Source organism: Carassius gibelio, chromosome B23 (genome assembly GCF_023724105.1).
Source record: "Carassius gibelio isolate Cgi1373 ecotype wild population from Czech Republic chromosome B23, carGib1.2-hapl.c, whole genome shotgun sequence".
Lineage (NCBI taxonomy): Eukaryota > Metazoa > Chordata > Actinopteri > Cypriniformes > Cyprinidae > Carassius > Carassius gibelio.
This window is the reverse complement of record NC_068418.1, coordinates 1,508,880-1,653,058: the sequence shown is the minus strand read 5'-3', so window position 1 is coordinate 1,653,058 and position 144,179 is coordinate 1,508,880.

Sequence of the window (144,179 nt, the reverse complement as noted above, 5' to 3'; positions counted from 1 at the left end):
ATTGTATTTCATAAGGCATAAGCATCATGCAGTTTGGCAAGGTTTGCACTGAATATTGAATGAAACAGCTTTCTCTAATAGAGAGAAAAGCTTTTGAGCAGATTTGGGCTAGATTTCACTTCATTTGAACAGATGCAGTATTTCAACATTACTGCTCTCAGAAACCTGTTTTTGTGCATATAACTTCTAACACATTAAAAACAGTCTTACAGCATTGCAAAAACATTGAATTTCATATGGCATAAGCATCCTTCAGTTTGGCAAGGTTTGCACTGAATATTGAATGAAACAGCTTTCTCTAATAGAGAGAAAAGCTTTTGAGCAGATTTGGGCTAGATTTCACTTCATTTGAACAGAAGCAAGTATTTCAACATTACTGCTCTCAGAAACCTGTTTTTGTGCATATAACTTCTAACACATTAAAAACAGTCTTACAGCATTTGCAAAAACATTGTGTTTCATAAGGCATAAGCATCCTGCAGTTTGGCAAGATTTGCATTGAATATTGAATGAAACAGCTTTCTCTAATAGAGAGAAAAGCTTTTGAACAGATTTCAGCTAGATTTCACTTCATTTGAACAGAAGCAGTATTTCAACATTACTGCTCTCAGAAACCTGTTTTTGTGCATATAACTTCTAACACATTAAAAACAGTCTTACAGCATTGCAAAAACATTGTGTTTCATAAGGCATAAGCATCCTGCAGTTTGGCAAGGTTTGCACTGAATATTGAATCAAACAGCTTTCTCTAATAGAGAGAAAAGCTTTTGAGCAGATTTCGGCTAGATTTCACTTCATTTGAACAGATGCAGTATTTCAACATTACTGCTCTCAGAAACCTGTTTTTGTGCATATAACTTCTAACACATTAAAAACAGTCTTACAGCATTGCAAAAACATTGTATTTCATAAGGCATAAGCATCCTTCAGTTTGGCAAGATTTGCACTGAATATTGAATGAAACAGCTTTCTCTGATAGAGAGAAAAGGTTTTGAGCAGATTTGGGCTAGATTTCACTTCATTTGAACAGAAGCAGTATTTCAACATTACTGCTCTCAGAAACCTGTTTTTGTGCATATAACTTCTAACACATTAAAAACAGTCTTACAGCATTTGCAAAAACATTGTGTTTCATAAGGCATAAGCATCCTGCAGTTTGGCAAGATTTGCATTGAATATTGAATGAAACAGCTTTCTCTAATAGAGAGAAAAGCTTTTGAGCAGATTTGGGCTAGATTTCACTTCATTTGAACAGAAGTAGTATTTCAACATTACTGCTCTCAGAAACCTGTTTTTGTGCATATAACTTCTAACACATTAAAAACAGTCTTACAGCATTGCAAAAACATTGTGTTTCATAAGGCATAAGCATCATGCAGTTTGGCAAGGTTTGCACTGAATATTGAATGAAACAGCTTTCTCTAATAGAGAGAAAAGCTTTTGAGCAGATTTGGGCTAGATTTGACTTCATTTGAACAGATGCAGTATTTCAACATTACTGCTCTCAGAAACCTGTTTTGGTGCATATAACTTCTAACACATTAAAAACAGTCTTACAGCATTGCAAAAACATTGTATTTCATAAGGCATAAGCATCATGCAGTTTGGCAAGGTTTGCACTGAATATTGAATGAAACAGCTTTCTCTAATAGAGAGAAAAGCTTTTGAGCAGATTTGGGCTAGATTTGACTTCATTTGAACAGATGCAGTATTTCAACATTACTGCTCTCAGAAACCTGTTTTTGTGCATACAACTTCTAACACATTAAAAACAGTCTTACAGCATTGCAAAAACATTGTATTTCATAAGGCATAAGCATCCTTCAGTTTGGCAAGATTTGCACTGAATATTGAATCAAACAGCTTTCTCTAATAGAGAGAAAAGCTTTTGAGCAGATTTCGGCTAGATTTCACTTCATTTGAACAGATGCAGTATTTCAACATTTACTGCTCTCAGAAACCTGTTTTTGTGCATATAACTTCTAACACATTAAAAACAGTCTTACAGCATTGCAAAAACATTGTGTTTCATAAGGCATAAGCATCCTGCAGTTTGGCAAGGTTTGCACTGAATATTGAATCAAACAGCTTTCTCTAATAGAGAGAAAAGCTTTTGAGCAGATTTCGGCTAGATTTCACTTCATTTGAACAGATGCAGTATTTCAACATTACTGCTCTCAGAAACCTGTTTTTGTGCATATAACTTCTAACACATTAAAAACAGTCTTACAGCATTGCAAAAACATTGTATTTCATAAGGCATAAGCATCCTTCAGTTTGGCAAGATTTGCACTGAATATTGAATGAAACAGCTTTCTCTGATAGAGAGAAAAGGTTTTGAGCAGATTTGGGCTAGATTTCACTTCATTTGAACAGAAGCAGTATTTCAACATTACTGCTCTCAGAAACCTGTTTTTGTGCATATAACTTCTAACACATTAAAAACAGTCTTACAGCATTGCAAAAACATTGTGTTTCATAAGGCATAAGCATCATGCAGTTTGGCAAGGTTTGCACTGAATATTGAATGAAACAGCTTTCTCTAATAGAGAGAAAAGCTTTTGAGCAGATTTGGGCTAGATTTGACTTCATTTGAACAGATGCAGTATTTCAACATTACTGCTCTCAGAAACCTGTTTTGGTGCATATAACTTCTAACACATTAAAAACAGTCTTACAGCATTGCAAAAACATTGTATTTCATAAGGCATAAGCATCATGCAGTTTGGCAAGGTTTGCACTGAATATTGAATGAAACAGCTTTCTCTAATAGAGAGAAAAGCTTTTGAGCAGATTTGGGCTAGATTTCACTTCATTTGAACAGATGCAGTATTTCAACATTACTGCTCTCAGAAACCTGTTTTTGTGCATATAACTTCTAACACATTAAAAACAGTCTTACAGCATTGCAAAAACATTGTATTTCATAAGGCATAAGCATCCTTCAGTTTGGCAAGATTTGCACTGAATATTGAATCAAACAGCTTTCTCTAATAGAGAGAAAAGCTTTTGAGCAGATTTCGGCTAGATTTCACTTCATTTGAACAGATGCAGTATTTCAACATTTACTGCTCTCAGAAACCTGTTTTTGTGCATATAACTTCTAACACATTAAAAACAGTCTTACAGCATTGCAAAAACATTGTATTTCATATGGCATAAGCATCCTTCAGTTTGGCAAGATTTGCACTGAATATTGAATGAAACAGCTTTCTCTAATAGAGAGAAAAGCTTTTGAGCAGATTTGGGCTAGATTTCACTTCATTTGAACAGAAGCAGTATTTCAACATTACTGCTCTCAGAAACCTGTTTCTGTGCATATAACTTCTAACACATTAAAAACAGTCTTACAGCATTGCAAAAACATTGTGTTTCATAAGGCATAAGCATCCTGCAGTTTGGCAAGGTTTGCACTGAATATTGAATGAAACAGCTTTCTCTAATAGAGAGAAAAGCTTTTGAACAGATTTCAGCTAGATTTCACTTCATTTGAACAGAAGCAGTATTTCAACATTACTGCTCTCAGAAACCTGTTTTTGTGCATATAACTTCTAACACATTAAAAACAGTCTTACAGCATTGCAAAAACATTGTGTTTCATAAGGCATAAGCATCCTGCAGTTTGGCAAGGTTTGCACTGAATATTGAATCAAACAGCTTTCTCTAATAGAGAGAAAAGCTTTTGAGCAGATTTCGGCTAGATTTCACTTCATTTGAACAGATGCAGTATTTCAACATTACTGCTCTCAGAAACCTGTTTTTGTGCATATAACTTCTAACACATTAAAAACAGTCTTACAGCATTGCAAAAACATTGTGTTTCATAAGGCATAAGCATCATGTAGTTTGGCAAGGTTTGCACTGAATATTGAATGAAACAGCTTTCTCTAATAGAGAGAAAAGCTTTTGAGCAGATTTCGGCTAGATTTCACATCATTTGAACAGATGCAGTATTTCAACATTACTGCTCTCAGAAACCTGTTTTTGTGCATATAACTTCTAACACATTAAAAACAGTCTTACAGCATTGCAAAAACATTGTATTTCATAAGGCATAAGCATCCTTCAGTTTGTCAAGATTTGCACTGAATATTGATTGAAACAGCTTTCTTCTAATAGAGAGAAAAGCTTTTCAGCAGATTTCAGCTAGATTTCACTTCATTTGAACAGAAGCAGTATTTCAACATTACTGCTCTCAGAAACCTGTTTTTGTGCATATAACTTCTAACACATTTAAAACAGTCTTACAGCATTGCAAAAACATTGTGTTTCATAAGGCATAAGCATCCTGCAGTTTGGCAAGGTTTGCACTGAATATTGAATCAAACAGCTTTATCTAATAGAGAGAAAAGCTTTTGAGCAGATTTCGGCTAGATTTCACTTCATATGAACAGATGCAGTATTTCAACATTAATGCTCTCAGAAACCTGTTTTTGTGCATATAACTTCTAACACATTAAAAACAGTCTTACAGCATTGCAAAAACATTGTGTTTCATAAGGCATAAGCATCCTGCAGTTTGGCAAGGTTTGCACTGAATATTGAATCAAACAGCTTTCTCTAATAGAGAGAAAAGCTTTTGAGCAGATTTCGGCTAGATTTCACTTCATTTGAACAGATGCAGTATTTCAACATTACTGCTCTCAGAAACCTGTTTTTGTGCATATAACTTCTAACACATTAAAAACAGTCTTACAGCATTGCAAAAACATTGTGTTTCATAAGGCATAAGCATCCTGCAGTTTGGCAAGGTTTGCACTGAATATTGAATCAAACAGCTTTCTCTAATAGAGAGAAAAGCTTTTGAGCAGATTTCGGCTAGATTTCACTTCATTTGAACAGATGCAGTATTTCAACATTACTGCTCTCAGAAACCTGTTTTTGTGCATATAACTTCTAACACATTAAAAACAGTCTTACAGCATTGCAAAAACATTGTATTTCATATGGCATAAGCATCCTTCAGTTTGGCAAGATTTGCACTGAATATTGAATGAAACAGCTTTCTCTAATAGAGAGAAAAGCTTTTGAGCAGATTTGGGCTAGATTTCACTTCATTTGAACAAAAGCAGTATTTCAACATTACTGCTCTCAGAAACCTGTTTCTGTGCATATAACTTCTAACACATTAAAAACAGTCTTACAGCATTGCAAAAACATTGTGTTTCATAAGGCATAAGCATCCTGCAGTTTGGCAAGGTTTGCACTGAATATTGAATGAAACAGCTTTCTCTAATAGAGAGAAAAGCTTTTGAACAGATTTCAGCTAGATTTCACTTCATTTGAACAGAAGCAGTATTTCAACATTACTGCTCTCAGAAACCTGTTTTTGTGCATATAACTTCTAACACATTAAAAACAGTCTTACAGCATTGCAAAAACATTGTGTTTCATAAGGCATAAGCATCCTGCAGTTTGGCAAGGTTTGCACTGAATATTGAATCAAACAGCTTTCTCTAATAGAGAGAAAAGCTTTTGAGCAGATTTGGGCTAGATTTCACTTCATTTGAACAGATGCAGTATTTCAACATTACTGCTCTCAGAAACCTGTTTTTGTGCATATAACTTCTAACACATTAAAAACAGTCTTACAGCATTGCAAAAACATTGTATTTCATAAGGCATAAGCATCCTTCAGTTTGGCAAGATTTGCACTGAATATTGAATGAAACAGCTTTCTCTGATAGAGAGAAAAGGTTTTGAGCAGATTTGGGCTAGATTTCACTTCATTTGAACAGAAGCAGTATTTCAACATTACTGCTCTCAGAAACCTTTTTTTGTGCATATAACTTCGAACACATTAAAAACAGTCTTACAGCATTGCAAAAACATTGTATTTCATAAGGCATAAGCATCCTTCAGTTTGGCAAGATTTGCACTGAATATTGAATGAAACAGCTTTCTCTGATAGAGAGAAAAGGTTTTGAGCAGATTTGGGCTAGATTTCACTTCATTTGAACAGAAGCAGTATTTCAACATTACTGCTCTCAGAAACCTTTTTTTGTGCATATAACTTCGAACACATTAAAAACAGTCTTACAGCATTGCAAAAACATTGTATTTCATATGGCATAAGCATCCTTCAGTTTGGCAAGGTTTGCACTGAATATTGAATGAAACAGCTTTCTCTAATAGAGAGAAAAGCTTTTGAGCAGATTTGGGCTAGATTTCACTTCATTTGAACAGAAGCAAGTATTTCAACATTACTGCTCTCAGAAACCTGTTTTTGTGCATATAACTTCTAACACATTAAAAACAGTCTTACAGCATTTGCAAAAACATTGTGTTTCATAAGGCATAAGCATCCTGCAGTTTGGCAAGATTTGCATTGAATATTGAATGAAACAGCCTTCTCTAATAGAGAGAAAAGCTTTTGAGCAGATTTGGGCTAGATTTCACTTCATTTGAACAGAAGTAGTATTTCAACATTACTGCTCTCAGAAACCTGTTTTTGTGCATATAACTTCTAACACATTAAAAACAGTCTTACAGCATTGCAAAAACATTGTGTTTCATAAGGCATAAGCATCATGCAGTTTGGCAAGGTTTGCACTGAATATTGAATGAAACAGCTTTCTCTAATAGAGAGAAAAGCTTTTGAGCAGATTTGGGCTAGATTTGACTTCATTTGAACAGATGCAGTATTTCAACATTACTGCTCTCAGAAACCTGTTTTGTGCATATAACTTCTAACACATTAAAAACAGTCTTACAGCATTGCAAAAACATTGTATTTCATAAGGCATAAGCATCCTTCAGTTTGGCAAGATTTGCACTGAATATTGAATCAAACAGCTTTCTCTAATAGAGAGAAAAGCTTTTGAGCAGATTTGGGCTAGATTTCACTTCATTTGAACAGAAGCAGTATTTCAACATTACTGCTCTCAGAAACCTGTTTCTGTGCATATAACTTCTAACACATTAAAAACAGTCTTACAGCATTGCAAAAACATTGTGTTTCATAAGGCATAAGCATCCTGCAGTTTGGCAAGGTTTGCACTGAATATTGAATGAAACAGCTTTCTCTAATAGAGAGAAAAGCTTTTGAACAGATTTCAGCTAGATTTCACTTCATTTGAACAGAAGCAGTATTTCAACATTACTGCTCTCAGAAACCTGTTTTTGTGCATATAACTTCTAACACATTAAAAACAGTCTTACAGCATTGCAAAAACATTGTGTTTCATAAGGCATAAGCATCCTGCAGTTTGGCAAGGTTTGCACTGAATATTGAATCAAACAGCTTTCTCTAATAGAGAGAAAAGCTTTTGAGCAGATTTCGGCTAGATTTCACTTCATTTGAACAGATGCAGTATTTCAACATTACTGCTCTCAGCAACCTGTTTTTGTGCATATAACTTCTAACACATTAAAAACAGTCTTACAGCATTGCAAAAACATTGTATTTCATAAGGCATAAGCATCCTTCAGTTTGGCAAGATTTGCACTGAATATTGAATGAAACAGCTTTCTCTGATAGAGAGAAAAGGTTTTGAGCAGATTTGGGCTAGATTTCACTTCATTTGAACAGAAGCAGTATTTCAACATTACTGCTCTCAGAAACCTTTTTTTGTGCATATAACTTCGAACACATTAAAAACAGTCTTACAGCATTGCAAAAACATTGTATTTCATATGGCATAAGCATCCTTCAGTTTGGCAAGGTTTGCACTGAATATTGAATGAAACAGCTTTCTCTAATAGAGAGAAAAGCTTTTGAGCAGATTTGGGCTAGATTTCACTTCATTTGAACAGAAGCAAGTATTTCAACATTACTGCTCTCAGAAACCTGTTTTTGTGCATATAACTTCGAACACATTAAAAACAGTCTTACAGCATTGCAAAAACATTGTATTTCATATGGCATAAGCATCCTTCAGTTTGGCAAGGTTTGCACTGAATATTGAATGAAACAGCTTTCTCTAATAGAGAGAAAAGCTTTTGAGCAGATTTGGGCTAGATTTCACTTCATTTGAACAGAAGCAAGTATTTCAACATTACTGCTCTCAGAAACCTGTTTTTGTGCATATAACTTCTAACACATTAAAAACAGTCTTACAGCATTGCAAAAACATTGTATTTCATAAGGCATAAGCATCCTTCAGTTTGGCAAGATTTGCACTGAATATTGAATGAAACAGCTTTCTCTGATAGAGAGAAAAGGTTTTGAGCAGATTTGGGCTAGATTTCACTTCATTTGAACAGAAGCAGTATTTCAACATTACTGCTCTCAGAAACCTTTTTTTGTGCATATAACTTCGAACACATTAAAAACAGTCTTACAGCATTGCAAAAACATTGTATTTCATAAGGCATAAGCATCCTTCAGTTTGGCAAGATTTGCACTGAATATTGAATGAAACAGCTTTCTCTGATAGAGAGAAAAGGTTTTGAGCAGATTTGGGCTAGATTTCACTTCATTTGAACAGAAGCAGTATTTCAACATTACTGCTCTCAGAAACCTTTTTTTGTGCATATAACTTCGAACACATTAAAAACAGTCTTACAGCATTGCAAAAACATTGTATTTCATATGGCATAAGCATCCTTCAGTTTGGCAAGGTTTGCACTGAATATTGAATGAAACAGCTTTCTCTAATAGAGAGAAAAGCTTTTGAGCAGATTTGGGCTAGATTTCACTTCATTTGAACAGAAGCAAGTATTTCAACATTACTGCTCTCAGAAACCTGTTTTTGTGCATATAACTTCTAACACATTAAAAACAGTCTTACAGCATTTGCAAAAACATTGTGTTTCATAAGGCATAAGCATCCTGCAGTTTGGCAAGATTTGCATTGAATATTGAATGAAACAGCCTTCTCTAATAGAGAGAAAAGCTTTTGAGCAGATTTGGGCTAGATTTCACTTCATTTGAACAGAAGTAGTATTTCAACATTACTGCTCTCAGAAACCTGTTTTTGTGCATATAACTTCTAACACATTAAAAACAGTCTTACAGCATTGCAAAAACATTGTGTTTCATAAGGCATAAGCATCATGCAGTTTGGCAAGGTTTGCACTGAATATTGAATGAAACAGCTTTCTCTAATAGAGAGAAAAGCTTTTGAGCAGATTTGGGCTAGATTTGACTTCATTTGAACAGATGCAGTATTTCAACATTACTGCTCTCAGAAACCTGTTTTGTGCATATAACTTCTAACACATTAAAAACAGTCTTACAGCATTGCAAAAACATTGTATTTCATAAGGCATAAGCATCCTTCAGTTTGGCAAGATTTGCACTGAATATTGAATCAAACAGCTTTCTCTAATAGAGAGAAAAGCTTTTGAGCAGATTTGGGCTAGATTTCACTTCATTTGAACAGAAGCAGTATTTCAACATTACTGCTCTCAGAAACCTGTTTCTGTGCATATAACTTCTAACACATTAAAAACAGTCTTACAGCATTGCAAAAACATTGTGTTTCATAAGGCATAAGCATCCTGCAGTTTGGCAAGGTTTGCACTGAATATTGAATGAAACAGCTTTCTCTAATAGAGAGAAAAGCTTTTGAACAGATTTCAGCTAGATTTCACTTCATTTGAACAGAAGCAGTATTTCAACATTACTGCTCTCAGAAACCTGTTTTTGTGCATATAACTTCTAACACATTAAAAACAGTCTTACAGCATTGCAAAAACATTGTGTTTCATAAGGCATAAGCATCCTGCAGTTTGGCAAGGTTTGCACTGAATATTGAATCAAACAGCTTTCTCTAATAGAGAGAAAAGCTTTTGAGCAGATTTCGGCTAGATTTCACTTCATTTGAACAGATGCAGTATTTCAACATTACTGCTCTCAGCAACCTGTTTTTGTGCATATAACTTCTAACACATTAAAAACAGTCTTACAGCATTGCAAAAACATTGTATTTCATAAGGCATAAGCATCCTTCAGTTTGGCAAGATTTGCACTGAATATTGAATGAAACAGCTTTCTCTGATAGAGAGAAAAGGTTTTGAGCAGATTTGGGCTAGATTTCACTTCATTTGAACAGAAGCAGTATTTCAACATTACTGCTCTCAGAAACCTTTTTTTGTGCATATAACTTCGAACACATTAAAAACAGTCTTACAGCATTGCAAAAACATTGTATTTCATATGGCATAAGCATCCTTCAGTTTGGCAAGGTTTGCACTGAATATTGAATGAAACAGCTTTCTCTAATAGAGAGAAAAGCTTTTGAGCAGATTTGGGCTAGATTTCACTTCATTTGAACAGAAGCAAGTATTTCAACATTACTGCTCTCAGAAACCTGTTTTTGTGCATATAACTTCTAACACATTAAAAACAGTCTTACAGCATTGCAAAAACATTGTGTTTCATAAGGCATAAGCATCCTGCAGTTTGGCAAGGTTTGCACTGAATATGAATCAAACAGCTTTCTCTAATAGAGAGAAAAGCTTTTGAGCAGATTTGGGCTAGATTTCACTTCATTTGAACAGATGCAGTATTTCAACATTACTGCTCTCAGAAACCTGTTTTTGTGCATATAACTTCTAACACATTAAAAACAGTCTTACAGCATTGCAAAAACATTGTATTTCATAAGGCATAAGCATCCTTCAGTTTGGCAAGATTTGCACTGAATATTGAATGAAAACAGCTTTCCTCTGATAGAGAGAAAGGTTTTTGAGCAGATTTGGGGCTAGATTTCACTTCATTTGAACAGAAGCAGTATTTCAACATTACTGCTCTCAGAAACCTTTTTTTGTGCATATAACTTCGAACACATTAAAAACAGTCTTACAGCATTGCAAAAACATTGTATTTCATAAGGCATAAGCATCCTTCAGTTTGGCAAGATTTGCACTGAATATTGAATGAAACAGCTTTCTCTGATAGAGAGAAAAGGTTTTTGAGCAGATTTGGGCTAGATTTCACTTCATTTGAACAGAAGCAGTATTTCAACATTACTGCTCTCAGAAACCTTTTTTTGTGCATATAACTTCGAACACATTAAAAACAGTCTTACAGCATTGCAAAAACATTGTATTTCATATGGCATAAGCATCCTTCAGTTTGGCAAGGTTTGCACTGAATATTGAATGAAACAGCTTTCTCTAATAGAGAGAAAAGCTTTTGAGCAGATTTGGGCTAGATTTCACTTCATTTGAACAGAAGCAAGTATTTCAACAATACTGCTCTCAGAAACCTGTTTTTGTGCATATAACTTCTAACACATTAAAAACAGTCTTACAGCATTTGCAAAAACATTGTGTTTCATAAGGGCATAAGCATCCTGCAGTTTTGGCAAGATTTGCATTGAATATTGAATGAAAACAGCCTTCTCTAATAGAGAGAAAAGCTTTTGAGCAGATTTGGGCTAGATTTCACTTCATTTGAACAGAAGTAGTATTTCAACATTACTGCTCTCAGAAACCTGTTTTTTGTGCATATAACTTCTAACACATTAAAAACAGTTCTTACAGCATTGCAAAAACATTGTGTTTCATAAGGCATAAGCATCATGCAGGTTTGGCAAGGTTTGCACTGAATATTGAATGAAACAGCTTTCTCTAATAGAGAGAAAAGCTTTTGAGCAGATTTGGGCTAGATTTTGACTTTCATTTGAACAGATGCAGTATTTCAACATTACAGCTCTCAGAAACCTGTTTTGTGCATATAACTTCTAACACATTAAAAACAGTCTTACAGCATTGCAAAAACATTGTGTTTCATAAGGCATAAGCATCCTGCAGTTTGGCAAGGTTTGCACTGAATATTGAATGAAACAGCTTTCTCTAATAGAGAGAAAAGCTTTTGAACAGATTTCAGCTAGATTTCACTTCATTTGAACAGAAGCAGTATTTCAACATTACTGCTCTCAGAAACCTGTTTTTGTGCATATAACTTCTAACACATTAAAAACAGTCTTACAGCATTGCAAAAACATTGTGGTTTCATAAGGCATAAGCATCCTGCAGTTTGGCAAGGTTTGCACTGAATATTGAATCAAACAGCTTTCTCTAATAGAGAGAAAAAGCTTTTGAGCAGATTTCGGCTAGATTTCACTTCATTTGAACAGATGCAGTATTTCAACATTACTGCTCTCAGCAACCTGTTTTTGTGCATATAACTTCTAACACATTAAAAACAGTCTTACAGCATTGCAAAAACATTGTATTTCATAAGGCATAAGCATCCTTCAGTTTGGCAAGATTTGCACTGAAATATTGAATGAAACAGCTTTCTCTGATAGAGAGAAAAGGTTTTGAGCAGATTTGGGCTAGATTTCACTTCATTTGAACAGAAGCAGTATTTCAACATTACTGCTCTCAGAAACCTTTTTTTGTGCATATAACTTCGAACACATTAAAAACAGTCTTACAGCATTGCAAAAACATTGTATTTCATATGGCATAAGCATCCTTCAGTTTGGCAAGGTTTGCACTGAATATTGAATGAAACAGCTTTCTCTAATAGAGAGAAAAGCTTTTGAGCAGATTTGGGCTAGATTTCACTTCATTTGAACAGAAGCAAGTATTTCAACATTACTGCTCTCAGAAACCTGTTTTTGTGCATATAACTTCTAACACAATAAAAACAGTCTTACAGCATTTGCAAAAACATTGTGTTTTCATAAGGCATAAGCATCCTGCAGTTTGGCAAGATTTGCATTGAATATTGAATGAAACAGCTTTCTCTAATAGAGAGAAAAGCTTTTGAGCAGATTTGGGCTAGATTTCACTTCATTTGAACAGAAGTAGTATATTTCAACATTACTGCTCTCAGAAACCTGTTTTTGTGCATATAACTTCTAACACATTAAAAACAGTCTTACAGCATTGCAAAAACATTGTGTTTCATAAGGCATAAGCATCATGCAGTTTGGGCAAGGTTTGCACTGAATATTGAATGAAACAGCTTTCTCTAATAGAGAGAAAAGCTTTTGAGCAGATTTGGGCTAGATTTGACTTCATTTGAACAGATGCAGTATTTCAACATTACTGCTCTCAGAAACCTGTTTTGGTGCATATAACTTCTAACACATTAAAAACAGTCTTACAGCATTGCAAAAACATTGTATTTCATAAGGCATAAGCATCAAGCAGTTTTGGCAAGGTTTGCACTGAATATTGAATGAAACAGCTTTCTCTAATAGAGAGAAAAGCTTTTGAGCAGATTTGGGCTAGATTTGACTTCATTTGAACAGATTCAGTATTTCAACATTACTGCTCTCAGAAACCTGTTTTTGTGCATACAACTTCTAACACATTAAAAACAGTCTTACAGCATTGCAAAAACATTGTATTTCATAAGGCATAAGCATCCTTCAGTTTGGCAAGATTTGCACTGAATATTGAATCAAACAGCTTTCTCTAATAGAGAGAAAAGCTTTTGAGCAGATTTCGGCTAGATTTCACTTCATTTGAACAGATGCAGTATTTCAACATTTACTGCTCTCAGAAACCTGTTTTTGTGCATATAACTTCTAACACATTAAAAACAGTCTTACAGCATTGCAAAAACATTGTGTTTCATAAGGCATAAGCATCCTGCAGTTTGGCAAGGTTTGCACTGAATATTGAATCAAACAGCTTTCTCTAATAGAGAGAAAAGCTTTTTGAGCAGATTTCGGCTTAGATTTCACTTCATTTGAACAGATGCAGTATTTCAACATTACTGCTCTCAGAAACCTGTTTTTGTGCATATAACTTCTAACACATTAAAAACAGTCTTACAGCATTGCAAAAACATTGTATTTCATAAGGCATAAGCATCCTTCAGTTTGGCAAGATTTGCACTGAATATTGAATGAAAACAGCTTTCTCTGATAGAGAGAAAAGGTTTTGAGCAGATTTGGGCTAGATTTCACTTCATTTGAACAGAAGCATGTATTTCAACATTACTGCTCTCAGAAACCTGTTTTTGTGCATATAACTTCTAACACATTAAAAAACAGTCTTACAGCATTGCAAAAAACATTGTGTTTCATAAGGCATAAGCATCATGCAGGTTTGGCAAGGTTTGCACTGAATATTGAATGAAACAGCTTTCTCTAATAGAGAGAAAAGCTTTTGAGCAGATTTGGGCTAGATTTGACTTCATTTGAACAGATGCAGTATTTCAACATTACTGCTCTCAGAAACCTGTTTGGTGCATATAACTTCTAACACATTAAAAACAGTCTTACAGCATTGCAAAAACATTGTATTTTCATAAGGCATAAGCATCATGCAGTTTGGCAAGGTTTGCACTGAATATTGAATGAAACAGCTTTCTCTAATAGAGAGAAAGCTTTTGAGCAGATTTGGGCTAGATTTCACTTCATTTGAACAGATGCAGTATTTCAACATTACTGCTCTCAGAAACCTGTTTTTGTGCATATAACTTCTAACACATTAAAAACAGTCTTACAGCATTGCAAAAACATTGTATTTTCATAAGGCATAAGCATCCTTCAGTTTGGCAAGATTTGCACTGAATATTGAATCAAACAGCTTTCTCTAATAGAGAGAAAAGCTTTTGAGCAGATTTCGGCTAGATTTCACTTCATTTGAACAGATGCAGTATTTCAACATTTACTGCTCTCAGAAACCTGTTTTTGTGCATATAACTTCTAACACATTAAAAACAGTCTTACAGCATTGCAAAAACATTGTGTTTCATAAGGCATAAGCATCATGCAGTTTGGCAAAATTTGCACTGAATATTGAATGAAACAGCTTTCTCTAATAGAGAGAAAAGCTTTTGAGCAGATTTTGGGCTAGATTTGACTTCATTTGAACAGAAGCAAGTATTTCAACATTACTGCTCTCAGAAACCTGTTTTTTGTGCATATAACTTCTAACACATTAAAAACAGTCTTACAGCATTGCAAAAACATTGTGTTTCATAAGGCATAAGCATCCTGCAGTTTGGCAAGGTTTGCACTGAATATTGAATCAAACAGCTTTCTCTAATAGAGAGAAAAGCTTTTGAGGCAGATTTTGGCTAGATTTCACTTCATTTGAACAGATGCAGTATTTTCAACATTACTGCTCTCAGAAACCTGTTTTTGTGCATATAAACTTCTAACACATTAAAAACAGTCTTACAGCATTGCAAAAACATTGTATTTCATATGGCATAAGCATCCTTCAGTTTGGCAAGATTTGCACTGAATATTGAATGAAACAGCTTTCTCTAATAGAGAGAAAAGCTTTTGAGCAGATTTGGGCTAGATTTCACTTCATTTGAACAGAAGCAGTATTTCAACATTACTGCTCTCAGAAACCTGTATTCTGTGCATATAACTTCTAACACATTAAAAACAGTCTTACAGCATTGCAAAAACATTGTGTTTCATAAGGCATAAGCATCCTGCAGTTTGGCAAGGTTTGCACTGAATATTGAATGAAACAGCTTTCTCTAATAGAGAGAAAAGCTTTTGAACAGATTTCAGCTAGATTTCACTTCATTTGAACAGAAGCAGTATTTCAACATTACTGCTCTCAGAAACCTGTTTTTGTGCATATAACTTCTAACACATTAAAAACAGTCTTACAGCATTGCAAAAACATTGTGTTTCATAAGGCATAAGCATCCTGCAGTTTGGCAAGGTTTGCACTGAATATTGAATCAAACAGCTTTCTCTAATAGAGAGAAAAGCTTTTTGAGCAGATTTCGGCTAGATTTCACTTCATTTGAACAGATGCAGTATTTCAACATTACTGCTCTCAGAAACCTGTTTTTTGTGCATATAACTTCTAACACATTAAAAACAGTCTTACAGCATTGCAAAAACATTGTGTTTCATAAGGCATAAGCATCATGTAGTTTGGCAAGGTTGCACTGAATATTGAATGAAACAGCTTTCTCTAATAGAGAGAAAAGCTTTTGAGCAGATTTCGGCTAGATTTCACATCATTTGAACAGATGCAGTATTTCAACATTACTGCTCTCAGAAACCTGTTTTTGTGCATATAACTTCTAACACATTAAAAACAGTCTTACAGCATTGCAAAACATTGTATTTCATAAGGCATAAGCATCCTTCAGTTTGTCAAGATTTGCACTGAATATTGATTGAAACAGCTTTCTTCTAATAGAGAGAAAAGCTTTTCAGCAGATTTCAGCTAGATTTCACTTCATTTGAACAGAAGCAGTATTTCAACATTACTGCTCTCAGAAACCTTGTTTTTGTGCATATAACTTCTAACACATTTAAAACAGTCTTACGCATTGCAAAAACATTGTGTTTCATAAGGCATAAGCATCCTGCAGTTTGGCAAGTTTGCACTGAATATTGAATCAAACAGCTTTATCTAATAGAGAGAAAAGCTTTGAGCAGATTTCGGCTAGATTTCACTTCATATGAACAGATGCAGTATTTCAAACATTAATGCTCTCAGAAACCTGTTTTTGTGCATATAACTTCTAACACATTAAAAACAGTCTTACAGCATTGCAAAAACATTGTGTTTCATAAGGCATAAGCATCCTGCCAGTTTGGCAAGGTTTGCACTGAATATTGAATCAAACAGCTTTCTCTAATAGAGAGAAAAGCTTTTGAGCAGATTTCGGCTAGATTTCACTTCATTTGAACAGATGCCAGTATTTCAACATTACTGCTCTCAGAAACCTGTTTTTGTGCATATAACTTCTAACACATTAAAAACAGTCTTACAGCATTGCAAAAACATTGTGTTTCATAAGGCATAAGCATCCTGCAGTTTGGCAAGGTTTGCACTGAATATTGAATCAAACAGCTTTCTCTAATAGAGAGAAAGCTTTTGAGCAGATTTCGGCTAGATTTTCACTTCATTTGACAGATGCAGTATTTCAACATTACTGCTCTCAGAAACCTGTTTTTGTGCATATAACTTCTAACACATTAAAAAACAGTCTTACAGCATTGCAAAACATTGTATTTCATATGGCATAAGCATCCTTCAGTTTGGCAAAATTTGCACTGAATATTGAATGAAACAGCTTTCTCTATAGAGAGAAAAGCTTTTGAGCAGATTTGGGCTAGATTTCACTTCATTTGAACAAAAGCAGTATTTCAACATTACTGCTCTCAGAAACCTGTTTCTGTGCATATAACTTTCTAACACATTAAAAACAGTCTTACAGCATTGCAAAAACATTGTGTTTCATAAGGCATAAGCATCCTGCAGTTTTGGCAAGGTTTGCACTGAATATTGAATGAAACAGCTTTCTCTAATAGAGAGAAAAGCTTTTGAACAGATTTTCAGCTAGATTTTCACTTCATTTGAACAGAAGCAGTATTTCCAACATTACTGCTCTCAGAAACCTGTTTTTGTGCATATAACTTCTAACACATTAAAAACAGTCTTACAGCATTGCAAAAACATTGTGTTTCATAAGGCATAAGCATCCTGCAGTTTGGCAAGGTTTGCACTGAATATTGAATCAAACAGCTTTCTCTAATAGAGAGAAAAGCTTTTGAGCAGATTTGGGCTAGATTTCACTTCATTTGAACAGATGCAGTATTTCAACATTACTGCTCTCAGAAACCTGTTTTTGTGCATATAACTTCTAACACATTAAAAAACAGTCTTACAGCATTGCAAAAACATTGTATTTCATAAGGCATAAGCTTCCTTCAGTTTGGCAAGATTTGCACTGAATATTGAATGAAAACAGCTTTCTCTGATAGAGAGAAAAGGTTTTGAGCAGATTTGGGCTAGATTTCACTTCATTTGAACAGAAGCAGTATTTCAACATTACTGCTCTCAGAAACCTTTTTTTTGTGCATATAACTTCGAACACATTAAAAACAGTCTTACAGCATTTGCAAAAACAATTGTATTTCATAAGGCATAAGCATCCTTCAGTTTGGCAAGATTTGCACTGAATATTGAATGAAACAGCTTTCTCTGATCAGAGAGAAAAGGTTTTGAGCAGATTTGGGCTAGATTTCACTTCATTTGAACAGAAGGCAGTATTTCAACATTACTGCTCTCAGAAACCTTTTTTTGTGCATATAACTTCGAAACACATTAAAAACAGTCTTACAGCATTGCAAAAACATTGTATTTCATATGGCATAAGCATCCTTCAGTTTGGCAAGGTTTGCACTGAATATTGAATGAAACAGCTTTCTCTAATAGAGAGAAAAGCTTTTGAGCAGATTTGGGCTAGATTTCACTTCATTTGAACAGAAGCAAGTATTTCAACATTACTGCTCTCAGAAACCTGTTTTTGTGCATATAACTTCTAACACATTAAAAACAGTCTTACAGCATTTGCAAAAACATTGTGTTTCATAAGGCATAAGCATCCTGCAGTTTGGCAAGATTTGCATTGAATATTGAATGAAACAGCCTTCTCTAATAGAGAGAAAAGCTTTTGAGCAGATTTGGGCTAGATTTCACTTCATTTGAACAGAAGTAGTATTTCAACATTACTGCTCTCAGAAACCTGTTTTTGTGCATATAACTTCTAACACTTAAAAACAGTCTTACAGCATTGCAAAAACATTGTGTTTCATAAGGCATAAGCATCATGCAGTTTGGCAAGGTTTGCACTGAATATTGAATTGAAACAGCTTTCTCTAATAGAGAGAAAAGCTTTTGAGCAGATTTGGGCTAGATTTGACTTCATTTGAACAGATGCAGGTATTTCAACATTACTGCTCTCAGAAACCTGTTTTGTGCATATAACTTCTAACACATTAAAAACAGTCTTACAGCATTGCAAAAACATTGTATTTCATAAGGCATAAGCATCCTTCAGTGTTGGCAAGATTTGCACTGAATATTGAATCAAACAGCTTTCTCTAATAGAGAGAAAAGCTTTTGAGCAGATTTGGGCTAGATTTCACTTCATTTGAACAGAAGCAGTATTTCAACATTACTGCTCTCAGAAACCTGTTTCTGTGCATATAACTTCTAACACATTAAAAACAGTCTTACAGCATTGCAAAAACATTGTGGTTTCATAAGGCATAAGCATCCTGCAGTTTGGCAAGGTTTGCACTGAATATTGAATGAAACAGCTTTCTCTAATAGAGAGAAAAGCTTTTGAACAGATTTCAGCTAGATTTCACTTCATTTGAACAGAAGCAGTATTTCAACATTACTGCTCTCAGAAACCTGTTTTTGTGCATATAACTTCTAACACATTAAAAACAGTCTTACAGCATTGCAAAACATTGTGTTTCATAAGGCATAAGCATCCTGCAGTTTGGCAAGGTTTGCACTGAATATTGAATCAAACAGCTTTCTCTAATAGAGAGAAAAGCTTTTGAGCAGATTTCGGCTAGATTTCACTTCATTTGAACAGATGGCAGTATTTCAACATTACTGCTCTCAGCAACCTGTTTTTGTGCATATAACTTCTAACACATTAAAAACAGTCTTACAGCATTGCAAAAACATTGTATTTCATAAGGCATAAGCATCCTTCAGTTTGGCAAGATTTGCACTGAATATTGAATGAAACAGCTTTCTCTGATAGAGAGAAAAGGTTTTGAGCAGATTTGGGCTAGATTTCCACTTCATTTGAACAGAAGCAGTATTTCAACATTACTGCTCTCAGAACCTTTTTTTGTGCATATAACTTCGAACACATTAAAAAACAGTCTTACAGCATTGCAAAAACATTGTATTTCATATGGCATAAGCATCCTTCAGTTTGGCAAGGTTTGCACTGAATATTGAATGAAACAGCTTTCTCTAATAGAGAGAAAAGCTTTTGAGCAGATTTGGGCTAGATTTCACTTCATTTGAACAGAAGCAAGTATTTTCAACATTACTGCCCTCTCAGAAACCTGTTTTTGTGCATATAACTTCTAACACAATAAAAACAGTCTTACAGCATTTGCAAAAACATTGTGTTTCATAAGGCATAAGCATCCTGCAGTTTGGCAAGATTTGCATTGAATATTGAATGAAACAGCTTTCTCTAATAGAGAGAAAAGCTTTGAGCAGATTTGGGCTAGATTTCACTTCATTTGAACAGAAGTAGTATTTCAACATTACTGCTCTCAGAAACCTGTTTTTGTGCATATAACTTCTAACACATTAAAACAGTCTTACAGCATTGCAAAAACATTGTGTTTCATAAGGCATAAGCATCATGCAGTTTGGCAAGGTTTGCACTGAATATTGAATGAAACAGCTTTCTCTAATAGAGAGAAAAGCTTTTGAGCAGATTTGGGCTAGATTTGACTTCATTTGAACAGATGCAGTATTTCAACATTACTGCTCTCAGAAACCTGTTTTGGTGCATATAACTTCTAACACATTAAAAACAGTCTTACAGCATTGCAAAAACATTGTATTTCATAAGGCATAAGCATCATGCAGTTTGGCAAGGTTTGCACTGAATATTGAATGAAACAGCTTTCTCTAATAGAGAGAAAAGCTTTTGAGCAGATTTGGGCTAGATTTGACTTCATTTGAACAGATGCAGTATTTCAACATTACTGCTCTCAGAAACCTGTTTTTGTGCATATAACTTCTAACACATTAAAAACAGTCTTACAGCATTGCAAAAATATTGTGTTTCATAAGGCATAAGCATCCTGCAGTTTGGCAAGATTTGCACTGAATATTGAATGAAACAGGTTTCTCTAATAGAGAGAAAAGCTTTTGAGCAGATTTTGGGCTAAATTTCACTTCATTTGAACAGAAGCAGTATTTCAACATTACTGCTTCTCAGAAACCTGTTTTTGTGCATATAACTTCTAACACATTAAAAACAGTCTTACAGCATTGCAAAAACATTGTGTTTCATAAGGCATAAGCACCCTGCAGTTTGGCAAGGGTTTGCACTGAATATTGAATGAAACAGCTTTCCTCTAATAGAGAGAAAAGCTTTTGAGCAGATTTCGGCTAGATTTCACATCATTTGAACAGATGCAGTATTTCAACATTACTGCTCTCAGAAACCTGTTTTTGTGCATATAACTTCTACACATTAAAAACAGTCTTACAGCATTGCAAAAACATTGTATTTCATAAGGCATAAGCATCCTTCAGTTTGTCAAGATTTGCACTGAATATTGATTGAAACAGCTTTCTCTAATAGAGAGAAAAGCTTTTCAGCAGATTTCAGCTAGATTTCACTTCATTTGAACAGGAAGCAGTATTTCAACATTACTGCTCTCAGAAACCTGTTTTTGTGCATATAACTTCTAACACATTAAAAAACAGTCTTACAGCATTGCAAAAACATTGTGTTTCATAAGGCATAAGCATCCTGCAGTTTGGCAAGGTTTGCACTGAATAATGAATCAAACAGCTTTATCTAATAGAGAGAAAAGCTTTTGAGCAGATTTGGGCTAGATTTGACTTCATTTGAACAGATGCAGTATTTCAACATTACTGCTCTCAGAAACCTGTTTTGGTGCATATAACTTCTAACACATTAAAAAACAGTCTTACAGCATTGCAAAAACATTGTATTTCATAAGGCATAAGCATCATGCAGTTTGGCAAGGTTTGCACTGAATATTGAATGAAACAGCTTCTCTAATAGAGAGAAAAGCTTTTGAGCAGATTTGGGCTAGATTTCCACTTCATTTGAACAGATGCAGTATTTCAACATTACTGCTCTCAGAAACCTGTTTTTGTGCATATAACTTCTAACACATTAAAAACAGTCTTACAGCATTGCAAAAACATTGTATTTCATAAGGCATAAGCATCCTTCAGTTTGGCAAGATTTGCACTGAATATTGAATCAAACAGCTTTCTCTAATAGAGAGAAAAGCTTTTGAGCAGATTTCGGCTAGATTTCACTTCATTTGAACAGATGCAGTATTTCAACATTTACTGCTCTCAGAAACCTGTTTTTGTGCATATAACTTCTAACACATTAAAAACAGTCTTACAGCATTGCAAAAAACATTGTGTTTCATAAGGCATAAGCATCATGCAGTTTGGCAAAATTTGCACTGAATATTGAATGAAACAGCTTTCTCTAATAGAGAGAAAAGCTTTTGAGCAGATTTGGGCTAGATTTGACTTCATTTGAACAGAAGCAAGTATTTCAACATTACTGCTCTCAGAAACCTGTTTTTGTGCATATAACTTCTAACACATTAAAAAACAGTCTTACAGCATTGCAAAAACATTGTGTTTCATAAGGCAATAAGCATCCTGCAGTTTGGCAAGGTTTGCATCTGAATATTGAATCAAACAGCTTTCTCTAATAGAGAGAAAAGCTTTTGAGCAGATTTTGGCTAGATTTCACTTCATTTGAACAGATGCAGTAATTTCAACATTACTGCTCTCAGAAACCTGTTTTTGTGCATATAACTTCTAACACATTAAAAACAGTCTTACAGCATTGCAAAAACATTGTATTTCATATGGCATAAGCATCCTTCAGTTTGGCAAGATTTGCACTGAATATTGAATGAAACAGCTTTCTCTAATAGAGAGAAAAGCTTTTGAGCAGATTTGGGCTAGATTTCACTTCATTTGAACAGAAGCAGTATTTCAACATTACTGCTCTCAGAAACCTGTTTCTGTGCATATAACTTCTAACACATTAAAAACAGTCTTACAGCATTGCAAAAACATTGTGTTTCATAAGGCATAAGCATCCTGCAGTTTGGCAAGGTTTGCACTGAATATTGAATGAAACAGCTTTCTCTAATAGAGAGAAAAGCTTTTGAACAGATTTCAGCTAGATTTCACTTCATTTGAACAGAAGCAGTATTTCAACATTACTGCTCTCAGAAACCTGTTTTTGTGCATATAACTTCTAACACATTAAAAACAGTCTTACAGCATTGCAAAAACATTGTGTTTCATAAGGCATAAGCATCCTGCAGTTTGGCAAGGTTTGCACTGAATATTGAATCAAACAGCTTTCTCTAATAGAGAGAAAAGCTTTTGAGCAGATTTCGGCTAGATTTCACTTCATTTGAACAGATGCAGTATTTCAACATTACTGCTCTCAGAAACCTGTTTTTGTGCATATAACTTCTAACACATTAAAAACAGTCTTACAGCATTGCAAAAACATTGTGTTTCATAAGGCATAAGCATCATGTAGTTTGGCAAGGTTTGCACTGAATATTGAATGAAACAGCTTTCTCTAATAGAGAGAAAAGCTTTTGAGCAGATTTCGGCTAGATTTCACATCATTTGAACAGATGCAGTATTTCAACATTACTGCTCTCAGAAACCTGTTTTGGTGCATATAACTTCTAACACATTAAAAACAGTCTTACAGCATTGCAAAAACATTGTATTTCATAAGGCATAAGCATCATGCAGTTTGGCAAGGTTTGCACTGAATATTGAATGAAACAGCTTTCTCTAATAGAGAGAAAAGCTTTTGAGCAGATTTGGGCTAGATTTGACTTCATTTGAACAGATGCAGTATTTCAACATTACTGCTCTCAGAAACCTGTTTTTGTGCATATAACTTCTAACACATTAAAAACAGTCTTACAGCATTGCAAAAATATTGTGTTTCATAAGGCATAAGCATCCTGCAGTTTGGCAAGATTTGCACTGAATATTGAATGAAACAGGTTTCTCTAATAGAGAGAAAAGCTTTTGAGCAGATTTGGGCTAAATTTCACTTCATTTGAACAGAAGCAGTATTTCAACATTACTGCTCTCAGAAACCTGTTTTTGTGCATATAACTTCTAACACATTAAAAACAGTCTTACAGCATTGCAAAAACATTGTGTTTCATAAGGCATAAGCACCCTGCAGTTTGGCAAGGTTTGCACTGAATATTGAATGAAACAGCTTTCTCTAATAGAGAGAAAAGCTTTTGAGCAGATTTCGGCTAGATTTCACATCATTTGAACAGATGCAGTATTTCAACATTACTGCTCTCAGAAACCTGTTTTTGTGCATATAACTTCTAACACATTAAAAACAGTCTTACAGCATTGCAAAAACATTGTATTTCATAAGGCATAAGCATCCTGCAGTTTGGCAAGGTTTGCACTGAATATTGAATCAAACAGCTTTCTCTAATAGAGAGAAAAGCTTTTGAGCAGATTTCGGCTAGATTTCACTTCATTTGAACAGATGCAGTATTTCAACATTACTGCTCTCAGAAACCTGTTTTTGTGCATATAACTTCTAACACATTAAAAACAGTCTTACAGCATTGCAAAAACATTGTATTTCATATGGCATAAGCATCCTTCAGTTTGGCAAGATTTGCACTGAATATTGAATGAAACAGCTTTCTCTAATAGAGAGAAAAGCTTTTGAGCAGATTTGGGCTAGATTTCACTTCATTTGAACAAAAGCAGTATTTCAACATTACTGCTCTCAGAAACCTGTTTCTGTGCATATAACTTCTAACACATTAAAAACAGTCTTACAGCATTGCAAAAACATTGTATTTCATAAGGCATAAGCATCCTTCAGTTTGGCAAGATTTGCACTGAATATTGAATGAAACAGCTTTCTCTGATAGAGAGAAAAGGTTTTGAGCAGATTTGGGCTAGATTTCACTTCATTTGAACAGAAGCAGTATTTCAACATTACTGCTCTCAGAAACCTTTTTTTGTGCATATAACTTCGAACACATTAAAAACAGTCTTACAGCATTGCAAAAACATTGTATTTCATAAGGCATAAGCATCCTTCAGTTTGGCAAGATTTGCACTGAATATTGAATGAAACAGCTTTCTCTGATAGAGAGAAAAGGTTTTGAGCAGATTTGGGCTAGATTTCACTTCATTTGAACAGAAGCAGTATTTCAACATTACTGCTCTCAGAAACCTTTTTTTGTGCATATAACTTCGAACACATTAAAAACAGTCTTACAGCATTGCAAAAACATTGTATTTCATATGGCATAAGCATCCTTCAGTTTGGCAAGGTTTGCACTGAATATTGAATGAAACAGCTTTCTCTAATAGAGAGAAAAGCTTTTGAGCAGATTTGGGCTAGATTTCACTTCATTTGAACAGAAGCAAGTATTTCAACATTACTGCTCTCAGAAACCTGTTTTTGTGCATATAACTTCTAACACATTAAAAACAGTCTTACAGCATTTGCAAAAACATTGTGTTTCATAAGGCATAAGCATCCTGCAGTTTGGCAAGATTTGCATTGAATATTGAATGAAACAGCCTTCTCTAATAGAGAGAAAAGCTTTTGAGCAGATTTGGGCTAGATTTCACTTCATTTGAACAGAAGTAGTATTTCAACATTACTGCTCTCAGAAACCTGTTTTTGTGCATATAACTTCTAACACATTAAAAACAGTCTTACAGCATTGCAAAAACATTGTGTTTCATAAGGCATAAGCATCATGCAGTTTGGCAAGGTTTGCACTGAATATTGAATGAAACAGCTTTCTCTAATAGAGAGAAAAGCTTTTGAGCAGATTTGGGCTAGATTTGACTTCATTTGAACAGATGCAGTATTTCAACATTACTGCTCTCAGAAACCTGTTTTGTGCATATAACTTCTAACACATTAAAAACAGTCTTACAGCATTGCAAAAACATTGTATTTCATAAGGCATAAGCATCCTTCAGTTTGGCAAGATTTGCACTGAATATTGAATCAAACAGCTTTCTCTAATAGAGAGAAAAGCTTTTGAGCAGATTTGGGCTAGATTTCACTTCATTTGAACAGAAGCAGTATTTCAACATTACTGCTCTCAGAAACCTGTTTCTGTGCATATAACTTCTAACACATTAAAAACAGTCTTACAGCATTGCAAAAACATTGTGTTTCATAAGGCATAAGCATCCTGCAGTTTGGCAAGGTTTGCACTGAATATTGAATGAAACAGCTTTCTCTAATAGAGAGAAAAGCTTTTGAACAGATTTCAGCTAGATTTCACTTCATTTGAACAGAAGCAGTATTTCAACATTACTGCTCTCAGAAACCTGTTTTTGTGCATATAACTTCTAACACATTAAAAACAGTCTTACAGCATTGCAAAAACATTGTGTTTCATAAGGCATAAGCATCCTGCAGTTTGGCAAGGTTTGCACTGAATATTGAATCAAACAGCTTTCTCTAATAGAGAGAAAAGCTTTTGAGCAGATTTCGGCTAGATTTCACTTCATTTGAACAGATGCAGTATTTCAACATTACTGCTCTCAGCAACCTGTTTTTGTGCATATAACTTCTAACACATTAAAAACAGTCTTACAGCATTGCAAAAACATTGTATTTCATAAGGCATAAGCATCCTTCAGTTTGGCAAGATTTGCACTGAATATTGAATGAAACAGCTTTCTCTAATAGAGAGAAAAGCTTTTGAGCAGATTTGGGCTAGATTTCACTTCATTTGAACAGAAGCAGTATTTCAACATTACTGCTCTCAGAAACCTTTTTTTGTGCATATAACTTCGAACACATTAAAAACAGTCTTACAGCATTGCAAAAACATTGTATTTCATATGGCATAAGCATCCTTCAGTTTGGCAAGGTTTGCACTGAATATTGAATGAAACAGCTTTCTCTAATAGAGAGAAAAGCTTTTGAGCAGATTTGGGCTAGATTTCACTTCATTTGAACAGAAGCAAGTATTTCAACATTACTGCTCTCAGAAACCTGTTTTTGTGCATATAACTTCTAACACATTAAAAACAGTCTTACAGCATTTGCAAAAACATTGTGTTTCATAAGGCATAAGCATCCTGCAGTTTGGCAAGATTTGCATTGAATATTGAATGAAACAGCTTTCTCTAATAGAGAGAAAAGCTTTTGAGCAGATTTGGGCTAGATTTCACTTCATTTGAACAGAAGTAGTATTTCAACATTACTGCTCTCAGAAACCTGTTTTTGTGCATATAACTTCTAACACATTAAAAACAGTCTTACAGCATTGCAAAAACATTGTGTTTCATAAGGCATAAGCATCATGCAGTTTGGCAAGGTTTGCACTGAATATTGAATGAAACAGCTTTCTCTAATAGAGAGAAAAGCTTTTGAGCAGATTTGGGCTAGATTTGACTTCATTTGAACAGATGCAGTATTTCAACATTACTGCTCTCAGAAACCTGTTTTGGTGCATATAACTTCTAACACATTAAAAACAGTCTTACAGCATTGCAAAAACATTGTATTTCATAAGGCATAAGCATCATGCAGTTTGGCAAGGTTTGCAATGAATATTGAATGAAACAGCTTTCTCTAATAGAGAGAAAAGCTTTTGAGCAGATTTGGGCTAGATTTGACTTCATTTGAACAGATGCAGTATTTCAACATTACTGCTCTCAGAAACCTGTTTTTGTGCATATAACTTCTAACACATTAAAAACAGTCTTACAGCATTGCAAAAATATTGTGTTTCATAAGGCATAAGCATCCTGCAGTTTGGCAAGATTTGCACTGAATATTGAATGAAACAGGTTTCTCTAATAGAGAGAAAAGCTTTTGAGCAGATTTGGGCTAAATTTCACTTCATTTGAACAGAAGCAGTATTTCAACATTACTGCTCTCAGAAACCTGTTTTTGTGCATATAACTTCTAACACATTAAAAACAGTCTTACAGCATTGCAAAAACATTGTATTTCATAAGGCATAAGCATCCTTCAGTTTGTCAAGATTTGCACTGAATATTGATTGAAACAGCTTTCTCTAATAGAGAGAAAAGCTTTTCAGCAGATTTCAGCTAGATTTCACTTCATTTGAACAGAAGCAGTATTTCAACATTACTGCTCTCAGAAACCTGTTTTTGTGCATATAACTTCTAACACATTAAAAACAGTCTTACAGCATTGCAAAAACATTGTGTTTCATAAGGCATAAGCATCCTGCAGTTTGGCAAGGTTTGCACTGAATAATGAATCAAACAGCTTTATCTAATAGAGAGAAAAGCTTTTGAGCAGATTTCGGCTAGATTTCACTTCATTTGAACAGATGCAGTATTTCAACATTAATGCTCTCAGAAACCTGTTTTTGTGCATATAACTTCTAACACATTAAAAACAGTCTTACAGCATTGCAAAAACATTGTGTTTCATAAGGCATAAGCATCCTGCAGTTTGGCAAGGTTTGCACTGAATATTGAATGAAACAGCTTTCTCTAATAGAGAGAAAAGCTTTTGAGCAGATTTCGGCTAGATTTCACTTCATTTGAACAGATGCAGTATTTCAACATTACTGCTCTCAGAAACCTGTTTTTGTGCATATAACTTCTAACACATTAAAAACAGTCTTACAGCATTGCAAAAACATTGTATTTCATATGGCATAAGCATCCTTCAGTTTGGCAAGATTTGCACTGAATATTGAATGAAACAGCTTTCTCTAATAGAGAGAAAAGCTTTAGAGCAGATTTGGGCTAGATTTCACTTCATTTGAACAGAAGCAGTATTTCAACATTACTGCTCTCAGAAACCTGTTTCTGTGCATATAACTTCTAACACATTAAAAACAGTCTTACAGCATTGCAAAAACATTGTGTTTCATAAGGCATAAGCATCCTGCAGTTTGGCAAGGTTTGCACTGAATATTGAATCAAACAGCTTTCTCTAATAGAGAGAAAAGCTTTTGAGCAGATTTCGGCTAGATTTCACTTCATTTGAACAGATGCAGTATTTCAACATTACTGCTCTCAGAAACCTGTTTTTGTGCATATAACTTCTAACACATTAAAAACAGTCTTACAGCATTGCAAAAACATTGTATTTCATAAGGCATAAGCATCCTTCAGTTTGGCAAGATTTGCACTGAATATTGAATGAAACAGCTTTCTCTGATAGAGAGAAAAGGTTTTGAGCAGATTTGGGCTAGATTTCACTTCATTTGAACAGAAGCAGTATTTCAACATTACTGCTCTCAGAAACCTTTTTTTGTGCATATAACTTCGAACACATTAAAAACAGTCTTACAGCATTGCAAAAACATTGTATTTCATATGGCATAAGCATCCTTCAGTTTGGCAAGGTTTGCACTGAATATTGAATGAAACAGCTTTCTCTAATAGAGAGAAAAGCTTTTGAGCAGATTTGGGCTAGATTTCACTTCATTTGAACAGAAGCAAGTATTTCAACATTACTGCTCTCAGAAACCTGTTTTGTGCATATAACTTCGAACACATTAAAAACAGTCTTACAGCATTGCAAAAACATTGTATTTCATATGGCATAAGCATCCTTCAGTTTGGCAAGGTTTGCACTGAATATTGAATGAAACAGCTTTCTCTAATAGAGAGAAAAGCTTTTGAGCAGATTTGGGCTAGATTTCACTTCATTTGAACAGAAGCAAGTATTTCAACATTACTGCTCTCAGAAACCTGTTTTTGTGCATATAACTTCTAACACATTAAAAACAGTCTTACAGCATTTGCAAAAACATTGTGTTTCATAAGGCATAAGCATCCTGCAGTTTGGCAAGATTTGCATTGAATATTGAATGAAACAGCTTTCTCTAATAGAGAGAAAAGCTTTTGAGCAGATTTGGGCTAGATTTCACTTCATTTGAACAGAAGTAGTATTTCAACATTACTGCTCTCAGAAACCTGTTTTTGTGCATATAACTTCTAACACATTAAAAACAGTCTTACAGCATTGCAAAAACATTGTGTTTCATAAGGCATAAGCATCATGCAGTTTGGCAAGGTTTGCACTGAATATTGAATGAAACAGCTTTCTCTAATAGAGAGAAAAGCTTTTGAGCAGATTTGGGCTAGATTTGACTTCATTTGAACAGATGCAGTATATCAACATTACTGCTCTCAGAAACCTGTTTTGTGCATATAACTTCTAACACATTAAAAACAGTCTTACAGCATTGCAAAAACATTGTATTTCATAAGGCATAAGCATCCTTCAGTTTGGCAAGATTTGCACTGAATATTGAATCAAACAGCTTTCTCTAATAGAGAGAAAAGCTTTTGAGCAGATTTGGGCTAGATTTCACTTCATTTGAACAGAAGCAGTATTTCAACATTACTGCTCTCAGAAACCTGTTTCTGTGCATATAACTTCTAACACATTAAAAACAGTCTTACAGCATTGCAAAAACATTGTGTTTCATAAGGCATAAGCATCCTGCAGTTTGGCAAGGTTTGCACTGAATATTGAATGAAACAGCTTTCTCTAATAGAGAGAAAAGCTTTTGAACAGATTTCAGCTAGATTTCACTTCATTTGAACAGAAGCAGTATTTCAACATTACTGCTCTCAGAAACCTGTTTTTGTGCATATAACTTCTAACACATTAAAAACAGTCTTACAGCATTGCAAAAACATTGTGTTTCATAAGGCATAAGCATCCTGCAGTTTGGCAAGGTTTGCACTGAATATTGAATCAAACAGCTTTCTCTAATAGAGAGAAAAGCTTTTGAGCAGATTTCGGCTAGATTTCACTTCATTTGAACAGATGCAGTATTTCAACATTACTGCTCTCAGAAACCTGTTTTTGTGCATATAACTTCTAACACATTAAAAACAGTCTTACAGCATTGCAAAAACATTGTGTTTCATAAGGCATAAGCATCCTGCAGTTTGGCAAGGTTTGCACTGAATATTGAATCAAACAGCTTTCTCTAATAGAGAGAAAAGGTTTTGAGCAGATTTGGGCTAGATTTCACTTCATTTGAACAGAAGCAGTATTTCAACATTACTGCTCTCAGAAATCTGTTTTTGTGCATATAACTTCTAACACATTAAAAACAGTCTTACAGCATTTGCAAAAACATTGTGTTTCATAAGGCATAAGCATCCTGCAGTTTGGCAAGATTTGCATTGAATATTGAATGAAACAGCTTTCTCTAATAGAGAGAAATCTTTTGAGCAGATTTGGGCTAGATTTCACTTCATTTGAACAGAAGTAGTATTTCAACATTACTGCTCTCAGAAACCTGTTTTTGTGCATATAACTTCTAACACATTAAAAACAGTCTTACAGCATTGCAAAAACATTGTGTTTCATAAGGCATAAGCATCATGCAGTTTGGCAAGGTTTGCACTGAATATTGAATGAAACAGCTTTCTCTAATAGAGAGAAAAGCTTTTGAGCAGATTTGGGCTAGATTTGACTTCATTTGAACAGATGCAGTATTTCAACATTACTGCTCTCAGAAACCTGTTTTGGTGCATATAACTTCTAACACATTAAAAACAGTCTTACAGCATTGCAAAAACATTGTATTTCATAAGGCATAAGCATCATGCAGTTTGGCAAGGTTTGCACTGAATATTGAATGAAACAGCTTTCTCTAATAGAGAGAAAAGCTTTTGAGCAGATTTGGGCTAGATTTGACTTCATTTGAACAGATGCAGTATTTCAACATTACTGCTCTCAGAAACCTGTTTTTGTGCATATAACTTCTAACACATTAAAAACAGTCTTACAGCATTGCAAAAACATTGTATTTCATAAGGCATAAGCATCCTTCAGTTTGGCAAGATTTGCACTGAATATTGAATCAAACAGCTTTCTCTAATAGAGAGAAAAGCTTTTGAGCAGATTTCGGCTAGATTTCACTTCATTTGAACAGATGCAGTATTTCAACATTTACTGCTCTCAGAAACCTGTTTTTGTGCATATAACTTCTAACACATTAAAAACAGTCTTACAGCATTGCAAAAACATTGTGTTTCATAAGGCATAAGCATCATGCAGTTTGGCAAGGTTTGCACTGAATATTGAATGAAACAGCTTTCTCTAATAGAGAGAAAAGCTTTTGAGCAGATTTGGGCTAGATTTGACTTCATTTGAACAGATGCAGTATTTCAACATTACTGCTCTCAGAAACCTGTTTTTGTGCATATAACTTCTAACACATTAAAAACAGTCTTACAGCATTGCAAAAATATTGTGTTTCATAAGGCATAAGCATCCTGCAGTTTGGCAAGATTTGCACTGAATATTGAATGAAACAGGTTTCTCTAATAGAGAGAAAAGCTTTTGAGCAGATTTGGGCTAAATTTCACTTCATTTGAACAGAAGCAGTATTTCAACATTACTGCTCTCAGAAACCTGTTTTTGTGCATATAACTTCTAACACATTAAAAACAGTCTTACAGCATTGCAAAAACATTGTGTTTCATAAGGCATAAGCACCCTGCAGTTTGGCAAGGTTTGCACTGAATATTGAATGAAACAGCTTTCTCTAATAGAGAGAAAAGCTTTTGAGCAGATTTCGGCTAGATTTCACATCATTTGAACAGATGCAGTATTTCAACATTACTGCTCTCAGAAACCTGTTTTTGTGCATATAACTTCTAACACATTAAAAACAGTCTTACAGCATTGCAAAAACATTGTATTTCATAAGGCATAAGCATCCTTCAGTTTGTCAAGATTTGCACTGAATATTGATTGAAACAGCTTTCTCTAATAGAGAGAAAAGCTTTTCAGCAGATTTCAGCTAGATTTCACTTCATTTGAACAGAAGCAGTATTTCAACATTACTGCTCTCAGAAACCTGTTTTTGTGCATATAACTTCTAACACATTAAAAACAGTCTTACAGCATTGCAAAAACATTGTGTTTCATAAGGCATAAGCATCCTGCAGTTTGGCAAGGTTTGCACTGAATATTGAATCAAACAGCTTTCTCTAATAGAGAGAAAAGCTTTTGAGCAGATTTCGGCTAGATTTCACTTCATTTGAACAGATGCAGTATTTCAACATTACTGCTCTCAGAAACCTGTTTTTGTGCATATAACTTCTAACACATTAAAAACAGTCTTACAGCATTGCAAAAACATTGTATTTCATAAGGCATAAGCATCCTTCAGTTTGTCAAGATTTGCACTGAATATTGATTGAAACAGCTTTCTTCTAATAGAGAGAAAAGCTTTTCAGCAGATTTCAGCTAGATTTCACTTCATTTGAACAGAAGCAGTATTTCAACATTACTGCTCTCAGAAACCTGTTTTTGTGCATATAACTTCTAACACATTAAAAACAGTCTTACAGCATTGCAAAAACATTGTGTTTCATAAGGCATAAGCATCCTGCAGTTTGGCAAGGTTTGCACTGAATAATGAATCAAACAGCTTTATCTAATAGAGAGAAAAGCTTTTGAGCAGATTTCGGCTAGATTTCACTTCATTTGAACAGATGCAGTATTTCAACATTAATGCTCTCAGAAACCTGTTTTTGTGCATATAACTTCTAACACATTAAAAACAGTCTTACAGCATTGCAAAAACATTGTGTTTCATAAGGCATAAGCATCCTGCAGTTTGGCAAGGTTTGCACTGAATATTGAATGAAACAGCTTTCTCTAATAGAGAGAAAAGCTTTTGAGCAGATTTCGGCTAGATTTCACTTCATTTGAACAGATGCAGTATTTCAACATTACTGCTCTCAGAAACCTGTTTTTGTGCATATAACTTCTAACACATTAAAAACAGTCTTACAGCATTGCAAAAACATTGTATTTCATATGGCATAAGCATCCTTCAGTTTGGCAAGATTTGCACTGAATATTGAATGAAACAGCTTTCTCTAATAGAGAGAAAAGCTTTAGAGCAGATTTGGGCTAGATTTCACTTCATTTGAACAGAAGCAGTATTTCAACATTACTGCTCTCAGAAACCTGTTTCTGTGCATATAACTTCTAACACATTAAAAACAGTCTTACAGCATTGCAAAAACATTGTGTTTCATAAGGCATAAGCATCCTGCAGTTTGGCAAGGTTTGCACTGAATATTGAATGAAACAGCTTTCTCTAATAGAGAGAAAAGCTTTTGAACAGATTTCAGCTAGATTTCACTTCATTTGAACAGAAGCAGTATTTCAACATTACTGCTCTCAGAAACCTGTTTTTGTGCATATAACTTCTAACACATTAAAAACAGTCTTACAGCATTGCAAAAACATTGTGTTTCATAAGGCATAAGCATCCTGCAGTTTGGCAAGGTTTGCACTGAATATTGAATCAAACAGCTTTCTCTAATAGAGAGAAAAGCTTTTGAGCAGATTTCGGCTAGATTTCACTTCATTTGAACAGATGCAGTATTTCAACATTACTGCTCTCAGAAACCTGTTTTTGTGCATATAACTTCTAACACATTAAAAACAGTCTTACAGCATTGCAAAAACATTGTATTTCATAAGGCATAAGCATCCTTCAGTTTGGCAAGATTTGCACTGAATATTGAATGAAACAGCTTTCTCTGATAGAGAGAAAAGGTTTTGAGCAGATTTGGGCTAGATTTCACTTCATTTGAACAGAAGCAGTATTTCAACATTACTGCTCTCAGAAACCTTTTTTTGTGCATATAACTTCTAACACATTAAAAACAGTCTTACAGCATTGCAAAAACATTGTATTTCATATGGCATAAGCATCCTTCAGTTTGGCAAGGTTTGCACTGAATATTGAATGAAACAGCTTTCTCTAATAGAGAGAAAAGCTTTTGAGCAGATTTGGGCTAGATTTCACTTCATTTGAACAGAAGCAAGTATTTCAACATTACTGCTCTCAGAAACCTGTTTTGTGCATATAACTTCGAACACATTAAAAACAGTCTTACAGCATTGCAAAAACATTGTATTTCATATGGCATAAGCATCCTTCAGTTTGGCAAGGTTTGCACTGAATATTGAATGAAACAGCTTTCTCTAATAGAGAGAAAAGCTTTTGAGCAGATTTGGGCTAGATTTCACTTCATTTGAACAGAAGCAAGTATTTCAACATTACTGCTCTCAGAAACCTGTTTTTGTGCATATAACTTCTAACACATTAAAAACAGTCTTACAGCATTTGCAAAAACATTGTGTTTCATAAGGCATAAGCATCCTGCAGTTTGGCAAGATTTGCATTGAATATTGAATGAAACAGCTTTCTCTAATAGAGAGAAAAGCTTTTGAGCAGATTTGGGCTAGATTTCACTTCATTTGAACAGAAGTAGTATTTCAACATTACTGCTCTCAGAAACCTGTTTTTGTGCATATAACTTCTAACACATTAAAAACAGTCTTACAGCATTGCAAAAACATTGTGTTTCATAAGGCATAAGCATCATGCAGTTTGGCAAGGTTTGCACTGAATATTGAATGAAACAGCTTTCTCTAATAGAGAGAAAAGCTTTTGAGCAGATTTGGGCTAGATTTGACTTCATTTGAACAGATGCAGTATATCAACATTACTGCTCTCAGAAACCTGTTTTGTGCATATAACTTCTAACACATTAAAAACAGTCTTACAGCATTGCAAAAACATTGTATTTCATAAGGCATAAGCATCCTTCAGTTTGGCAAGATTTGCACTGAATATTGAATCAAACAGCTTTCTCTAATAGAGAGAAAAGCTTTTGAGCAGATTTGGGCTAGATTTCACTTCATTTGAACAGAAGCAGTATTTCAACATTACTGCTCTCAGAAACCTGTTTCTGTGCATATAACTTCTAACACATTAAAAACAGTCTTACAGCATTGCAAAAACATTGTGTTTCATAAGGCATAAGCATCCTGCAGTTTGGCAAGGTTTGCACTGAATATTGAATGAAACAGCTTTCTCTAATAGAGAGAAAAGCTTTTGAACAGATTTCAGCTAGATTTCACTTCATTTGAACAGAAGCAGTATTTCAACATTACTGCTCTCAGAAACCTGTTTTTGTGCATATAACTTCTAACACATTAAAAACAGTCTTACAGCATTGCAAAAACATTGTGTTTCATAAGGCATAAGCATCCTGCAGTTTGGCAAGGTTTGCACTGAATATTGAATCAAACAGCTTTCTCTAATAGAGAGAAAAGCTTTTGAGCAGATTTCGGCTAGATTTCACTTCATTTGAACAGATGCAGTATTTCAACATTACTGCTCTCAGAAACCTGTTTTTGTGCATATAACTTCTAACACATTAAAAACAGTCTTACAGCATTGCAAAAACATTGTGTTTCATAAGGCATAAGCATCCTGCAGTTTGGCAAGGTTTGCACTGAATATTGAATCAAACAGCTTTCTCTCATAGAGAGAAAAGGTTTTGAGCAGATTTGGGCTAGATTTCACTTCATTTGAACAGAAGCAGTATTTCAACATTACTGCTCTCAGAAATCTGTTTTTGTGCATATAACTTCTAACACATTAAAAACAGTCTTACAGCATTTGCAAAAACATTGTGTTTCATAAGGCATAAGCATCCTGCAGTTTGGCAAGATTTGCATTGAATATTGAATGAAACAGCTTTCTCTAATAGAGAGAAATCTTTTGAGCAGATTTGGGCTAGATTTCACTTCATTTGAACAGAAGTAGTATTTCAACATTACTGCTCTCAGAAACCTGTTTTTGTGCATATAACTTCTAACACATTAAAAACAGTCTTACAGCATTGCAAAAACATTGTGTTTCATAAGGCATAAGCATCATGCAGTTTGGCAAGGTTTGCACTGAATATTGAATGAAACAGCTTTCTCTAATAGAGAGAAAAGCTTTTGAGCAGATTTGGGCTAGATTTGACTTCATTTGAACAGATGCAGTATTTCAACATTACTGCTCTCAGAAACCTGTTTTGGTGCATATAACTTCTAACACATTAAAAACAGTCTTACAGCATTGCAAAAACATTGTATTTCATAAGGCATAAGCATCATGCAGTTTGGCAAGGTTTGCACTGAATATTGAATGAAACAGCTTTCTCTAATAGAGAGAAAAGCTTTTGAGCAGATTTGGGCTAGATTTGACTTCATTTGAACAGATGCAGTATTTCAACATTACTGCTCTCAGAAACCTGTTTTTGTGCATATAACTTCTAACACATTAAAAACAGTCTTACAGCATTGCAAAAACATTGTATTTCATAAGGCATAAGCATCCTTCAGTTTGGCAAGATTTGCACTGAATATTGATTGAAACAGCTTTCTTCTAATAGAGAGAAAAGCTTTTCAGCAGATTTCAGCTAGATTTCACTTCATTTGAACAGAAGCAGTATTTCAACATTACTGCTCTCAGAAACCTGTTTTTGTGCATATAACTTCTAACACATTAAAAACAGTCTTACAGCATTGCAAAAACATTGTGTTTCATAAGGCATAAGCATCCTGCAGTTTGGCAAGGTTTGCACTGAATAATGAATCAAACAGCTTTATCTAATAGAGAGAAAAGCTTTTGAGCAGATTTCGGCTAGATTTCACTTCATTTGAACAGATGCAGTATTTCAACATTAATGCTCTCAGAAACCTGTTTTTGTGCATATAACTTCTAACACATTAAAAACAGTCTTACAGCATTGCAAAAACATTGTGTTTCATAAGGCATAAGCATCCTGCAGTTTGGCAAGGTTTGCACTGAATATTGAATGAAACAGCTTTCTCTAATAGAGAGAAAAGCTTTTGAGCAGATTTCGGCTAGATTTCACTTCATTTGAACAGATGCAGTATTTCAACATTACTGCTCTCAGAAACCTGTTTTTGTGCATATAACTTCTAACACATTAAAAACAGTCTTACAGCATTGCAAAAACATTGTATTTCATATGGCATAAGCATCCTTCAGTTTGGCAAGATTTGCACTGAATATTGAATGAAACAGCTTTCTCTAATAGAGAGAAAAGCTTTAGAGCAGATTTGGGCTAGATTTCACTTCATTTGAACAGAAGCAGTATTTCAACATTACTGCTCTCAGAAACCTGTTTCTGTGCATATAACTTCTAACACATTAAAAACAGTCTTACAGCATTGCAAAAACATTGTGTTTCATAAGGCATAAGCATCCTGCAGTTTGGCAAGGTTTGCACTGAATATTGAATGAAACAGCTTTCTCTAATAGAGAGAAAAGCTTTTGAACAGATTTCAGCTAGATTTCACTTCATTTGAACAGAAGCAGTATTTCAACATTACTGCTCTCAGAAACCTGTTTTTGTGCATATAACTTCTAACACATTAAAAACAGTCTTACAGCATTGCAAAAACATTGTGTTTCATAAGGCATAAGCATCCTGCAGTTTGGCAAGGTTTGCACTGAATATTGAATCAAACAGCTTTCTCTAATAGAGAGAAAAGCTTTTGAGCAGATTTCGGCTAGATTTCACTTCATTTGAACAGATGCAGTATTTCAACATTACTGCTCTCAGAAACCTGTTTTTGTGCATATAACTTCTAACACATTAAAAACAGTCTTACAGCATTGCAAAAACATTGTATTTCATAAGGCATAAGCATCCTTCAGTTTGGCAAGATTTGCACTGAATATTGAATGAAACAGCTTTCTCTGATAGAGAGAAAAGGTTTTGAGCAGATTTGGGCTAGATTTCACTTCATTTGAACAGAAGCAGTATTTCAACATTACTGCTCTCAGAAACCTTTTTTTGTGCATATAACTTCGAACACATTAAAAACAGTCTTACAGCATTGCAAAAACATTGTATTTCATATGGCATAAGCATCCTTCAGTTTGGCAAGGTTTGCACTGAATATTGAATGAAACAGCTTTCTCTAATAGAGAGAAAAGCTTTTGAGCAGATTTGGGCTAGATTTCACTTCATTTGAACAGAAGCAAGTATTTCAACATTACTGCTCTCAGAAACCTGTTTTGTGCATATAACTTCGAACACATTAAAAACAGTCTTACAGCATTGCAAAAACATTGTATTTCATATGGCATAAGCATCCTTCAGTTTGGCAAGGTTTGCACTGAATATTGAATGAAACAGCTTTCTCTAATAGAGAGAAAAGCTTTTGAGCAGATTTGGGCTAGATTTCACTTCATTTGAACAGAAGCAAGTATTTCAACATTACTGCTCTCAGAAACCTGTTTTTGTGCATATAACTTCTAACACATTAAAAACAGTCTTACAGCATTTGCAAAAACATTGTGTTTCATAAGGCATAAGCATCCTGCAGTTTGGCAAGATTTGCATTGAATATTGAATGAAACAGCTTTCTCTAATAGAGAGAAAAGCTTTTGAGCAGATTTGGGCTAGATTTCACTTCATTTGAACAGAAGTAGTATTTCAACATTACTGCTCTCAGAAACCTGTTTTTGTGCATATAACTTCTAACACATTAAAAACAGTCTTACAGCATTGCAAAAACATTGTGTTTCATAAGGCATAAGCATCATGCAGTTTGGCAAGGTTTGCACTGAATATTGAATGAAACAGCTTTCTCTAATAGAGAGAAAAGCTTTTGAGCAGATTTGGGCTAGATTTGACTTCATTTGAACAGATGCAGTATATCAACATTACTGCTCTCAGAAACCTGTTTTGTGCATATAACTTCTAACACATTAAAAACAGTCTTACAGCATTGCAAAAACATTGTATTTCATAAGGCATAAGCATCCTTCAGTTTGGCAAGATTTGCACTGAATATTGAATCAAACAGCTTTCTCTAATAGAGAGAAAAGCTTTTGAGCAGATTTGGGCTAGATTTCACTTCATTTGAACAGAAGCAAGTATTTCAACATTACTGCTCTCAGAAACCTGTTTTTGTGCATATAACTTCTAACACATTAAAAACAGTCTTACAGCATTTGCAAAAACATTGTGTTTCATAAGGCATAAGCATCCTGCAGTTTGGCAAGATTTGCATTGAATATTGAATGAAACAGCTTTCTCTAATAGAGAGAAAAGCTTTTGAGCAGATTTGGGCTAGATTTCACTTCATTTGAACAGAAGTAGTATTTCAACATTACTGCTCTCAGAAACCTGTTTTTGTGCATATAACTTCTAACACATTAAAAACAGTCTTACAGCATTGCAAAAACATTGTGTTTCATAAGGCATAAGCATCATGCAGTTTGGCAAGGTTTGCACTGAATATTGAATGAAACAGCTTTCTCTAATAGAGAGAAAAGCTTTTGAGCAGATTTGGGCTAGATTTGACTTCATTTGAACAGATGCAGTATATCAACATTACTGCTCTCAGAAACCTGTTTTGTGCATATAACTTCTAACACATTAAAAACAGTCTTACAGCATTGCAAAAACATTGTATTTCATAAGGCATAAGCATCCTTCAGTTTGGCAAGATTTGCACTGAATATTGAATCAAACAGCTTTCTCTAATAGAGAGAAAAGCTTTTGAGCAGATTTGGGCTAGATTTCACTTCATTTGAACAGAAGCAGTATTTCAACATTACTGCTCTCAGAAACCTGTTTCTGTGCATATAACTTCTAACACATTAAAAACAGTCTTACAGCATTGCAAAAACATTGTGTTTCATAAGGCATAAGCATCCTGCAGTTTGGCAAGGTTTGCACTGAATATTGAATGAAACAGCTTTCTCTAATAGAGAGAAAAGCTTTTGAACAGATTTCAGCTAGATTTCACTTCATTTGAACAGAAGCAGTATTTCAACATTACTGCTCTCAGAAACCTGTTTTTGTGCATATAACTTCTAACACATTAAAAACAGTCTTACAGCATTGCAAAAACATTGTGTTTCATAAGGCATAAGCATCCTGCAGTTTGGCAAGGTTTGCACTGAATATTGAATCAAACAGCTTTCTCTAATAGAGAGAAAAGCTTTTGAGCAGATTTCGGCTAGATTTCACTTCATTTGAACAGATGCAGTATTTCAACATTACTGCTCTCAGAAACCTGTTTTTGTGCATATAACTTCTAACACATTAAAAACAGTCTTACAGCATTGCAAAAACATTGTGTTTCATAAGGCATAAGCATCCTGCAGTTTGGCAAGGTTTGCACTGAATATTGAATCAAACAGCTTTCTCTAATAGAGAGAAAAGGTTTTGAGCAGATTTGGGCTAGATTTCACTTCATTTGAACAGAAGCAGTATTTCAACATTACTGCTCTCAGAAATCTGTTTTTGTGCATATAACTTCTAACACATTAAAAACAGTCTTACAGCATTTGCAAAAACATTGTGTTTCATAAGGCATAAGCATCCTGCAGTTTGGCAAGATTTGCATTGAATATTGAATGAAACAGCTTTCTCTAATAGAGAGAAATCTTTTGAGCAGATTTGGGCTAGATTTCACTTCATTTGAACAGAAGTAGTATTTCAACATTACTGCTCTCAGAAACCTGTTTTTGTGCATATAACTTCTAACACATTAAAAACAGTCTTACAGCATTGCAAAAACATTGTGTTTCATAAGGCATAAGCATCATGCAGTTTGGCAAGGTTTGCACTGAATATTGAATGAAACAGCTTTCTCTAATAGAGAGAAAAGCTTTTGAGCAGATTTGGGCTAGATTTGACTTCATTTGAACAGATGCAGTATTTCAACATTACTGCTCTCAGAAACCTGTTTTGGTGCATATAACTTCTAACACATTAAAAACAGTCTTACAGCATTGCAAAAACATTGTATTTCATAAGGCATAAGCATCATGCAGTTTGGCAAGGTTTGCACTGAATATTGAATGAAACAGCTTTCTCTAATAGAGAGAAAAGCTTTTGAGCAGATTTGGGCTAGATTTGACTTCATTTGAACAGATGCAGTATTTCAACATTACTGCTCTCAGAAACCTGTTTTTGTGCATATAACTTCTAACACATTAAAAACAGTCTTACAGCATTGCAAAAACATTGTATTTCATAAGGCATAAGCATCCTTCAGTTTGGCAAGATTTGCACTGAATATTGAATCAAACAGCTTTCTCTAATAGAGAGAAAAGCTTTTGAGCAGATTTCGGCTAGATTTCACTTCATTTGAACAGATGCAGTATTTCAACATTTACTGCTCTCAGAAACCTGTTTTTGTGCATATAACTTCTAACACATTAAAAACAGTCTTACAGCATTGCAAAAACATTGTGTTTCATAAGGCATAAGCATCATGCAGTTTGGCAAAATTTGCACTGAATATTGAATGAAACAGCTTTCTCTAATAGAGAGAAAAGCTTTTGAGCAGATTTGGGCTAGATTTGACTTCATTTGAACAGAAGCAAGTATTTCAACATTACTGCTCTCAGAAACCTGTTTTTGTGCATATAACTTCTAACACATTAAAAACAGTCTTACAGCATTGCAAAAACATTGTGTTTCATAAGGCATAAGCATCCTGCAGTTTGGCAAGGTTTGCACTGAATATTGAATCAAACAGCTTTCTCTAATAGAGAGAAAAGCTTTTGAGCAGATTTCGGCTAGATTTCACTTCATTTGAACAGATGCAGTATTTCAACATTACTGCTCTCAGAAACCTGTTTTTGTGCATATAACTTCTAACACATTAAAAACAGTCTTACAGCATTGCAAAAACATTGTATTTCATATGGCATAAGCATCCTTCAGTTTGGCAAGATTTGCACTGAATATTGAATGAAACAGCTTTCTCTAATAGAGAGAAAAGCTTTTGAGCAGATTTGGGCTAGATTTCACTTCATTTGAACAGAAGCAGTATTTCAACATTACTGCTCTCAGAAACCTGTTTCTGTGCATATAACTTCTAACACATTAAAAACAGTCTTACAGCATTGCAAAAACATTGTGTTTCATAAGGCATAAGCATCCTGCAGTTTGGCAAGGTTTGCACTGAATATTGAATGAAACAGCTTTCTCTAATAGAGAGAAAAGCTTTTGAACAGATTTCAGCTAGATTTCACTTCATTTGAACAGAAGCAGTATTTCAACATTACTGCTCTCAGAAACCTGTTTTTGTGCATATAACTTCTAACACATTAAAAACAGTCTTACAGCATTGCAAAAACATTGTGTTTCATAAGGCATAAGCATCCTGCAGTTTGGCAAGGTTTGCACTGAATATTGAATCAAACAGCTTTCTCTAATAGAGAGAAAAGCTTTTGAGCAGATTTCGGCTAGATTTCACTTCATTTGAACAGATGCAGTATTTCAACATTACTGCTCTCAGAAACCTGTTTTTGTGCATATAACTTCTAACACATTAAAAACAGTCTTACAGCATTGCAAAAACATTGTATTTCATAAGGCATAAGCATCCTTCAGTTTGGCAAGATTTGCACTGAATATTGAATGAAACAGCTTTCTCTGATAGAGAGAAAAGGTTTTGAGCAGATTTGGGCTAGATTTCACTTCATTTGAACAGAAGCAGTATTTCAACATTACTGCTCTCAGAAACCTTTTTTTGTGCATATAACTTCGAACACATTAAAAACAGTCTTACAGCATTGCAAAAACATTGTATTTCATATGGCATAAGCATCCTTCAGTTTGGCAAGGTTTGCACTGAATATTGAATGAAACAGCTTTCTCTAATAGAGAGAAAAGCTTTTGAGCAGATTTGGGCTAGATATCACTTCATTTGAACAGAAGCAAGTATTTCAACATTACTGCTCTCAGAAACCTGTTTTGTGCATATAACTTCGAACACATTAAAAACAGTCTTACAGCATTGCAAAAACATTGTATTTCATATGGCATAAGCATCCTTCAGTTTGGCAAGGTTTGCACTGAATATTGAATGAAACAGCTTTCTCTAATAGAGAGAAAAGCTTTTGAGCAGATTTGGGCTAGATTTCACTTCATTTGAACAGAAGCAAGTATTTCAACATTACTGCTCTCAGAAACCTGTTTTTGTGCATATAACTTCTAACACATTAAAAACAGTCTTACAGCATTTGCAAAAACATTGTGTTTCATAAGGCATAAGCATCCTGCAGTTTGGCAAGATTTGCATTGAATATTGAATGAAACAGCTTTCTCTAATAGAGAGAAAAGCTTTTGAGCAGATTTGGGCTAGATTTCACTTCATTTGAACAGAAGTAGTATTTCAACATTACTGCTCTCAGAAACCTGTTTTTGTGCATATAACTTCTAACACATTAAAAACAGTCTTACAGCATTGCAAAAACATTGTGTTTCATAAGGCATAAGCATCATGCAGTTTGGCAAGGTTTGCACTGAATATTGAATGAAACAGCTTTCTCTAATAGAGAGAAAAGCTTTTGAGCAGATTTGGGCTAGATTTGACTTCATTTGAACAGATGCAGTATTTCAACATTACTGCTCTCAGAAACCTGTTTTGGTGCATATAACTTCTAACACATTAAAAACAGTCTTACAGCATTGCAAAAACATTGTATTTCATAAGGCATAAGCATCATGCAGTTTGGCAAGGTTTGCACTGAATATTGAATGAAACAGCTTTCTCTAATAGAGAGAAAAGCTTTTGAGCAGATTTGGGCTAGATTTGACTTCATTTGAACAGATGCAGTATTTCAACATTACTGCTCTCAGAAACCTGTTTTTGTGCATATAACTTCTAACACATTAAAAACAGTCTTACAGCATTGCAAAAACATTGTATTTCATAAGGCATAAGCATCCTTCAGTTTGGCAAGATTTGCACTGAATATTGAATCAAACAGCTTTCTCTAATAGAGAGAAAAGCTTTTGAGCAGATTTCGGCTAGATTTCACTTCATTTGAACAGATGCAGTATTTCAACATTTACTGCTCTCAGAAACCTGTTTTTGTGCATATAACTTCTAACACATTAAAAACAGTCTTACAGCATTGCAAAAACATTGTGTTTCATAAGGCATAAGCATCATGCAGTTTGGCAAAATTTGCACTGAATATTGAATGAAACAGCTTTCTCTAATAGAGAGAAAAGCTTTTGAGCAGATTTGGGCTAGATTTGACTTCATTTGAACAGAAGCAAGTATTTCAACATTACTGCTCTCAGAAACCTGTTTTTGTGCATATAACTTCTAACACATTAAAAACAGTCTTACAGCATTGCAAAAACATTGTGTTTCATAAGGCATAAGCATCCTGCAGTTTGGCAAGGTTTGCACTGAATATTGAATCAAACAGCTTTCTCTAATAGAGAGAAAAGCTTTTGAGCAGATTTCGGCTAGATTTCACTTCATTTGAACAGATGCAGTATTTCAACATTACTGCTCTCAGAAACCTGTTTTTGTGCATATAACTTCTAACACATTAAAAACAGTCTTACAGCATTGCAAAAACATTGTATTTCATATGGCATAAGCATCCTTCAGTTTGGCAAGATTTGCACTGAATATTGAATGAAACAGCTTTCTCTAATAGAGAGAAAAGCTTTTGAGCAGATTTGGGCTAGATTTCACTTCATTTGAACAGAAGCAGTATTTCAACATTACTGCTCTCAGAAACCTGTTTCTGTGCATATAACTTCTAACACATTAAAAACAGTCTTACAGCATTGCAAAAACATTGTGTTTCATAAGGCATAAGCATCCTGCAGTTTGGCAAGGTTTGCACTGAATATTGAATCAAACAGCTTTCTCTAATAGAGAGAAAAGCTTTTGAGCAGATTTCGGCTAGATTTCACTTCATTTGAACAGATGCAGTATTTCAACATTACTGCTCTCAGAAACCTGTTTTTGTGCATATAACTTCTAACACATTAAAAACAGTCTTACAGCATTGCAAAAACATTGTATTTCATAAGGCATAAGCATCCTTCAGTTTGGCAAGATTTGCACTGAATATTGAATGAAACAGCTTTCTCTGATAGAGAGAAAAGGTTTTGAGCAGATTTGGGCTAGATTTCACTTCATTTGAACAGAAGCAGTATTTCAACATTACTGCTCTCAGAAACCTTTTTTTGTGCATATAACTTCGAACACATTAAAAACAGTCTTACAGCATTGCAAAAACATTGTATTTCATATGGCATAAGCATCCTTCAGTTTGGCAAGGTTTGCACTGAATATTGAATGAAACAGCTTTCTCTAATAGAGAGAAAAGCTTTTGAGCAGATTTGGGCTAGATTTCACTTCATTTGAACAGAAGCAAGTATTTCAACATTACTGCTCTCAGAAACCTGTTTTGTGCATATAACTTCGAACACATTAAAAACAGTCTTACAGCATTGCAAAAACATTGTATTTCATATGGCATAAGCATCCTTCAGTTTGGCAAGGTTTGCACTGAATATTGAATGAAACAGCTTTCTCTAATAGAGAGAAAAGCTTTTGAGCAGATTTGGGCTAGATTTCACTTCATTTGAACAGAAGCAAGTATTTCAACATTACTGCTCTCAGAAACCTGTTTTTGTGCATATAACTTCTAACACATTAAAAACAGTCTTACAGCATTTGCAAAAACATTGTGTTTCATAAGGCATAAGCATCCTGCAGTTTGGCAAGATTTGCATTGAATATTGAATGAAACAGCTTTCTCTAATAGAGAGAAAAGCTTTTGAGCAGATTTGGGCTAGATTTCACTTCATTTGAACAGAAGTAGTATTTCAACATTACTGCTCTCAGAAACCTGTTTTTGTGCATTTAACTTCTAACACATTAAAAACAGTCTTACAGCATTGCAAAAACATTGTGTTTCATAAGGCATAAGCATCATGCAGTTTGGCAAGGTTTGCACTGAATATTGAATGAAACAGCTTTCTCTAATAGAGAGAAAAGCTTTTGAGCAGATTTGGGCTAGATTTGACTTCATTTGAACAGATGCAGTATATCAACATTACTGCTCTCAGAAACCTGTTTTGTGCATATAACTTCTAACACATTAAAAACAGTCTTACAGCATTGCAAAAACATTGTATTTCATAAGGCATAAGCATCCTTCAGTTTGGCAAGATTTGCACTGAATATTGAATCAAACAGCTTTCTCTAATAGAGAGAAAAGCTTTTGAGCAGATTTGGGCTAGATTTCACTTCATTTGAACAGAAGCAGTATTTCAACATTACTGCTCTCAGAAACCTGTTTCTGTGCATATAACTTCTAACACATTAAAAACAGTCTTACAGCATTGCAAAAACATTGTGTTTCATAAGGCATAAGCATCCTGCAGTTTGGCAAGGTTTGCACTGAATATTGAATGAAACAGCTTTCTCTAATAGAGAGAAAAGCTTTTGAACAGATTTCAGCTAGATTTCACTTCATTTGAACAGAAGCAGTATTTCAACATTACTGCTCTCAGAAACCTGTTTTTGTGCATATAACTTCTAACACATTAAAAACAGTCTTACAGCATTGCAAAAACATTGTGTTTCATAAGGCATAAGCATCCTGCAGTTTGGCAAGGTTTGCACTGAATATTGAATCAAACAGCTTTCTCTAATAGAGAGAAAAGCTTTTGAGCAGATTTCGGCTAGATTTCACTTCATTTGAACAGATGCAGTATTTCAACATTACTGCTCTCAGAAACCTGTTTTTGTGCATATAACTTCTAACACATTAAAAACAGTCTTACAGCATTGCAAAAACATTGTATTTCATAAGGCATAAGCATCCTTCAGTTTGGCAAGATTTGCACTGAATATTGAATGAAACAGCTTTCTCTGATAGAGAGAAAAGGTTTTGAGCAGATTTGGGCTAGATTTCACTTCATTTGAACAGAAGCAGTATTTCAACATTACTGCTCTCAGAAACCTTTTTTTGTGCATATAACTTCGAACACATTAAAAACAGTCTTACAGCATTGCAAAAACATTGTATTTCATATGGCATAAGCATCCTTCAGTTTGGCAAGGTTTGCACTGAATATTGAATGAAACAGCTTTCTCTAATAGAGAGAAAAGCTTTTGAGCAGATTTGGGCTAGATATCACTTCATTTGAACAGAAGCAAGTATTTCAACATTACTGCTCTCAGAAACCTGTTTTGTGCATATAACTTCGAACACATTAAAAACAGTCTTACAGCATTGCAAAAACATTGTATTTCATATGGCATAAGCATCCTTCAGTTTGGCAAGGTTTGCACTGAATATTGAATGAAACAGCTTTCTCTAATAGAGAGAAAAGCTTTTGAGCAGATTTGGGCTAGATTTCACTTCATTTGAACAGAAGCAAGTATTTCAACATTACTGCTCTCAGAAACCTGTTTTTGTGCATATAACTTCTAACACATTAAAAACAGTCTTACAGCATTTGCAAAAACATTGTGTTTCATAAGGCATAAGCATCCTGCAGTTTGGCAAGATTTGCATTGAATATTGAATGAAACAGCTTTCTCTAATAGAGAGAAAAGCTTTTGAGCAGATTTGGGCTAGATTTCACTTCATTTGAACAGAAGTAGTATTTCAACATTACTGCTCTCAGAAACCTGTTTTTGTGCATATAACTTCTAACACATTAAAAACAGTCTTACAGCATTGCAAAAACATTGTGTTTCATAAGGCATAAGCATCATGCAGTTTGGCAAGGTTTGCACTGAATATTGAATGAAACAGCTTTCTCTAATAGAGAGAAAAGCTTTTGAGCAGATTTGGGCTAGATTTGACTTCATTTGAACAGATGCAGTATTTCAACATTACTGCTCTCAGAAACCTGTTTTGGTGCATATAACTTCTAACACATTAAAAACAGTCTTACAGCATTGCAAAAACATTGTATTTCATAAGGCATAAGCATCATGCAGTTTGGCAAGGTTTGCACTGAATATTGAATGAAACAGCTTTCTCTAATAGAGAGAAAAGCTTTTGAGCAGATTTGGGCTAGATTTGACTTCATTTGAACAGATGCAGTATTTCAACATTACTGCTCTCAGAAACCTGTTTTTGTGCATATAACTTCTAACACATTAAAAACAGTCTTACAGCATTGCAAAAACATTGTATTTCATAAGGCATAAGCATCCTTCAGTTTGGCAAGATTTGCACTGAATATTGAATCAAACAGCTTTCTCTAATAGAGAGAAAAGCTTTTGAGCAGATTTCGGCTAGATTTCACTTCATTTGAACAGATGCAGTATTTCAACATTTACTGCTCTCAGAAACCTGTTTTTGTGCATATAACTTCTAACACATTAAAAACAGTCTTACAGCATTGCAAAAACATTGTGTTTCATAAGGCATAAGCATCATGCAGTTTGGCAAAATTTGCACTGAATATTGAATGAAACAGCTTTCTCTAATAGAGAGAAAAGCTTTTGAGCAGATTTGGGCTAGATTTGACTTCATTTGAACAGAAGCAAGTATTTCAACATTACTGCTCTCAGAAACCTGTTTTTGTGCATATAACTTCTAACACATTAAAAACAGTCTTACAGCATTGCAAAAACATTGTGTTTCATAAGGCATAAGCATCCTGCAGTTTGGCAAGGTTTGCACTGAATATTGAATCAAACAGCTTTCTCTAATAGAGAGAAAAGCTTTTGAGCAGATTTCGGCTAGATTTCACTTCATTTGAACAGATGCAGTATTTCAACATTACTGCTCTCAGAAACCTGTTTTTGTGCATATAACTTCTAACACATTAAAAACAGTCTTACAGCATTGCAAAAACATTGTATTTCATATGGCATAAGCATCCTTCAGTTTGGCAAGATTTGCACTGAATATTGAATGAAACAGCTTTCTCTAATAGAGAGAAAAGCTTTTGAGCAGATTTGGGCTAGATTTCACTTCATTTGAACAGAAGCAGTATTTCAACATTACTGCTCTCAGAAACCTGTTTCTGTGCATATAACTTCTAACACATTAAAAACAGTCTTACAGCATTGCAAAAACATTGTGTTTCATAAGGCATAAGCATCCTGCAGTTTGGCAAGGTTTGCACTGAATATTGAATCAAACAGCTTTCTCTAATAGAGAGAAAAGCTTTTGAGCAGATTTCGGCTAGATTTCACTTCATTTGAACAGATGCAGTATTTCAACATTACTGCTCTCAGAAACCTGTTTTTGTGCATATAACTTCTAACACATTAAAAACAGTCTTACAGCATTGCAAAAACATTGTATTTCATAAGGCATAAGCATCCTTCAGTTTGGCAAGATTTGCACTGAATATTGAATGAAACAGCTTTCTCTGATAGAGAGAAAAGGTTTTGAGCAGATTTGGGCTAGATTTCACTTCATTTGAACAGAAGCAGTATTTCAACATTACTGCTCTCAGAAACCTTTTTTTGTGCATATAACTTCGAACACATTAAAAACAGTCTTACAGCATTGCAAAAACATTGTATTTCATATGGCATAAGCATCCTTCAGTTTGGCAAGGTTTGCACTGAATATTGAATGAAACAGCTTTCTCTAATAGAGAGAAAAGCTTTTGAGCAGATTTGGGCTAGATTTCACTTCATTTGAACAGAAGCAAGTATTTCAACATTACTGCTCTCAGAAACCTGTTTTGTGCATATAACTTCGAACACATTAAAAACAGTCTTACAGCATTGCAAAAACATTGTATTTCATATGGCATAAGCATCCTTCAGTTTGGCAAGGTTTGCACTGAATATTGAATGAAACAGCTTTCTCTAATAGAGAGAAAAGCTTTTGAGCAGATTTGGGCTAGATTTCACTTCATTTGAACAGAAGCAAGTATTTCAACATTACTGCTCTCAGAAACCTGTTTTTGTGCATATAACTTCTAACACATTAAAAACAGTCTTACAGCATTTGCAAAAACATTGTGTTTCATAAGGCATAAGCATCCTGCAGTTTGGCAAGATTTGCATTGAATATTGAATGAAACAGCTTTCTCTAATAGAGAGAAAAGCTTTTGAGCAGATTTGGGCTAGATTTCACTTCATTTGAACAGAAGTAGTATTTCAACATTACTGCTCTCAGAAACCTGTTTTTGTGCATTTAACTTCTAACACATTAAAAACAGTCTTACAGCATTGCAAAAACATTGTGTTTCATAAGGCATAAGCATCATGCAGTTTGGCAAGGTTTGCACTGAATATTGAATGAAACAGCTTTCTCTAATAGAGAGAAAAGCTTTTGAGCAGATTTGGGCTAGATTTGACTTCATTTGAACAGATGCAGTATATCAACATTACTGCTCTCAGAAACCTGTTTTGTGCATATAACTTCTAACACATTAAAAACAGTCTTACAGCATTGCAAAAACATTGTATTTCATAAGGCATAAGCATCCTTCAGTTTGGCAAGATTTGCACTGAATATTGAATCAAACAGCTTTCTCTAATAGAGAGAAAAGCTTTTGAGCAGATTTGGGCTAGATTTCACTTCATTTGAACAGAAGCAGTATTTCAACATTACTGCTCTCAGAAACCTGTTTCTGTGCATATAACTTCTAACACATTAAAAACAGTCTTACAGCATTGCAAAAACATTGTGTTTCATAAGGCATAAGCATCCTGCAGTTTGGCAAGGTTTGCACTGAATATTGAATGAAACAGCTTTCTCTAATAGAGAGAAAAGCTTTTGAACAGATTTCAGCTAGATTTCACTTCATTTGAACAGAAGCAGTATTTCAACATTACTGCTCTCAGAAACCTGTTTTTGTGCATATAACTTCTAACACATTAAAAACAGTCTTACAGCATTGCAAAAACATTGTGTTTCATAAGGCATAAGCATCCTGCAGTTTGGCAAGGTTTGCACTGAATATTGAATCAAACAGCTTTCTCTAATAGAGAGAAAAGCTTTTGAGCAGATTTCGGCTAGATTTCACTTCATTTGAACAGATGCAGTATTTCAACATTACTGCTCTCAGAAACCTGTTTTTGTGCATATAACTTCTAACACATTAAAAACAGTCTTACAGCATTGCAAAAACATTGTGTTTCATAAGGCATAAGCATCCTGCAGTTTGGCAAGGTTTGCACTGAATATTGAATCAAACAGCTTTCTCTAATAGAGAGAAAAGGTTTTGAGCAGATTTGGGCTAGATTTCACTTCATTTGAACAGAAGCAGTATTTCAACATTACTGCTCTCAGAAATCTGTTTTTGTGCATATAACTTCTAACACATTAAAAACAGTCTTACAGCATTTGCAAAAACATTGTGTTTCATAAGGCATAAGCATCCTGCAGTTTGGCAAGATTTGCATTGAATATTGAATGAAACAGCTTTCTCTAATAGAGAGAAAAGCTTTTGAGCAGATTTGGGCTAGATTTCACTTCATTTGAACAGAAGTAGTATTTCAACATTACTGCTCTCAGAAACCTGTTTTTGTGCATATAACTTCTAACACATTAAAAACAGTCTTACAGCATTGCAAAAACATTGTGTTTCATAAGGCATAAGCATCATGCAGTTTGGCAAGGTTTGCACTGAATATTGAATGAAACAGCTTTCTCTAATAGAGAGAAAAGCTTTTGAGCAGATTTGGGCTAGATTTGACTTCATTTGAACAGATGCAGTATTTCAACATTACTGCTCTCAGAAACCTGTTTTGGTGCATATAACTTCTAACACATTAAAAACAGTCTTACAGCATTGCAAAAACATTGTATTTCATAAGGCATAAGCATCATGCAGTTTGGCAAGGTTTGCACTGAATATTGAATGAAACAGCTTTCTCTAATAGAGAGAAAAGCTTTTGAGCAGATTTGGGCTAGATTTGACTTCATTTGAACAGATGCAGTATTTCAACATTACTGCTCTCAGAAACCTGTTTTTGTGCATATAACTTCTAACACATTAAAAACAGTCTTACAGCATTGCAAAAACATTGTATTTCATAAGGCATAAGCATCCTTCAGTTTGGCAAGATTTGCACTGAATATTGAATCAAACAGCTTTCTCTAATAGAGAGAAAAGCTTTTGAGCAGATTTCGGCTAGATTTCACTTCATTTGAACAGATGCAGTATTTCAACATTTACTGCTCTCAGAAACCTGTTTTTGTGCATATAACTTCTAACACATTAAAAACAGTCTTACAGCATTGCAAAAACATTGTGTTTCATAAGGCATAAGCATCATGCAGTTTGGCAAAATTTGCACTGAATATTGAATGAAACAGCTTTCTCTAATAGAGAGAAAAGCTTTTGAGCAGATTTGGGCTAGATTTGACTTCATTTGAACAGAAGCAAGTATTTCAACATTACTGCTCTCAGAAACCTGTTTTTGTGCATATAACTTCTAACACATTAAAAACAGTCTTACAGCATTGCAAAAACATTGTGTTTCATAAGGCATAAGCATCCTGCAGTTTGGCAAGGTTTGCACTGAATATTGAATCAAACAGCTTTCTCTAATAGAGAGAAAAGCTTTTGAGCAGATTTCGGCTAGATTTCACTTCATTTGAACAGATGCAGTATTTCAACATTACTGCTCTCAGAAACCTGTTTTTGTGCATATAACTTCTAACACATTAAAAACAGTCTTACAGCATTGCAAAAACATTGTATTTCATATGGCATAAGCATCCTTCAGTTTGGCAAGATTTGCACTGAATATTGAATGAAACAGCTTTCTCTAATAGAGAGAAAAGCTTTTGAGCAGATTTGGGCTAGATTTCACTTCATTTGAACAGAAGCAGTATTTCAACATTACTGCTCTCAGAAACCTGTTTCTGTGCATATAACTTCTAACACATTAAAAACAGTCTTACAGCATTGCAAAAACATTGTGTTTCATAAGGCATAAGCATCCTGCAGTTTGGCAAGGTTTGCACTGAATATTGAATGAAACAGCTTTCTCTAATAGAGAGAAAAGCTTTTGAACAGATTTCAGCTAGATTTCACTTCATTTGAACAGAAGCAGTATTTCAACATTACTGCTCTCAGAAACCTGTTTTTGTGCATATAACTTCTAACACATTAAAAACAGTCTTACAGCATTGCAAAAACATTGTGTTTCATAAGGCATAAGCATCCTGCAGTTTGGCAAGGTTTGCACTGAATATTGAATCAAACAGCTTTCTCTAATAGAGAGAAAAGCTTTTGAGCAGATTTCGGCTAGATTTCACTTCATTTGAACAGATGCAGTATTTCAACATTACTGCTCTCAGAAACCTGTTTTTGTGCATATAACTTCTAACACATTAAAAACAGTCTTACAGCATTGCAAAAACATTGTATTTCATAAGGCATAAGCATCCTTCAGTTTGGCAAGATTTGCACTGAATATTGAATGAAACAGCTTTCTCTGATAGAGAGAAAAGGTTTTGAGCAGATTTGGGCTAGATTTCACTTCATTTGAACAGAAGCAGTATTTCAACATTACTGCTCTCAGAAACCTTTTTTTGTGCATATAACTTCGAACACATTAAAAACAGTCTTACAGCATTGCAAAAACATTGTATTTCATATGGCATAAGCATCCTTCAGTTTGGCAAGGTTTGCACTGAATATTGAATGAAACAGCTTTCTCTAATAGAGAGAAAAGCTTTTGAGCAGATTTGGGCTAGATTTCACTTCATTTGAACAGAAGCAAGTATTTCAACATTACTGCTCTCAGAAACCTGTTTTGTGCATATAACTTCGAACACATTAAAAACAGTCTTACAGCATTGCAAAAACATTGTATTTCATATGGCATAAGCATCCTTCAGTTTGGCAAGGTTTGCACTGAATATTGAATGAAACAGCTTTCTCTAATAGAGAGAAAAGCTTTTGAGCAGATTTGGGCTAGATTTCACTTCATTTGAACAGAAGCAAGTATTTCAACATTACTGCTCTCAGAAACCTGTTTTTGTGCATATAACTTCTAACACATTAAAAACAGTCTTACAGCATTTGCAAAAACATTGTGTTTCATAAGGCATAAGCATCCTGCAGTTTGGCAAGATTTGCATTGAATATTGAATGAAACAGCTTTCTCTAATAGAGAGAAAAGCTTTTGAGCAGATTTGGGCTAGATTTCACTTCATTTGAACAGAAGTAGTATTTCAACATTACTGCTCTCAGAAACCTGTTTTTGTGCATATAACTTCTAACACATTAAAAACAGTCTTACAGCATTGCAAAAACATTGTGTTTCATAAGGCATAAGCATCATGCAGTTTGGCAAGGTTTGCACTGAATATTGAATGAAACAGCTTTCTCTAATAGAGAGAAAAGCTTTTGAGCAGATTTGGGCTAGATTTGACTTCATTTGAACAGATGCAGTATATCAACATTACTGCTCTCAGAAACCTGTTTTGTGCATATAACTTCTAACACATTAAAAACAGTCTTACAGCATTGCAAAAACATTGTATTTCATAAGGCATAAGCATCCTTCAGTTTGGCAAGATTTGCACTGAATATTGAATCAAACAGCTTTCTCTAATAGAGAGAAAAGCTTTTGAGCAGATTTGGGCTAGATTTCACTTCATTTGAACAGAAGCAGTATTTCAACATTACTGCTCTCAGAAACCTGTTTCTGTGCATATAACTTCTAACACATTAAAAACAGTCTTACAGCATTGCAAAAACATTGTGTTTCATAAGGCATAAGCATCCTGCAGTTTGGCAAGGTTTGCACTGAATATTGAATGAAACAGCTTTCTCTAATAGAGAGAAAAGCTTTTGAACAGATTTCAGCTAGATTTCACTTCATTTGAACAGAAGCAGTATTTCAACATTACTGCTCTCAGAAACCTGTTTTTGTGCATATAACTTCTAACACATTAAAAACAGTCTTACAGCATTGCAAAAACATTGTGTTTCATAAGGCATAAGCATCCTGCAGTTTGGCAAGGTTTGCACTGAATATTGAATCAAACAGCTTTCTCTAATAGAGAGAAAAGCTTTTGAGCAGATTTCGGCTAGATTTCACTTCATTTGAACAGATGCAGTATTTCAACATTACTGCTCTCAGAAACCTGTTTTTGTGCATATAACTTCTAACACATTAAAAACAGTCTTACAGCATTGCAAAAACATTGTATTTCATAAGGCATAAGCATCCTTCAGTTTGGCAAGATTTGCACTGAATATTGAATGAAACAGCTTTCTCTGATAGAGAGAAAAGGTTTTGAGCAGATTTGGGCTAGATTTCACTTCATTTGAACAGAAGCAGTATTTCAACATTACTGCTCTCAGAAACCTTTTTTTGTGCATATAACTTCGAACACATTAAAAACAGTCTTACAGCATTGCAAAAACATTGTATTTCATATGGCATAAGCATCCTTCAGTTTGGCAAGGTTTGCACTGAATATTGAATGAAACAGCTTTCTCTAATAGAGAGAAAAGCTTTTGAGCAGATTTGGGCTAGATTTCACTTCATTTGAACAGAAGCAAGTATTTCAACATTACTGCTCTCAGAAACCTGTTTTGTGCATATAACTTCGAACACATTAAAAACAGTCTTACAGCATTGCAAAATCATTGTATTTCATATGGCATAAGCATCCTTCAGTTTGGCAAGGTTTGCACTGAATATTGAATGAAACAGCTTTCTCTAATAGAGAGAAAAGCTTTTGAGCAGATTTGGGCTAGATTTCACTTCATTTGAACAGAAGCAAGTATTTCAACATTACTGCTCTCAGAAACCTGTTTTTGTGCATATAACTTCTAACACATTAAAAACAGTCTTACAGCATTTGCAAAAACATTGTGTTTCATAAGGCATAAGCATCCTGCAGTTTGGCAAGATTTGCATTGAATATTGAATGAAACAGCTTTCTCTAATAGAGAGAAAAGCTTTTGAGCAGATTTGGGCTAGATTTCACTTCATTTGAACAGAAGTAGTATTTCAACATTACTGCTCTCAGAAACCTGTTTTTGTGCATATAACTTCTAACACATTAAAAACAGTCTTACAGCATTGCAAAAACATTGTGTTTCATAAGGCATAAGCATCATGCAGTTTGGCAAGGTTTGCACTGAATATTGAATGAAACAGCTTTCTCTAATAGAGAGAAAAGCTTTTGAGCAGATTTGGGCTAGATTTGACTTCATTTGAACAGATGCAGTATATCAACATTACTGCTCTCAGAAACCTGTTTTGTGCATATAACTTCTAACACATTAAAAACAGTCTTACAGCATTGCAAAAACATTGTATTTCATAAGGCATAAGCATCCTTCAGTTTGGCAAGATTTGCACTGAATATTGAATCAAACAGCTTTCTCTAATAGAGAGAAAAGCTTTTGAGCAGATTTGGGCTAGATTTCACTTCATTTGAACAGAAGCAGTATTTCAACATTACTGCTCTCAGAAACCTGTTTCTGTGCATATAACTTCTAACACATTAAAAACAGTCTTACAGCATTGCAAAAACATTGTGTTTCATAAGGCATAAGCATCCTGCAGTTTGGCAAGGTTTGCACTGAATATTGAATCAAACAGCTTTCTCTAATAGAGAGAAAAGCTTTTGAGCAGATTTCGGCTAGATTTCACTTCATTTGAACAGATGCAGTATTTCAACATTACTGCTCTCAGAAACCTGTTTTTGTGCATATAACTTCTATAACACATTAAAAACAGTCTTACAGCATTGCAAAAACATTGTGTTTCATAAGGCATAAGCATCCTGCAGTTTGGCAAGGTTTGCACTGAATATTGAATCAAACAGCTTTCTCTAATAGAGAGAAAAGGTTTTGAGCAGATTTGGGCTAGATTTCACTTCATTTGAACAGAAGCAGTATTTCAACATTACTGCTCTCAGAAACCTGTTTTTGTGCATATAACTTCTAACACATTAAAAACAGTCTTACAGCATTTGCAAAAACATTGTGTTTCATAAGGCATAAGCATCCTGCAGTTTGGCAAGATTTGCATTGAATATTGAATGAAACAGCTTTCTCTAATAGAGAGAAAAGCTTTTGAGCAGATTTGGGCTAGATTTCACTTCATTTGAACAGAAGTAGTATTTCAACATTACTGCTCTCAGAAACCTGTTTTTGTGCATATAACTTCTAACACATTAAAAACAGTCTTACAGCATTGCAAAAACATTGTGTTTCATAAGGCATAAGCATCATGCAGTTTGGCAAGGTTTGCACTGAATATTGAATGAAACAGCTTTCTCTAATAGAGAGAAAAGCTTTTGAGCAGATTTGGGCTAGATTTGACTTCATTTGAACAGATGCAGTATTTCAACATTACTGCTCTCAGAAACCTGTTTTGGTGCATATAACTTCTAACACATTAAAAACAGTCTTACAGCATTGCAAAAACATTGTATTTCATAAGGCATAAGCATCATGCAGTTTGGCAAGGTTTGCACTGAATATTGAATGAAACAGCTTTCTCTAATAGAGAGAAAAGCTTTTGAGCAGATTTGGGCTAGATTTGACTTCATTTGAACAGATGCAGTATTTCAACATTACTGCTCTCAGAAACCTGTTTTTGTGCATATAACTTCTAACACATTAAAAACAGTCTTACAGCATTGCAAAAACATTGTATTTCATAAGGCATAAGCATCCTTCAGTTTGGCAAGATTTGCACTGAATATTGAATCAAACAGCTTTCTCTAATAGAGAGAAAAGCTTTTGAGCAGATTTCGGCTAGATTTCACTTCATTTGAACAGATGCAGTATTTCAACATTTACTGCTCTCAGAAACCTGTTTTTGTGCATATAACTTCTAACACATTAAAAACAGTCTTACAGCATTGCAAAAACATTGTGTTTCATAAGGCATAAGCATAATGCAGTTTGGCAAAATTTGCACTGAATATTGAATGAAACAGCTTTCTCTAATAGAGAGAAAAGCTTTTGAGCAGATTTGGGCTAGATTTGACTTCATTTGAACAGAAGCAAGTATTTCAACATTACTGCTCTCAGAAACCTGTTTTTGTGCATATAACTTCTAACACATTAAAAACAGTCTTACAGCATTGCAAAAACATTGTGTTTCATAAGGCATAAGCATCCTGCAGTTTGGCAAGGTTTGCACTGAATATTGAATCAAACAGCTTTCTCTAATAGAGAGAAAAGCTTTTGAGCAGATTTCGGCTAGATTTCACTTCATTTGAACAGATGCAGTATTTCAACATTACTGCTCTCAGAAACCTGTTTTTGTGCATATAACTTCTAACACATTAAAAACAGTCTTACAGCATTGCAAAAACATTGTATTTCATATGGCATAAGCATCCTTCAGTTTGGCAAGATTTGCACTGAATATTGAATGAAACAGCTTTCTCTAATAGAGAGAAAAGCTTTTGAGCAGATTTGGGCTAGATTTCACTTCATTTGAACAGAAGCAGTATTTCAACATTACTGCTCTCAGAAACCTGTTTCTGTGCATATAACTTCTAACACATTAAAAACAGTCTTACAGCATTGCAAAAACATTGTGTTTCATAAGGCATAAGCATCCTGCAGTTTGGCAAGGTTTGCACTGAATATTGAATGAAACAGCTTTCTCTAATAGAGAGAAAAGCTTTTGAACAGATTTCAGCTAGATTTCACTTCATTTGAACAGAAGCAGTATTTCAACATTACTGCTCTCAGAAACCTGTTTTTGTGCATATAACTTCTAACACATTAAAAACAGTCTTACAGGATTGCAAAAACATTGTGTTTCATAAGGCATAAGCATCCTGCAGTTTGGCAAGGTTTGCACTGAATATTGAATCAAACAGCTTTCTCTAATAGAGAGAAAAGCTTTTGAGCAGATTTCGGCTAGATTTCACTTCATTTGAACAGATGCAGTATTTCAACATTACTGCTCTCAGAAACCTGTTTTTGTGCATATAACTTCTAACACATTAAAAACAGTCTTACAGCATTGCAAAAACATTGTATTTCATAAGGCATAAGCATCCTTCAGTTTGGCAAGATTTGCACTGAATATTGAATGAAACAGCTTTCTCTGATAGAGAGAAAAGGTTTTGAGCAGATTTGGGCTAGATTTCACTTCATTTGAACAGAAGCAGTATTTCAACATTACTGCTCTCAGAAACCTGTTTTTGTGCATATAACTTCTAACACATTAAAAACAGTCTTACAGCATTGCAAAAACATTGTGTTTCATAAGGCATAAGCATCATGTAGTTTGGCAAGGTTTGCACTGAATATTGAATGAAACAGCTTTCTCTAATAGAGAGAAAAGCTTTTGAGCAGATTTCGGCTAGATTTCACATCATTTGAACAGATGCAGTATTTCAACATTACTGCTCTCAGAAACCTGTTTTTGTGCATATAACTTCTAACACATTAAAAACAGTCTTACAGCATTGCAAAAACATTGTATTTCATAAGGCATAAGCATCCTTCAGTTTGTCAAGATTTGCACTGAATATTGATTGAAACAGCTTTCTTCTAATAGAGAGAAAAGCTTTTCAGCAGATTTCAGCTAGATTTCACTTCATTTGAACAGAAGCAGTATTTCAACATTACTGCTCTCAGAAACCTGTTTTTGTGCATATAACTTCTAACACATTAAAAACAGTCTTACAGCATTGCAAAAACATTGTGTTTCATAAGGCATAAGCATCCTGCAGTTTGGCAAGGTTTGCACTGAATATTGAATCAAACAGCTTTATCTAATAGAGAGAAAAGCTTTTGAGCAGATTTCGGCTAGATTTCACTTCATTTGAACAGATGCAGTATTTCAACATTAATGCTCTCAGAAACCTGTTTTTGTGCATATAACTTCTAACACATTAAAAACAGTCTTACAGCATTGCAAAAACATTGTGTTTCATAAGGCATAAGCATCCTGCAGTTTGGCAAGGTTTGCACTGAATATTGAATCAAACAGCTTTCTCTAATAGAGAGAAAAGCTTTTGAGCAGATTTCGGCTAGATTTCACTTCATTTGAACAGATGCAGTATTTCAACATTACTGCTCTCAGAAACCTGTTTTTGTGCATATAACTTCTAACACATTAAAAACAGTCTTACAGCATTGCAAAAACATTGTATTTCATATGGCATAAGCATCCTTCAGTTTGGCAAGATTTGCACTGAATATTGAATGAAACAGCTTTCTCTAATAGAGAGAAAAGCTTTTGAGCAGATTTGGGCTAGATTTCACTTCATTTGAACAGAAGCAGTATTTCAACATTACTGCTCTCAGAAACCTGTTTCTGTGCATATAACTTCTAACACATTAAAAACAGTCTTACAGCATTGCAAAAACATTGTGTTTCATAAGGCATAAGCATCCTGCAGTTTGGCAAGGTTTGCACTGAATATTGAATGAAACAGCTTTCTCTAATAGAGAGAAAAGCTTTTGAACAGATTTCAGCTAGATTTCACTTCATTTGAACAGAAGCAGTATTTCAACATTACTGCTCTCAGAAACCTGTTTTTGTGCATATAACTTCTAACACATTAAAAACAGTCTTACAGCATTGCAAAAACATTGTGTTTCATAAGGCATAAGCATCCTGCAGTTTGGCAAGGTTTGCACTGAATATTGAATCAAACAGCTTTCTCTAATAGAGAGAAAAGCTTTTGAGCAGATTTCGGCTAGATTTCACTTCATTTGAACAGATGCAGTATTTCAACATTACTGCTCTCAGAAACCTGTTTTTGTGCATATAACTTCTAACACATTAAAAACAGTCTTACAGCATTGCAAAAACATTGTATTTCATAAGGCATAAGCATCCTTCAGTTTGGCAAGATTTGCACTGAATATTGAATGAAACAGCTTTCTCTGATAGAGAGAAAAGGTTTTGAGCAGATTTGGGCTAGATTTCACTTCATTTGAACAGAAGCAGTATTTCAACATTACTGCTCTCAGAAACCTTTTTTTGTGCATATAACTTCGAACACATTAAAAACAGTCTTACAGCATTGCAAAAACATTGTATTTCATATGGCATAAGCATCCTTCAGTTTGGCAAGGTTTGCACTGAATATTGAATGAAACAGCTTTCTCTAATAGAGAGAAAAGCTTTTGAGCAGATTTGGGCTAGATTTCACTTCATTTGAACAGAAGCAAGTATTTCAACATTACTGCTCTCAGAAACCTGTTTTTGTGCATATAACTTCGAACACATTAAAAACAGTCTTACAGCATTGCAAAAACATTGTATTTCATATGGCATAAGCATCCTTCAGTTTGGCAAGGTTTGCACTGAATATTGAATGAAACAGCTTTCTCTAATAGAGAGAAAAGCTTTTGAGCAGATTTGGGCTAGATTTCACTTCATTTGAACAGAAGCAAGTATTTCAACATTACTGCTCTCAGAAACCTGTTTTTGTGCATATAACTTCTAACACATTAAAAACAGTCTTACAGCATTTGCAAAAACATTGTGTTTCATAAGGCATAAGCATCCTTCAGTTTGGCAAGATTTGCATTGAATATTGAATGAAACAGCCTTCTCTAATAGAGAGAAAAGCTTTTGAGCAGATTTGGGCTAGATTTCACTTCATTTGAACAGAAGTAGTATTTCAACATTACTGCTCTCAGAAACCTGTTTTTGTGCATATAACTTCTAACACATTATAAACATTCTTACAGCATTGCAAAAACATTGTGTTTCATAAGGCATAAGCATCCTGCAGTTTGGCAAGGTTTGCACTGAATATTGAATGAAACAGCTTTCTCTAATAGAGAGAAAAGCTTTTGAGCAGATTTGGGCTAGATTTGACTTCATTTGAACAGATGCAGTATTTCAACATTACTGCTCTCAGAAACCTGTTTTGTGCATATAACTTCTAACACATTAAAAACAGTCTTACAGCATTGCAAAAACATTGTATTTCATAAGGCATAAGCATCCTTCAGTTTGGCAAGATTTGCACTGAATATTGAATCAAACAGCTTTCTCTAATAGAGAGAAAAGCTTTTGAGCAGATTTGGGCTAGATTTCACTTCATTTGAACAGAAGCAGTATTTCAACATTACTGCTCTCAGAAACCTGTTTCTGTGCATATAACTTCTAACACATTAAAAACAGTCTTACAGCATTGCAAAAACATTGTGTTTCATAAGGCATAAGCATCCTGTAGTTTGGCAAGGTTTGCACTGAATATTGAATGAAACAGCTTTCTCTAATAGAGAGAAAAGCTTTTGAACAGATTTCAGCTAGATTTCACTTCATTTGAACAGAAGCAGTATTTCAACATTACTGCTCTCAGAAACCTGTTTTTGTGCATATAACTTCTAACACATTAAAAACAGTCTTACAGCATTGCAAAAACATTGTGTTTCATAAGGCATAAGCATCCTGAAGTTTGGCAAGGTTTGCACTGAATATTGAATCAAACAGCTTTCTCTAATAGAGAGAAAAGCTTTTGAGCAGATTTCGGCTAGATTTCACTTCATTTGAACAGATGCAGTATTTCAACATTACTGCTCTCAGCAACCTGTTTTTGTGCATATAACTTCGAACACATTAAAAACAGTCTTACAGCATTGCAAAAACATTGTATTTCATATGGCATAAGCATCCTTCAGTTTGGCAAGGTTTGCACTGAATATTGAATGAAACAGCTTTCTCTAATAGAGAGAAAAGCTTTTGAGCAGATTTGGGCTAGATTTCACTTCATTTGAACAGAAGCAAGTATTTCAACATTACTGCTCTCAGAAACCTGTTTTTGTGCATATAACTTCTAACACATTAAAAACAGTCTTACAGCATTTGCAAAAACATTGTGTTTCATAAGGCATAAGCATCCTGCAGTTTGGCAAGATTTGCATTGAATATTGAATGAAACAGCTTTCTCTAATAGAGAGAAAAGCTTTTGAGCAGATTTGGGCTAGATTTCACTTCATTTGAACAGAAGTAGTATTTCAACATTACTGCTCTCAGAAACCTGTTTTTGTGCATATAACTTCTAACACATTAAAAACAGTCTTACAGCATTGCAAAAACATTGTGTTTCATAAGGCATAAGCATCATGCAGTTTGGCAAGGTTTGCACTGAATATTGAATGAAACAGCTTTCTCTAATAGAGAGAAAAGCTTTTGAGCAGATTTGGGCTAGATTTGACTTCATTTGAACAGATGCAGTAATTCAACATTACTGCTCTCAGAAACCTGTTTTTGTGCATATAACTTCTAACACATTAAAAACAGTCTTACAGCATTGCAAAAACATTGTATTTCATAAGGCATAAGCATCCTTCAGTTTGGCAAGATTTGCACTGAATATTGAATCAAACAGCTTTCTCTAATAGAGAGAAAAGCTTTTGAGCAGATTTCGGCTAGATTTCACTTCATTTGAACAGATGCAGTATTTCAACATTTACTGCTCTCAGAAACCTGTTTTTGTGCATATAAATTCTAACACATTAAAAACAGTCTTACAGCATTGCAAAAACATTGTGTTTCATAAGGCATAAGCATCATGCAGTTTGGCAAATTTTGCACTGAATATTGAATGAAACAGCTTTCTCTAATAGAGAGAAAAGCTTTTGAGCAGATTTGGGCTAGATTTGACTTCATTTGAACAGAAGCAAGTATTTCAACATTACTGCTCTCAGAAACCTGTTTTTGTGCATATAACTTCTAACACATTAAAAACAGTCTTACAGCATTGCAAAAATATTGTGCTTCATAAGGCATAAGCATCCTGCAGTTTGGCAAGATTTGCACTGAATATTGAATGAAACAGGTTTCTCTAATAGAGAGAAAAGCTTTTGAGCAGATTTGGGCTAGATTTCACTTCATTTGAACAGAAGCAGTATTTCAACATTACTGCTCTCAGAAACCTGTTTTTGTGCATATAACTTCTAACACATTAAAAACAGTCTTACAGCATTGCAAAAACATTGTGTTTCATAAGGCATAAGCATCCTGTAGTTTGGCAAGGTTTGCACTGAATATTGAATGAAACAGCTTTCTCTAATAGAGAGAAAAGCTTTTGAGCAGATTTCGGCTAGATTTCACATCATTTGAACAGATGCAGTATTTCAACATTACTGCTCTCAGAAACCTGTTTTTGTGCATATAACTTCTAACACATTAAAAACAGTCTTACAGCATTGCAAAAACATTGTATTTCATAAGGCATAAGCATCCTTCAGTTTGTCAAGATTTGCACTGAATATTGATTGAAACAGCTTTCTTCTAATAGAGAGAAAAGCTTTTCAGCAGATTTCAGCTAGATTTTACTTCATTTGAACAGAAGCAGTATTTCAACATTACTGCTCTCAGAAACCTGTTTTTGTGCATATAACTTCTAACACATTAAAAACAGTCTTACAGCATTGCAAAAACATTGTGTTTCATAAGGCATAAGCATCCTGCAGTTTGGCAAGGTTTGCACTGAATATTGAATCAAACAGCTTTCTCTAATAGAGAGAAAAGCTTTTGAGCAGATTTCGGCTAGATTTCACTTCATTTGAACAGATGCAGTATTTCAACATTACTGCTCTCAGAAACCTGTTTTTGTGCATATAACTTCTAACACATTAAAAACAGTCTTACAGCATTGCAAAAACATTGTATTTCATAAGGCATAAGCATCCTTCAGTTTGGCAAGATTTGCACTGAATATTGAATGAAACAGCTTTCTCTGATAGAGAGAAAAGGTTTTGAGCAGATTTGGGCTAGATTTCACTTCATTTGAACAGAAGCAGTATTTCAACATTACTGCTCTCAGAAACCTGTTTTTGTGCATATAACTTCTAACACATTAAAAACAGTCTTACAGCATTGCAAAAACATTGTGTTTCATAAGGCATAAGCATCCTGTAGTTTGGCAAGGTTTGCACTGAATATTGAATGAAACAGCTTTCTCTAATAGAGAGAAAAGCTTTTGAGCAGATTTCGGCTAGATTTCACATCATTTGAACAGATGCAGTATTTCAACATTACTGCTCTCAGAAACCTGTTTTTGTGCATATAACTTCTAACACATTAAAAACAGTCTTACAGCATTGCAAAAACATTGTGTTTCATAAGGCATAAGCATCATGCAGTTTGGCAAAATTTGCACTGAATATTGAATGAAACAGCTTTCTCTAATAGAGAGAAAAGCTTTTGAGCAGATTTGGGCTAGATTTGACTTCATTTGAACAGAAGCAAGTATTTCAACATTACTGCTCTCAGAAACCTGTTTTTGTGCATATAACTTCTGACACATTAAAAACAGTCTTACAGCATTGCAAAAATATTGTGCTTCATAAGGCATAAGCATCCTTCAGTTTGGCAAGATTTGCACTGAATATTGAATGAAACAGCTTTCTCTAATAGAGAGAAAAGCTTTTGAGCAGATTTGGGCTAGATTTCACTTCATTTGAACAGAAGCAGTATTTCAACATTACTGCTCTCAGAAACCTGTTTCTGTGCATATAACTTCTAACACATTAAAAACAGTCTTACAGCATTGCAAAAACATTGTGTTTCATAAGGCATAAGCATCCTGCAGTTTGGCAAGGTTTGCACTGAATATTGAATGAAACAGCTTTCTCTAATAGAGAGAAAAGCTTTTGAACAGATTTCAGCTAGATTTCACTTCATTTGAACAGAAGCAGTATTTCAACATTACTGCTCTCAGAAACCTGTTTTTGTGCATATAACTTCTAACACATTAAAAACAGTCTTACAGCATTGCAAAAACATTGTGTTTCATAAGGCATAAGCATCCTGCAGTTTGGCAAGGTTTGCACTGAATATTGAATCAAACAGCTTTCTCTAATAGAGAGAAAAGCTTTTGAGCAGATTTCGGCTAGATTTCACTTCATTTGAACAGATGCAGTATTTCAACATTACTGCTCTCAGAAACCTGTTTTTGTGCATATAACTTCTAACACATTAAAAACAGTCTTACAGCATTGCAAAAACATTGTATTTCATAAGGCATAAGCATCCTTCAGTTTGGCAAGATTTGCACTGAATATTGAATGAAACAGCTTTCTCTGATAGAGAGAAAAGGTTTTGAGCAGATTTGGGCTAGATTTCACTTCATTTGAACAGAAGCAGTATTTCAACATTACTGCTCTCAGAAACCTTTTTTTGTGCATATAACTTCGAACACATTAAAAACAGTCTTACAGCATTGCAAAAACATTGTATTTCATATGGCATAAGCATCCTTCAGTTTGGCAAGGTTTGCACTGAATATTGAATGAAACAGCTTTCTCTAATAGAGAGAAAAGCTTTTGAGCAGATTTGGGCTAGATTTCACTTCATTTGAACAGAAGCAAGTATTTCAACATTACTGCTCTCAGAAACCTGTTTTTGTGCATATAACTTCGAACACATTAAAAACAGTCTTACAGCATTGCAAAAACATTGTATTTCATATGGCATAAGCATCCTTCAGTTTGGCAAGGTTTGCACTGAATATTGAATGAAACAGCTTTCTCTAATAGAGAGAAAAGCTTTTGAGCAGATTTGGGCTAGATTTCACTTCATTTGAACAGAAGCAAGTATTTCAACATTACTGCTCTCAGAAACCTGTTTTTGTGCATATAACTTCTAACACATTAAAAACAGTCTTACAGCATTGCAAAAACATTGTATTTCATAAGGCATAAGCATCCTTCAGTTTGGCAAGATTTGCACTGAATATTGAATGAAACAGCTTTCTCTGATAGAGAGAAAAGGTTTTGAGCAGATTTGGGCTAGATTTCACTTCATTTGAACAGAAGCAGTATTTCAACATTACTGCTCTCAGAAACCTTTTTTTGTGCATATAACTTCGAACACATTAAAAACAGTCTTACAGCATTGCAAAAACATTGTATTTCATATGGCATAAGCATCCTTCAGTTTGGCAAGGTTTGCACTGAATATTGAATGAAACAGCTTTCTCTAATAGAGAGAAAAGCTTTTGAGCAGATTTGGGCTAGATTTCACTTCATTTGAACAGAAGCAAGTATTTCAACATTACTGCTCTCAGAAACCTGTTTTTGTGCATATAACTTCTAACACATTAAAAACAGTCTTACAGCATTTGCAAAAACATTGTGTTTCATAAGGCATAAGCATCCTGCAGTTTGGCAAGATTTGCATTGAATTGAATGAAACAGCTTTCTCTAATAGAGAGAAAAGCTTTTGAGCAGATTTGGGCTAGATTTCACTTCATTTGAACAGAAGTAGTATTTCAACATTACTGCTCTCAGAAACCTGTTTTTGTGCATATAACTTCTAACACATTAAAAACAGTCTTACAGCATTGCAAAAACATTGTGTTTCATAAGGCATAAGCATCATGCAGTTTGGCAAGGTTTGCACTGAATATTGAATGAAACAGCTTTCTCTAATAGAGAGAAAAGCTTTTGAGCAGATTTGGGCTAGATTTGACTTCATTTGAACAGATGCAGTAATTCAACATTACTGCTCTCAGAAACCTGTTTTTGTGCATATAACTTCTAACACATTAAAAACAGTCTTACAGCATTGCAAAAACATTGTATTTCATAAGGCATAAGCATCCTTCAGTTTGGCAAGATTTGCACTGAATATTGAATCAAACAGCTTTCTCTAATAGAGAGAAAAGCTTTTGAGCAGATTTCGGCTAGATTTCACTTCATTTGAACAGATGCAGTATTTCAACATTTACTGCTCTCAGAAACCTGTTTTTGTGCATATAAATTCTAACACATTAAAAACAGTCTTACAGCATTGCAAAAACATTGTGTTTCATAAGGCATAAGCATCATGCAGTTTGGCAAATTTTGCACTGAATATTGAATGAAACAGCTTTCTCTAATAGAGAGAAAAGCTTTTGAGCAGATTTGGGCTAGATTTGACTTCATTTGAACAGAAGCAAGTATTTCAACATTACTGCTCTCAGAAACCTGTTTTTGTGCATATAACTTCTAACACATTAAAAACAGTCTTACAGCATTGCAAAAATATTGTGCTTCATAAGGCATAAGCATCCTGCAGTTTGGCAAGATTTGCACTGAATATTGAATGAAACAGGTTTCTCTAATAGAGAGAAAAGCTTTTGAGCAGATTTGGGCTAGATTTCACTTCATTTGAACAGAAGCAGTATTTCAACATTACTGCTCTCAGAAACCTGTTTTTGTGCATATAACTTCTAACACATTAAAAACAGTCTTACAGCATTGCAAAAACATTGTGTTTCATAAGGCATAAGCATCCTGTAGTTTGGCAAGGTTTGCACTGAATATTGAATGAAACAGCTTTCTCTAATAGAGAGAAAAGCTTTTGAGCAGATTTCGGCTAGATTTCACATCATTTGAACAGATGCAGTATTTCAACATTACTGCTCTCAGAAACCTGTTTTTGTGCATATAACTTCTAACACATTAAAAACAGTCTTACAGCATTGCAAAAACATTGTATTTCATAAGGCATAAGCATCCTTCAGTTTGTCAAGATTTGCACTGAATATTGATTGAAACAGCTTTCTTCTAATAGAGAGAAAAGCTTTTCAGCAGATTTCAGCTAGATTTTACTTCATTTGAACAGAAGCAGTATTTCAACATTACTGCTCTCAGAAACCTGTTTTTGTGCATATAACTTCTAACACATTAAAAACAGTCTTACAGCATTGCAAAAACATTGTGTTTCATAAGGCATAAGCATCCTGCAGTTTGGCAAGGTTTGCACTGAATATTGAATCAAACAGCTTTCTCTAATAGAGAGAAAAGCTTTTGAGCAGATTTCGGCTAGATTTCACTTCATTTGAACAGATGCAGTATTTCAACATTACTGCTCTCAGAAACCTGTTTTTGTGCATATAACTTCTAACACATTAAAAACAGTCTTACAGCATTGCAAAAACATTGTATTTCATAAGGCATAAGCATCCTTCAGTTTGGCAAGATTTGCACTGAATATTGAATGAAACAGCTTTCTCTGATAGAGAGAAAAGGTTTTGAGCAGATTTGGGCTAGATTTCACTTCATTTGAACAGAAGCAGTATTTCAACATTACTGCTCTCAGAAACCTGTTTTTGTGCATATAACTTCTAACACATTAAAAACAGTCTTACAGCATTGCAAAAACATTGTGTTTCATAAGGCATAAGCATCCTGTAGTTTGGCAAGGTTTGCACTGAATATTGAATGAAACAGCTTTCTCTAATAGAGAGAAAAGCTTTTGAGCAGATTTCGGCTAGATTTCACATCATTTGAACAGATGCAGTATTTCAACATTACTGCTCTCAGAAACCTGTTTTTGTGCATATAACTTCTAACACATTAAAAACAGTCTTACAGCATTGCAAAAACATTGTGTTTCATAAGGCATAAGCATCATGCAGTTTGGCAAAATTTGCACTGAATATTGAATGAAACAGCTTTCTCTAATAGAGAGAAAAGCTTTTGAGCAGATTTGGGCTAGATTTGACTTCATTTGAACAGAAGCAAGTATTTCAACATTACTGCTCTCAGAAACCTGTTTTTGTGCATATAACTTCTGACACATTAAAAACAGTCTTACAGCATTGCAAAAATATTGTGCTTCATAAGGCATAAGCATCCTGCAGTTTGGCAAGATTTGCACTGAATATTGAATCAAACAGCTTTCTCTAATAGAGAGAAAAGCTTTTGAGCAGATTTCGGCTAGATTTCACTTCATTTGAACAGATGCAGTATTTCAACATTACTGCTCTCAGAAACCTGTTTTTGTGCATATAACTTCTAACACATTAAAAACAGTCTTACAGCATTGCAAAAACATTGTATTTCATATGGCATAAGCATCCTTCAGTTTGGCAAGATTTGCTTTGAATATTGAATGAAACAGCTTTCTCTAATAGAGAGAAAAGCTTTTGAGCAGATTTGGGCTAGATTTCACTTCATTTGAACAGAAGTAGTATTTCAACATTACTGCTCTCAGAAACCTGTTTTTGTGCATATAACTTCTAACACATTAAAAACAGTCTTACAGCATTGCAAAAACATTGTGTTTCATAAGGCATAAGCATCATGCAGTTTGGCAAGGTTTGCACTGAATATTGAATGAAACAGCTTTCTCTAATAGAGAGAAAAGCTTTTGAGCAGATTTGGGCTAGATTTGACTTCATTTGAACAGATGCAGTAATTCAACATTACTGCTCTCAGAAACCTGTTTTTGTGCATATAACTTCTAACACATTAAAAACAGTCTTACAGCATTGCAAAAACATTGTATTTCATAAGGCATAAGCATCCTTCAGTTTGGCAAGATTTGCACTGAATATTGAATCAAACAGCTTTCTCTAATAGAGAGAAAAGCTTTTGAGCAGATTTCGGCTAGATTTCACTTCATTTGAACAGATGCAGTATTTCAACATTACTGCTCTCAGAAACCTGTTTTTGTGCATATAACTTCTAACACATTAAAAACAGTCTTACAGCATTGCAAAAACATTGTATTTCATAAGGCATAAGCATCCTTCAGTTTGGCAAGATTTGCACTGAATATTGAATGAAACAGCTTTCTCTGATAGAGAGAAAAGGTTTTGAGCAGATTTGGGCTAGATTTCACTTCATTTGAACAGAAGCAGTATTTCAACATTACTGCTCTCAGAAACCTTTTTTTGTGCATATAACTTCGAACACATTAAAAACAGTCTTACAGCATTGCAAAAACATTGTATTTCATATGGCATAAGCATCCTTCAGTTTGGCAAGGTTTGCACTGAATATTGAATGAAACAGCTTTCTCTAATAGAGAGAAAAGCTTTTGAGCAGATTTGGGCTAGATTTGACTTCATTTGAACAGAAGCAAGTATTTCAACATTACTGCTCTCAGAAACCTGTTTTTGTGCATATAACTTCGAACACATTAAAAACAGTCTTACAGCATTGCAAAAACATTGTATTTCATATGGCATAAGCATCCTTCAGTTTGGCAAGGTTTGCACTGAATATTGAATGAAACAGCTTTCTCTAATAGAGAGAAAAGCTTTTGAGCAGATTTGGGCTAGATTTCACTTCATTTGAACAGAAGCAAGTATTTCAACATTACTGCTCTCAGAAACCTGTTTTTGTGCATATAACTTCTAACACATTAAAAACAGTCTTACAGCATTTGCAAAAACATTGTGTTTCATAAGGCATAAGCATCCTTCAGTTTGGCAAGATTTGCATTGAATATTGAATGAAACAGCCTTCTCTAATAGAGAGAAAAGCTTTTGAGCAGATTTGGGCTAGATTTCACTTCATTTGAACAGAAGTAGTATTTCAACATTACTGCTCTCAGAAACCTGTTTTTGTGCATATAACTTCTAACACATTATAAACATTCTTACAGCATTGCAAAAACATTGTGTTTCATAAGGCATAAGCATCCTGCAGTTTGGCAAGGTTTGCACTGAATATTGAATGAAACAGCTTTCTCTAATAGAGAGAAAAGCTTTTGAGCAGATTTGGGCTAGATTTGACTTCATTTGAACAGATGCAGTATTTCAACATTACTGCTCTCAGAAACCTGTTTTGTGCATATAACTTCTAACACATTAAAAACAGTCTTACAGCATTGCAAAAACATTGTATTTCATAAGGCATAAGCATCCTTCAGTTTGGCAAGATTTGCACTGAATATTGAATCAAACAGCTTTCTCTAATAGAGAGAAAAGCTTTTGAGCAGATTTGGGCTAGATTTCACTTCATTTGAACAGAAGCAGTATTTCAACATTACTGCTCTCAGAAACCTGTTTCTGTGCATATAACTTCTAACACATTAAAAACAGTCTTACAGCATTGCAAAAACATTGTGTTTCATAAGGCATAAGCATCCTGTAGTTTGGCAAGGTTTGCACTGAATATTGAATGAAACAGCTTTCTCTAATAGAGAGAAAAGCTTTTGAACAGATTTCAGCTAGATTTCACTTCATTTGAACAGAAGCAGTATTTCAACATTACTGCTCTCAGAAACCTGTTTTTGTGCATATAACTTCTAACACATTAAAAACAGTCTTACAGCATTGCAAAAACATTGTGTTTCATAAGGCATAAGCATCCTGAAGTTTGGCAAGGTTTGCACTGAATATTGAATCAAACAGCTTTCTCTAATAGAGAGAAAAGCTTTTGAGCAGATTTCGGCTAGATTTCACTTCATTTGAACAGATGCAGTATTTCAACATTACTGCTCTCAGCAACCTGTTTTTGTGCATATAACTTCGAACACATTAAAAACAGTCTTACAGCATTGCAAAAACATTGTATTTCATATGGCATAAGCATCCTTCAGTTTGGCAAGGTTTGCACTGAATATTGAATGAAACAGCTTTCTCTAATAGAGAGAAAAGCTTTTGAGCAGATTTGGGCTAGATTTCACTTCATTTGAACAGAAGCAAGTATTTCAACATTACTGCTCTCAGAAACCTGTTTTTGTGCATATAACTTCTAACACATTAAAAACAGTCTTACAGCATTTGCAAAAACATTGTGTTTCATAAGGCATAAGCATCCTGCAGTTTGGCAAGATTTGCATTGAATATTGAATGAAACAGCTTTCTCTAATAGAGAGAAAAGCTTTTGAGCAGATTTGGGCTAGATTTCACTTCATTTGAACAGAAGTAGTATTTCAACATTACTGCTCTCAGAAACCTGTTTTTGTGCATATAACTTCTAACACATTAAAAACAGTCTTACAGCATTGCAAAAACATTGTGTTTCATAAGGCATAAGCATCATGCAGTTTGGCAAGGTTTGCACTGAATATTGAATGAAACAGCTTTCTCTAATAGAGAGAAAAGCTTTTGAGCAGATTTGGGCTAGATTTGACTTCATTTGAACAGATGCAGTAATTCAACATTACTGCTCTCAGAAACCTGTTTTTGTGCATATAACTTCTAACACATTAAAAACAGTCTTACAGCATTGCAAAAACATTGTATTTCATAAGGCATAAGCATCCTTCAGTTTGGCAAGATTTGCACTGAATATTGAATCAAACAGCTTTCTCTAATAGAGAGAAAAGCTTTTGAGCAGATTTCGGCTAGATTTCACTTCATTTGAACAGATGCAGTATTTCAACATTTACTGCTCTCAGAAACCTGTTTTTGTGCATATAAATTCTAACACATTAAAAACAGTCTTACAGCATTGCAAAAACATTGTGTTTCATAAGGCATAAGCATCATGCAGTTTGGCAAATTTTGCACTGAATATTGAATGAAACAGCTTTCTCTAATAGAGAGAAAAGCTTTTGAGCAGATTTGGGCTAGATTTGACTTCATTTGAACAGAAGCAAGTATTTCAACATTACTGCTCTCAGAAACCTGTTTTTGTGCATATAACTTCTAACACATTAAAAACAGTCTTACAGCATTGCAAAAATATTGTGCTTCATAAGGCATAAGCATCCTGCAGTTTGGCAAGATTTGCACTGAATATTGAATGAAACAGGTTTCTCTAATAGAGAGAAAAGCTTTTGAGCAGATTTGGGCTAGATTTCACTTCATTTGAACAGAAGCAGTATTTCAACATTACTGCTCTCAGAAACCTGTTTTTGTGCATATAACTTCTAACACATTAAAAACAGTCTTACAGCATTGCAAAAACATTGTGTTTCATAAGGCATAAGCATCCTGTAGTTTGGCAAGGTTTGCACTGAATATTGAATGAAACAGCTTTCTCTAATAGAGAGAAAAGCTTTTGAGCAGATTTCGGCTAGATTTCACATCATTTGAACAGATGCAGTATTTCAACATTACTGCTCTCAGAAACCTGTTTTTGTGCATATAACTTCTAACACATTAAAAACAGTCTTACAGCATTGCAAAAACATTGTATTTCATAAGGCATAAGCATCCTTCAGTTTGTCAAGATTTGCACTGAATATTGATTGAAACAGCTTTCTTCTAATAGAGAGAAAAGCTTTTCAGCAGATTTCAGCTAGATTTTACTTCATTTGAACAGAAGCAGTATTTCAACATTACTGCTCTCAGAAACCTGTTTTTGTGCATATAACTTCTAACACATTAAAAACAGTCTTACAGCATTGCAAAAACATTGTGTTTCATAAGGCATAAGCATCCTGCAGTTTGGCAAGGTTTGCACTGAATATTGAATCAAACAGCTTTCTCTAATAGAGAGAAAAGCTTTTGAGCAGATTTCGGCTAGATTTCACTTCATTTGAACAGATGCAGTATTTCAACATTACTGCTCTCAGAAACCTGTTTTTGTGCATATAACTTCTAACACATTAAAAACAGTCTTACAGCATTGCAAAAACATTGTATTTCATAAGGCATAAGCATCCTTCAGTTTGGCAAGATTTGCACTGAATATTGAATGAAACAGCTTTCTCTGATAGAGAGAAAAGGTTTTGAGCAGATTTGGGCTAGATTTCACTTCATTTGAACAGAAGCAGTATTTCAACATTACTGCTCTCAGAAACCTGTTTTTGTGCATATAACTTCTAACACATTAAAAACAGTCTTACAGCATTGCAAAAACATTGTGTTTCATAAGGCATAAGCATCCTGTAGTTTGGCAAGGTTTGCACTGAATATTGAATGAAACAGCTTTCTCTAATAGAGAGAAAAGCTTTTGAGCAGATTTCGGCTAGATTTCACATCATTTGAACAGATGCAGTATTTCAACATTACTGCTCTCAGAAACCTGTTTTTGTGCATATAACTTCTAACACATTAAAAACAGTCTTACAGCATTGCAAAAACATTGTGTTTCATAAGGCATAAGCATCATGCAGTTTGGCAAAATTTGCACTGAATATTGAATGAAACAGCTTTCTCTAATAGAGAGAAAAGCTTTTGAGCAGATTTGGGCTAGATTTGACTTCATTTGAACAGAAGCAAGTATTTCAACATTACTGCTCTCAGAAACCTGTTTTTGTGCATATAACTTCTGACACATTAAAAACAGTCTTACAGCATTGCAAAAATATTGTGCTTCATAAGGCATAAGCATCCTTCAGTTTGGCAAGATTTGCACTGAATATTGAATGAAACAGCTTTCTCTAATAGAGAGAAAAGCTTTTGAGCAGATTTGGGCTAGATTTCACTTCATTTGAACAGAAGCAGTATTTCAACATTACTGCTCTCAGAAACCTGTTTCTGTGCATATAACTTCTAACACATTAAAAACAGTCTTACAGCATTGCAAAAACATTGTGTTTCATAAGGCATAAGCATCCTGCAGTTTGGCAAGGTTTGCACTGAATATTGAATGAAACAGCTTTCTCTAATAGAGAGAAAAGCTTTTGAACAGATTTCAGCTAGATTTCACTTCATTTGAACAGAAGCAGTATTTCAACATTACTGCTCTCAGAAACCTGTTTTTGTGCATATAACTTCTAACACATTAAAAACAGTCTTACAGCATTGCAAAAACATTGTGTTTCATAAGGCATAAGCATCCTGCAGTTTGGCAAGGTTTGCACTGAATATTGAATCAAACAGCTTTCTCTAATAGAGAGAAAAGCTTTTGAGCAGATTTCGGCTAGATTTCACTTCATTTGAACAGATGCAGTATTTCAACATTACTGCTCTCAGAAACCTGTTTTTGTGCATATAACTTCTAACACATTAAAAACAGTCTTACAGCATTGCAAAAACATTGTATTTCATAAGGCATAAGCATCCTTCAGTTTGGCAAGATTTGCACTGAATATTGAATGAAACAGCTTTCTCTGATAGAGAGAAAAGGTTTTGAGCAGATTTGGGCTAGATTTCACTTCATTTGAACAGAAGCAGTATTTCAACATTACTGCTCTCAGAAACCTTTTTTTGTGCATATAACTTCGAACACATTAAAAACAGTCTTACAGCATTGCAAAAACATTGTATTTCATATGGCATAAGCATCCTTCAGTTTGGCAAGGTTTGCACTGAATATTGAATGAAACAGCTTTCTCTAATAGAGAGAAAAGCTTTTGAGCAGATTTGGGCTAGATTTCACTTCATTTGAACAGAAGCAAGTATTTCAACATTACTGCTCTCAGAAACCTGTTTTTGTGCATATAACTTCGAACACATTAAAAACAGTCTTACAGCATTGCAAAAACATTGTATTTCATATGGCATAAGCATCCTTCAGTTTGGCAAGGTTTGCACTGAATATTGAATGAAACAGCTTTCTCTAATAGAGAGAAAAGCTTTTGAGCAGATTTGGGCTAGATTTCACTTCATTTGAACAGAAGCAAGTATTTCAACATTACTGCTCTCAGAAACCTGTTTTTGTGCATATAACTTCTAACACATTAAAAACAGTCTTACAGCATTGCAAAAACATTGTATTTCATAAGGCATAAGCATCCTTCAGTTTGGCAAGATTTGCACTGAATATTGAATGAAACAGCTTTCTCTGATAGAGAGAAAAGGTTTTGAGCAGATTTGGGCTAGATTTCACTTCATTTGAACAGAAGCAGTATTTCAACATTACTGCTCTCAGAAACCTTTTTTTGTGCATATAACTTCGAACACATTAAAAACAGTCTTACAGCATTGCAAAAACATTGTATTTCATATGGCATAAGCATCCTTCAGTTTGGCAAGGTTTGCACTGAATATTGAATGAAACAGCTTTCTCTAATAGAGAGAAAAGCTTTTGAGCAGATTTGGGCTAGATTTCACTTCATTTGAACAGAAGCAAGTATTTCAACATTACTGCTCTCAGAAACCTGTTTTTGTGCATATAACTTCTAACACATTAAAAACAGTCTTACAGCATTTGCAAAAACATTGTGTTTCATAAGGCATAAGCATCCTGCAGTTTGGCAAGATTTGCATTGAATTGAATGAAACAGCTTTCTCTAATAGAGAGAAAAGCTTTTGAGCAGATTTGGGCTAGATTTCACTTCATTTGAACAGAAGTAGTATTTCAACATTACTGCTCTCAGAAACCTGTTTTTGTGCATATAACTTCTAACACATTAAAAACAGTCTTACAGCATTGCAAAAACATTGTGTTTCATAAGGCATAAGCATCATGCAGTTTGGCAAGGTTTGCACTGAATATTGAATGAAACAGCTTTCTCTAATAGAGAGAAAAGCTTTTGAGCAGATTTGGGCTAGATTTGACTTCATTTGAACAGATGCAGTAATTCAACATTACTGCTCTCAGAAACCTGTTTTTGTGCATATAACTTCTAACACATTAAAAACAGTCTTACAGCATTGCAAGAACATTGTATTTCATAAGGCATAAGCATCCTTCAGTTTGGCAAGATTTGCACTGAATATTGAATCAAACAGCTTTCTCTAATAGAGAGAAAAGCTTTTGAGCAGATTTCGGCTAGATTTCACTTCATTTGAACAGATGCAGTATTTCAACATTTACTGCTCTCAGAAACCTGTTTTTGTGCATATAAATTCTAACACATTAAAAACAGTCTTACAGCATTGCAAAAACATTGTGTTTCATAAGGCATAAGCATCATGCAGTTTGGCAAATTTTGCACTGAATATTGAATGAAACAGCTTTCTCTAATAGAGAGAAAAGCTTTTGAGCAGATTTGGGCTAGATTTGACTTCATTTGAACAGAAGCAAGTATTTCAACATTACTGCTCTCAGAAACCTGTTTTTGTGCATATAACTTCTAACACATTAAAAACAGTCTTACAGCATTGCAAAAATATTGTGCTTCATAAGGCATAAGCATCCTGCAGTTTGGCAAGATTTGCACTGAATATTGAATGAAACAGGTTTCTCTAATAGAGAGAAAAGCTTTTGAGCAGATTTGGGCTAGATTTCACTTCATTTGAACAGAAGCAGTATTTCAACATTACTGCTCTCAGAAACCTGTTTTTGTGCATATAACTTCTAACACATTAAAAACAGTCTTACAGCATTGCAAAAACATTGTGTTTCATAAGGCATAAGCATCCTGTAGTTTGGCAAGGTTTGCACTGAATATTGAATGAAACAGCTTTCTCTAATAGAGAGAAAAGCTTTTGAGCAGATTTCGGCTAGATTTCACATCATTTGAACAGATGCAGTATTTCAACATTACTGCTCTCAGAAACCTGTTTTTGTGCATATAACTTCTAACACATTAAAAACAGTCTTACAGCATTGCAAAAACATTGTATTTCATAAGGCATAAGCATCCTTCAGTTTGTCAAGATTTGCACTGAATATTGATTGAAACAGCTTTCTTCTAATAGAGAGAAAAGCTTTTCAGCAGATTTCAGCTAGATTTTACTTCATTTGAACAGAAGCAGTATTTCAACATTACTGCTCTCAGAAACCTGTTTTTGTGCATATAACTTCTAACACATTAAAAACAGTCTTACAGCATTGCAAAAACATTGTGTTTCATAAGGCATAAGCATCCTGCAGTTTGGCAAGGTTTGCACTGAATATTGAATCAAACAGCTTTCTCTAATAGAGAGAAAAGCTTTTGAGCAGATTTCGGCTAGATTTCACTTCATTTGAACAGATGCAGTATTTCAACATTACTGCTCTCAGAAACCTGTTTTTGTGCATATAACTTCTAACACATTAAAAACAGTCTTACAGCATTGCAAAAACATTGTATTTCATAAGGCATAAGCATCCTTCAGTTTGGCAAGATTTGCACTGAATATTGAATGAAACAGCTTTCTCTGATAGAGAGAAAAGGTTTTGAGCAGATTTGGGCTAGATTTCACTTCATTTGAACAGAAGCAGTATTTCAACATTACTGCTCTCAGAAACCTGTTTTTGTGCATATAACTTCTAACACATTAAAAACAGTCTTACAGCATTGCAAAAACATTGTGTTTCATAAGGCATAAGCATCCTGTAGTTTGGCAAGGTTTGCACTGAATATTGAATGAAACAGCTTTCTCTAATAGAGAGAAAAGCTTTTGAGCAGATTTCGGCTAGATTTCACATCATTTGAACAGATGCAGTATTTCAACATTACTGCTCTCAGAAACCTGTTTTTGTGCATATAACTTCTAACACATTAAAAACAGTCTTACAGCATTGCAAAAACATTGTGTTTCATAAGGCATAAGCATCATGCAGTTTGGCAAAATTTGCACTGAATATTGAATGAAACAGCTTTCTCTAATAGAGAGAAAAGCTTTTGAGCAGATTTGGGCTAGATTTGACTTCATTTGAACAGAAGCAAGTATTTCAACATTACTGCTCTCAGAAACCTGTTTTTGTGCATATAACTTCTGACACATTAAAAACAGTCTTACAGCATTGCAAAAATATTGTGCTTCATAAGGCATAAGCATCCTGCAGTTTGGCAAGATTTGCACTGAATATTGAATCAAACAGCTTTCTCTAATAGAGAGAAAAGCTTTTGAGCAGATTTCGGCTAGATTTCACTTCATTTGAACAGATGCAGTATTTCAACATTACTGCTCTCAGAAACCTGTTTTTGTGCATATAACTTCTAACACATTAAAAACAGTCTTACAGCATTGCAAAAACATTGTATTTCATATGGCATAAGCATCCTTCAGTTTGGCAAGATTTGCTTTGAATATTGAATGAAACAGCTTTCTCTAATAGAGAGAAAAGCTTTTGAGCAGATTTGGGCTAGATTTCACTTCATTTGAACAGAAGTAGTATTTCAACATTACTGCTCTCAGAAACCTGTTTTTGTGCATATAACTTCTAACACATTAAAAACAGTCTTACAGCATTGCAAAAACATTGTGTTTCATAAGGCATAAGCATCATGCAGTTTGGCAAGGTTTGCACTGAATATTGAATGAAACAGCTTTCTCTAATAGAGAGAAAAGCTTTTGAGCAGATTTGGGCTAGATTTGACTTCATTTGAACAGATGCAGTAATTCAACATTACTGCTCTCAGAAACCTGTTTTTGTGCATATAACTTCTAACACATTAAAAACAGTCTTACAGCATTGCAAAAACATTGTATTTCATAAGGCATAAGCATCCTTCAGTTTGGCAAGATTTGCACTGAATATTGAATCAAACAGCTTTCTCTAATAGAGAGAAAAGCTTTTGAGCAGATTTCGGCTAGATTTCACTTCATTTGAACAGATGCAGTATTTCAACATTTACTGCTCTCAGAAACCTGTTTTTGTGCATATAAATTCTAACACATTAAAAACAGTCTTACAGCATTGCAAAAACATTGTGTTTCATAAGGCATAAGCATCATGCAGTTTGGCAAATTTTGCACTGAATATTGAATGAAACAGCTTTCTCTAATAGAGAGAAAAGCTTTTGAGCAGATTTGGGCTAGATTTGACTTCATTTGAACAGAAGCAAGTATTTCAACATTACTGCTCTCAGAAACCTGTTTTTGTGCATATAACTTCTAACACATTAAAAACAGTCTTACAGCATTGCAAAAATATTGTGCTTCATAAGGCATAAGCATCCTGCAGTTTGGCAAGATTTGCACTGAATATTGAATGAAACAGGTTTCTCTAATAGAGAGAAAAGCTTTTGAGCAGATTTGGGCTAGATTTCACTTCATTTGAACAGAAGCAGTATTTCAACATTACTGCTCTCAGAAACCTGTTTTTGTGCATATAACTTCTAACACATTAAAAACAGTCTTACAGCATTGCAAAAACATTGTGTTTCATAAGGCATAAGCATCCTGTAGTTTGGCAAGGTTTGCACTGAATATTGAATGAAACAGCTTTCTCTAATAGAGAGAAAAGCTTTTGAGCAGATTTCGGCTAGATTTCACATCATTTGAACAGATGCAGTATTTCAACATTACTGCTCTCAGAAACCTGTTTTTGTGCATATAACTTCTAACACATTAAAAACAGTCTTACAGCATTGCAAAAACATTGTATTTCATAAGGCATAAGCATCCTTCAGTTTGTCAAGATTTGCACTGAATATTGATTGAAACAGCTTTCTTCTAATAGAGAGAAAAGCTTTTCAGCAGATTTCAGCTAGATTTTACTTCATTTGAACAGAAGCAGTATTTCAACATTACTGCTCTCAGAAACCTGTTTTTGTGCATATAACTTCTAACACATTAAAAACAGTCTTACAGCATTGCAAAAACATTGTGTTTCATAAGGCATAAGCATCCTGCAGTTTGGCAAGGTTTGCACTGAATATTGAATCAAACAGCTTTCTCTAATAGAGAGAAAAGCTTTTGAGCAGATTTCGGCTAGATTTCACTTCATTTGAACAGATGCAGTATTTCAACATTACTGCTCTCAGAAACCTGTTTTTGTGCATATAACTTCTAACACATTAAAAACAGTCTTACAGCATTGCAAAAACATTGTATTTCATAAGGCATAAGCATCCTTCAGTTTGGCAAGATTTGCACTGAATATTGAATGAAACAGCTTTCTCTGATAGAGAGAAAAGGTTTTGAGCAGATTTGGGCTAGATTTCACTTCATTTGAACAGAAGCAGTATTTCAACATTACTGCTCTCAGAAACCTGTTTTTGTGCATATAACTTCTAACACATTAAAAACAGTCTTACAGCATTGCAAAAACATTGTGTTTCATAAGGCATAAGCATCCTGTAGTTTGGCAAGGTTTGCACTGAATATTGAATGAAACAGCTTTCTCTAATAGAGAGAAAAGCTTTTGAGCAGATTTCGGCTAGATTTCACATCATTTGAACAGATGCAGTATTTCAACATTACTGCTCTCAGAAACCTGTTTTTGTGCATATAACTTCTAACACATTAAAAACAGTCTTACAGCATTGCAAAAACATTGTGTTTCATAAGGCATAAGCATCATGCAGTTTGGCAAAATTTGCACTGAATATTGAATGAAACAGCTTTCTCTAATAGAGAGAAAAGCTTTTGAGCAGATTTGGGCTAGATTTGACTTCATTTGAACAGAAGCAAGTATTTCAACATTACTGCTCTCAGAAACCTGTTTTTGTGCATATAACTTCTGACACATTAAAAACAGTCTTACAGCATTGCAAAAATATTGTGCTTCATAAGGCATAAGCATCCTGCAGTTTGGCAAGATTTGCACTGAATATTGAATCAAACAGCTTTCTCTAATAGAGAGAAAAGCTTTTGAGCAGATTTCGGCTAGATTTCACTTCATTTGAACAGATGCAGTATTTCAACATTACTGCTCTCAGAAACCTGTTTTTGTGCATATAACTTCTAACACATTAAAAACAGTCTTACAGCATTGCAAAAACATTGTATTTCATATGGCATAAGCATCCTTCAGTTTGGCAAGATTTGCTTTGAATATTGAATGAAACAGCTTTCTCTAATAGAGAGAAAAGCTTTTGAGCAGATTTGGGCTAGATTTCACTTCATTTGAACAGAAGCAGTATTTCAACATTACTGCTCTCAGAAACCTGTTTCTGTGCATATAACTTCTAACACATTAAAAACAGTCTTACAGCATTGCAAAAACATTGTGTTTCATAAGGCATAAGCATCCTGCAGTTTGGCAAGGTTTGCACTGAATATTGAATGAAACAGCTTTCTCTAATAGAGAGAAAAGCTTTTGAACAGATTTCAGCTAGATTTCACTTCATTTGAACAGAAGCAGTATTTCAACATTACTGCTCTCAGAAACCTGTTTTTGTGCATATAACTTCTAACACATTAAAAACAGTCTTACAGCATTGCAAAAACATTGTGTTTCATAAGGCATAAGCATCCTGCAGTTTGGCAAGGTTTGCACTGAATATTGAATCAAACAGCTTTCTCTAATAGAGAGAAAAGCTTTTGAGCAGATTTCGGCTAGATTTCACTTCATTTGAACAGATGCAGTATTTCAACATTACTGCTCTCAGAAACCTGTTTTTGTGCATATAACTTCTAACACATTAAAAACAGTCTTACAGCATTGCAAAAACATTGTATTTCATAAGGCATAAGCATCCTTCAGTTTGGCAAGATTTGCACTGAATATTGAATGAAACAGCTTTCTCTGATAGAGAGAAAAGGTTTTGAGCAGATTTGGGCTAGATTTCACTTCATTTGAACAGAAGCAGTATTTCAACATTACTGCTCTCAGAAACCTTTTTTTGTGCATATAACTTCGAACACATTAAAAACAGTCTTACAGCATTGCAAAAACATTGTATTTCATATGGCATAAGCATCCTTCAGTTTGGCAAGGTTTGCACTGAATATTGAATGAAACAGCTTTCTCTAATAGAGAGAAAAGCTTTTGAGCAGATTTGGGCTAGATTTCACTTCATTTGAACAGAAGCAAGTATTTCAACATTACTGCTCTCAGAAACCTGTTTTTGTGCATATAACTTCGAACACATTAAAAACAGTCTTACAGCATTGCAAAAACATTGTATTTCATATGGCATAAGCATCCTTCAGTTTGGCAAGGTTTGCACTGAATATTGAATAAAACAGCTTTCTCTAATAGAGAGAAAAGCTTTTGAGCAGATTTGGGCTAGATTTCACTTCATTTGAACAGAAGCAAGTATTTCAACATTACTGCTCTCAGAAACCTGTTTTTGTGTATATAACTTCTAACACATTAAAAACAGTCTTACAGCATTTGCAAAAACATTGTGTTTCATAAGGCATAAGCATCCTGCAGTTTGGCAAGATTTGCATTGAATATTGAATGAAACAGCCTTCTCTAATAGAGAGAAAAGCTTTTGAGCAGATTTGGGCTAGATTTCACTTCATTTGAACAGAAGTAGTATTTCAACATTACTGCTCTCAGAAACCTGTTTTTGTGCATATAACTTCTAACACATTAAAAACAGTCTTACAGCATTGCAAAAACATTGTGTTTCATAAGGCATAAGCATCATGCAGTTTGGCAAGGTTTGCACTGAATATTGAATGAAACAGCTTTCTCTAATAGAGAGAAAAGCTTTTGAGCAGATTTGGGCTAGATTTGACTTCATTTGAACAGATGCAGTATTTCAACATTACTGCTCTCAGAAACCTGTTTTGTGCATATAACTTCTAACACATTAAAAACAGTCTTACAGCATTGCAAAAACATTGTATTTCATAAGGCATAAGCATCCTTCAGTTTGGCAAGATTTGCACTGAATATTGAATGAAACAGCTTTCTCTAATAGAGAGAAAAGCTTTTCAGCAGATTTCAGCTAGATTTCACTTCATTTGAACAGAAGCAGTATTTCAACATTACTGCTCTCAGAAACCTGTTTTTGTGCATATAACTTCTAACACATTAAAAACAGTCTTACAGCATTGCAAAAACATTGTGTTTCATAAGGCATAAGCATCCTGCAGTTTGGCAAGATTTGCATTGAATATTGAATGAAACAGCTTTCTATAATAGAGAGAAAAGCTTTTGAGCAGATTTGGGCTAGATTTCACTTCATTTGAACAGAAGCAGTATTTCAACATTACTGCTCTCAGAAACCTGTTTCTGTGCATATAACTTCTAACACATTAAAAACAGTCTTACAGCATTGCAAAAACATTGTGTTTCATAAGGCATAAGCATCCTGCAGTTTGGCAAGGTTTGCACTGAATATTGAATGAAACAGCTTTCTCTAATAGAGAGAAAAGCTTTTGAACAGATTTCAGCTAGATTTCACTTCATTTGAACAGAAGCAGTATTTCAACATTACTGCTCTCAGAAACCTGTTTTTGTGCATATAACTTCTAACACATTAAAAACAGTCTTACAGCATTGCAAAAACATTGTGTTTCATAAGGCATAAGCATCCTGCAGTTTGGCAAGGTTTGCACTGAATATTGAATCAAACAGCTTTCTCTAATAGAGAGAAAAGCTTTTGAGCAGATTTCGGCTAGATTTCACTTCATTTGAACAGATGCAGTATTTCAACATTACTGCTCTCAGAAACCTGTTTTTGTGCATATAACTTCTAACACATTAAAAACAGTCTTACAGCATTGCAAAAACATTGTATTTCATAAGGCATAAGCATCCTTCAGTTTGGCAAGATTTGCACTGAATATTGAATGAAACAGCTTTCTCTGATAGAGAGAAAAGGTTTTGAGCAGATTTGGGCTAGATTTCACTTCATTTGAACAGATGCAGTATTTCAACATTACTGCTCTCAGAAACCTGTTTTTGTGCATATAACTTCTAACACATTAAAAACAGTCTTACAGCATTGCAAAAACATTGTATTTCATAAGGCATAAGCATCCTTCACTTTGGCAAGATTTGCACTGAATATTGAATCAAACAGCTTTCTCTAATAGAGAGAAAAGCTTTTGAGCAGATTTCGGCTAGATTTCACTTCATTTGAACAGATGCAGTATTTCAACATTACTGCTCTCAGAAACCTGTTTTTGTGCATATAACTTCTAACACATTAAAAACAGTCTTACAGCATTGCAAAAACATTGTGTTTCATAAGGCATAAGCATCATGCAGTTTGGCAAGGTTTGCACTGAATATTGAATGAAACAGCTTTCTCTAATAGAGAGAAAAGCTTTTGAGCAGATTTGGGCTAGATTTGAGTTCATTTGAACAGAAGCAAGTATTTCAACATTACTGCTCTCAGAAACCTGTTTTTGTGCATATAACTTCTAACACATTAAAAACAGTCTTACAGCATTGCAAAAACATTGTGTTTCATAAGGCATAAGCATCCTGCAGTTTGGCAAGGTTTGCACTGAATATTGAATGAAACAGCTTTCTCTAATAGAGAGAAAAGCTTTTGAGCAGATTTCGGCTAGATTTCACTTCATTTGAACAGATGCAGTATTTCAACATTACTGCTCTCAGCAACCTGTTTTTGTGCATATAACTTCTAACACATTAAAAACAGTCTTACAGCATTGCAAAAACATTGTATTTCATAAGGCATAAGCATCCTTCAGTTTGGCAAGATTTGCACTGAATATTGAATGAAACAGCTTTCTCTAATAGAGAGAAAAGCTTTTCAGCAGATTTCAGCTAGATTTCACTTCATTTGAACAGAAGCAGTATTTCAACATTACTGCTCTCAGAAACCTGTTTTTGTGCATATAACTTCTAACACATTAAAAACAGTCTTACAGCATTGCAAAAACATTGTGTTTCATAAGGCATAAGCATCCTGCAGTTTGGCAAGATTTGCATTGAATATTGAATGAAACAGCTTTCTATAATAGAGAGAAAAGCTTTTGAGCAGATTTGGGCTAGATTTCACTTCATTTGAACAGAAGCAGTATTTCAACATTACTGCTCTCAGAAACCTGTTTCTGTGCATATAACTTCTAACACATTAAAAACAGTCTTACAGCATTGCAAAAACATTGTGTTTCATAAGGCATAAGCATCCTGCAGTTTGGCAAGGTTTGCACTGAATATTGAATCAAACAGCTTTCTCTAATAGAGAGAAAAGCTTTTGAACAGATTTCAGCTAGATTTCACTTCATTTGAACAGAAGCAGTATTTCAACATTACTGCTCTCAGAAACCTGTTTTTGTGCATATAACTTCTAACACATTAAAAACAGTCTTACAGCATTGCAAAAACATTGTGTTTCATAAGGCATAAGCATCCTGCAGTTTGGCAAGGTTTGCACTGAATATTGAATCAAACAGCTTTCTCTAATAGAGAGAAAAGCTTTTGAGCAGATTTCGGCTAGATTTCACTTCATTTGAACAGATGCAGTATTTCAACATTACTGCTCTCAGAAACCTGTTTTTGTGCATATAACTTCTAACACATTAAAAACAGTCTTACAGCATTGCAAAAACATTGTATTTCATAAGGCATAAGCATCCTTCAGTTTGGCAAGATTTGCACTGAATATTGAATGAAACAGCTTTCTCTGATAGAGAGAAAAGGTTTTGAGCAGATTTGGGCTAGATTTCACTTCATTTGAACAGATGCAGTATTTCAACATTACTGCTCTCAGAAACCTGTTTTTGTGCATATAACTTCTAACACATTAAAAACAGTCTTACAGCATTGCAAAAACATTGTATTTCATAAGGCATAAGCATCCTTCACTTTGGCAAGATTTGCACTGAATATTGAATCAAACAGCTTTCTCTAATAGAGAGAAAAGCTTTTGAGCAGATTTCGGCTAGATTTCACTTCATTTGAACAGATGCAGTATTTCAACATTACTGCTCTCAGAAACCTGTTTTTGTGCATATAACTTCTAACACATTAAAAACAGTCTTACAGCATTGCAAAAACATTGTGTTTCATAAGGCATAAGCATCATGCAGTTTGGCAAGGTTTGCACTGAATATTGAATGAAACAGCTTTCTCTAATAGAGAGAAAAGCTTTTGAGCAGATTTGGGCTAGATTTGAGTTCATTTGAACAGAAGCAAGTATTTCAACATTACTGCTCTCAGAAACCTGTTTTTGTGCATATAACTTCTAACACATTAAAAACAGTCTTACAGCATTGCAAAAACATTGTGTTTCATAAGGCATAAGCATCCTGCAGTTTGGCAAGGTTTGCACTGAATATTGAATCAAACAGCTTTCTCTAATAGAGAGAAAAGCTTTTGAGCAGATTTCGGCTAGATTTCACTTCATTTGAACAGATGCAGTATTTCAACATTACTGCTCTCAGCAACCTGTTTTTGTGCATATAACTTCTAACACATTAAAAACAGTCTTACAGCATTGCAAAAACATTGTATTTCATAAGGCATAAGCATCCTTCAGTTTGGCAAGATTTGCACTGAATATTGAATGAAACAGCTTTCTCTGATAGAGAGAAAAGGTTTTGAGCAGATTTGGGCTAGATTTCACTTCATTTGAACAGAAGCAGTATTTCAACATTACTGCTCTCAGAAACCTTTTTTTGTGCATATAACTTCGAACACATTAAAAACAGTCTTACAGCATTGCAAAAACATTGTATTTCATATGGCATAAGCATCCTTCAGTTTGGCAAGGTTTGCACTGAATATTGAATGAAACAGCTTTCTCTAATAGAGAGAAAAGCTTTTGAGCAGATTTGGGCTAGATTTCACTTCATTTGAACAGAAGCAAGTATTTCAACATTACTGCTCTCAGAAACCTGTTTTTGTGCATATAACTTCTAACACATTAAAAACAGTCTTACAGCATTTGCAAAAACATTGTGTTTCATAAGGCATAAGCATCCTGCAGTTTGGCAAGATTTGCATTGAATATTGAATGAAACAGCTTTCTCTCTAAGAGAGAGAAGCTTTTGAGCAGATTTGGGCTAGATTTCACTTCATTTGAACAGAAGTAGTATTTCAACATTACTGCTCTCAGAAACCTGTTTTTGTGCATATAACTTCTAACACATTAAAAACAGTCTTACAGCATTGCAAAAACATTGTGTTTCATAAGGCATAAGCATCATGCAGTTTGGCAAGGTTTGCACTGAATATTGAATGAAACAGCTTTCTCTAATAGAGAGAAAAGCTTTTGAGCAGATTTGGGCTAGATTTGACTTCATTTGAACAGATGCAGTATTTCAACATTACTGCTCTCAGAAACCTGTTTTGGTGCATATAACTTCTAACACATTAAAAACAGTCTTACAGCATTGCAAAAACATTGTATTTCATAAGGCATAAGCATCATGCAGTTTGGCAAGGTTTGCACTGAATATTGAATGAAACAGCTTTCTCTAATAGAGAGAAAAGCTTTTGAGCAGATTTGGGCTAGATTTGACTTCATTTGAACAGATGCAGTATTTCAACATTACTGCTCTCAGAAACCTGTTTTTGTGCATATAACTTCTAACACATTAAAAACAGTCTTACAGCATTGCAAAAACATTGTATTTCATAAGGCATAAGCATCCTTCAGTTTGGCAAGATTTGCACTGAATATTGAATCAAACAGCTTTCTCTAATAGAGAGAAAAGCTTTTGAGCAGATTTCGGCTAGATTTCACTTCATTTGAACAGATGCAGTATTTCAACATTTACTGCTCTCAGAAACCTGTTTTTGTGCATATAACTTCTAACACATTAAAAACAGTCTTACAGCATTGCAAAAACATTGTGTTTCATAAGGCATAAGCATCATGCAGTTTGGCAAAATTTGCACTGAATATTGAATGAAACAGCTTTCTCTAATAGAGAGAAAAGCTTTTGAGCAGATTTGGGCTAGATTTGACTTCATTTGAACAGAAGCAAGTATTTCAACATTACTGCTCTCAGAAACCTGTTTTTGTGCATATAACTTCTAACACATTAAAAACAGTCTTACAGCATTGCAAAAATATTGTGCTTCATAAGGCATAAGCATCCTGCAGTTTGGCAAGATTTGCACTGAATATTGAATGAACAGGTTTCTCTAATAGAGAGAAAAGCTTTTGAGCAGATTTGGGCTAGATTTGACTTCATTTGAACAGATGCAGTATTTCAACATTACTGCTCTCAGAAACCTGTTTTGTGCATATAACTTCTAACACATTAAAAACAGTCTTACAGCATTGCAAAAACATTGTATTTCATAAGGCATAAGCATCCTTCAGTTTGGCAAGATTTGCACTGAATATTGAATGAAACAGCTTTCTCTAATAGAGAGAAAAGCTTTTCAGCAGATTTCAGCTAGATTTCACTTCATTTGAACAGAAGCAGTATTTCAACATTACTGCTCTCAGAAACCTGTTTTTGTGCATATAACTTCTAACACATTAAAAACAGTCTTACAGCATTGCAAAAACATTGTGTTTCATAAGGCATAAGCATCCTGCAGTTTGGCAAGATTTGCATTGAATATTGAATGAAACAGCTTTCTATAATAGAGAGAAAAGCTTTTGAGCAGATTTGGGCTAGATTTCACTTCATTTGAACAGAAGCAGTATTTCAACATTACTGCTCTCAGAAACCTGTTTCTGTGCATATAACTTCTAACACATTAAAAACAGTCTTACAGCATTGCAAAAACATTGTGTTTCATAAGGCATAAGCATCCTGCAGTTTGGCAAGGTTTGCACTGAATATTGAATGAAACAGCTTTCTCTAATAGAGAGAAAAGCTTTTGAACAGATTTCAGCTAGATTTCACTTCATTTGAACAGAAGCAGTATTTCAACATTACTGCTCTCAGAAACCTGTTTTTGTGCATATAACTTCTAACACATTAAAAACAGTCTTACAGCATTGCAAAAACATTGTGTTTCATAAGGCATAAGCATCCTGCAGTTTGGCAAGGTTTGCACTGAATATTGAATCAAACAGCTTTCTCTAATAGAGAGAAAAGCTTTTGAGCAGATTTCGGCTAGATTTCACTTCATTTGAACAGATGCAGTATTTCAACATTACTGCTCTCAGAAACCTGTTTTTGTGCATATAACTTCTAACACATTAAAAACAGTCTTACAGCATTGCAAAAACATTGTATTTCATAAGGCATAAGCATCCTTCAGTTTGGCAAGATTTGCACTGAATATTGAATGAAACAGCTTTCTCTGATAGAGAGAAAAGGTTTTGAGCAGATTTGGGCTAGATTTCACTTCATTTGAACAGATGCAGTATTTCAACATTACTGCTCTCAGAAACCTGTTTTTGTGCATATAACTTCTAACACATTAAAAACAGTCTTACAGCATTGCAAAAACATTGTATTTCATAAGGCATAAGCATCCTTCAGTTTGGCAAGATTTGCACTGAATATTGAATCAAACAGCTTTCTCTAATAGAGAGAAAAGCTTTTGAGCAGATTTCGGCTAGATTTCACTTCATTTGAACAGATGCAGTATTTCAACATTACTGCTCTCAGAAACCTGTTTTTGTGCATATAACTTCTAACACATTAAAAACAGTCTTACAGCATTGCAAAAACATTGTGTTTCATAAGGCATAAGCATCATGCAGTTTGGCAAGGTTTGCACTGAATATTGAATGAAACAGCTTTCTCTAATAGAGAGAAAAGCTTTTGAGCAGATTTGGGCTAGATTTGAGTTCATTTGAACAGAAGCAAGTATTTCAACATTACTGCTCTCAGAAACCTGTTTTTGTGCATATAACTTCTAACACATTAAAAACAGTCTTACAGCATTGCAAAAACATTGTGTTTCATAAGGCATAAGCATCCTGCAGTTTGGCAAGGTTTGCACTGAATATTGAATCAAACAGCTTTCTCTAATAGAGAGAAAAGCTTTTGAGCAGATTTCGGCTAGATTTCACTTCATTTGAACAGATGCAGTATTTCAACATTACTGCTCTCAGCAACCTGTTTTTGTGCATATAACTTCTAACACATTAAAAACAGTCTTACAGCATTGCAAAAACATTGTATTTCATAAGGCATAAGCATCCTTCAGTTTTGCAAGATTTGCACTGAATATTGAATGAAACAGCTTTCTCTGATAGAGAGAAAAGGTTTTGAGCAGATTTGGGCTAGATTTCACTTCATTTGAACAGAAGCAGTATTTCAACATTACTGCTCTCAGAAACCTGTTTTTGTGCATATAACTTCTAACACATTAAAAACAGTCTTACAGCATTGCAAAAACATTGTGTTTCATAAGGCATAAGCATCCTGTAGTTTGGCAAGGTTTGCACTGAATATTGAATGAAACAGCTTTCTCTAATAGAGAGAAAAGCTTTTGAGCAGATTTCGGCTAGATTTCACATCATTTGAACAGATGCAGTATTTCAACATTACTGCTCTCAGAAACCTGTTTTTGTGCATATAACTTCTAACACATTAAAAACAGTCTTACAGCATTGCAAAAACATTGTATTTCATAAGGCATAAGCATCCTTCAGTTTGTCAAGATTTGCACTGAATATTGATTGAAACAGCTTTCTTCTAATAGAGAGAAAAGCTTTTCAGCAGATTTCAGCTAGATTTTACTTCATTTGAACAGAAGCAGTATTTCAACATTACTGCTCTCAGAAACCTGTTTTTGTGCATATAACTTCTAACACATTAAAAACAGTCTTACAGCATTGCAAAAACATTGTGTTTCATAAGGCATAAGCATCCTGCAGTTTGGCAAGGTTTGCACTGAATATTGAATCAAACAGCTTTCTCTAATAGAGAGAAAAGCTTTTGAGCAGATTTCGGCTAGATTTCACTTCATTTGAACAGATGCAGTATTTCAACATTACTGCTCTCAGAAACCTGTTTTTGTGCATATAACTTCTAACACATTAAAAACAGTCTTACAGCATTGCAAAAACATTGTATTTCATAAGGCATAAGCATCCTTCAGTTTGGCAAGATTTGCACTGAATATTGAATGAAACAGCTTTCTCTGATAGAGAGAAAAGGTTTTGAGCAGATTTGGGCTAGATTTCACTTCATTTGAACAGAAGCAGTATTTCAACATTACTGCTCTCAGAAACCTGTTTTTGTGCATATAACTTCTAACACATTAAAAACAGTCTTACAGCATTGCAAAAACATTGTGTTTCATAAGGCATAAGCATCCTGTAGTTTGGCAAGGTTTGCACTGAATATTGAATGAAACAGCTTTCTCTAATAGAGAGAAAAGCTTTTGAGCAGATTTCGGCTAGATTTCACATCATTTGAACAGATGCAGTATTTCAACATTACTGCTCTCAGAAACCTGTTTTTGTGCATATAACTTCTAACACATTAAAAACAGTCTTACAGCATTGCAAAAACATTGTGTTTCATAAGGCATAAGCATCATGCAGTTTGGCAAAATTTGCACTGAATATTGAATGAAACAGCTTTCTCTAATAGAGAGAAAAGCTTTTGAGCAGATTTGGGCTAGATTTGACTTCATTTGAACAGAAGCAAGTATTTCAACATTACTGCTCTCAGAAACCTGTTTTTGTGCATATAACTTCTGACACATTAAAAACAGTCTTACAGCATTGCAAAAATATTGTGCTTCATAAGGCATAAGCATCCTGCAGTTTGGCAAGATTTGCACTGAATATTGAATCAAACAGCTTTCTCTAATAGAGAGAAAAGCTTTTGAGCAGATTTCGGCTAGATTTCACTTCATTTGAACAGATGCAGTATTTCAACATTACTGCTCTCAGAAACCTGTTTTTGTGCATATAACTTCTAACACATTAAAAACAGTCTTACAGCATTGCAAAAACATTGTATTTCATATGGCATAAGCATCCTTCAGTTTGGCAAGATTTGCTTTGAATATTGAATGAAACAGCTTTCTCTAATAGAGAGAAAAGCTTTTGAGCAGATTTGGGCTAGATTTCACTTCATTTGAACAGAAGCAGTATTTCAACATTACTGCTCTCAGAAACCTGTTTCTGTGCATATAACTTCTAACACATTAAAAACAGTCTTACAGCATTGCAAAAACATTGTGTTTCATAAGGCATAAGCATCCTGCAGTTTGGCAAGGTTTGCACTGAATATTGAATGAAACAGCTTTCTCTAATAGAGAGAAAAGCTTTTGAACAGATTTCAGCTAGATTTCACTTCATTTGAACAGAAGCAGTATTTCAACATTACTGCTCTCAGAAACCTGTTTTTGTGCATATAACTTCTAACACATTAAAAACAGTCTTACAGCATTGCAAAAACATTGTGTTTCATAAGGCATAAGCATCCTGCAGTTTGGCAAGGTTTGCACTGAATATTGAATCAAACAGCTTTCTCTAATAGAGAGAAAAGCTTTTGAGCAGATTTCGGCTAGATTTCACTTCATTTGAACAGATGCAGTATTTCAACATTACTGCTCTCAGAAACCTGTTTTTGTGCATATAACTTCTAACACATTAAAAACAGTCTTACAGCATTGCAAAAACATTGTATTTCATAAGGCATAAGCATCCTTCAGTTTGGCAAGATTTGCACTGAATATTGAATGAAACAGCTTTCTCTGATAGAGAGAAAAGGTTTTGAGCAGATTTGGGCTAGATTTCACTTCATTTGAACAGAAGCAGTATTTCAACATTACTGCTCTCAGAAACCTTTTTTTGTGCATATAACTTCGAACACATTAAAAACAGTCTTACAGCATTGCAAAAACATTGTATTTCATATGGCATAAGCATCCTTCAGTTTGGCAAGGTTTGCACTGAATATTGAATGAAACAGCTTTCTCTAATAGAGAGAAAAGCTTTTGAGCAGATTTGGGCTAGATTTCACTTCATTTGAACAGAAGCAAGTATTTCAACATTACTGCTCTCAGAAACCTGTTTTTGTGCATATAACTTCGAACACATTAAAAACAGTCTTACAGCATTGCAAAAACATTGTATTTCATATGGCATAAGCATCCTTCAGTTTGGCAAGGTTTGCACTGAATATTGAATAAAACAGCTTTCTCTAATAGAGAGAAAAGCTTTTGAGCAGATTTGGGCTAGATTTCACTTCATTTGAACAGAAGCAAGTATTTCAACATTACTGCTCTCAGAAACCTGTTTTTGTGTATATAACTTCTAACACATTAAAAACAGTCTTACAGCATTTGCAAAAACATTGTGTTTCATAAGGCATAAGCATCCTGCAGTTTGGCAAGATTTGCATTGAATATTGAATGAAACAGCCTTCTCTAATAGAGAGAAAAGCTTTTGAGCAGATTTGGGCTAGATTTCACTTCATTTGAACAGAAGTAGTATTTCAACATTACTGCTCTCAGAAACCTGTTTTTGTGCATATAACTTCTAACACATTAAAAACAGTCTTACAGCATTGCAAAAACATTGTGTTTCATAAGGCATAAGCATCATGCAGTTTGGCAAGGTTTGCACTGAATATTGAATGAAACAGCTTTCTCTAATAGAGAGAAAAGCTTTTGAGCAGATTTGGGCTAGATTTGACTTCATTTGAACAGATGCAGTATTTCAACATTACTGCTCTCAGAAACCTGTTTTGTGCATATAACTTCTAACACATTAAAAACAGTCTTACAGCATTGCAAAAACATTGTATTTCATAAGGCATAAGCATCCTTCAGTTTGGCAAGATTTGCACTGAATATTGAATGAAACAGCTTTCTCTAATAGAGAGAAAAGCTTTTCAGCAGATTTCAGCTAGATTTCACTTCATTTGAACAGAAGCAGTATTTCAACATTACTGCTCTCAGAAACCTGTTTTTGTGCATATAACTTCTAACACATTAAAAACAGTCTTACAGCATTGCAAAAACATTGTGTTTCATAAGGCATAAGCATCCTGCAGTTTGGCAAGATTTGCATTGAATATTGAATGAAACAGCTTTCTATAATAGAGAGAAAAGCTTTTGAGCAGATTTGGGCTAGATTTCACTTCATTTGAACAGAAGCAGTATTTCAACATTACTGCTCTCAGAAACCTGTTTCTGTGCATATAACTTCTAACACATTAAAAACAGTCTTACAGCATTGCAAAAACATTGTGTTTCATAAGGCATGAGCATCCTGCAGTTTGGCAAGGTTTGCACTGAATATTGAATGAAACAGCTTTCTCTAATAGAGAGAAAAGCTTTTGAACAGATTTCAGCTAGATTTCACTTCATTTGAACAGAAGCAGTATTTCAACATTACTGCTCTCAGAAACCTGTTTTTGTGCATATAACTTCTAACACATTAAAAACAGTCTTACAGCATTGCAAAAACATTGTGTTTCATAAGGCATAAGCATCCTGCAGTTTGGCAAGGTTTGCACTGAATATTGAATCAAACAGCTTTCTCTAATAGAGAGAAAAGCTTTTGAGCAGATTTCGGCTAGATTTCACTTCATTTGAACAGATGCAGTATTTCAACATTACTGCTCTCAGAAACCTGTTTTTGTGCATATAACTTCTAACACATTAAAAACAGTCTTACAGCATTGCAAAAACATTGTATTTCATAAGGCATAAGCATCCTTCAGTTTGGCAAGATTTGCACTGAATATTGAATGAAACAGCTTTCTCTGATAGAGAGAAAAGGTTTTGAGCAGATTTGGGCTAGATTTCACTTCATTTGAACAGATGCAGTATTTCAACATTACTGCTCTCAGAAACCTGTTTTTGTGCATATAACTTCTAACACATTAAAAACAGTCTTACAGCATTGCAAAAACATTGTATTTCATAAGGCATAAGCATCCTTCACTTTGGCAAGATTTGCACTGAATATTGAATCAAACAGCTTTCTCTAATAGAGAGAAAAGCTTTTGAGCAGATTTCGGCTAGATTTCACTTCATTTGAACAGATGCAGTATTTCAACATTACTGCTCTCAGAAACCTGTTTTTGTGCATATAACTTCTAACACATTAAAAACAGTCTTACAGCATTGCAAAAACATTGTGTTTCATAAGGCATAAGCATCATGCAGTTTGGCAAGGTTTGCACTGAATATTGAATGAAACAGCTTTCTCTAATAGAGAGAAAAGCTTTTGAGCAGATTTGGGCTAGATTTGAGTTCATTTGAACAGAAGCAAGTATTTCAACATTACTGCTCTCAGAAACCTGTTTTTGTGCATATAACTTCTAACACATTAAAAACAGTCTTACAGCATTGCAAAAACATTGTGTTTCATAAGGCATAAGCATCCTGCAGTTTGGCAAGGTTTGCACTGAATATTGAATGAAACAGCTTTCTCTAATAGAGAGAAAAGCTTTTGAGCAGATTTCGGCTAGATTTCACTTCATTTGAACAGATGCAGTATTTCAACATTACTGCTCTCAGCAACCTGTTTTTGTGCATATAACTTCTAACACATTAAAAACAGTCTTACAGCATTGCAAAAACATTGTATTTCATAAGGCATAAGCATCCTTCAGTTTGGCAAGATTTGCACTGAATATTGAATGAAACAGCTTTCTCTAATAGAGAGAAAAGCTTTTCAGCAGATTTCAGCTAGATTTCACTTCATTTGAACAGAAGCAGTATTTCAACATTACTGCTCTCAGAAACCTGTTTTTGTGCATATAACTTCTAACACATTAAAAACAGTCTTACAGCATTGCAAAAACATTGTGTTTCATAAGGCATAAGCATCCTGCAGTTTGGCAAGATTTGCATTGAATATTGAATGAAACAGCTTTCTATAATAGAGAGAAAAGCTTTTGAGCAGATTTGGGCTAGATTTCACTTCATTTGAACAGAAGCAGTATTTCAACATTACTGCTCTCAGAAACCTGTTTCTGTGCATATAACTTCTAACACATTAAAAACAGTCTTACAGCATTGCAAAAACATTGTGTTTCATAAGGCATAAGCATCCTGCAGTTTGGCAAGGTTTGCACTGAATATTGAATCAAACAGCTTTCTCTAATAGAGAGAAAAGCTTTTGAACAGATTTCAGCTAGATTTCACTTCATTTGAACAGAAGCAGTATTTCAACATTACTGCTCTCAGAAACCTGTTTTTGTGCATATAACTTCTAACACATTAAAAACAGTCTTACAGCATTGCAAAAACATTGTGTTTCATAAGGCATAAGCATCCTGCAGTTTGGCAAGGTTTGCACTGAATATTGAATCAAACAGCTTTCTCTAATAGAGAGAAAAGCTTTTGAGCAGATTTCGGCTAGATTTCACTTCATTTGAACAGATGCAGTATTTCAACATTACTGCTCTCAGAAACCTGTTTTTGTGCATATAACTTCTAACACATTAAAAACAGTCTTACAGCATTGCAAAAACATTGTATTTCATAAGGCATAAGCATCCTTCAGTTTGGCAAGATTTGCACTGAATATTGAATGAAACAGCTTTCTCTGATAGAGAGAAAAGGTTTTGAGCAGATTTGGGCTAGATTTCACTTCATTTGAACAGATGCAGTATTTCAACATTACTGCTCTCAGAAACCTGTTTTTGTGCATATAACTTCTAACACATTAAAAACAGTCTTACAGCATTGCAAAAACATTGTATTTCATAAGGCATAAGCATCCTTCACTTTGGCAAGATTTGCACTGAATATTGAATCAAACAGCTTTCTCTAATAGAGAGAAAAGCTTTTGAGCAGATTTCGGCTAGATTTCACTTCATTTGAACAGATGCAGTATTTCAACATTACTGCTCTCAGAAACCTGTTTTTGTGCATATAACTTCTAACACATTAAAAACAGTCTTACAGCATTGCAAAAACATTGTGTTTCATAAGGCATAAGCATCATGCAGTTTGGCAAGGTTTGCACTGAATATTGAATGAAACAGCTTTCTCTAATAGAGAGAAAAGCTTTTGAGCAGATTTGGGCTAGATTTGAGTTCATTTGAACAGAAGCAAGTATTTCAACATTACTGCTCTCAGAAACCTGTTTTTGTGCATATAACTTCTAACACATTAAAAACAGTCTTACAGCATTGCAAAAACATTGTGTTTCATAAGGCATAAGCATCCTGCAGTTTGGCAAGGTTTGCACTGAATATTGAATCAAACAGCTTTCTCTAATAGAGAGAAAAGCTTTTGAGCAGATTTCGGCTAGATTTCACTTCATTTGAACAGATGCAGTATTTCAACATTACTGCTCTCAGCAACCTGTTTTTGTGCATATAACTTCTAACACATTAAAAACAGTCTTACAGCATTGCAAAAACATTGTATTTCATAAGGCATAAGCATCCTTCAGTTTGGCAAGATTTGCACTGAATATTGAATGAAACAGCTTTCTCTGATAGAGAGAAAAGGTTTTGAGCAGATTTGGGCTAGATTTCACTTCATTTGAACAGAAGCAGTATTTCAACATTACTGCTCTCAGAAACCTTTTTTTGTGCATATAACTTCGAACACATTAAAAACAGTCTTACAGCATTGCAAAAACATTGTATTTCATATGGCATAAGCATCCTTCAGTTTGGCAAGGTTTGCACTGAATATTGAATGAAACAGCTTTCTCTAATAGAGAGAAAAGCTTTTGAGCAGATTTGGGCTAGATTTCACTTCATTTGAACAGAAGCAAGTATTTCAACATTACTGCTCTCAGAAACCTGTTTTTGTGCATATAACTTCTAACACATTAAAAACAGTCTTACAGCATTTGCAAAAACATTGTGTTTCATAAGGCATAAGCATCCTGCAGTTTGGCAAGATTTGCATTGAATATTGAATGAAACAGCTTTCTCTCTAAGAGAGAGAAGCTTTTGAGCAGATTTGGGCTAGATTTCACTTCATTTGAACAGAAGTAGTATTTCAACATTACTGCTCTCAGAAACCTGTTTTTGTGCATATAACTTCTAACACATTAAAAACAGTCTTACAGCATTGCAAAAACATTGTGTTTCATAAGGCATAAGCATCATGCAGTTTGGCAAGGTTTGCACTGAATATTGAATGAAACAGCTTTCTCTAATAGAGAGAAAAGCTTTTGAGCAGATTTGGGCTAGATTTGACTTCATTTGAACAGATGCAGTATTTCAACATTACTGCTCTCAGAAACCTGTTTTGGTGCATATAACTTCTAACACATTAAAAACAGTCTTACAGCATTGCAAAAACATTGTATTTCATAAGGCATAAGCATCATGCAGTTTGGCAAGGTTTGCACTGAATATTGAATGAAACAGCTTTCTCTAATAGAGAGAAAAGCTTTTGAGCAGATTTGGGCTAGATTTGACTTCATTTGAACAGATGCAGTATTTCAACATTACTGCTCTCAGAAACCTGTTTTTGTGCATATAACTTCTAACACATTAAAAACAGTCTTACAGCATTGCAAAAACATTGTATTTCATAAGGCATAAGCATCCTTCAGTTTGGCAAGATTTGCACTGAATATTGAATCAAACAGCTTTCTCTAATAGAGAGAAAAGCTTTTGAGCAGATTTCGGCTAGATTTCACTTCATTTGAACAGATGCAGTATTTCAACATTTACTGCTCTCAGAAACCTGTTTTTGTGCATATAACTTCTAACACATTAAAAACAGTCTTACAGCATTGCAAAAACATTGTGTTTCATAAGGCATAAGCATCATGCAGTTTGGCAAAATTTGCACTGAATATTGAATGAAACAGCTTTCTCTAATAGAGAGAAAAGCTTTTGAGCAGATTTGGGCTAGATTTGACTTCATTTGAACAGAAGCAAGTATTTCAACATTACTGCTCTCAGAAACCTGTTTTTGTGCATATAACTTCTAACACATTAAAAACAGTCTTACAGCATTGCAAAAATATTGTGCTTCATAAGGCATAAGCATCCTGCAGTTTGGCAAGATTTGCACTGAATATTGAATGAAACAGGTTTCTCTAATAGAGAGAAAAGCTTTTGAGCAGATTTGGGCTAGATTTGACTTCATTTGAACAGATGCAGTATTTCAACATTACTGCTCTCAGAAACCTGTTTTGTGCATATAACTTCTAACACATTAAAAACAGTCTTACAGCATTGCAAAAACATTGTATTTCATAAGGCATAAGCATCCTTCAGTTTGGCAAGATTTGCACTGAATATTGAATGAAACAGCTTTCTCTAATAGAGAGAAAAGCTTTTCAGCAGATTTCAGCTAGATTTCACTTCATTTGAACAGAAGCAGTATTTCAACATTACTGCTCTCAGAAACCTGTTTTTGTGCATATAACTTCTAACACATTAAAAACAGTCTTACAGCATTGCAAAAACATTGTGTTTCATAAGGCATAAGCATCCTGCAGTTTGGCAAGATTTGCATTGAATATTGAATGAAACAGCTTTCTATAATAGAGAGAAAAGCTTTTGAGCAGATTTGGGCTAGATTTCACTTCATTTGAACAGAAGCAGTATTTCAACATTACTGCTCTCAGAAACCTGTTTCTGTGCATATAACTTCTAACACATTAAAAACAGTCTTACAGCATTGCAAAAACATTGTGTTTCATAAGGCATAAGCATCCTGCAGTTTGGCAAGGTTTGCACTGAATATTGAATGAAACAGCTTTCTCTAATAGAGAGAAAAGCTTTTGAACAGATTTCAGCTAGATTTCACTTCATTTGAACAGAAGCAGTATTTCAACATTACTGCTCTCAGAAACCTGTTTTTGTGCATATAACTTCTAACACATTAAAAACAGTCTTACAGCATTGCAAAAACATTGTGTTTCATAAGGCATAAGCATCCTGCAGTTTGGCAAGGTTTGCACTGAATATTGAATCAAACAGCTTTCTCTAATAGAGAGAAAAGCTTTTGAGCAGATTTCGGCTAGATTTCACTTCATTTGAACAGATGCAGTATTTCAACATTACTGCTCTCAGAAACCTGTTTTTGTGCATATAACTTCTAACACATTAAAAACAGTCTTACAGCATTGCAAAAACATTGTATTTCATAAGGCATAAGCATCCTTCAGTTTGGCAAGATTTGCACTGAATATTGAATGAAACAGCTTTCTCTGATAGAGAGAAAAGGTTTTGAGCAGATTTGGGCTAGATTTCACTTCATTTGAACAGATGCAGTATTTCAACATTACTGCTCTCAGAAACCTGTTTTTGTGCATATAACTTCTAACACATTAAAAACAGTCTTACAGCATTGCAAAAACATTGTATTTCATAAGGCATAAGCATCCTTCAGTTTGGCAAGATTTGCACTGAATATTGAATCAAACAGCTTTCTCTAATAGAGAGAAAAGCTTTTGAGCAGATTTCGGCTAGATTTCACTTCATTTGAACAGATGCAGTATTTCAACATTACTGCTCTCAGAAACCTGTTTTTGTGCATATAACTTCTAACACATTAAAAACAGTCTTACAGCATTGCAAAAACATTGTGTTTCATAAGGCATAAGCATCATGCAGTTTGGCAAGGTTTGCACTGAATATTGAATGAAACAGCTTTCTCTAATAGAGAGAAAAGCTTTTGAGCAGATTTGGGCTAGATTTGAGTTCATTTGAACAGAAGCAAGTATTTCAACATTACTGCTCTCAGAAACCTGTTTTTGTGCATATAACTTCTAACACATTAAAAACAGTCTTACAGCATTGCAAAAACATTGTGTTTCATAAGGCATAAGCATCCTGCAGTTTGGCAAGGTTTGCACTGAATATTGAATCAAACAGCTTTCTCTAATAGAGAGAAAAGCTTTTGAGCAGATTTCGGCTAGATTTCACTTCATTTGAACAGATGCAGTATTTCAACATTACTGCTCTCAGCAACCTGTTTTTGTGCATATAACTTCTAACACATTAAAAACAGTCTTACAGCATTGCAAAAACATTGTATTTCATAAGGCATAAGCATCCTTCAGTTTTGCAAGATTTGCACTGAATATTGAATGAAACAGCTTTCTCTGATAGAGAGAAAAGGTTTTGAGCAGATTTGGGCTAGATTTCACTTCATTTGAACAGAAGCAGTATTTCAACATTACTGCTCTCAGAAACCTTTTTTTGTGCATATAACTTCGAACACATTAAAAACAGTCTTACAGCATTGCAAAAACATTGTATTTCATATGGCATAAGCATCCTTCAGTTTGGCAAGGTTTGCACTGAATATTGAATGAAACAGCTTTCTCTAATAGAGAGAAAAGCTTTTGAGCAGATTTGGGCTAGATTTCACTTCATTTGAACAGAAGCAAGTATTTCAACATTACTGCTCTCAGAAACCTGTTTTTGTGCATATAACTTCTAACACATTAAAAACAGTCTTACAGCATTTGCAAAAACATTGTGTTTCATAAGGCATAAGCATCCTGCAGTTTGGCAAGATTTGCATTGAATATTGAATGAAACAGCTTTCTCTAATAGAGAGAAAAGCTTTTGAGCAGATTTGGGCTAGATTTGACTTCATTTGAACAGATGCAGTATTTCAACATTACTGCTCTCAGAAACCTGTTTTGGTGCATATAACTTCTAACACATTAAAAACAGTCTTACAGCATTGCAAAAACATTGTATTTCATAAGGCATAAGCATCATGCAGTTTGGCAAGGTTTGCACTGAATATTGAATGAAACAGCTTTCTCTAATAGAGAGAAAAGCTTTTGAGCAGATTTGGGCTAGATTTGACTTCATTTGAACAGATGCAGTATTTCAACATTACTGCTCTCAGAAACCTGTTTTTGTGCATATAACTTCTAACACATTAAAAACAGTCTTACAGCATTGCAAAAACATTGTATTTCATAAGGCATAAGCATCCTTCAGTTTGGCAAGATTTGCACTGAATATTGAATCAAACAGCTTTCTCTAATAGAGAGAAAAGCTTTTGAGCAGATTTCGGCTAGATTTCACTTCATTTGAACAGATGCAGTATTTCAACATTTACTGCTCTCAGAAACCTGTTTTTGTGCATATAACTTCTAACACATTAAAAACAGTCTTACAGCATTGCAAAAACATTGTGTTTCATAAGGCATAAGCATCATGCAGTTTGGCAAAATTTGCACTGAATATTGAATGAAACAGCTTTCTCTAATAGAGAGAAAAGCTTTTGAGCAGATTTGGGCTAGATTTGACTTCATTTGAACAGAAGCAAGTATTTCAACATTACTGCTCTCAGAAACCTGTTTTTGTGCATATAACTTCTAACACATTAAAAACAGTCTTACAGCATTGCAAAAATATTGTGCTTCATAAGGCATAAGCATCCTGCAGTTTGGCAAGATTTGCACTGAATATTGAATGAAACAGGTTTCTCTAATAGAGAGAAAAGCTTTTGAGCAGATTTGGGCTAGATTTCACTTCATTTGAACAGAAGCAGTATTTCAACATTACTGCTCTCAGAAACCTGTTTTTGTGCATATAACTTCTAACACATTAAAAACAGTCTTACAGCATTGCAAAAACATTGTGTTTCATAAGGCATAAGCATCCTGTAGTTTGGCAAGGTTTGCACTGAATATTGAATGAAACAGCTTTCTTTAATAGAGAGAAAAGCTTTTGAGCAGATTTCGGCTAGATTTCACATCATTTGAACAGATGCAGTATTTCAACATTACTGCTCTCAGAAACCTGTTTTTGTGCATATAACTTCTAACACATTAAAAACAGTCTTACAGCATTGCAAAAACATTGTATTTCATAAGGCATAAGCATCCTTCAGTTTGTCAAGATTTGCACTGAATATTGATTGAAACAGCTTTCTTCTAATAGAGAGAAAAGCTTTTCAGCAGATTTCAGCTAGATTTTACTTCATTTGAACAGAAGCAGTATTTCAACATTACTGCTCTCAGAAACCTGTTTTTGTGCATATAACTTCTAACACATTAAAAACAGTCTTACAGCATTGCAAAAACATTGTGTTTCATAAGGCATAAGCATCCTGCAGTTTGGCAAGGTTTGCACTGAATATTGAATCAAACAGCTTTCTCTAATAGAGAGAAAAGCTTTTGAGCAGATTTCGGCTAGATTTCACTTCATTTGAACAGATGCAGTATTTCAACATTACTGCTCTCAGAAACCTGTTTTTGTGCATATAACTTCTAACACATTAAAAACAGTCTTACAGCATTGCAAAAACATTGTATTTCATAAGGCATAAGCATCCTTCAGTTTGGCAAGATTTGCACTGAATATTGAATGAAACAGCTTTCTCTGATAGAGAGAAAAGGTTTTGAGCAGATTTGGGCTAGATTTCACTTCATTTGAACAGAAGCAGTATTTCAACATTACTGCTCTCAGAAACCTGTTTTTGTGCATATAACTTCTAACACATTAAAAACAGTCTTACAGCATTGCAAAAACATTGTATTTCATAAGGCATAAGCATCCTTCAGTTTGGCAAGATTTGCACTGAATATTGAATGAAACAGCTTTCTCTGATAGAGAGAAAAGGTTTTGAGCAGATTTGGGCTAGATTTCACTTCATTTGAACAGAAGCAGTATTTCAACATTACTGCTCTCAGAAACCTGTTTTTGTGCATATAACTTCTAACACATTAAAAACAGTCTTACAGCATTGCAAAAACATTGTGTTTCATAAGGCATAAGCATCCTGTAGTTTGGCAAGGTTTGCACTGAATATTGAATGAAACAGCTTTCTCTAATAGAGAGAAAAGCTTTTGAGCAGATTTCGGCTAGATTTCACATCATTTGAACAGATGCAGTATTTCAACATTACTGCTCTCAGAAACCTGTTTTTGTGCATATAACTTCTAACACATTAAAAACAGTCTTACAGCATTGCAAAAACATTGTGTTTCATAAGGCATAAGCATCCTGCAGTTTGGCAAGATTTGCATTGAATATTGAATGAAACAGCTTTCTATAATAGAGAGAAAAGCTTTTGAGCAGATTTGGGCTAGATTTCACTTCATTTGAACAGAAGCAGTATTTCAACATTACTGCTCTCAGAAACCTGTTTCTGTGCATATAACTTCTAACACATTAAAAACAGTCTTACAGCATTGCAAAAACATTGTGTTTCATAAGGCATAAGCATCCTGCAGTTTGGCAAGGTTTGCACTGAATATTGAATGAAACAGCTTTCTCTAATAGAGAGAAAAGCTTTTGAACAGATTTCAGCTAGATTTCACTTCATTTGAACAGAAGCAGTATTTCAACATTACTGCTCTCAGAAACCTGTTTTTGTGCATATAACTTCTAACACATTAAAAACAGTCTTACAGCATTGCAAAAACATTGTGTTTCATAAGGCATAAGCATCCTGCAGTTTGGCAAGGTTTGCACTGAATATTGAATCAAACAGCTTTCTCTAATAGAGAGAAAAGCTTTTGAGCAGATTTCGGCTAGATTTCACTTCATTTGAACAGATGCAGTATTTCAACATTACTGCTCTCAGAAACCTGTTTTTGTGCATATAACTTCTAACACATTAAAAACAGTCTTACAGCATTGCAAAAACATTGTATTTCATAAGGCATAAGCATCCTTCAGTTTGGCAAGATTTGCACTGAATATTGAATGAAACAGCTTTCTCTGATAGAGAGAAAAGGTTTTGAGCAGATTTGGGCTAGATTTCACTTCATTTGAACAGATGCAGTATTTCAACATTACTGCTCTCAGAAACCTGTTTTTGTGCATATAACTTCTAACACATTAAAAACAGTCTTACAGCATTGCAAAAACATTGTATTTCATAAGGCATAAGCATCCTTCAGTTTGGCAAGATTTGCACTGAATATTGAATCAAACAGCTTTCTCTAATAGAGAGAAAAGCTTTTGAGCAGATTTCGGCTAGATTTCACTTCATTTGAACAGATGCAGTATTTCAACATTACTGCTCTCAGAAACCTGTTTTTGTGCATATAACTTCTAACACATTAAAAACAGTCTTACAGCATTGCAAAAACATTGTGTTTCATAAGGCATAAGCATCATGCAGTTTGGCAAGGTTTGCACTGAATATTGAATGAAACAGCTTTCTCTAATAGAGAGAAAAGCTTTTGAGCAGATTTGGGCTAGATTTGAGTTCATTTGAACAGAAGCAAGTATTTCAACATTACTGCTCTCAGAAACCTGTTTTTGTGCATATAACTTCTAACACATTAAAAACAGTCTTACAGCATTGCAAAAACATTGTGTTTCATAAGGCATAAGCATCCTGCAGTTTGGCAAGGTTTGCACTGAATATTGAATCAAACAGCTTTCTCTAATAGAGAGAAAAGCTTTTGAGCAGATTTCGGCTAGATTTCACTTCATTTGAACAGATGCAGTATTTCAACATTACTGCTCTCAGCAACCTGTTTTTGTGCATATAACTTCTAACACATTAAAAACAGTCTTACAGCATTGCAAAAACATTGTATTTCATAAGGCATAAGCATCCTTCAGTTTGGCAAGATTTGCACTGAATATTGAATGAAACAGCTTTCTCTGATAGAGAGAAAAGGTTTTGAGCAGATTTGGGCTAGATTTCACTTCATTTGAACAGAAGCAGTATTTCAACATTACTGCTCTCAGAAACCTTTTTTTGTGCATATAACTTCGAACACATTAAAAACAGTCTTACAGCATTGCAAAAACATTGTATTTCATATGGCATAAGCATCCTTCAGTTTGGCAAGGTTTGCACTGAATATTGAATGAAACAGCTTTCTCTAATAGAGAGAAAAGCTTTTGAGCAGATTTGGGCTAGATTTCACTTCATTTGAACAGAAGCAAGTATTTCAACATTACTGCTCTCAGAAACCTGTTTTTGTGCATATAACTTCTAACACATTAAAAACAGTCTTACAGCATTTGCAAAAACATTGTGTTTCATAAGGCATAAGCATCCTGCAGTTTGGCAAGATTTGCATTGAATATTGAATGAAACAGCTTTCTCTAATAGAGAGAAAAGCTTTTGAGCAGATTTGGGCTAGATTTCACTTCATTTGAACAGAAGTAGTATTTCAACATTACTGCTCTCAGAAACCTGTTTTTGTGCATATAACTTCTAACACATTAAAAACAGTCTTACAGCATTGCAAAAACATTGTATTTCATAAGGCATAAGCATCCTTCAGTTTGGCAAGATTTGCACTGAATATTGAATCAAACAGCTTTCTCTAATAGAGAGAAAAGCTTTTGAGCAGATTTCGGCTAGATTTCACTTCATTTGAACAGATGCAGTATTTCAACATTTACTGCTCTCAGAAACCTGTTTTTGTGCATATAACTTCTAACACATTAAAAACAGTCTTACAGCATTGCAAAAACATTGTGTTTCATAAGGCATAAGCATCCTGCAGTTTGGCAAGGTTTGCACTGAATATTGAATCAAACAGCTTTCTCTAATAGAGAGAAAAGCTTTTGAGCAGATTTCGGCTAGATTTCACTTCATTTGAACAGATGCAGTATTTCAACATTACTGCTCTCAGAAACCTGTTTTTGTGCATATAACTTCTAACACATTAAAAACAGTCTTACAGCATTGCAAAAACATTGTATTTCATAAGGCATAAGCATCCTTCAGTTTGGCAAGATTTGCACTGAATATTGAATGAAACAGCTTTCTCTGATAGAGAGAAAAGGTTTTGAGCAGATTTGGGCTAGATTTCACTTCATTTGAACAGAAGCAGTATTTCAACATTACTGCTCTCAGAAACCTGTTTTTGTGCATATAACTTCTAACACATTAAAAACAGTCTTACAGCATTGCAAAAACATTGTGTTTCATAAGGCATAAGCATCCTGTAGTTTGGCAAGGTTTGCACTGAATATTGAATGAAACAGCTTTCTCTAATAGAGAGAAAAGCTTTTGAGCAGATTTCGGCTAGATTTCACATCATTTGAACAGATGCAGTATTTCAACATTACTGCTCTCAGAAACCTGTTTTTGTGCATATAACTTCTAACACATTAAAAACAGTCTTACAGCATTGCAAAAACATTGTGTTTCATAAGGCATAAGTATCATGCAGTTTGGCAAAATTTGCACTGAATATTGAATGAAACAGCTTTCTCTAATAGAGAGAAAAGCTTTTGAGCAGATTTGGGCTAGATTTGACTTCATTTGAACAGAAGCAAGTATTTCAACATTACTGCTCTCAGAAACCTGTTTTTGTGCATATAACTTCTAACACATTAAAAACAGTCTTACAGCATTGCAAAAATATTGTGCTTCATAAGGCATGAGCATCCTGCAGTTTGGCAAGATTTGCACTGAATATTGAATGAAACAGGTTTCTCTAATAGAGAGAAAAGCTTTTGAGCAGATTTGGGCTAGATTTCACTTCATTTGAACAGAAGCAGTATTTCAACATTACTGCTCTCAGAAACCTGTTTTTGTGCATATAACTTCTAACACATTAAAAACAGTCTTACAGCATTGCAAAAACATTGTGTTTCATAAGGCATAAGCATCCTGTAGTTTGGCAAGGTTTGCACTGAATATTGAATGAAACAGCTTTCTCTAATAGAGAGAAAAGCTTTTGAGCAGATTTCGGCTAGATTTCACATCATTTGAACAGATGCAGTATTTCAACATTACTGCTCTCAGAAACCTGTTTTTGTGCATATAACTTCTAAACACATTAAAAACAGTCTTACAGCATTGCAAAAACATTGTATTTCATAAGGCATAAGCATCCTTCAGTTTGTCAAGATTTGCACTGAATATTGATTGAAACAGCTTTCTTCTAATAGAGAGAAAAGCTTTTCAGCAGATTTCAGCTAGATTTCACTTCATTTGAACAGAAGCAGTATTTCAACATTACTGCTCTCAGAAACCTGTTTTTGTGCATATAACTTCTAACACATTAAAAACAGTCTTACAGCATTGCAAAAACATTGTGTTTCATAAGGCATAAGCATCCTGCAGTTTGGCAAGGTTTGCACTGAATATTGAATCAAACAGCTTTCTCTAATAGAGAGAAAAGCTTTTGAGCAGATTTCGGCTAGATTTCACTTCATTTGAACAGATGCAGTATTTCAACATTACTGCTCTCAGAAACCTGTTTTTGTGCATATAACTTCTAACACATTAAAAACAGTCTTACAGCATTGCAAAAACATTGTATTTCATAAGGCATAAGCATCCTTCAGTTTGGCAAGATTTGCACTGAATATTGAATGAAACAGCTTTCTCTGATAGAGAGAAAAGGTTTTGAGCAGATTTGGGCTAGATTTCACTTCATTTGAACAGAAGCAGTATTTCAACATTACTGCTCTCAGAAACCTGTTTTTTGTGCATATAACTTCTAACACATTAAAAACAGTCTTACAGCATTGCAAAAACATTGTGTTTCATAAGGCATAAGCATCCTGTAGTTTGGCAAGGTTTGCACTGAATATTGAATGAAACAGCTTTCTCTAATAGAGAGAAAAGCTTTTGAGCAGATTTGGGCTAGATTTCACTTCATTTGAACAGAAGCAGTATTTCAACATTACTGCTCTCAGAAACCTGTTTTTGTGCATATAACTTCTAACACATTAAAAACAGTCTTACAGCATTGCAAAAACATTGTGTTTCATAAGGCATAAGCATCCTGCAGTTTGGCAAGGTTTGCACTGAATATTGAATCAAACAGCTTTATCTAATAGAGAGAAAAGCTTTTGAGCAGATTTCGGCTAGATTTCACTTCATTTGAACAGATGCAGTATTTCAACATTAATGCTCTCAGAAACCTGTTTTTGTGCATATAACTTCTAACACATTAAAAACAGTCTTACAGCATTGCAAAAACATTGTGTTTCATAAGGCATAAGCATCCTGCAGTTTGGCAAGGTTTGCACTGAATATTGAATCAAACAGCTTTCTCTAATAGAGAGAAAAGCTTTTGAGCAGATTTCGGCTAGATTTCACTTCATTTGAACAGATGCAGTATTTCAACATTACTGCTCTCAGAAACCTGTTTTTGTGCATATAACTTCTAACACATTAAAAACAGTCTTACAGCATTGCAAAAACATTGTATTTCATATGGCATAAGCATCCTTCAGTTTGGCAAGATTTGCACTGAATATTGAATGAAACAGCTTTCTCTAATAGAGAGAAAAGCTTTTGAGCAGATTTGGGCTAGATTTCACTTCATTTGAACAGAAGCAGTATTTCAACATTACTGCTCTCAGAAACCTGTTTCTGTGCATATAACTTCTAACACATTAAAAACAGTCTTACAGCTTGCAAAAACATTGTGTTTCATAAGGCATAAGCATCCTGCAGTTTGGCAAGGTTTGCACTGAATATTGAATGAAACAGCTTTCTCTAATAGAGAGAAAAGCTTTTGAACAGATTTCAGCTAGATTTCACTTCATTTGAACAGAAGCAGTATTTCAACATTACTGCTCTCAGAAACCTGTTTTTGTGCATATAACTTCTAACACATTAAAAACAGTCTTACAGCATTGCAAAAACATTGTGTTTCATAAGGCATAAGCATCCTGCAGTTTGGCAAGGTTTGCACTGAATATTGAATCAAACAGCTTTCTCTAATAGAGAGAAAAGCTTTTGAGCAGATTTCGGCTAGATTTCACTTCATTTGAACAGATGCAGTATTTCAACATTACTGCTCTCAGAAACCTGTTTTTGTGCATATAACTTCTAACACATTAAAAACAGTCTTACAGCATTGCAAAAACATTGTATTTCATAAGGCATAAGCATCCTTCAGTTTGGCAAGATTTGCACTGAATATTGAATGAAACAGCTTTCTCTGATAGAGAGAAAAGGTTTTGAGCAGATTTGGGCTAGATTTCACTTCATTTGAACAGAAGCAGTATTTCAACATTACTGCTCTCAGAAACCTTTTTTTGTGCATATAACTTCGAACACATTAAAAACAGTCTTACAGCATTGCAAAAACAATGTATTTCATATGGCATAAGCATCCTTCAGTTTGGCAAGGTTTGCACTGAATATTGAATGAAACAGCTTTCTCTAATAGAGAGAAAAGCTTTTGAGCAGATTTGGGCTAGATTTCACTTCATTTGAACAGAAGCAAGTATTTCAACATTACTGCTCTCAGAAACCTGTTTTTGTGCATATAACTTCGAACACATTAAAAACAGTCTTACAGCATTGCAAAAACATTGTATTTCATATGGCATAAGCATCCTTCAGTTTGGCAAGGTTTGCACTGAATATTGAATGAAACAGCTTTCTCTAATAGAGAGAAAAGCTTTTGAGCAGATTTGGGCTAGATTTCACTTCATTTGAACAGAAGTAGTATTTCAACATTACTGCTCTCAGAAACCTGTTTTTGTGCATATAACTTCTAACACATTAAAAACAGTCTTACAGCATTGCAAAAACATTGTGTTTCATAAGGCATAAGCATCATGCAGTTTGGCAAGGTTTGCACTGAATATTGAATGAAACAGCTTTCTCTAATAGAGAGAAAAGCTTTTGAGCAGATTTGGGCTAAATTTCACTTCATTTGAACAGAAGCAGTATTTCAACATTACTGCTCTCAGAAACCTGTTTTTGTGCATATAACTTCTAACACATTAAAAACAGTCTTACAGCATTGCAAAAACATTGTGTTTCATAAGGCATAAGCATCCTGCAGTTTGGCAAGGTTTGCACTGAATATTGAATGAAACAGCTTTCTCTAATAGAGAGAAAAGCTTTTGAGCAGATTTCGGCTAGATTTCACATCATTTGAACAGATGCAGTATTTCAACATTACTGCTCTCAGAAACCTGTTTTTGTGCATATAACTTCTAACACATTAAAAACAGTCTTACAGCATTGCAAAAACATTGTATTTCATAAGGCATAAGCATCCTTCAGTTTGTCAAGATTTGCACTGAATATTGATTGAAACAGCTTTCTCTAATAGAGAGAAAAGCTTTTCAGCAGATTTCAGCTAGATTTCACTTCATTTGAACAGAAGCAGTATTTCAACATTACTGCTCTCAGAAACCTGTTTTTGTGCATATAACTTCTAACACATTAAAAACAGTCTTACAGCATTGCAAAAACATTGTGTTTCATAAGGCATAAGCATCCTGCAGTTTGGCAAGGTTTGCACTGAATATTGAATCAAACAGCTTTCTCTAATAGAGAGAAAAGCTTTTGAGCAGATTTCGGCTAGATTTCACTTCATTTGAACAGATGCAGTATTTCAACATTACTGCTCTCAGAAACCTGTTTTTGTGCATATAACTTCTAACACATTAAAAACAGTCTTACAGCATTGCAAAAACATGGTGTTTCATAAGGCATAAGCATCCTGCAGTTTGGCAAGGTTTGCACTGAATATTGAATGAAACAGCTTTCTCTAATAGAGAGAAAAGCTTTTGAGCAGATTTCGGCTAGATTTCACTTCATTTGAACAGATGCAGTATTTCAACATTACTGCTCTCAGAAACCTGTTTTTGTGCATATAACTTCTAACACATTAAAAACAGTCTTACAGCATTGCAAAAACATTGTATTTCATATGGCATAAGCATCCTTCAGTTTGGCAAGATTTGCACTGAATATTGAATGAAACAGCTTTCTCTAATAGAGAGAAAAGCTTTTCAGCAGATTTCAGCTAGATTTCACTTCATTTGAACAGAAGCAGTATTTCAACATTACTGCTCTCAGAAACCTGTTTTTGTGCATATAACTTCTAACACATTAAAAACAGTCTTACAGCATTGCAAAAACATTGTGTTTCATAAGGCATAAGCATCCTGTAGTTTGGCAAGGTTTGCACTGAATATTGAATGAAACAGCTTTATCTAATAGAGAGAAAAGCTTTTGAGCAGATTTGGGCTAGATTTGACTTCATTTGAACAGAAGCAAGTATTTCAACATTACTGCTCTCAGAAACCTGTTTTTGTGCATATAACTTCTAACACATTAAAAACAGTCTTACAGCATTGCAAAAATATTGTGCTTCATAAGGCATGAGCATCCTGCAGTTTGGCAAGATTTGCACTGAATATTGAATGAAACAGGTTTCTCTAATAGAGAGAAAAGCTTTTGAGCAGATTTGGGCTAGATTTCACTTCATTTGAACAGAAGCAGTATTTCAACATTACTGCTCTCAGAAACCTGTTTTTGTGCATATAACTTCTAACACATTAAAAACAGTCTTACAGCATTGCAAAAACATTGTGTTTCATAAGGCATAAGCATCCTGTAGTTTGGCAAGGTTTGCACTGAATATTGAATGAAACAGCTTTCTCTTAATAGAGAGAAAAGCTTTTGAGCAGATTTCGGCTAGATTTCACATCATTTGAACAGATGCAGTATTTCAACATTACTGCTCTCAGAAACCTGTTTTTGTGCATATAACTTCTAAACACATTAAAAACAGTCTTACAGCATTGCAAAAACATTGTATTTCATAAGGCATAAGCATCCTTCAGTTTGTCAAGATTTGCACTGAATATTGATTGAAACAGCTTTCTTCTAATAGAGAGAAAAGCTTTTCAGCAGATTTCAGCTAGATTTCACTTCATTTGAACAGAAGCAGTATTTCAACATTACTGCTCTCAGAAACCTGTTTTTGTGCATATAACTTCTAACACATTAAAAACAGTCTTACAGCATTGCAAAAATATTGTGCTTCATAAGGCATGAGCATCCTGCAGTTTGGCAAGATTTGCACTGAATATTGAATGAAACAGGTTTCTCTAATAGAGAGAAAAGCTTTTGAGCAGATTTGGGCTAGATTTCACTTCATTTGAACAGAAGCAGTATTTCAACATTACTGCTCTCAGAAACCTGTTTTTGTGCATATAACTTCTAACACATTAAAAACAGTCTTACAGCATTGCAAAAACATTGTGTTTCATAAGGCATAAGCATCCTGTAGTTTGGCAAGGTTTGCACTGAATATTGAATGAAACAGCTTTCTCTAATAGAGAGAAAAGCTTTTGAGCAGATTTCGGCTAGATTTCACATCATTTGAACAGATGCAGTATTTCAACATTACTGCTCTCAGAAACCTGTTTTTGTGCATATAACTTCTAAACACATTAAAAACAGTCTTACAGCATTGCAAAAACATTGTATTTCATAAGGCATAAGCATCCTTCAGTTTGTCAAGATTTGCACTGAATATTGATTGAAACAGCTTTCTTCTAATAGAGAGAAAAGCTTTTCAGCAGATTTCAGCTAGATTTCACTTCATTTGAACAGAAGCAGTATTTCAACATTACTGCTCTCAGAAACCTGTTTTTGTGCATATAACTTCTAACACATTAAAAACAGTCTTACAGCATTGCAAAAACATTGTGTTTCATAAGGCATAAGCATCCTGCAGTTTGGCAAGGTTTGCACTGAATATTGAATCAAACAGCTTTCTCTAATAGAGAGAAAAGCTTTTGAGCAGATTTCGGCTAGATTTCACTTCATTTGAACAGATGCAGTATTTCAACATTACTGCTCTCAGAAACCTGTTTTTGTGCATATAACTTCTAACACATTAAAAACAGTCTTACAGCATTGCAAAAACATTGTATTTCATAAGGCATAAGCATCCTTCAGTTTGGCAAGATTTGCACTGAATATTGAATGAAACAGCTTTCTCTGATAGAGAGAAAAGGTTTTGAGCAGATTTGGGCTAGATTTCACTTCATTTGAACAGAAGCAGTATTTCAACATTACTGCTCTCAGAAACCTGTTTTTTGTGCATATAACTTCTAACACATTAAAAACAGTCTTACAGCATTGCAAAAACATTGTGTTTCATAAGGCATAAGCATCCTGTAGTTTGGCAAGGTTTGCACTGAATATTGAATGAAACAGCTTTCTCTAATAGAGAGAAAAGCTTTTGAGCAGATTTGGGCTAGATTTCACTTCATTTGAACAGAAGCAGTATTTCAACATTACTGCTCTCAGAAACCTGTTTTTGTGCATATAACTTCTAACACATTAAAAACAGTCTTACAGCATTGCAAAAACATTGTGTTTCATAAGGCATAAGCATCCTGCAGTTTGGCAAGGTTTGCACTGAATATTGAATCAAACAGCTTTATCTAATAGAGAGAAAAGCTTTTGAGCAGATTTCGGCTAGATTTCACTTCATTTGAACAGATGCAGTATTTCAACATTAATGCTCTCAGAAACCTGTTTTTGTGCATATAACTTCTAACACATTAAAAACAGTCTTACAGCATTGCAAAAACATTGTGTTTCATAAGGCATAAGCATCCTGCAGTTTGGCAAGGTTTGCACTGAATATTGAATCAAACAGCTTTCTCTAATAGAGAGAAAAGCTTTTGAGCAGATTTCGGCTAGATTTCACTTCATTTGAACAGATGCAGTATTTCAACATTACTGCTCTCAGAAACCTGTTTTTGTGCATATAACTTCTAACACATTAAAAACAGTCTTACAGCATTGCAAAAACATTGTATTTCATATGGCATAAGCATCCTTCAGTTTGGCAAGATTTGCACTGAATATTGAATGAAACAGCTTTCTCTAATAGAGAGAAAAGCTTTTGAGCAGATTTGGGCTAGATTTCACTTCATTTGAACAGAAGCAGTATTTCAACATTACTGCTCTCAGAAACCTGTTTCTGTGCATATAACTTCTAACACATTAAAAACAGTCTTACAGCTTGCAAAAACATTGTGTTTCATAAGGCATAAGCATCCTGCAGTTTGGCAAGGTTTGCACTGAATATTGAATGAAACAGCTTTCTCTAATAGAGAGAAAAGCTTTTGAACAGATTTCAGCTAGATTTCACTTCATTTGAACAGAAGCAGTATTTCAACATTACTGCTCTCAGAAACCTGTTTTTGTGCATATAACTTCTAACACATTAAAAACAGTCTTACAGCATTGCAAAAACATTGTGTTTCATAAGGCATAAGCATCCTGCAGTTTGGCAAGGTTTGCACTGAATATTGAATCAAACAGCTTTCTCTAATAGAGAGAAAAGCTTTTGAGCAGATTTCGGCTAGATTTCACTTCATTTGAACAGATGCAGTATTTCAACATTACTGCTCTCAGAAACCTTTTTTTGTGCATATAACTTCGAACACATTAAAAACAGTCTTACAGCATTGCAAAAACAATGTATTTCATATGGCATAAGCATCCTTCAGTTTGGCAAGGTTTGCACTGAATATTGAATGAAACAGCTTTCTCTAATAGAGAGAAAAGCTTTTGAGCAGATTTGGGCTAGATTTCACTTCATTTGAACAGAAGCAAGTATTTCAACATTACTGCTCTAAGAAACCTGTTTTTGTGCATATAACTTCGAACACATTAAAAACAGTCTTACAGCATTGCAAAAACATTGTATTTCATATGGCATAAGCATCCTTCAGTTTGGCAAGGTTTGCACTGAATATTGAATGAAACAGCTTTCTCTAATAGAGAGAAAAGCTTTTGAGCAGATTTGGGCTAGATTTCACTTCATTTGAACAGAAGCAAGTATTTCAACATTACTGCTCTCAGAAACCTGTTTTTGTGCATATAACTTCTAACACATTAAAAACAGTCTTACAGCATTTGCAAAAACATTGTGTTTCATAAGGCATAAGCATCCTGCAGTTTGGCAAGATTTGCATTGAATATTGAATGAAACAGCTTTCTCTTATAGAGAGAAAAGCTTTTGAGCAGATTTGGGCTAGATTTCACTTCATTTGAACAGAAGTAGTATTTCAACATTACTGCTCTCAGAAACCTGTTTTTGTGCATATAACTTCTAACACATTAAAAACAGTCTTACAGCATTGCAAAAACATTGTGTTTCATAAGGCATAAGCATCATGCAGTTTGGCAAGGTTTGCACTGAATATTGAATGAAACAGCTTTCTCTAATAGAGAGAAAAGCTTTTGAGCAGATTTGGGCTAAATTTCACTTCATTTGAACAGAAGCAGTATTTCAACATTACTGCTCTCAGAAACCTGTTTTTGTGCATATAACTTCTAACACATTAAAAACAGTCTTACAGCATTGCAAAAACATTGTGTTTCATAAGGCATAAGCATCCTGCAGTTTGGCAAGGTTTGCACTGAATATTGAATGAAACAGCTTTCTCTAATAGAGAGAAAAGCTTTTGAGCAGATTTCGGCTAGATTTCACATCATTTGAACAGATGCAGTATTTCAACATTACTGCTCTCAGAAACCTGTTTTTGTGCATATAACTTCTAACACATTAAAAACAGTCTTACAGCATTGCAAAAACATTGTATTTCATAAGGCATAAGCATCCTTCAGTTTGTCAAGATTTGCACTGAATATTGATTGAAACAGCTTTCTCTAATAGAGAGAAAAGCTTTTCAGCAGATTTCAGCTAGATTTCACTCCATTTGAACAGAAGCAGTATTTCAACATTACTGCTCTCAGAAACCTGTTTTTGTGCATATAACTTCTAACACATTAAAAACAGTCTTACAGCATTGCAAAAACATTGTGTTTCATAAGGCATAAGCATCCTGCAGTTTGGCAAGGTTTGCACTGAATATTGAATCAAACAGCTTTCTCTAATAGAGAGAAAAGCTTTTGAGCAGATTTCGGCTAGATTTCACTTCATTTGAACAGATGCAGTATTTCAACATTACTGCTCTCAGAAACCTGTTTTTGTGCATATAACTTCTAACACATTAAAAACAGTCTTACAGCATTGCAAAAACATGGTGTTTCATAAGGCATAAGCATCCTGCAGTTTGGCAAGGTTTGCACTGAATATTGAATGAAACAGCTTTCTCTAATAGAGAGAAAAGCTTTTGAGCAGATTTCGGCTAGATTTCACTTCATTTGAACAGATGCAGTATTTCAACATTACTGCTCTCAGAAACCTGTTTTTGTGCATATAACTTCTAACACATTAAAAACAGTCTTACAGCATTGCAAAAACATTGTATTTCATATGGCATAAGCATCCTTCAGTTTGGCAAGATTTGCACTGAATATTGAATGAAACAGCTTTCTCTAATAGAGAGAAAAGCTTTTCAGCAGATTTCAGCTAGATTTCACTTCATTTGAACAGAAGCAGTATTTCAACATTACTGCTCTCAGAAACCTGTTTTTGTGCATATAACTTCTAACACATTAAAAACAGTCTTACAGCATTGCAAAAACATTGTGTTTCATAAGGCATAAGCATCCTGCAGTTTGGCAAGATTTGCATTGAATATTGAATGAAACAGCTTTCTCTAATAGAGAGAAAAGCTTTTGAGCAGATTTGGGCTAGATTTCACTTCATTTGAACAGAAGCAGTATTTCAACATTACTGCTCTCAGAAACCTGTTTTTGTGCATATAACTTCTAACACATTAAAAACAGTCTTACAGCATTGCAAAAACATTGTGTTTCATAAGGCATAAGCATCCTGCAGTTTGGCAAGGTTTGCACTGAATATTGAATGAAACAGCTTTCTTTAATAGAGAGAAAAGCTTTTGAGCAGATTTCGGCTAGATTTCACTTCATTTGAACAGAAGCAGTATTTCAACATTACTGCTCTCAGAAACCTGTTTTTGTGCATATAACTTCTAACACATTAAAAACAGTCTTACAACATTGCAAAAACATTGTGTTTCATAAGGCATAAGCATCCTGCAGTTTGGCAAGGTTTGCACTGAATATTGAATGAAACAGCTTTCTCTAATAGAGAGAAAAGCTTTTGAGCAGATTTCGGCTAGATTTCACATCATTTGAACAGATGCAGTATTTCAACATTACTGCTCTCAGAAACCTGTTTTTGTGCATATAACTTCTAACACATTAAAAACAGTCTTACAGCATTGCAAAAACATTGTATTTCATAAGGCATAAGCATCCTTCAGTTTGGCAAGATTTGCACTGAATATTGAATGAAACAGCTTTCTCTAATAGAGAGAAAAGCTTTTCAGCAGATTTCAGCTAGATTTCACTTCATTTGAACAGAAGCAGTATTTCAACATTACTGCTCTCAGAAACCTGTTTTTGTGCATATAACTTCTAACACATTAAAAACAGTCTTACAGCATTGCAAAAACATTGTGTTTCATAAGGCATAAGCATCCTGCAGTTTGGCAAGGTTTGCACTGAATATTGAATCAAACAGCTTTCTCTAATAGAGAGAAAAGCTTTTGAGCAGATTTCGGCTAGATTTCACTTCATTTGAACAGATGCAGTATTTCAACATTAATGCTCTCAGAAACCTGTTTTTGTGCATATAACTTCTAACACATTAAAAACAGTCTTACAGCATTGCAAAAACATTGTATTTCATAAGGCATAAGCATCCTTCAGTTTGGCAAGATTTGCACTGAATATTGAATGAAACAGCTTTCTCTGATAGAGAGAAAAGGTTTTGAGCAGATTTGGGCTAGATTTCACTTCATTTGAACAGAAGCAGTATTTCAACATTACTGCTCTCAGAAACCTTTTTTTGTGCATATAACTTCGAACACATTAAAAACAGTCTTACAGCATTGCAAAAACAATGTATTTCATATGGCATAAGCATCCTTCAGTTTGGCAAGGTTTGCACTGAATATTGAATGAAACAGCTTTCTCTAATAGAGAGAAAAGCTTTTGAGCAGATTTGGGCTAGATTTCACTTCATTTGAACAGAAGCAAGTATTTCAACATTACTGCTCTCAGAAACCTGTTTTTGTGCATATAACTTCTAACACATTAAAAACAGTCTTACAGCATTGCAAAAACATTGTATTTCATATGGCATAAGCATCCTTCAGTTTGGCAAGGTTTGCACTGAATATTGAATGAAACAGCTTTCTCTAATAGAGAGAAAAGCTTTTGAGCAGATTTGGGCTAGATTTCACTTCATTTGAACAGAAGCAAGTATTTCAACATTACTGCTCTCAGAAACCTGTTTTTGTGCATATAACTTCTAACACATTAAAAACAGTCTTACAGCATTTGCAAAAACATTGTGTTTCATAAGGCATAAGCATCCTGCAGTTTGGCAAGATTTGCATTGAATATTGAATGAAACAGCTTTCTCTTATAGAGAGAAAAGCTTTTGAGCAGATTTGGGCTAGATTTCACTTCATTTGAACAGAAGCAGTATTTCAACATTACTGCTCTCAGAAACCTGTTTTTGTGCATATAACTTCTAACACATTAAAAACAGTCTTACAGCATTGCAAAAACATTGTGTTTCATAAGGCATAAGCATCCTGCAGTTTGGCAAGGTTTGCACTGAATATTGAATGAAACAGCTTTCTCTAATAGAGAGAAAAGCTTTTGAGCAGATTTCGGCTAGATTTCACTTCATTTGAACAGAAGCAGTATTTCAACATTACTGCTCTCAGAAACCTGTTTTTGTGCATATAACTTCTAACACATTAAAAACAGTCTTACAACATTGCAAAAACATTGTGTTTCATAAGGCATAAGCATCCTGCAGTTTGGCAAGGTTTGCACTGAATATTGAATGAAACAGCTTTCTCTAATAGAGAGAAAAGCTTTTGAGCAGATTTCGGCTAGATTTCACATCATTTGAACAGATGCAGTATTTCAACATTACTGCTCTCAGAAACCTGTTTTTGTGCATATAACTTCTAACACATTAAAAACAGTCTTACAGCATTGCAAAAACATTGTATTTCATAAGGCATAAGCATCCTTCAGTTTGGCAAGATTTGCACTGAATATTGAATGAAACAGCTTTCTCTAATAGAGAGAAAAGCTTTTCAGCAGATTTCAGCTAGATTTCACTTCATTTGAACAGAAGCAGTATTTCAACATTACTGCTCTCAGAAACCTGTTTTTGTGCATATAACTTCTAACACATTAAAAACAGTCTTACAGCATTGCAAAAACATTGTGTTTCATAAGGCATAAGCATCCTGCAGTTTGGCAAGATTTGCATTGAACATTGAATGAAACAGCTTTCTATAATAGAGAGAAAAGCTTTTGAGCAGATTTGGGCTAGATTTCACTTCATTTGAACAGAAGCAGTATTTCAACATTACTGCTCTCAGAAACCTGTTTTTGTGCATATAACTTCTAACACATTAAAAACAGTCTTACAGCATTGCAAAAACATTGTGTTTCATAAGGCATAAGCATCCTGCAGTTTGGCAAGGTTTGCACTGAATATTGAATCAAACAGCTTTCTCTTATAGAGAGAAAAGCTTTTGAGCAGATTTCGGCTAGATTTCACTTCATTTGAACAGATGCAGTATTTCAACATTAATGCTCTCAGAAACCTGTTTTTGTGCATATAACTTCTAACACATTAAAAACAGTCTTACAGCATTGCAAAAACATTGTGTTTCATAAGGCATAAGCATCCTGCAGTTTGGCAAGGTTTGCACTGAATATTGAATGAAACAGCTTTCTCTAATAGAGAGAAAAGCTTTTCAGCAGATTTCAGCTAGATTTCACTTCATTTGAACAGAAGCAGTATTTCAACATTACTGCTCTCAGAAACCTGTTTTTGTGCATATAACTTCTAACACATTAAAAACAGTCTTACAGCATTGCAAAAACATTGTGTTTCATAAGGCATAAGCATCCTGCAGTTTGGCAAGATTTGCATTGAATATTGAATGAAACAGCTTTCTCTAATAGAGAGAAAAGCTTTTGAGCAGATTTGGGCTAGATTTCACTTCATTTGAACAGAAGCAGTATTTCAACATTACTGCTCTCAGAAACCTGTTTCTGTGCATATAACTTCTAACACATTAAAAACAGTCTTACAGCATTGCAAAAACATTGTGTTTCATAAGGCATAAGCATCCTGCAGTTTGGCAAGGTTTGCACTGTATATTGAATGAAACAGCTTTCTCTAATAGAGAGAAAAGCTTTTGAGCAGATTTCGGCTAGATTTCACTTCATTTGAACAGAAGCAGTATTTCAACATTACTGCTCTCAGAAACCTGTTTTTGTGCATATAACTTCTAACACATTAAAAACAGTCTTACAACATTGCAAAAACATTGTGTTTCATAAGGCATAAGCATCCTGCAGTTTGGCAAGGTTTGCACTGAATATTGAATGAAACAGCTTTCTCTAATAGAGAGAAAAGCTTTTGAGCAGATTTCGGCTAGATTTCACATCATTTGAACAGATGCAGTATTTCAACATTACTGCTCTCAGAAACCTGTTTTTGTGCATATAACTTCTAACACATTAAAAACAGTCTTACAGCATTGCAAAAACATTGTATTTCATAAGGCATAAGCATCCTTCAGTTTGGCAAGATTTGCACTGAATATTGAATGAAACAGCTTTCTCTAATAGAGAGAAAAGCTTTTCAGCAGATTTCAGCTAGATTTCACTTCATTTGAACAGAAGCAGTATTTCAACATTACTGCTCTCAGAAACCTGTTTTTGTGCATATAACTTCTAACACATTAAAAACAGTCTTACAGCATTGCAAAAACATTGTGTTTCATAAGGCATAAGCATCCTGCAGTTTGGCAAGATTTGCATTGAACATTGAATGAAACAGCTTTCTATAATAGAGAGAAAAGCTTTTGAGCAGATTTGGGCTAGATTTCACTTCATTTGAACAGAAGCAGTATTTCAACATTACTGCTCTCAGAAACCTGTTTTTGTGCATATAACTTCTAACACATTAAAAACAGTCTTACAGCATTGCAAAAACATTGTGTTTCATAAGGCATAAGCATCCTGCAGTTTGGCAAGGTTTGCACTGAATATTGAATCAAACAGCTTTCTCTAATAGAGAGAAAAGCTTTTGAGCAGATTTCGGCTAGATTTCACTTCATTTGAACAGATGCAGTATTTCAACATTAATGCTCTCAGAAACCTGTTTTTGTGCATATAACTTCTAACACATTAAAAACAGTCTTACAGCATTGCAAAAACATTGTGTTTCATAAGGCATAAGCATCCTGCAGTTTGGCAAGGTTTGCACTGAATATTGAATGAAACAGCTTTCTCTAATAGAGAGAAAAGCTTTTCAGCAGATTTCAGCTAGATTTCACTTCATTTGAACAGAAGCAGTATTTCAACATTACTGCTCTCAGAAACCTGTTTTTGTGCATATAACTTCTAACACATTAAAAACAGTCTTACAGCATTGCAAAAACATTGTGTTTCATAAGGCATAAGCATCCTGCAGTTTGGCAAGATTTGCATTGAATATTGAATGAAACAGCTTTCTCTAATAGAGAGAAAAGCTTTTGAGCAGATTTGGGCTAGATTTCACTTCATTTGAACAGAAGCAGTATTTCAACATTACTGCTCTCAGAAACCTGTTTCTGTGCATATAACTTCTAACACATTAAAAACAGTCTTACAGCATTGCAAAAACATTGTGTTTCATAAGGCATAAGCATCCTGCAGTTTGGCAAGGTTTGCACTGTATATTGAATGAAACAGCTTTCTCTAATAGAGAGAAAAGCTTTTGAGCAGATTTCGGCTAGATTTCACTTCATTTGAACAGAAGCAGTATTTCAACATTACTGCTCTCAGAAACCTGTTTTTGTGCATATAACTTCTAACACATTAAAAACAGTCTTACAACATTGCAAAAACATTGTGTTTCATAAGGCATAAGCATCCTGCAGTTTGGCAAGGTTTGCACTGAATATTGAATGAAACAGCTTTCTCTAATAGAGAGAAAAGCTTTTGAGCAGATTTCGGCTAGATTTCACATCATTTGAACAGATGCAGTATTTCAACATTACTGCTCTCAGAAACCTGTTTTTGTGCATATAACTTCTAACACATTAAAAACAGTCTTACAGCATTGCAAAAACATTGTATTTCATAAGGCATAAGCATCCTTCAGTTTGGCAAGATTTGCACTGAATATTGAATGAAACAGCTTTCTCTAATAGAGAGAAAAGCTTTTCAGCAGATTTCAGCTAGATTTCACTTCATTTGAACAGAAGCAGTATTTCAACATTACTGCTCTCAGAAACCTGTTTTTGTGCATATAACTTCTAACACATTAAAAACAGTCTTACAGCATTGCAAAAACATTGTGTTTCATAAGGCATAAGCATCCTGCAGTTTGGCAAGATTTGCATTGAATATTGAATGAAACAGCTTTCTATAATAGAGAGAAAAGCTTTTGAGCAGATTTGGGCTAGATTTCACTTCATTTGAACAGAAGCAGTATTTCAACATTACTGCTCTCAGAAACCTGTTTCTGTGCATATAACTTCTAACACATTAAAAACAGTCTTACAGCATTGCAAAAACATTGTGTTTCATAAGGCATAAGCATCCTGCAGTTTGGCAAGGTTTGCACTGAATATTGAATGAAACAGCTTTCTCTAATAGAGAGAAAAGCTTTTGAACAGATTTCAGCTAGATTTCACTTCATTTGAACAGAAGCAGTATTTCAACATTACTGCTCTCAGAAACCTGTTTTTGTGCATATAACTTCTAACACATTAAAAACAGTCTTACAGCATTGCAAAAACATTGTGTTTCATAAGGCATAAGCATCCTGCAGTTTGGCAAGGTTTGCACTGAATATTGAATGAAACAGCTTTCTCTAATAGAGAGAAAAGCTTTTGAGCAGATTTCGGCTAGATTTCACTTCATTTGAACAGATGCAGTATTTCAACATTACTGCTCTCAGAAACCTGTTTTTGTGCATATAACTTCTAACACATTAAAAACAGTCTTACAGCATTGCAAAAACATTGTATTTCATAAGGCATAAGCATCCTTCAGTTTGGCAAGATTTGCACTGAATATTGAATGAAACAGCTTTCTCTGATAGAGAGAAAAGGTTTTGAGCAGATTTGGGCTAGATTTCACTTCATTTGAACAGATGCAGTATTTCAACATTACTGCTCTCAGAAACCTGTTTTTGTGCATATAACTTCTAACACATTAAAAACAGTCTTACAGCATTGCAAAAACATTGTATTTCATAAGGCATAAGCATCCTTCAGTTTGGCAAGATTTGCACTGAATATTGAATCAAACAGCTTTCTCTAATAGAGAGAAAAGCTTTTGAGCAGATTTCGGCTAGATTTCACTTCATTTGAACAGATGCAGTATTTCAACATTACTGCTCTCAGAAACCTGTTTTTGTGCATATAACTTCTAACACATTAAAAACAGTCTTACAGCATTGCAAAAACATTGTGTTTCATAAGGCATAAGCATCATGCAGTTTGGCAAGGTTTGCACTGAATATTGAATGAAACAGCTTTCTCTAATAGAGAGAAAAGCTTTTGAGCAGATTTGGGCTAGATTTGAGTTCATTTGAACAGAAGCAAGTATTTCAACATTACTGCTCTCAGAAACCTGTTTTTGTGCATATAACTTCTAACACATTAAAAACAGTCTTACAGCATTGCAAAAATATTGTGTTTCATAAGGCATAAGCATCCTGCAGTTTGGCAAGATTTGCACTGAATATTGAATGAAACAGGTTTCTCTAATAGAGAGAAAAGCTTTTGAGCAGATTTGGGCTAAATTTCACTTCATTTGAACAGAAGCAGTATTTCAACATTACTGCTCTCAGAAACCTGTTTTTGTGCATATAACTTCTAACACATTAAAAACAGTCTTACAGCATTGCAAAAACATTGTGTTTCATAAGGCATAAGCACCCTGCAGTTTGGCAAGGTTTGCACTGAATATTGAATGAAACAGCTTTCTCTAATAGAGAGAAAAGCTTTTGAGCAGATTTCGGCTAGATTTCACATCATTTGAACAGATGCAGTATTTCAACATTACTGCTCTCAGAAACCTGTTTTTGTGCATATAACTTCTAACACATTAAAAACAGTCTTACAGCATTGCAAAAACATTGTATTTCATAAGGCATAAGCATCCTTCAGTTTGTCAAGATTTGCACTGAATATTGATTGAAACAGCTTTCTCTAATAGAGAGAAAAGCTTTTCAGCAGATTTCAGCTAGATTTCACTTCATTTGAACAGAAGCAGTATTTCAACATTACTGCTCTCAGAAACCTGTTTTTGTGCATATAACTTCTAACACATTAAAAACAGTCTTACAGCATTGCAAAAACATTGTGTTTCATAAGGCATAAGCATCCTGCAGTTTGGCAAGGTTTGCACTGAATATTGAATCAAACAGCTTTCTCTAATAGAGAGAAAAGCTTTTGAGCAGATTTCGGCTAGATTTCACTTCATTTGAACAGATGCAGTATTTCAACATTACTGCTCTCAGAAACCTGTTTTTGTGCATATAACTTCTAACACATTAAAAACAGTCTTACAGCATTGCAAAAACATTGTATTTCATATGGCATAAGCATCCTTCAGTTTGGCAAGATTTGCACTGAATATTGAATGAAACAGCTTTCTCTAATAGAGAGAAAAGCTTTTGAGCAGATTTGGGCTAGATTTCACTTCATTTGAACAGAAGCAGTATTTCAACATTACTGCTCTCAGAAACCTGTTTCTGTGCATATAACTTCTAACACATTAAAAACAGTCTTACAGCATTGCAAAAACATTGTGTTTCATAAGGCATAAGCATCCTGCAGTTTGGCAAGGTTTGCACTGAATATTGAATGAAACAGCTTTCTCTAATAGAGAGAAAAGCTTTTGAACAGATTTCAGCTAGATTTCACTTCATTTGAACAGAAGGAGTATTTCAACATTACTGCTCTCAGAAACCTGTTTTTGTGCATATAACTTCTAACACATTAAAAAACAGTCTTACAGCATTGCAAAAACATTGTGTTTCATAAGGCATAAGCATCCTGCAGTTTGGCAAGGTTTGCACTGAATATTGAATCAAACAGCTTTCTCTAATAGAGAGAAAAGCTTTTGAGCAGATTTCGGCTAGATTTCACTTCATTTGAACAGATGCAGTATTTCAACATTACTGCTCTCAGAAACCTGTTTTTGTGCATATAACTTCTAACACATTAAAAACAGTCTTACAGCATTGCAAAAACATTGTATTTCATAAGGCATAAGCATCCTTCAGTTTGGCAAGATTTGCACTGAATATTGAATGAAACAGCTTTCTCTAATAGAGAGAAAAGCTTTTGAGCAGATTTGGGCTAGATTTCACTTCATTTGAACAGAAGCAGTATTTCAACATTACTGCTCTCAGAAACCTGTTTCTGTGCATATAACTTCTAACACATTAAAAACAGTCTTACAGCATTGCAAAAACATTGTGTTTCATAAGGCATAAGCATCCTGCAGTTTGGCAAGGTTTGCACTGAATATTGAATGAAAACAGCTTTCTCTAATAGAGAGAAAAGCTTTTGAGCAGATTTCGGCTAGATTTCACATCATTTGAACAGATGCAGTATTTCAACATTACTGCTCTCAGAAACCTGTTTTTGTGCATATAACTTCTAACACATTAAAAACAGTCTTACAGCATTGCAAAAACATTGTATTTCATAAGGCATAAGCATCCTTCAGTTTGGCAAGATTTGCACTGAATATTGAATGAAACAGCTTTCTCTAATAGAGAGAAAAGCTTTTCAGCAGATTTCAGCTAGATTTCACTTCATTTGAACAGAAGCAGTATTTCAACATTACTGCTCTCAGAAACCTGTTTTTGTGCATATAACTTCTAACACATTAAAAACAGTCTTACAGCATTGCAAAAACATTGTGTTTCATAAGGCATAAGCATCCTGCAGTTTGGCAAGATTTGCATTGAATATTGAATGAAACAGCTTTCTATAATAGAGAGAAAAGCTTTGAGCAGATTTGGGCTAGATTTCACTTCATTTGAACAGAAGCAGTATTTCAACATTACTGCTCTCAGAAACCTGTTTCTGTGCATATAACTTCTAACACATTAAAAACAGTCTTACAGCATTGCAAAAACATTGTGTTTCATAAGGCATAAGCATCCTGCAGTTTGGCAAGGTTTGCACTGAATATTGAATGAAACAGCTTTCTCTAATAGAGAGAAAAGCTTTTGAACAGATTTCAGCTAGATTTCACTTCATTTGAACAGAAGCAGTATTTCAACATTACTGCTCTCAGAAACCTGTTTTTGTGCATATAACTTCTAACACATTAAAAACAGTCTTACAGCATTGCAAAAACATTGTGTTTCATAAGGCATAAGCATCCTTCAGTTTGGCAAGATTTGCACTGAATATTGAATCAAACAGCTTTCTCTAATAGAGAGAAAAGCTTTTGAGCAGATTTCGGCTAGATTTCACTTCATTTGAACAGATGCAGTATTTCAACATTACTGCTCTCAGAAACCTGTTTTTGTGCATATAACTTCTAACACATTAAAAACAGTCTTACAGCATTGCAAAAACATTGTGTTTCATAAGGCATAAGCATCATGCAGTTTGGCAAGGTTTGCACTGAATATTGAATGAAACAGCTTTCTCTAATAGAGAGAAAAGCTTTTGAGCAGATTTGGGCTAGATTTGAGTTCATTTGAACAGAAGCAAGTATTTCAACATTACTGCTCTCAGAAACCTGTTTTTGTGCATATAACTTCTAACACATTAAAAACAGTCTTACAGCATTGCAAAAATATTGTGTTTCATAAGGCATAAGCATCCTGCAGTTTGGCAAGATTTGCACTGAATATTGAATGAAACAGGTTTCTCTAATAGAGAGAAAAGCTTTTGAGCAGATTTGGGCTAAATTTCACTTCATTTGAACAGAAGCAGTATTTCAACATTACTGCTCTCAGAAACCTGTTTTTGTGCATATAACTTCTAACACATTAAAAACAGTCTTACAGCATTGCAAAAACATTGTGTTTCATAAGGCATAAGCACCCTGCAGTTTGGCAAGGTTTGCACTGAATATTGAATGAAACAGCTTTCTCTAATAGAGAGAAAAGCTTTTGAGCAGATTTCGGCTAGATTTCACATCATTTGAACAGATGCAGTATTTCAACATTACTGCTCTCAGAAACCTGTTTTTGTGCATATAACTTCTAACACATTAAAAACAGTCTTACAGCATTGCAAAAACATTGTATTTCATAAGGCATAAGCATCCTTCAGTTTGTCAAGATTTGCACTGAATATTGATTGAAACAGCTTTCTCTAATAGAGAGAAAAGCTTTTCAGCAGATTTCAGCTAGATTTCACTTCATTTGAACAGAAGCAGTATTTCAACATTACTGCTCTCAGAAACCTGTTTTTGTGCATATAACTTCTAACACATTAAAAACAGTCTTACAGCATTGCAAAAACATTGTGTTTCATAAGGCATAAGCATCCTGCAGTTTGGCAAGGTTTGCACTGAATATTGAATCAAACAGCTTTCTCTAATAGAGAGAAAAGCTTTTGAGCAGATTTCGGCTAGATTTCACTTCATTTGAACAGATGCAGTATTTCAACATTACTGCTCTCAGAAACCTGTTTTTGTGCATATAACTTCTAACACATTAAAAACAGTCTTACAGCATTGCAAAAACATTGTATTTCATATGGCATAAGCATCCTTCAGTTTGGCAAGATTTGCACTGAATATTGAATGAAACAGCTTTCTCTAATAGAGAGAAAAGCTTTTGAGCAGATTTGGGCTAGATTTCACTTCATTTGAACAGAAGCAGTATTTCAACATTACTGCTCTCAGAAACCTGTTTCTGTGCATATAACTTCTAACACATTAAAAACAGTCTTACAGCATTGCAAAAACATTGTGTTTCATAAGGCATAAGCATCCTGCAGTTTGGCAAGGTTTGCACTGAATATTGAATGAAACAGCTTTCTCTAATAGAGAGAAAAGCTTTTGAACAGATTTCAGCTAGATTTCACTTCATTTGAACAGAAGGAGTATTTCAACATTACTGCTCTCAGAAACCTGTTTTTGTGCATATAACTTCTAACACATTAAAAACAGTCTTACAGCATTGCAAAAACATTGTGTTTCATAAGGCATAAGCATCCTGCAGTTTGGCAAGGTTTGCACTGAATATTGAATCAAACAGCTTTCTCTAATAGAGAGAAAAGCTTTTGAGCAGATTTCGGCTAGATTTCACTTCATTTGAACAGATGCAGTATTTCAACATTACTGCTCTCAGAAACCTGTTTTTGTGCATATAACTTCTAACACATTAAAAACAGTCTTACAGCATTGCAAAAACATTGTATTTCATAAGGCATAAGCATCCTTCAGTTTGGCAAGATTTGCACTGAATATTGAATGAAACAGCTTTCTCTAATAGAGAGAAAAGCTTTTGAGCAGATTTGGGCTAGATTTCACTTCATTTGAACAGAAGCAGTATTTCAACATTACTGCTCTCAGAAACCTGTTTCTGTGCATATAACTTCTAACACATTAAAAACAGTCTTACAGCATTGCAAAAACATTGTGTTTCATAAGGCATAAGCATCCTGCAGTTTGGCAAGGTTTGCACTGAATATTGAATGAAACAGCTTTCTCTAATAGAGAGAAAAGCTTTTGAGCAGATTTCGGCTAGATTTCACATCATTTGAACAGATGCAGTATTTCAACATTACTGCTCTCAGAAACCTGTTTTTGTGCATATAACTTCTAACACATTAAAAACAGTCTTACAGCATTGCAAAAACATTGTATTTCATAAGGCATAAGCATCCTTCAGTTTGGCAAGATTTGCACTGAATATTGAATGAAACAGCTTTCTCTAATAGAGAGAAAAGCTTTTCAGCAGATTTCAGCTAGATTTCACTTCATTTGAACAGAAGCAGTATTTCAACATTACTGCTCTCAGAAACCTGTTTTTGTGCATATAACTTCTAACACATTAAAAACAGTCTTACAGCATTGCAAAAACATTGTGTTTCATAAGGCATAAGCATCCTGCAGTTTGGCAAGATTTGCATTGAATATTGAATGAAACAGCTTTCTATAATAGAGAGAAAAGCTTTTGAGCAGATTTGGGCTAGATTTCACTTCATTTGAACAGAAGCAGTATTTCAACATTACTGCTCTCAGAAACCTGTTTCTGTGCATATAACTTCTAACACATTAAAAACAGTCTTACAGCATTGCAAAAACATTGTGTTTCATAAGGCATAAGCATCCTGCAGTTTGGCAAGGTTTGCACTGAATATTGAATGAAACAGCTTTCTCTAATAGAGAGAAAAGCTTTTGAACAGATTTCAGCTAGATTTCACTTCATTTGAACAGAAGCAGTATTTCAACATTACTGCTCTCAGAAACCTGTTTTTGTGCATATAACTTCTAACACATTAAAAACAGTCTTACAGCATTGCAAAAACATTGTGTTTCATAAGGCATAAGCATCCTGCAGTTTGGCAAGGTTTGCACTGAATATTGAATCAAACAGCTTTCTCTAATAGAGAGAAAAGCTTTTGAGCAGATTTCGGCTAGATTTCACTTCATTTGAACAGATGCAGTATTTCAACATTACTGCTCTCAGAAACCTGTTTTTGTGCATATAACTTCTAACACATTAAAAACAGTCTTACAGCATTGCAAAAACATTGTATTTCATAAGGCATAAGCATCCTTCAGTTTGGCAAGATTTGCACTGAATATTGAATGAAACAGCTTTCTCTGATAGAGAGAAAAGGTTTTGAGCAGATTTGGGCTAGATTTCACTTCATTTGAACAGAAGCAGTATTTCAACATTACTGCTCTCAGAAACCTTTTTTTGTGCATATAACTTCGAACACATTAAAAACAGTCTTACAGCATTGCAAAAACATTGTATTTCATATGGCATAAGCATCCTTCAGTTTGGCAAGGTTTGCACTGAATATTGAATGAAACAGCTTTCTCTAATAGAGAGAAAAGCTTTTGAGCAGATTTGGGCTAGATTTCACTTCATTTGAACAGAAGCAAGTATTTCAACATTACTGCTCTCAGAAACCTGTTTTTGTGCATATAACTTCTAACACATTAAAAACAGTCTTACAGCATTTGCAAAAACATTGTGTTTCATAAGGCATAAGCATCCTGCAGTTTGGCAAGATTTGCATTGAATATTGAATGAAACAGCTTTGTCTAATAGAGAGAAAAGCTTTTGAGCAGATTTGGTCTAGATTTCACTTCATTTGAACAGAAGTAGTATTTCAACATTACTGCTCTCAGAAACCTGTTTTTGTGCATATAACTTCTAAGACATTAAAAACAGTCTTACAGCATTGCAAAAACATTGTGTTTCATAAGGCATAAGCATCATGCAGTTTGGCAAGGTTTGCACTGAATATTGAATGAAACAGCTTTCTCTAATAGAGAGAAAAGCTTTTGAGCAGATTTGGGCTAGATTTGACTTCATTTGAACAGATGCAGTATTTCAACATTACTGCTCTCAGAAACCTGTTTTTGTGCATATAACTTCTAACACATTAAAAACAGTCTTACAGCATTGCAAAAACATTGTGTTTCATAAGGCATAAGCATCCTGCAGTTTGGCAAGGTTTGCACTGAATATTGAATGAAACAGCTTTCTCTAATAGAGAGAAAAGCTTTTCAGCAGATTTCAGCTAGATTTCACTTCATTTGAACAGAAGCAGTATTTCAACATTACTGCTCTCAGAAACCTGTTTTTGTGCATATAACTTCTAACACATTAAAAACAGTCTTACAGCATTGCAAAAACATTGTGTTTCATAAGGCATAAGCATCCTGCAGTTTGGCAAGATTTGCATTGAATATTGAATGAAACAGCTTTCTCTAATAGAGAGAAAAGCTTTTGAGCAGATTTGGGCTAGATTTCACTTCATTTGAACAGAAGCAGTATTTCAACATTACTGCTCTCAGAAACCTGTTTCTGTGCATATAACTTCTAACACATTAAAAACAGTCTTACAGCATTGCAAAAACATTGTGTTTCATAAGGCATAAGCATCCTGCAGTTTGGCAAGGTTTGCACTGTATATTGAATGAAACAGCTTTCTCTAATAGAGAGAAAAGCTTTTGAGCAGATTTCGGCTAGATTTCACTTCATTTGAACAGAAGCAGTATTTCAACATTACTGCTCTCAGAAACCTGTTTTTGTGCATATAACTTCTAACACATTAAAAACAGTCTTACAACATTGCAAAAACATTGTGTTTCATAAGGCATAAGCATCCTGCAGTTTGGCAAGGTTTGCACTGAATATTGAATGAAACAGCTTTCTCTAATAGAGAGAAAAGCTTTTGAGCAGATTTCGGCTAGATTTCACATCATTTGAACAGATGCAGTATTTCAACATTACTGCTCTCAGAAACCTGTTTTTGTGCATATAACTTCTAACACATTAAAAACAGTCTTACAGCATTGCAAAAACATTGTATTTCATAAGGCATAAGCATCCTTCAGTTTGGCAAGATTTGCACTGAATATTGAATGAAACAGCTTTCTCTAATAGAGAGAAAAGCTTTTCAGCAGATTTCAGCTAGATTTCACTTCATTTGAACAGAAGCAGTATTTCAACATTACTGCTCTCAGAAACCTGTTTTTGTGCATATAACTTCTAACACATTAAAAACAGTCTTACAGCATTGCAAAAACATTGTGTTTCATAAGGCATAAGCATCCTGCAGTTTGGCAAGATTTGCATTGAATATTGAATGAAACAGCTTTCTATAATAGAGAGAAAAGCTTTTGAGCAGATTTGGGCTAGATTTCACTTCATTTGAACAGAAGCAGTATTTCAACATTACTGCTCTCAGAAACCTGTTTCTGTGCATATAACTTCTAACACATTAAAAACAGTCTTACAGCATTGCAAAAACATTGTGTTTCATAAGGCATAAGCATCCTGCAGTTTGGCAAGGTTTGCACTGAATATTGAATGAAACAGCTTTCTCTAATAGAGAGAAAAGCTTTTGAACAGATTTCAGCTAGATTTCACTTCATTTGAACAGAAGCAGTATTTCAACATTACTGCTCTCAGAAACCTGTTTTTGTGCATATAACTTCTAACACATTAAAAACAGTCTTACAGCATTGCAAAAACATTGTGTTTCATAAGGCATAAGCATCCTGCAGTTTGGCAAGGTTTGCACTGAATATTGAATGAAACAGCTTTCTCTAATAGAGAGAAAAGCTTTTGAGCAGATTTCGGCTAGATTTCACTTCATTTGAACAGATGCAGTATTTCAACATTACTGCTCTCAGAAACCTGTTTTTGTGCATATAACTTCTAACACATTAAAAACAGTCTTACAGCATTGCAAAAACATTGTATTTCATAAGGCATAAGCATCCTTCAGTTTGGCAAGATTTGCACTGAATATTGAATGAAACAGCTTTCTCTGATAGAGAGAAAAGGTTTTGAGCAGATTTGGGCTAGATTTCACTTCATTTGAACAGATGCAGTATTTCAACATTACTGCTCTCAGAAACCTGTTTTTGTGCATATAACTTCTAACACATTAAAAACAGTCTTACAGCATTGCAAAAACATTGTATTTCATAAGGCATAAGCATCCTTCAGTTTGGCAAGATTTGCACTGAATATTGAATCAAACAGCTTTCTCTAATAGAGAGAAAAGCTTTTGAGCAGATTTCGGCTAGATTTCACTTCATTTGAACAGATGCAGTATTTCAACATTACTGCTCTCAGAAACCTGTTTTTGTGCATATAACTTCTAACACATTAAAAACAGTCTTACAGCATTGCAAAAACATTGTGTTTCATAAGGCATAAGCATCATGCAGTTTGGCAAGGTTTGCACTGAATATTGAATGAAACAGCTTTCTCTAATAGAGAGAAAAGCTTTTGAGCAGATTTGGGCTAGATTTGAGTTCATTTGAACAGAAGCAAGTATTTCAACATTACTGCTCTCAGAAACCTGTTTTTGTGCATATAACTTCTAACACATTAAAAACAGTCTTACAGCATTGCAAAAATATTGTGTTTCATAAGGCATAAGCATCCTGCAGTTTGGCAAGATTTGCACTGAATATTGAATGAAACAGGTTTCTCTAATAGAGAGAAAAGCTTTTGAGCAGATTTGGGCTAAATTTCACTTCATTTGAACAGAAGCAGTATTTCAACATTACTGCTCTCAGAAACCTGTTTTTGTGCATATAACTTCTAACACATTAAAAACAGTCTTACAGCATTGCAAAAACATTGTGTTTCATAAGGCATAAGCACCCTGCAGTTTGGCAAGGTTTGCACTGAATATTGAATGAAACAGCTTTCTCTAATAGAGAGAAAAGCTTTTGAGCAGATTTCGGCTAGATTTCACATCATTTGAACAGATGCAGTATTTCAACATTACTGCTCTCAGAAACCTGTTTTTGTGCATATAACTTCTAACACATTAAAAACAGTCTTACAGCATTGCAAAAACATTGTATTTCATAAGGCATAAGCATCCTTCAGTTTGTCAAGATTTGCACTGAATATTGATTGAAACAGCTTTCTCTAATAGAGAGAAAAGCTTTTCAGCAGATTTCAGCTAGATTTCACTTCATTTGAACAGAAGCAGTATTTCAACATTACTGCTCTCAGAAACCTGTTTTTGTGCATATAACTTCTAACACATTAAAAACAGTCTTACAGCATTGCAAAAACATTGTGTTTCATAAGGCATAAGCATCCTGCAGTTTGGCAAGGTTTGCACTGAATATTGAATCAAACAGCTTTCTCTAATAGAGAGAAAAGCTTTTGAGCAGATTTCGGCTAGATTTCACTTCATTTGAACAGATGCAGTATTTCAACATTACTGCTCTCAGAAACCTGTTTTTGTGCATATAACTTCTAACACATTAAAAACAGTCTTACAGCATTGCAAAAACATTGTATTTCATATGGCATAAGCATCCTTCAGTTTGGCAAGATTTGCACTGAATATTGAATGAAACAGCTTTCTCTAATAGAGAGAAAAGCTTTTGAGCAGATTTGGGCTAGATTTCACTTCATTTGAACAGAAGCAGTATTTCAACATTACTGCTCTCAGAAACCTGTTTCTGTGCATATAACTTCTAACACATTAAAAACAGTCTTACAGCATTGCAAAAACATTGTGTTTCATAAGGCATAAGCATCCTGCAGTTTGGCAAGGTTTGCACTGAATATTGAATGAAACAGCTTTCTCTAATAGAGAGAAAAGCTTTTGAACAGATTTCAGCTAGATTTCACTTCATTTGAACAGAAGGAGTATTTCAACATTACTGCTCTCAGAAACCTGTTTTTGTGCATATAACTTCTAACACATTAAAAACAGTCTTACAGCATTGCAAAAACATTGTGTTTCATAAGGCATAAGCATCCTGCAGTTTGGCAAGGTTTGCACTGAATATTGAATGAAACAGCTTTCTCTAATAGAGAGAAAAGCTTTTGAACAGATTTCAGCTAGATTTCACTTCATTTGAACAGAAGCAGTATTTCAACATTACTGCTCTCAGAAACCTGTTTTTGTGCATATAACTTCTAACACATTAAAAACAGTCTTACAGCATTGCAAAAACATTGTGTTTCATAAGGCATAAGCATCCTGCAGTTTGGCAAGGTTTGCACTGAATATTGAATCAAACAGCTTTCTCTAATAGAGAGAAAAGCTTTTGAGCAGATTTCGGCTAGATTTCACTTCATTTGAACAGATGCAGTATTTCAACATTACTGCTCTCAGAAACCTGTTTTTGTGCATATAACTTCTAACACATTAAAAACAGTCTTACAGCATTGCAAAAACATTGTATTTCATAAGGCATAAGCATCCTTCAGTTTGGCAAGATTTGCACTGAATATTGAATGAAACAGCTTTCTCTGATAGAGAGAAAAGGTTTTGAGCAGATTTGGGCTAGATTTCACTTCATTTGAACAGAAGCAGTATTTCAACATTACTGCTCTCAGAAACCTTTTTTTGTGCATATAACTTCGAACACATTAAAAACAGTCTTACAGCATTGCAAAAACATTGTATTTCATAAGGCATAAGCATCCTTCAGTTTGGCAAGGTTTGCACTGAATATTGAATGAAACAGCTTTCTCTAATAGAGAGAAAAGCTTATGAGCAGATTTCGGCTAGATTTCACTTCATTTGAACAGATGCAGTATTTCAACATTACTGCTCTCAGAAACCTGTTTTTGTGCATATAACTTCTAACACATTAAAAACAGTCTTACAGCATTGCAAAAACATTGTATTTCATAAGGCATAAGCATCCTTCAGTTTGGCAAGATTTGCACTGAATATTGAATGAAACAGCTTTCTCTGATAGAGAGAAAAGGTTTTGAGCAGATTTGGGCTAGATTTCACTTCATTTGAACAGAAGCAGTATTTCAACATTACTGCTCTCAGAAACCTTTTTTTGTGCATATAACTTCGAACACATTAAAAACAGTCTTACAGCATTGCAAAAACATTGTATTTCATAAGGCATAAGCATCCTTCAGTTTGGCAAGGTTTGCACTGAATATTGAATGAAACAGCTTTCTCTAATAGAGAGAAAAGCTTATGAGCAGATTTCGGCTAGATTTCACTTCATTTGAACAGATGCAGTATTTCAACATTAATGCTCTCAGAAACCTGTTTTTGTGCATATAACTTCTAACACATTAAAAACAGTCTTACAGCATTGCAAAAACATTGTGTTTCATAAGGCATAAGCATCCTGCAGTTTGGCAAGGTTTGCACTGAATATTGAATCAAACAGCTTTCTCTAATAGAGAGAAAAGCTTTTGAGCAGATTTCGGCTAGATTTCACTTCATTTGAACAGATGCAGTATTTCAACATTACTGCTCTCAGAAACCTGTTTTTGTGCATATAACTTCTAACACATTAAAAACAGTCTTACAGCATTGCAAAAACATTGTGTTTCATAAGGCATAAGCATCCTGCAGTTTGGCAAGGTTTGCACTGAATATTGAATGAAACAGCTTTCTCTAATAGAGAGAAAAGCTTTTGAACAGATTTCAGCTAGATTTCACTTCATTTGAACAGAAGCAGTATTTCAACATTACTGCTCTCAGAAACCTGTTTTTGTGCATATAACTTCTAACACATTAAAAACAGTCTTACAGCATTGCAAAAACATTGTGTTTCATAAGGCATAAGCATCCTGCAGTTTGGCAAGGTTTGCACTGAATATTGAATCAAACAGCTTTCTCTAATAGAGAGAAAAGCTTTTGAGCAGATTTCGGCTAGATTTCACTTCATTTGAACAGATGCAGTATTTCAACATTACTGCTCTCAGAAACCTGTTTTTGTGCATATAACTTCTAACACATTAAAAACAGTCTTACAGCATTGCAAAAACATTGTATTTCATAAGGCATAAGCATCCTTCAGTTTGGCAAGATTTGCACTGAATATTGAATGAAACAGCTTTCTCTAATAGAGAGAAAAGGTTTTGAGCAGATTTGGGCTAGATTTCACTTCATTTGAACAGAAGCAGTATTTCAACATTACTGCTCTCAGAAACCTTTTTTTGTGCATATAACTTCGAACACATTAAAAACAGTCTTACAGCATTGCAAAAACATTGTATTTCATATGGCATAAGCATCCTTCAGTTTGGCAAGGTTTGCACTGAATATTGAATGAAACAGCTTTCTCTAATAGAGAGAAAAGCTTTTGAGCAGATTTGGGCTAGATTTCACTTCATTTGAACAGAAGCAAGTATTTCAACATTACTGCTCTCAGAAACCTGTTTTTGTGCATATAACTTCGAACACATTAAAAACAGTCTTACAGCATTGCAAAAACATTGTATTTCATATGGCATAAGCATCCTTCAGTTTGGCAAGGTTTGCACTGAATATTGAATCAAACAGCTTTCTCTAATAGAGAGAAAAGCTTTTGAGCAGATTTGGGCTAGATTTCACTTCATTTGAACAGAAGCAAGTATTTCAACATTACTGCTCTCAGAAACCTGTTTTTGTGCATATAACTTCTAACACATTAAAAACAGTCTTACAGCATTTGCAAAAACATTGTGTTTCATAAGGCATAAGCATCCTGCAGTTTGGCAAGATTTGCATTGAATATTGAATGAAACAGCTTTCTCTAATAGAGAGAAAAGCTTTTGAGCAGATTTGGGCTAGATTTCACTTCATTTGAACAGATGCAGTATTTCAACATTACTGCTCTCAGAAACCTGTTTTTGTGCATATAACTTCTAACACATTAAAAACAGTCTTACAGCATTGCAAAAACATTGTATTTCATATGGCATAAGCATCCTTCAGTTTGGCAAGATTTGCACTGAATATTGAATGAAACAGCTTTCTCTAATAGAGAGAAAAGCTTTTCAGCAGATTTCAGCTAGAATTCACTTCATTTGAACAGAAGCAGTATTTCAACATTACTGCTCTCAGAAACCTGTTTTTGTGCATATAACTTCTAACACATTAAAAACAGTCTTACAGCATTGCAAAAACATTGTGTTTCATAAGGCATAAGCATCCTGCAGTTTGGCAAGATTTGCATTGAATATTGAATGAAACAGCTTTCTCTAATAGAGAGAAAAGCTTTTGAGCAGATTTGGGCTAGATTTCACTTCATTTGAACAGAAGCAGTATTTCAACATTACTGCTCTCAGAAACCTGTTTCTGTGCATATAACTTCTAACACATTAAAAACAGTCTTACAGCATGCAAAAACATTGTGTTTCATAAGGCATAAGCATCCTGCAGTTTGGCAAGGTTTGCACTGAATATTGAATGAAACAGCTTTCTCTAATAGAGAGAAAAGCTTTTGAGCAGATTTCGGCTAGATTTCACTTCATTTGAACAGAAGCAGTATTTCAACATTACTGCTCTCAGAAACCTGTTTTTGTGCATATAACTTCTAACACATTAAAAACAGTCTTACAACATTGCAAAAACATTGTGTTTCATAAGGCATAAGCATCCTGCAGTTTGGCAAGGTTTGCACTGAATATTGAATGAAACAGCTTTCTCTAATAGAGAGAAAAGCTTTTGAACAGATTTCGGCTAGATTTCACATCATTTGAACAGATGCAGTATTTCAACATTACTGCTCTCAGAAACCTGTTTTTGTGCATATAACTTCTAACACATTAAAAACAGTCTTACAGCATTGCAAAAACATTGTATTTCATAAGGCATAAGCATCCTTCAGTTTGTCAAGATTTGCACTGAATATTGATTGAAACAGCTTTCTTCTAATAGAGAGAAAAGCTTTTCAGCAGATTTCAGCTAGATTTCACTTCATTTGAACAGAAGCAGTATTTCAACATTACTGCTCTCAGAAACCTGTTTTTGTGCATATAACTTCTAACACATTAAAAACAGTCTTACAGCATTGCAAAAACATTGTGTTTCATAAGGCATAAGCATCCTGCAGTTTGGCAAGGTTTGCACTGAATAATGAATCAAACAGCTTTATCTAATAGAGAGAAAAGCTTTTGAGCAGATTTCGGCTAGATTTCACTTCATTTGAACAGATGCAGTATTTCAACATTAATGCTCTCAGAAACCTGTTTTTGTGCATATAACTTCTAACACATTAAAAACAGTCTTACAGCATTGCAAAAACATTGTGTTTCATAAGGCATAAGCATCCTGCAGTTTGGCAAGGTTTGCACTGAATATTGAATCAAACAGCTTTCTCTAATAGAGAGAAAAGCTTTTGAGCAGATTTCGGCTAGATTTCACTTCATTTGAACAGATGCAGTATTTCAACATTACTGCTCTCAGAAACCTGTTTTTGTGCATATAACTTCTAACACATTAAAAACAGTCTTACAGCATTGCAAAAACATTGTATTTCATATGGCATAAGCATCCTTCAGTTTGGCAAGATTTGCACTGAATATTGAATCAAACAGCTTTCTCTAATAGAGAGAAAAGCTTTTGAGCAGATTTGGGCTAGATTTCACTTCATTTGAACAGAAGCAGTATTTCAACATTACTGCTCTCAGAAACCTGTTTCTGTGCATATAACTTCTAACACATTAAAAACAGTCTTACAGCATTGCAAAAACATTGTGTTTCATAAGGCATAAGCATCCTGCAGTTTGGCAAGGTTTGCACTGAATATTGAATGAAACAGCTTTCTCTAATAGAGAGAAAAGCTTTTGAACAGATTTCAGCTAGATTTCACTTCATTTGAACAGAAGCAGTATTTCAACATTACTGCTCTCAGAAACCTGTTTTTGTGCATATAACTTCTAACACATTAAAAACAGTCTTACAGCATTGCAAAAACATTGTGTTTCATAAGGCATAAGCATCCTGCAGTTTGGCAAGGTTTGCACTGAATATTGAATCAAACAGCTTTCTCTAATAGAGAGAAAAGCTTTTGAGCAGATTTCGGCTAGATTTCACTTCATTTGAACAGATGCAGTATTTCAACATTACTGCTCTCAGAAACCTGTTTTTGTGCATATAACTTCTAACACATTAAAAACAGTCTTACAGCATTGCAAAAACATTGTATTTCATAAGGCATAAGCATCCTTCAGTTTGGCAAGATTTGCACTGAATATTGAATGAAACAGCTTTCTCTGATAGAGAGAAAAGGTTTTGAGCAGATTTGGGCTAGATTTCACTTCATTTGAACAGAAGCAGTATTTCAACATTACTGCTCTCAGAAACCTTTTTTTGTGCATATAACTTCGAACACATTAAAAACAGTCTTACAGCATTGCAAAAACATTGTATTTCATAAGGCATAAGCATCCTTCAGTTTGGCAAGGTTTGCACTGAATATTGAATGAAACAGCTTTCTCTAATAGAGAGAAAAGCTTATGAGCAGATTTCGGCTAGATTTCACTTCATTTGAACAGATGCAGTATTTCAACATTAATGCTCTCAGAAACCTGTTTTTGTGCATATAACTTCTAACACATTAAAAACAGTCTTACAGCATTGCAAAAACATTGTGTTTCATAAGGCATAAGCATCCTGCAGTTTGGCAAGGTTTGCACTGAATATTGAATCAAACAGCTTTCTCTAATAGAGAGAAAAGCTTTTGAGCAGATTTCGGCTAGATTTCACTTCATTTGAACAGATGCAGTATTTCAACATTACTGCTCTCAGAAACCTGTTTTTGTGCATATAACTTCTAACACATTAAAAACAGTCTTACAGCATTGCAAAAACATTGTATTTCATATGGCATAAGCATCCTTCAGTTTGGCAAGATTTGCACTGAATATTGAATGAAACAGCTTTCTCTAATAGAGAGAAAAGCTTTTGAGCAGATTTGGGCTAGATTTCACTTCATTTGAACAGAAGCAGTATTTCAACATTACTGCTCTCAGAAACCTGTTTCTGTGCATATAACTTCTAACACATTAAAAACAGTCTTACAGCATTGCAAAAACATTGTGTTTCATAAGGCATAAGCATCCTGCAGTTTGGCAAGGTTTGCACTGAATATTGAATGAAACAGCTTTCTCTAATAGAGAGAAAAGCTTTTGAACAGATTTCAGCTAGATTTCACTTCATTTGAACAGAAGCAGTATTTCAACATTACTGCTCTCAGAAACCTGTTTTTGTGCATATAACTTCTAACACATTAAAAACAGTCTTACAGCATTGCAAAAACATTGTGTTTCATAAGGCATAAGCATCCTGCAGTTTGGCAAGGTTTGCACTGAATATTGAATCAAACAGCTTTCTCTAATAGAGAGAAAAGCTTTTGAGCAGATTTCGGCTAGATTTCACTTCATTTGAACAGATGCAGTATTTCAACATTACTGCTCTCAGAAACCTGTTTTTGTGCATATAACTTCTAACACATTAAAAACAGTCTTACAGCATTGCAAAAACATTGTATTTCATAAGGCATAAGCATCCTTCAGTTTGGCAAGATTTGCACTGAATATTGAATGAAACAGCTTTCTCTGATAGAGAGAAAAGGTTTTGAGCAGATTTGGGCTAGATTTCACTTCATTTGAACAGAAGCAGTATTTCAACATTACTGCTCTCAGAAACCTTTTTTTTGTGCATATAACTTCGAACACATTAAAAACAGTCTTACAGCATTGCAAAAACATTGTATTTCATATGGCATAAGCATCCTTCAGTTTGGCAAGGTTTGCACTGAATATTGAATGAAACAGCTTTCTCTAATAGAGAGAAAAGCTTTTGAGCAGATTTGGGCTAGATTTCACTTCATTTGAACAGAAGCAAGTATTTCAACATTACTGCTCTCAGAAACCTGTTTTTGTGCATATAACTTCGAACACATTAAAAACAGTCTTACAGCATTGCAAAAACATTGTATTTCATATGGCATAAGCATCCTTCAGTTTGGCAAGGTTTGCACTGAATATTGAATCAAACAGCTTTCTCTAATAGAGAGAAAAGCTTTTGAGCAGATTTGGGCTAGATTTCACTTCATTTGAACAGAAGCAAGTATTTCAACATTACTGCTCTCAGAAACCTGTTTTTGTGCATATAACTTCTAACACATTAAAAACAGTCTTACAGCATTTGCAAAAACATTGTGTTTCATAAGGCATAAGCATCCTGCAGTTTGGCAAGATTTGCATTGAATATTGAATGAAACAGCTTTCTCTAATAGAGAGAAAAGCTTTTGAGCAGATTTGGGCTAGATTTCACTTCATTTGAACAGATGCAGTATTTCAACATTACTGCTCTCAGAAACCTGTTTTTGTGCATATAACTTCTAACACATTAAAAACAGTCTTACAGCATTGCAAAAACATTGTATTTCATATGGCATAAGCATCCTTCAGTTTGGCAAGATTTGCACTGAATATTGAATGAAACAGCTTTCTCTAATAGAGAGAAAAGCTTTTCAGCAGATTTCAGCTAGATTTCACTTCATTTGAACAGAAGCAGTATTTCAACATTACTGCTCTCAGAAACCTGTTTTTGTGCATATAACTTCTAACACATTAAAAACAGTCTTACAGCATTGCAAAAACATTGTGTTTCATAAGGCATAAGCATCCTGCAGTTTGGCAAGATTTGCATTGAATATTGAATGAAACAGCTTTCTCTAATAGAGAGAAAAGCTTTTGAGCAGATTTGGGCTAGATTTCACTTCATTTGAACAGAAGCAGTATTTCAACATTACTGCTCTCAGAAACCTGTTTCTGTGCATATAACTTCTAACACATTAAAAACAGTCTTACAGCATGCAAAAACATTGTGTTTCATAAGGCATAAGCATCCTGCAGTTTGGCAAGGTTTGCACTGAATATTGAATGAAACAGCTTTCTCTAATAGAGAGAAAAGCTTTTGAGCAGATTTCGGCTAGATTTCACTTCATTTGAACAGAAGCAGTATTTCAACATTACTGCTCTCAGAAACCTGTTTTTGTGCATATAACTTCTAACACATTAAAAACAGTCTTACAACATTGCAAAAACATTGTGTTTCATAAGGCATAAGCATCCTGCAGTTTGGCAAGGTTTGCACTGAATATTGAATGAAACAGCTTTCTCTAATAGAGAGAAAAGCTTTTGAACAGATTTCGGCTAGATTTCACATCATTTGAACAGATGCAGTATTTCAACATTACTGCTCTCAGAAACCTGT